The 144179-nt window shown below is 47.0% G+C and overlaps 1 protein-coding gene and 2 pseudogenes across 2 annotated transcripts; all 3 read left to right on the forward strand.

Moving 5' to 3' along the window:
• The first annotated feature begins 7050 nt into the window (after positions 1–7050).
• Positions 7051–53952, forward strand: LOC103634936 (aspartokinase 1, chloroplastic-like; annotated as a pseudogene).
• A 923-nt stretch (positions 53953–54875) lies between these two features.
• Positions 54876–55057, forward strand: LOC111590652 (uncharacterized; annotated as a pseudogene).
• A 2481-nt stretch (positions 55058–57538) lies between these two features.
• LOC103634945 (chromatin-remodeling ATPase INO80) lies at positions 57539–76594 on the forward strand. Of its 2 annotated transcripts, XM_020546378.2 has the most exons (22): positions 57539–58015; positions 59283–59367; positions 59514–60301; positions 60383–60583; positions 60676–60786; positions 61016–61401; positions 61491–61599; positions 61688–61768; positions 62137–62303; positions 62408–62533; positions 62679–62840; positions 62921–62978; positions 63085–63315; positions 63474–63620; positions 63742–64296; positions 65882–66139; positions 66551–66658; positions 67136–67230; positions 67320–67476; positions 68516–68716; positions 69515–69646; positions 75718–76594. In XM_020546378.2, the coding sequence occupies exons 1-22, from the start codon at positions 57947–57949 to the stop codon at positions 75988–75990; spliced, it is 4500 nt and encodes a 1499-aa protein (XP_020401967.1). In that variant the 5' UTR covers positions 57539–57946; the 3' UTR covers positions 75991–76594. The 2 variants fall into 2 exon arrangements, with proteins under 2 accessions (XP_020401967.1, XP_035819674.1); XM_035963781.1 differs by lacking the exon at positions 75718–76594 and having other exon boundaries at positions 69013–69646.
• The last annotated feature ends 67585 nt before the right edge of the window (positions 76595–144179 follow it).

Here is a 144179-nt window from a genome sequence, read left to right on the forward strand (position 1 = left end):
TCTTGAACTTCGTCCCATTATCGCTTCTTATCTTCTTGATTCTCAATCCGAACTCATTTTGAGCCCGTCTCAAGAATCCCTTTAAAGTCTCTTCGGTTTGAGATTTTTCCTGCAAAAAGAATACTCAAGTGAAGCGAGAATAATCATCCACAATTACAAGACAATACTTACTCCTGTCGATGCTTATGTAAGCGATCGGGCCGAATAAATCCATGTGGAGTAGCTCAAGTGACCTGTTGGTCGTCATGATGTTCTTGTGGGGATGGTGTGTACCAACTTGCTTCCCTGCTTGACATGCGCTACAAACCCTATCTTTCTCAAAATGAACATTGGTTAGTCCCAAAATGTGTTATCCCTTTAGAAGTTTGTGAAGATTCTTCATCCCAACATGGGCTAGTCGACGATGCCAGAGCCAACCCATATTGGTCTTAGCAATTAAGCAAGTATCGAGTTCGGCTCTATTAAAATCAACTAAGTATAGTTGACCCTCTAATACTCCCTTAAATGCTACTGAATCATCACTTCTTCTTAAGACAGTAACACCTATATCCGTAAAAAGACAGTTGTAACCCATTTTGCATAATTAAGAAACTGAAAGCAAGTTATAATCTAAAGAATCTACAAGAAAAACAAAGGAAATGGAATGGTTAGGTGATATAGCAATTTTACCAAGTCCTTTGACCAAACCTTGATTTCCATCCCCGAATGTGATAGCTCTTTGGGGATCATCATTTTTCTCATAGGAGGAGAACATCCTTTTCTCCCCTGTCATGTGGTTTGTGCATCCGCTATCAATGATCCAACTTGAGCCACCAGATGCATAAACCTACAAAACAAGTTTAGGCCTTGTTCTTAGGTACCCAAACGGTCTTGGGTCCCTTCACATTAGAAACAAGCACCTTGGGTACCCAAACACAAGTTTTAGAGCCCTTGTGTTTGCCCCAACATATTTGGCAACTACTTTGCTTGATTTGTTAGTAAGCACATAAGATGCATCAAAAGTTTTAAATGAAACATTAGAATCATTTGATGCAGTAGGAGTTTTCTTTTTAGGCATTTTAATATGAGTGGTATGCCTAGAGCTAGAAGCCTCATTCCTATACATAAAAGCATGATGAGAAACATAATGAGACTTCTTTGCATGAATTCTCCTAATCTTGTAATCAGGATAACCAGCAGGATATAAAATGTAACCCTCGTTATCCTGAGCCATGGGAGCTTTGCCCTTTACAAAGTTAGACAATCTTTTGGGGGCATTAAGCTTGACATTGCTTCCCTGTTGGAAACCAATGCCATCTTTAATGCCAGGGCGTCTCCCATTATAAAGCATGCTACGAGCAAATTTAAATTTTTCATTTTCTAGTTCATGCTCGACAATTTTATCATCTAGTTTAGCTATATGATCATTTTGTTGTTTAATCATAGCAATGTGATCATTAATAGCATCAATATTAATGTCTCTACATCTAGTACAAATAGTAACATGATCAACACTAGATGTAGAGGGTTTGCAAGCATTTAATTCATCAATCTTATCATGTAACATGGCATTCTCGTCTCTAAGATTGGAAATAGAAACATTGCAAACATTCAATTCCTTAGCCTTTGAAATGAAACTAGCATTTTCAATTTTAAGGCTAGAAATTGATTCATTCAATTTATCAATCTTAGCAATTAAACTAGCATTATCTTTTTTAAGATTGACAATTGAATCATGACAAACATTTGATTTTTCAATCTTAGCAAATAAATCACCGTTCTCATTCCTAAGGTTGGAAATGGTGTCATGGCAAATGCTAAGCTCCTTAGTCAAATTTTCATTCTTTTCTACTTCCTGAGCATAAGCATTCTTTACCTTAACATGCTTTTTATTTTCCTTAATAAGGAATTCCTCTTGGCTATCCAAGAGTTCATCCTTCTCATGAATAGCACCTATCAATTCATTTAGTTTTTCCTTTTGTTGCATGTTAAGGTTGGCAAAGAGACTAAGCAAATCACCCTCATCTTCACTAGAGCTATCATCATCACTAGATGTTGTATATTTAGTGGATTCTCTAGATTTTACCTTCTTTTTGCCATCCTTTGCCATGAGGCACTTGTGGCCGACGTTGGGGAAGAGAAGTCCCTTGTTGACGACGATGTTGGCGGCGTCCTCGTCGAAAGAGGAGTCGGTGGAGCTCTCATCGGAGTCCCATTCCCGACACACGTGGGCATCGCCGCCCTTCTTCTTATAGTACTTCTTCTTCCCTCCCTTGTCGTCGCCCCTATCACTGTCACTAGAAATAGGACATTTTGCAATAAAGTGACTGGGCTTACCACACTTGTAGCAAACCTTCTTGGAGCGGGATTTGTAATCCTTCCCCCTCCTTTGCTTGAGGATTTGGCGGAAGCTCTTGATGATGAGCGCCATTTCCTTGTTGTCGAGCTTGGAGGCATCGATGGGGAGCCTACTTGATGTAGACTCTTCTTTCTTCTCCTCTGTCGCTTTGAATGCGACAGGTTGCACCTCGAGTGTGGAGGAGCCACCTTGCTCGACGATTTGCTTAGAGCCTTTGATCATCAACTCAAAGCTCACAAATTTTCCTATCACTTCCTCGGGAGACATTAACTTATATCTAGGATCACCACGAATTAATTGAACGTAAGTGGGATTATGAAAAACAAGTGTTCTAAGAATAACCTTGACCATTTCATGGTCATCCCACTTGGTGCTCCCGAGGTTACACACTTGGTTGACCAAGGTCTTGAGCCAGTTGTACATGGCTTGTGGCTCCTCTCCTTGGTTGAGGATGAATCGACTGAGCTCCCCCTCGATCATCTCTTGTTTGGTGATCTTGGTCACCTCGTCCCCTTCGTGCGCCGTTTTGAGGACGTCCCAAATTTCTTTGGTCGTCTTCAACCCTTGCACCTTATTATACTCCGCTCGACACAAGGAGGCGAGGAGTATAGTTGTGGCTTGGGAGTTAAAGTGTCGAATTTGGTCGGCCTCGTCTGAATCGTAGTCCTTGTCCCCTACCTTCGGTACCCGTGCTCCATACTCAACAATATCCCATATGCTTTTGTGGAGTGAGGTTAGGTGATACCTCATTTTATCACTCCACATACAATAATCCTCACCATCAAAAAATGGTGGTTTGCCAAGGGGAACGAAAAGTAATGGAGTGCGTTTGGAAATGCGAGGATAGCGGAGGGGCATCTTACTATACTTCTTGCGCTCATGTCGCTTAGAAGTGACGAACGCCGATTCGGAGCTGAAGGTGGAGGGTGACGAAGAGTCGGTCTTGTAGTAGACCACTTTCTTCATCATCTTCTTCTTGTCACCTCTCTGTTGTGACTTGATGGAGGAAGAGGACTCCTCCTTGTGCTTGTGGCCGGACTCCCTCGAATGGGTTCTCCCCGAGCTTGCGGACTTGTCACCGCCGGTCACGATCTCCCTCTTGGCGTGATCTCCCGACATCACTTCGAGTGGTTAGACTCTAATGAAGCACCGGGCTCTGATACCAATTGAAAGTCGCCTAGAGGGAGGTGGATAGGCAAAAACTAAAATTTACAAACTTAAAGCACAACTACAAGCCGGAGTTAGCGTTAGAAATAATACCGAGTCCGAAAGAGAGGGTGAAAACAAATCAACCAAGAAATAAGCGAGTGACACGGTGATTTGTTTTACTGAGGTTCGGTTCTTGCAAACCTACTCCCCGTTGAGGTGGTCACAAAGACCGGGTCTCTTTCAACCCTTTCCCTCTCTCAAACGGTCACTTAGACCGAGTGAGATTTCTCCTTAATCAAACGGGTCACTTAGACCCCTCACAAGGACCACCACAACTTGGTGTCTCTTGCTTTGATTACAAGTGACTTGAGAACAAGAATAGAGGAAGAAGAAAGTGATCCAAGCAACAAGACCTCAAATGAACACGAAAATCTCTCTCTCACTAGTCACTAAGTGTTTGGAGTGGTTTTGGACTTTGGAGAAGATTTGATCTCTTGTTTGTGTCTTGGAGTGAAGTCTAGAGCTCTTGTATTGAATGCAATATGCTGAAAACTTGGATACCTTGAATGGTGGTGGTTGGGGGGTATTTATAGCCCCAACCACCAAAACAGCCGTTGGGGAGGGCTGCTGTCGATGGGCGCACCGGACAGCCCGGTGCGCCAGCCACGTCACCCAACCGTTAGGGTTCTGACGGTTCAACCGTTGGAGCTCTGACAGCGTGGGCCACTGGACAGTCCGATGTCGCACCGGACAGTCGCTATTCATTGTCCGGTGCGCCTTCTGGCGCTGCTCTGACTCTGCGCGAACTATCCGTGCACTGTTCACGTTGCAGGCGACCGTTGGAGTCGACCGTTGCGCTTGGGAGTCGTTGCTCCGCTGGCACACTAGACTGTCCGGTGACCCACCGGACATTACGGTGAATTATAGCGGAGCGCGTCCTCAGAAACCCAAAGGTGAAGAGTTTGAAGTCGATCCACCCTGGTGCACCGGACACTGTCAGGTGGCACACCAGACAGTCCGGTGCGCCAGACCAGGGTTCACTTCGGTTTCTTTTGCTCCTTTCTTTTGAACCCTAACTTTAATCTTTTTATTGGTTTGTGCTAAACCTTTGGTACCTGTAGAACATGTAATCTAGAGCAAACTAGTTAGTCCAATTATTTGTGTTGGACATTTCAACCACCAAAATTATCTAGGAAAAGGTTTGACCCTATTTCCCTTTCAATAATACCCAAACCCGTGAACTCGTGGGTTTTTTAAACCCGACCAAACCTAGTACATATTATCATTTTATTTTAGAAACGAACAACAAACTTGTTATCTCCCTATTTACTTCCTCATTTTTTATCAAACGGTGAATGTAAGCAGTCGATGAGAGTGTTGCTTGCTTGCTATTATAGTTTTTACTAGCATTATATATGTAGTGGATGGATAACTTAGTGCAAGCTCACTTGATTATACAACTTACTACTAATACTTTTTATAACAAACCATGAAGTCATTGTTTATCACATAAATTTTGGACCATGATCACATTAATCATTATGATACTTATTGATTATGAGAAGAACAAGCATATTGGAGATAAAACCCACGGGTAACCCGTGGGTACCCACTAACCCGATGGGTACGTGTTTGGGCAAAATTTCAAACCCATCATGTGTACGGTTTTTTAATGGGTACATATATTTTTCACGGGTATGGGTTTGGGATCCCAGCGGGTTTGTACTTGTTGCCATCTCTAGCTCGAAGCCTACAACGCACGAAGGCGAAGACAAATATAGACCGACCAAACATGAGGTTGTTGGGATGAAGATGTGTCGTAGGGCCCGGAGCGCACAAATTCCATGTTGACGAGCTCTAGGTCCATGAGCATAGCACGTGACACGAAGTGTCCACATGAGGCCTCGTTGTAGTAGACGTGGACGCGCTCGAGCTAGAGGTCGAAGTCGTCGTCGTAGCGGCTGCTAGCGTTGATGTTGTGCTCTGCGCACACCACCTCATAGAACTTGACCCCAGCTTGGTTGTCGTATGAGCCACCTTGGATTTGGAGGATATATACCTCATGGCGGCTGGTTGTCATCGCAAATCTAGAGATTTGAGGGCGGCAACGGCGAAAGAGGGAGGAGACAGATCTGAGGGTTAGTGGAGTGTTCATCCACCTCCTTGATGACGGCACCAGTCGAGATATGTGGCGCGGGTGAGGGAGCAGGAGGCGAGGGAGAGATGGGTTGGAAACGACGAGGTGAAAGAAACCCTAGATAAAAGTGAGTCGTGTCGGGAGAGAGCAGGAGAGGGGCAGAGGAACGGTGCGGTAGTGGCTTAGGAGTAGTGCTGGGAATATGGACCGGGCTTTTTGGACTAGCACGAGCACAGCACAAAAATAGGAGCCCAAAGCACGCCCGACACGAAATAATTTGGGCTGGGCTAGCATGGCCCGAAGGCAGGCCTAGGCCGGACCTCAAATTCCGGCCCGTCGGCCCCCGACATGGCCCGCACATATGGGCGGGGCTTGGGCCGGCACAGCCCAATGAAGTCCAAGATGTTTAATTACGTTAATTCTGTAAAGTACCGACTTTATATTGTTGTGATATTTGGAGTTTATTTGGTGAAATGACGCTAAGATTGTTAATATCTTTAATTTATTAAGCTATGAACTTTATGTGGTTGTAATATTTTGATTTTGAGTGGTCAAATATATGAGTCGGTCTTGGATCGACACGGCCCAACGAATGCACATCGTGGTTTAGGTCCGGACTAGACCATTATCTTTACACTTCAGATAGACACGACATAACTCAAGTTTTTTTAGGCTTAATTGGCCCGAACCCGTTTAGCACGAAATATAATGGACTTAGGCCGAACCGGCCCGAACCAATTTCCAGCACTACTCACGAAACGCATGCATGGCATTCAACTCCACGGCCACGCTTCAGCATGGGAGAGGCACCAGCATCGTAAAAGGCGGACAGGGGTTCAATTCCAAACGGGTTTTAATCCCTACTACTCTATAAGACTCTATTGTAGACGTCCACACGTGCACCACGGTTCTGCATGTCCCCGTGCACCCCCTCGCTTCCTTGCTCATACCGCCAAATCCGCCTCCGACATCCTCGCGCACGGTGTACCTTTCATCGGCACGGTGATCTCCTCCCGCAATCCTAGAAAATTCTCCGTCGACGCCCGCCATCATCGCCCCCGCGCCCGACATCCTACCCCTCGTGCACCTTCCTTCGACTCCACCCCCTGCCTCCGTGACCCCCGTGCCCCGCCCCACCAACCCCGGCAATCTCTCTCCGTGACCCTGGCCCCCCCGTTCCACCCCCAATCTCACGGAAGCAGTACTGATGGGGAAGGGCGAGGCGGAGAGGAAGAAGAGATCCGGAGACGAGCGAGCGTCGGGACCGTCGCCACCCGACCCATCTCGTCGATCCCCATCAGAACGACCTCCACGACCGCCTCGCGCACCTCTCCACCTTCTCCTCAAGGACCACCATCGTGGGTTGTTCAAGGCGTAGCTGGAGGCGTCCTGCACGGCGCGCTTCTAGGTCGGGCGATGGCGGGCCATGGCGGATCAGTTCGCGGATTCTGCGGTAAGCCTCGAATTCTTCCTTCCTTAATCCTATGGCATGGGAGACCAAAGCAAGTTCGAGTTTGAATGTATAGGGTCAGAAGCGGCACCGCCGCATCGTCTCTCTGGGCGACTCCGCCACCGCCGCCGAAAACCACCAATTGCCCCCTCTCCCGGCCGCCGCTTGTCGGCACCACCTTTTCTCCCTCCTCTATCCCTCTTCTCCATCTTGCAATTGAACCTCTAGCAGCGTCGTCGCCATCCGGTCGACGGCTGTGTGGATCTGGGGCCCCTAGGTGTGGATCCGCTCGTACCTTCCCCGGACCTGGTGTCCTATCGCCCGGGTGTGCTCCGATGCTCTGCCCGGCCCTCTGGCGTCGTGCACGGGCAGGTTCCACTTATTCTCGCGCGAGACACCTTGGTCTAAGCAGTCTGTGTGGACGGTGTTACTCATGAGGCGGTGACAGCTGTTTGTTCCGATGTTTTGGCTTGTAGAAGTAAGCGCTCCATGGCCGGAGCTGTAGTTGATTTTGGTGCATCTGATTTGAGTTTGATGTGTGGAGGACTGGATCTGTAGAATTTGGGCAAGACTTCTACGTGATCATTAGGCCATGTGATAAACTGATAATTGTGCTTGTTTGAAAAAAAAAGGCATGTTTCAATTGTGTCCTAGAAAAGAGATGGTGGACTGCTTTTATCTTGTACGTGAGCCCACAAAAGCATCTATAAAAAAATGATGTGAACTCAAGTTCATTATTAATATTATTTGAAAATTCTTGCAGTATGACACATTTGATATTGGTTTCATTACACCTGATGAATTTGGTAATGCGGATATCTTAGAAGCAACCTATCCTGCTGTTGCGAAGAGACTTCATGGGGACTGGATACAGGATCCAGCGATACATGTTGTTACTGGGTTCCTTGGGAAGGTATCTCATTGACAAACAATTTCTTCATCCATGAGGCAACTTGTTTACTGCAACCGCCATCACTTGCAGGGCTGGAAATCTGGTGCTGTAACTACTTTAGGCCGAGGTGGTAGCGACTTGACTGCTACAACCATTGGTAAAGCCTTGGGACTGAGAGAAATTCAGGTCTATGTTTAGTCTGAATAGTGTCGGCGTTTCGAGACCGGGGGGTCCCTAAGCCGACGAGTGAGTGTGCCGCGTGCCCCAGCCCAGATGGGTCGAGCACGTGGGCGAGCGCGAAGGGGGGAAAGGAGCGAGGAGGCCGGAGTCCGGCGAGAGAGAGGTGGGAATCCCGTGGCCTTCGTGTTCGTCCCGCGCCCAGGTCGGGTGCGCTTGCAGTAGAGGGTTACAAGCGTCCACGCGGGTGAGGGAAGCGAGCGGCCCCAAGAGAGCGCCTGTCCCTGTCCCCGTCCTCGTCCCCGCGCGGCCAACCTTCTCTAAGAAGGCCCTGGTCCTTCCTTTTATAGGCGTAAGGAGAGGATCCAGGTGTACAATGGGGGTGTAGCAGAGTGCTACGTGTCTAGCGGGGGGAGAGCTAGTGCCCTAAGTACATGCCAATGTGGCAGCCGGAGAGATCTTGGCACCCTGCTGGCGTGATGTCGTGGCTGTCGGAGGAGCAACGGAGCCTGGCGGAGGGACAGCTGTTGGAACGGTTGTGTCCTTGCTGACGTCGCCCTGCTTCCGTAAGAGAGCTGAGAGCCACCGTCGTCACGGGGCTAGCGGGGCGCCATCATTGCCTATCTGGCGGAGCTAGCCAGATGGGACACCGGTCTTGTTCTCTGCGGTCCGAGTCGACTCGGGGTAGGGTGATGATGGCGCTTCCTGTCGACGTGGCTGGCCTGTGCCCTAGGTTGGGCGACGTGGAGGCTCCTCCGAAGCCGGGGTCGAGTCTGTCTTCCATGGCCGAGGCCGAGTCCGAGCCCCTGGGTCGGGCGAGGCGGAAGTCGTCGGCAGAGGCCAGGGCGGTGTCCGAGCCCTGGGGTCGGATGAAGCGGAGTTCGTCGTCTTCTGGGGCTGAGCCCGAGTCCGAGCCCTGGGTCGGGCGAAGCGGAGTTCGTCGTCTTCCGGGGCCTTAGCCCGAGTCCGAGCCCTGGGTCGGGCGGAGCGGAGTTCGCCGTCTTCCGGGGCTTAGCCCAAGTCCGAGCCCTGGGTTGGGCGGAGCGGAGTTCGCCGTCTTCCGGGGCCTTAGCCCGAGTCCGAGCCCTGGGTCGGGCGGAGCGGAGTTCGCCGTCTTCCGGGGCTTAGCCCGAGTCCGAGCCCTGGGTCGGGCGGAGCGGAGTTCACCGTCTTCTGGGGCTTAGCCCGAGTCCGAGCCCTGGGTCGGGCGGAGCGGAGTTCGCCGTCTTCCGGGGCTTAGCCCGAGTTCGAGCCCTGGGTCGGGCGGAGCTTCTTATGGTGCCTTTGGCAGGGCCTGGCTTCCTTTGCGTTAAATGCTCCTTTTTTGGTGCGGTTGTTGCGGCGATTCAGTCAGGGTTGCTTCTTAGCGAAGGCAAGGCCTCGGGCAAGCCGGAGATGTGTCCGCCGTTGAAGGGGGGCCTCGGGCGAGACGGAAACCCCTTCGGGGTCGGCTGCCCTTGCCCGAGGCTAGGCTCGGGCGAGGCGTGATCGAGTCGCTCGTATGGACTGATCCCTGACTTAATCGCACCCATCAGGCCTCTGCAGCTTTATGCTGATGGGGGTTACCAGCTGAGAATTAGGCGTCTTGAGGGTACCCCTAATTATGGTCCCCGACAGTAGCCCCCGAGCCTCGAAGGGAGTGTTAGCACTCGCTTGGAGGCTTTCGTCGCACTTTTTTGCAAGGGGACCAGCCTTTCTCGGTTGCATTTGGTTCCGGTGGGTGCGCGCGAGCGCACCCGCTGGGTGTAGCCCCCGAGGCCTCGGAGGAGTGGTTTCACTCCTTCGAGGTCTTAATGCCTTGCGTAATGCTTCGGCTGGTCTGGTTGTTCCCTCATGCGAGCTGGCCGTAGCCCGGGTGTACGGTCGGGGCCCAAGTTCTCGGGCTGGTATGTTGACGATGTCAACGGTTCGGCCGGAGCCGGGTTTGCGAGAGCAGCCCCTGAGCCTCTGCACAGGGCGAGAGGGCGATCAGGGACAGACTCGACTTTTTTACATACGCCCCTACGTCGCCTTTCCGCAAGGAGGAGGGGGGAGAGTGCCATGTTACCCTCGATGGGCACCGAACATGGTGTCTCCGGTGAGCTGCAAGCGGGTAATCCGAGTGGACGTCCGTGCCCCGTTCGTTAGGGGTCGGCTAGGGGCCCAGAGGCACGCCCAAAAGTACCTGCGGGTGATCTGCCGGACCCGGTCCCCTGGCGACGGGGTCCGAGGGCTCGATGCCTCCCTCCGATGGGATTCTGTTACAAGATTGCTCCCGCTGGTCTCGGAAATGTCCTAGGGTACCTCGGGAGCGCAGCCCGAGCCTCGGTTATGTATCGAACGTACCCCTGGTCATCCCTCGCTCGGCGTCTGAGGCGACTGTGAACCCTTCGGGGGCCAGCCTTCGAACCCCTGATCAGTAATGGGCACGGAGCCCGAGTAGCCTGAGGCGGCCGTGGGACCCTTCGGGGGGCCGGCCTTCGAACCTCTGACCAGTAGTGGGTGTAGGGCCCACGCGATCTGAGGCGGCTGTTGAACCCTTCGGGGGGCCAGCCTTCGAACCCCTGATCAGTAAGGAGGCTCGGAGCCTGGTTCCTTCACGAGGAAGGATCCCTTTCGGGGTATCCCCCTTTCCTGGTCCCTGTTGCAAGAGATAGAGAAAGAGGAAAAAAGGGAAAAAGGATACGAAACCGAACGACGCGGCGTACCTTTTTTGGTGCGGTTGTTTCGGCGAAGGCGAAGCGTCGCCCGTTGCTCCTGCCAGGAGCGCCACATGTCCAGCCGCGGAGTTAATGCGACGGGGCGAGTAGTTGGTGGGGCAGCCGTTGGGCGTGCGCGAGCCGTTCGAGGAACGGATCACGGGCGCGTTGTCTTCACACCGTGAGAGGGGGCTCTCTCGCTGCCCCCGGATGGGACGTGAGCTTGGCTGTCGACGTGCCCGCTGCTCCCGCGCGTCTGCCACCGTCATTACTGCCGGCCCTCCTTTGGCCGCGTTGGCCGCCATGTTAGGCTGGCGCCGCTGGGTCGCGCGCTGGGTCGCCTCGAGTCGCGGTATTGGTTCCGCAATCGAGGAGGCACGGTGGTGGCGCAGGCGATGCAGTTGCTTGCATGCAGCATCCGGCGCGCCGGTTGCATGACGCGTGGGCCTGGGCTTCCATGTGGGCGTGTCGGGAGTCGGAGAAGTGCGTCCACTTGGCGCGGTTGCATGCCGCCTGCATGGCTGCCCGCCTCTCTCGCCCGCTGGTCTGGGCAAAGGTGGAGGATCACTTGTAACCGCTGGGCGGTTGCATGCACCACGCGCGGCGGTTTGGCTTCTTCTGCTCGGAGCCGGTCTGCATGACATGTGGGACCCAGCCCCCGCGCCGCAGGGGAGGGCTTTGAAGCGTGTTGGAGAAGACTCAGCCCGTGACGGTTGGGAGCGTAAGCAGGGAGAGTTGCCTTTAAAAGGAGGGCGACCCCTTTCGTAAGGCGACCATGTCTTCTTCCTCCCTCATGTGCCGCATCTTTCCACCTTCCAAGCCCCCGGATGGGGGATGCCCACCGTCTTTTCGCCTCATCGTTGGTGGAACGCAACTCCGTGGGAGTTGGTACCTTTCAGCCATCGTTCGGCTTCAAGGATTTTCATCAGCCAGCCCGGCTGCACCCCCCCCCCCCCCGTCGGCGGTCACCCGAGATGGTGACCACCAGTTCCTGGGTGGGGAGGAGCAAGCCGGGCTGCGATCTTGGTCCCACCCTCAGCTTCAAGGATGTTCATCATCCTCGCTGGGGTGGGGGCCGGGCTGAGCCGGCGCTCTGCCTCCCGCGCGGGTCCGTGGGCCATCCTCTCCCGCGGCATTCGAGGGAGAGGGCGCTCACTGGCCCTGCGGGCGGCCCGGACTCCGACAACGCGGGGCTGGTCGACGGCAGGCGTCGTCACCTCCAGCGTGTCGGGTTCGTTGGCTTGGCTCCCGGCGGTCCCTTCTGTCGGAGGGTGGCTGCCGCGCCGTGTACACGGGAGGACCACCCTAGATGTCGCGCGCTGCTAGAGCGTCGTTCGTGTTCTGGGGTGGTCCTGCCTTTGCACTGGGATGGCACCTTCACGTGGAGGCCGGTGCCCCACTCGCCCGGGAGGACTTGAGTGGGGATCTGCCGGAGGGCTGGTGGGCCCTGCCGTCGGCGCCGAGGCAGAGGCGGCTCGAGAAGTCCCCGTCGCCGATGGGATCACCGCCACCATCCGCGCTTCGGGCCTCCGGTTCTTTGTACTTGTCCTCGCCCCTCGAGCGTCGGCGTGGGTGAGGGCAAGATTGCAGCAGTGCCTACCCTGAGGCCTGCACTGCCGCAGTTCGGCCACCCGGAGTGGGGGCCGTTGTCGTCGTAGTCAGAGCGGGCGGCGACGAGCCGCTCGTCAGTCTTCTGTTGCTCCGCAGGCCTACCCCCATGGAGTGGGGTTGTTCGTACCTGCGGAGGAGGGAACCGGAGTTCCGTTTTGTAATGGCACTTCGAATGCCAGTATTTTCGTTCATTGTGGCTTTCAGGGCCTGAACATGTATGTAATTTCGGCACGGAGCCGTGTTTTTTCTTCATCTTTGAGCGCTAAGACTCGTCTGTTGATTATCTGAACCGCTTCACCAAGCATGAGTCGCCCCGTGTCAAGGTGACGAGTGAGGTATCCGTATCCCGGAGGCGTAGGAGTTCCTCGGCTCGGTCGGCCTTGCTGTCCGAGGCTCCTCTAGCTCAGTTAAAGGGACCCCTCGGCCGCTCTTCGATGAGCCGAGGCCAGGGGTAGCGATATCAGTATGAACAGAGGCGGAGTCGGCTCAAGAATGAAACCTGGTTGGCCGGAGCCTAGTCGGGTTGTCCGTTAGCGGGACTGATGTCGGAGTTGATCGGCCGAGGCCTCGGACCGGGCTGGCGCCCTTGGGAGATGGATTGGCCGAGGCCCCGGGGGTAACCGGCCGAGCCGCCTGCTCGAGTCGGATTCCCGGAGGAGTCCCTGGCAGCGATTGCCCGAGCGTGGTGATGACGGCGTCCTTCGGAGTGGAGAACCTCGGACCGCGTCGCCGTCCGAGGCTAAGTCGGGCCTCGCCGGAGGTGTCGTCGATGCCGAGGGTGTTGCTGCCTCCTTCCAGCGTCAAGACCCGAGCCTACAGGGTCAAAGTGTCTTGTAGCGTGTGCCTTGTGCGGCCGCCGAGGCCGGAACACACACCCTCGCTGCGTCGTAAAGCTGCGTCTCTTTTCCTCTTGTTTCAAGTATCTGGACTTTTTGTCGGTAACAGGGATGTTTGTGCGAGCGAAAGTTGCTTCTCGCGGAAGGTGATGAGTGAGGTATCCGTATCCCGGAGGCGTGGGAGTCCCTCGGCTCGGTCGGCCTTGCCGCTTACGCGTACTTTCACTCGTCCGCGAGGCCCTGTCACCGACTCGGTCGAGAAGGCTCGAAGGATCGCTTCGGCAGAAGGGCTTCCGAACGTAAAGACTTGTCCGATCCGCGGAGCCACTTTATCCGAACGCGAGTTACTTATCGCAGAAGGTGATGAGTGAGGTATCCGTATCCCGGAGGCGTAGGAGTCCCTCGGCTCGGTCAGCCTTGGCTGCTTACGTGTACTCCGTCGTTTCCAGGACCCACTTTTCGAAGTAGTCAAAAAGCATGGAAGATATTCTGGTGAAAGAGATCTTTTTTCGAGGAAAATTTCGACACAGAGGGGGTTTCCCCCCTTTTAGCCCCCGAGGGAGGGTCGGGCTTTGCCGAGGCGAGGCTGACCCTTCCTTGTTGACTAAACTTTGCATGGGTGCGAGGTATATGCACAACTTGAAAACATCTTAAGGGTAAAAGCGACGTAGCTGTTGGATGTTCCAAGCGTTGCCGTAGACCTCGCCTTGGCTGTTGGCCAGCTTGTACGTTCCGGGCTTCAGAACTTTGGCGATGACGAATGGCCCCTCCCAGGGGGGCGTGAGCTTGTGCCTCCCTCGGGCGTCTTGTCGCAGCCGAAGCACCAGGTCGCCCACCTGGAGGTCTCGGGGTCGGACCCCTCGGGCGTGGTATCGTCGCAGGGATTGCTGATACCGCGCCGAGTGTAGTAAGGCCCTGTCCCGAGCCTCTTCCAGCTGGTCCAGCGAGTCTTCTCGCCTAGCTTGGTTGTTCTGATCGTCGTAGGCCCTCGTCCTCGGGGAGCCGTATTCCAGGTCAGTGGGCAAGACGGCCTCGGCCCCGTAGACCAGGAAGAACGGCGTGAAACCCGTGGCCCGGCTCGGCGTTGTCCTTAGGCTCCAGACCACCGAGGGGAGTTCCTTCATCCATCGCTTGCCGAACTTGTTGAGGTCGTTGTAAATCCGAGGCTTGAGCCCCTGTAGAATCATGCTGTTGGCACGCTCTACTTGCCCATTCGACATGGGATGAGCTACGGCGGCCCAGTCCACCCGGATGTGGTGATCCTCGCAAAAATCCAAGAATTTTTTGCCAGTGAACTGGGTGCCGTTGTCGGTGATGATGGAGTTCGGGACCCCGAAGCGATGGATGATGTTGGTGAAGAACGCCACCGCCTGCTCGGACCTGATGCTGTTCAGGGGTCAGACCTCGATCCACTTGGAGAATTTGTCGACGGTGACCAGCAGGTGCGTGTAGCCCCCGGGCGCCTTCTGCAAGGGACCGACGAGGTCCAGACCCCATACAGCAAAGGGCTAGGTGATGGGTATTGTTTGCAGAGCCTGAGCGGGCAGGTGGGTCCGCTTCGCATAGAATTGACACCCTTCGCAGGTGCGGACAATTCTAGTGGCGTCGGCCACCGCCGTTGGCCAGTAGAAGCCTTGCCGGAAAGCATTCCCGACGAGGGCTCGAGGCGGTGCGTGATGGCCGCAAGCCCCCGAGTGTATCTCTTGCAGAAGTTCCTGACCTTCGGCGATGGAGATGCATCGCTGGAGGATGCCCGAGGGGCTGCGGTGGTAGAGCTCCTTCTCATCGCCCAGCAAGACGAACGACTTGGCGCGTCGCGCTACCCGCCGAGCCTCGGCTCGGTCGAGGGGTAGCTCTCCTTGGCGGAGATATTGCAGGTACGGGGTTTGCCAGCCTCGGTCAGGCGTGGCCCCGCTCCGCTCCTCCTCGATGCGCAGCGCCTCGCCCTCGGGGGCCGAGGGTACCTCGGGCTGAACCGAGGACGCCTCGGGCTGGGCCGAGGGTACCTCGGGCTGGACCGAGGTTACCTCGGGCTGGACCGAGGGTGCCTCGGGCTCGGGCGTGTCGTTGATCTTGACGGAGGGTTGGTGCAGATCCCGGGAGAAGACGTCCGGGGGAACCGTCGTTCGCCCCGAGGCTATTTTTGCCAGCTCGTCCGCAGTCTCGTTGTAGCGCCGAGCGATGTGGTTAAGTTCGAGCCCGTAGAACTTGTCTTCCAGGCGCCGAACCTCATCGCAGTAGGCCTCCATCTTCGGGTCGCGGCAGTGGGAGTTCTTCATGACTTGGTCGATGACGAGCTGCGAGTCACCGCGAGCGTCGAGGCGTCGGACCCCTAGCTCAATGGCGATTCGCAATCCGTTGATCAGAGCTTCGTACTCAGCCACATTGTTGGACGCTGGGAAATGGAGGCATAGCACATAGCGTAGGTGTTTCCCGAGGGTTGAGATGAAGAGCAGGCCCGCGCCGGCTCCCGTCTTCATCAGCGACCCGTCGAAAAACATGGTCCAGAGCTCCGGTTGGATCGGAGCCGTCGGTAGCTAGGTGTCGACCCATTCGGCTACGAAGTCCGCCAATACCTGGGACTTGATGGCCTTCCGAGGCGCGAACGAGATGGTCTCGCCCGTGATTTCCACCGCCCACTTCGCAATCCTGCCTGAGGCCTCTCGGCACTGGATGATCTCCCCCAGGGGGAAGGATGACACCACAGTTACCGGGTGAGACTCGAAGTAGTGTCGCAACTTCCGCCTCGTCAGGATCACTGCATACAGTAGCTTCTAAACTTGTGGGTAGCGGATCTTGGTTTCGGACAGTACCTCGCTGATGAAGTAAACTGGCCTCTGAACGGGCAATGCATGCCCCTCTTCTTGCCTCTCGACCACAATCGCGGCGCTAACCACCTGAGTGGTCGCGGCGACGTAGACCAAGAGGGCTTCTCCATCAGCTGGCGGTACCAAGATAGGCGCCTTTGTAAGAAGTGCCTTCAGGTTCCCGAGAGCTTCCTCGGCCTCGGGTGTCCAAGTGAAGCACTCGGCCTTCCTTAAGAGGCGGTACAGAGGCAGTCCTCTTTCGCCGAGGCGTGAGATGAACCGGCTCAGGGCCGCGAGACATCCCATGACCCTCTGTACGCCTTTTAAGTCCTTGATGGGCCCCATGTTAGTGATGGCTGTGATCTTCTCCGGGTTGGCTTCGATGCCCCGCTCGGAGACGATGAACCCCAAGAGCATGCCTCGGGGCACCCCGAAGACACACTTCTCGGGATTGAGCTTGACGCCTTTTGCCTTGAGACACCGGAATGTCACTTCAAGGTCGGAGAGGAGGTTGGAAGCCTTCCTCGTCTTGACTACGATGTCATCGACGTAGGCCTCGACTATGCGACCAATGTGTTCGCCGAACACATGGTTCATGCACCGCTGGTACGTCGCGCCCGCATTCCTCAAACCGAACGGCATGGTGACATAGCAGTACATGCCGAAGGGTGTGATGAAAGAAGTCGCGAGCTGGTCGGACTCTTTCATCCGGATTTGGTGATACCCTAAGTAGGCATCGAGGAACGACAGGGTTTCGCACCCAGCAGTGGAATCCACGATTTGATCGATGCGAGGCAGAGGGTAGGGAACCTTCGGACATGCTTTGTTGAGACCAGTGTAGTCTACACACATCCGCCATTTCCCCCCTTTCTTTCTCACAAGCACAAGGTTGGCAAGCCATTCAGGATGGAATACCTCTTTGATAAACCCTGCTGCCATTAGCTTGTGAATCTCCTCGCCTATCACTCTGCGCTTCTCCTCGTCGAATCGGCGCAGAGGCTGCCTGACGGGTCGAGCCCCGGCCCGAATATCCAGCGAGTGCTCGGCGACTTCCCTCGGTATGCCGGGCATGTCTGAGGGACTCCACGCAAAAACGTCGGCGTTTGCGCGGAGAAAGTCGATGAGCACTGCTTCCTATTTGGGGTCGAGCCCGGAACCGATCCGGGTCTGCTTGGAGGTGTCGCCACTGGGGTCGAGAGGGACGGCCTTAACCGTCTCCGCTGGCTCAAAGTTGCCAGCATGTCGCTTCACGTCTGGCACCTCTTTGGAGAGGTTCTCCATGTCGGCGATGAGGGCCTCGGACTCGGCGAGGGCCTCGGCGTACTCCACGCACTCCACGTCGCATTCGAACGCGTGTTTGTACGTGGGGCCGACGGTGATGACCCCGTTGGGGCCCGGCATCTTGAGCTTCAGATAGGTGTAGTTGGGGACGGCCATGAACTTCGCGTAGCATGGCCTCCCCAATATCGCGTGGTAGGTTCCTCGGAACCCGACCACCTCGAACGTCAGAGTCTCTCTTCGGAAATTGGAGGGCGTTCCGAAGCAGACGGGAAGGTCGAGCCGTCCGAGGGGCTGGACGCGCTTCCCAGGAATGATCCCGTGGAAAGGCGTAGCGCCTGCTCGGACGGAGGACAGATCGACGCGCAGGAGCCTGAGGGTCTCGGTGTAGATGATGTTGAGGCAGCTGCCCCCATCCATCTGGACCTTGGTGAGCCTGACGTCGCCGATGATGGGGTCGACGACGATCGGGTATTTCCCCGGGCTCGGCACGTGGTCGGGGTGGTCAGCTTGGTCGAAGGTGATGGGCTTGTCGGACCAGTCTAGGTAGACTGGCGCCGCCACCTTCACCGAGCAGACCTCCCGGCGCTCTTGCTTGCGATGCCGAGCCGAGGCATTCGCCGCATGCCCACCGTAGATCATGAAGCAGTCGCGGACCCCGGGGAACTCTCCTGCTTGGTGATCTTCCTTTTTGTCGTCGTCGCGGGCCCTGCCACCCTCTGCGGGTGGCCCGGCCTTGTGGAAGTGGCGCCGAAGCATGACGCACTCCTCGAGGGTGTGCTTGACGGGCCCCTGATGATAGGGGCACGGCTCCTTGAGCATCTTGTCGAAGAGGTTGGCACCTCCGGGGGGCTTTTGAGGGTTCTTGTACTCGGCGGCGGCGACAAGGTCCGCGTCGGCGGCGTCGCGTTTCGCTTGCGACTTCTTCTTGCCTTTCTTCTTGGCGCCGCGCGGAGTAGACGCCTCGGGAGCTTCTTCCGACGGGCGGCCCTGGGGCTGCTTGTCCTTTCGGAAGATGGCCTCGACCGCCTCCTGGCCAGAGGCGAACTTGGTGGTGATGTCCATCAGCTCGCTCGCCCTGGTGGGAGTCTTGCGACCCAACTTGCTCACCAGGTCACGGCAGGTGGTGCCGGCAAGGAACGCGCCGATGACATCTGAGTCGGTGATGTTGGGCAGCTCGGTGCGCTGCTTCGAGAATCGCCGGATGTAGTCGCGAAGAGACTCTCCCGGCTGTTGCCGGCAGCTTCGGAGGTCCCAGGAATTCCCGGGGCGCACGTACGTGCCTTGGAAATTGCCGGCGAAGGCTTGGACCAAATCATCCCAGTTGGAGATCTGCCCCGGAGGCAGGTGCTCCAACCAGGCACGAGCGGTGTCGGAGAGGAACAGAGGGAGGTTGCGGATGATGAGGTTGTCGTCGTCCGTTCCACCCAGTTGGCAGGCCAGGCAATAGTCCGCAAGCCATAGTTCCGGCCTCGTTTCCCCCGAGTACTTTGTGATAGTAGCCGGGGGTCGGAAACGGGTCGGAACGGTGCCCGCCGGATGGCCCGGCTGAAGGCCTGTGGACCGGGTGGTTCGGGCGAGGGACTCCGATCCTCCCCGCTGTCGTAGCGTCCCCCACGCCTGGGGTGGTAGCCTCGGCGCACCCTTTCGTCGAGGTGGGCTCGACGGTCGCGACGATGGTGCTCGTTGCCGAGGTGGCCCGGGGCCGCAGGCGCGGTGTTGCGCGTGCGCCCGGTGTAGACCGAGGCTTCCCGTACGAATCGGGAAGTCGCAGCATGAGGCTCCGAGGGGTATCCCTGCCTCCGGGAGGCAGAGCTCTCGGCCCGTCGGACCGCAGCGCCTTCCAGGAGATTTTTGAGCTCTCCCTAGATTCGCCGACCCTCGGTGGTTGATGGCTCCGGCATCGCGCGGATGAGCATCGCTGCGGCTGCCAGGTTCAGACCGACCCCGCTGGATGCGGGAGGCGGCCTGACCCTGACGTCGTTGGCGACGCGGTGCTGGAAACCCTGGGGCAGGTGACGTATTTCTCCAGCTGGGGGCTGGCCCGCCCATACCTGCCCGACGTCCCGGCGGATCGACTCAAGCGCTCCTGCTCCCTCGTCGAGCCTGGCCTGCGCCCCGCGGACTTGCTCGAGCTGTGGGTCGTGACCCCCCGCCAGAACGGGGACCACAGCTAGCTCCCGCGGGATGTCGGCGCGAGGCGCCGGCCTAGGGAGATCACCGTCCTCCGGCATGCCGAGGTGGTTGCCTTCGGAGGGATCCCCTAGCTCGACGTGGAAACATTCACGGCTTGGGCCGCAGTCCTTGTCGTCAAGGCTGCGGCTACCGTCGAAACAGTCGGAGAGGCAGTAGTCACATGCGGTCATAAAGTGTCACACCCGGTTTTAGAAGGCAAACCGAATGCGAACTATGTACGTGCCAGGATCAGAACTCACGTACACAGCGATTACATAAATGAACATCATCACACAATGCTCGAATAATAACATAAAAGAGTACTTATTACATCATCGAGTCATAGACATCCACATAGTCATTGTCTTAACAAGTAAATCAAAGTGCTAAACGAAACGCAGTAAAGACAAGGCCTTCACAGGCAGCTGACTGGGGGTTGCCGCCAACCCACACCTAGAATTCATCGTAGTCTTGGAACTCCTGGAAGTCTCCTTCCACGGCTTCGCCTTCTCCTGAGCAGTGATTACAATGCGGACAACCTGGTGTTTTGTGGTAAAGCAAGGATGAGTACACATCAACGTACTCAGCAAATGTCCCGTTTGGCTGGGGTGGACTAGCTTTATGTGGGGTTAGGCTCCAGTAGTTGCTTTTAGTTGGTCAAGTATTTATCATTAGTAGAAGCCAGATTTTAGCATTTAACGACCCGTAAACCATTTCCTCATCGAGGAACAACATCATCATAGTCGAACCAAAACCATAACATAATCCTTGTCTCTCGAACCATCTGTATCTCTAATCAAAGAGGATCCCAAGGCTGCTCTTAACCGTGAGCACGGCTGATATACCAGTTTCACTACCCTCTGCAGAGGTTGCACACTTTACCCATGAGTCATGATTCCCTTTCTACCCGGGGAGAGCTAATCCCCATTGACCACTACCTAGGTGGTCCGGCAGGGCATCACTACGTAGCTTTTACAAAGATTCCCTAGAGATCATAGCTGCCCGTTAGGTTTCTCCAGTTTGATAAACATAGTACCCCTCCCCGCAGGAGAGTGACTAACAAAGAGCAAAACGAAAGAACCTCGGCACTCAGCCTCGGCAGAGCAAGCACTGTGCCTGGACCCCATTGACGGCATGACGGCTAAGCAACTACACCTCTAGTTCATCTAATTAATCAGCTAAGGGCATCCCATTTCACCCTCATGGTTGCACTGTTATCCCGGGTGGTCTCTCAACGAACCAGTCCTTACGGAGAGGTACTCAGGAAAACAGCCTGAGCCCCCTAGAGTATCACAAGATCAACATCATCATCAGGATAACAGTATCATAAATAGTCACATCATGTTCATTGATTAAGTTAAAGCAATAGCAGAGTGCTAACCATAACAGCCCATAAGGTCATCAAGGATAAAGTAAAGTGTAAAACTAGTCAGTCCTTAGGTTTCAAGTAAGTAATGCGGGGTAGTAAGTTATAAATGAATAGGACATAATGGGACAGAGGACACTTGCCTTCACCAAACTGCTGATCAGGGACTTCCTCTGCAACCTCCTCGGGAAACACAGACTGCTCGTTGTCTACGTAAAGTAATCATTCACACTATGCACTTGGGAAAATAACAAACAAAAAGCAACATACCAAACATATGCAGCAGAGAGAGATCACAAGTTCATAGTAGAAAAGGGATGGGCACTCTAGTGTTCCCTAGGTCTGGGGTAGAGGACTATACAAAGTGATTCATTATCCACTAATCAGGTCTAAGTCAGTGGTGGGATTAAATTATTACCTGGTTTTAAGTTCCTAAACTTAGGTGTTTAAGTCCATAAACTTAAGTGCTCCAACTTTTATTAAAGTCTACTTTCTTTTATTTATCTCAAATAGGGTTCCCATAACATTAACTTTATCCTAATGATTAACCATTAATTGGGACATGGAGACAGCAGGGAAACATTGCATAAACAGATAGATAATAATATTATGAACATTTTGCAATTTGAAGCACCTAATTTGGAGTTCATATGACAAAGTTATGAATTTTACAAGTTTAGGGGTTAAAATTATACCCTAAGGACCTATTTTGAATTAAATAAAAGGTCCGAGGACCTAACTGCGAGAAACCAGGGACGGCGGGCGCAAATTCCAGAAAACAGGGGGGTTCTTTAAGAAAATGCGCGGGCGAAGGGGTATCGAGCGCCTACAGCCGTTGGATCTCAGATCGACGGCCAGGATTAGATCCCGCGGCGGGCGCGCGGGCGCGCGGCGGCGTGAGCGGCTGACAGGCGGGGCCGGGCGGGCAGCGCGGGCGCGAGGCTGACAGGCGGGACCGGGCGGGCAGCGCGGGCGCGGGCGACTGGCAGGCGGGGCCCAGTTGGCAGGGAGGCGGGGCGCGGGGGAAACGGCTCTGGGCCGTTGGATCTCAGGCGAACGGCTAAGGCTGGGTTCGGGCTATTTGAAACAGGGCCGTCCGATCTAAGATGGACGGCGGAGATGGGGCGGCTGGCTCCTGTCTCCTTCCCCAGCCAGCTGAGGCGGCAGCGCCCGTCCCCGCGGCGGAGGAGCTCGCCGGAGACGAGGGGCGCGGGGGCCCTGCGGGTCCTTGGGGCGATCCGAGTGGCCGGGGAGGTTAGGGAGGGCACGGGGAATCCATTGGTGGGGTCTGGGTCGGGGCAGAGGCACCGGAGGGGGGCGGTTCACGGCGGAGTGGCTCGGCGGCGGGGTTACTCTACTCCGGCGAGGAATTACACGCGGCAGGGAGCAAAACAAGGGGCGATAGGGGCGGGAGAGGTCCCTTACCTCAAGGCGGACTCCGGGGACTCCTCGGCGGCGACGGAGACGCGACGGTGGCCCGGGTCGACGGTGGCGGCTGCACGGCGGACGGCGGGTGAGCGCGGGCAGAGAGAAATAGGGAGGGAAAGGGGAAATTGATGCGCGTTCCGGGTTGCGGACGTCGGGGCGAAGCTCACCGTGGCAATGGACACGGCGGAGCTCCAACGGCGGCCGGGAACCGAGCTCGGAACGGCGGGGTTTACGGCGGCGGCGCTCTGGCGTGCGCACAGCGAGGGAGAGGTGGAAGAGGGGGCCGGTTGGTGCGCGAATGAGGGGGGGAGATGGCGAGCAAGGCTCGGGGCTCAAGTGGCCGAGGGCGAGGTGGGGCGAGCCCCACGCGCGACGTGGGTGCGGAGACCGCGGCACGCACGGCGGCGGTTACGCGAAGACGGAGAAGCTGACAAGCCGGGCCCGCGGCGCAGAGAGAGAGAAGAAAGCGGGTGCGGGCGCGAGGGAAGCGGGGCTGACAGGCCGGGCCCACGGGCAGAGGGAGAGGGAGGCGGGTGCGCGGGAGGCGGCCGCGCCGACAGGCCGGGCCCGCTGCGCAGAGAGAGGAGAGGGGGGGAGGCGCGCGCGCGAGGTGGGCCGACTGGGCCGAAAGGCCGAGGGGCGGGGAAAGCGGGCTGCTTTGCCTTTTTCTTTTATTCTGAATTGTTTTTCCCTTTTCTTTTTACTTTCCCTATTTGATTCAAATTCAAACAAGCCACAAATTCAAACCAAACCTTCCAAGAATTATGCACCAAGCAAAAGTGAAATCTAGGGTTCAACATGATGCAACAATTCATACTCCCTTAGGGTTTAACATAATAAACTATAATTACAAATAAAATAAGCACTTAGCTCCTATAGAAATGAGAAAGAAAAGAATGAGGAAGGATGAGAAAAGGGAAGTAACACCTGAATTTGTGAATATGAGCAAAGAAATTTTATACCCCCAAATTCAGGGTGTTACAAACCTATCCCCCTTAAAAGAATCTCGCCCCGAGATTCAAGGTTGGTCAGCAAAGAGTTCAGGGTATTTGGCCTTCAGGTCATCTTCTCGTTCCCAGGTTGCTTCTTCCTCCGAGTGGTGACCCCATCTGACTTTGCACATTCTGATGGTATTTCTCCGGGTGACTCTGTCTGCAAACTCCAAAATCTGCGTTGGCTTTTCTATGTAGGTCAGATCTTCCTGAACTTCCAAACCTTCCACTGGCAACTGCTCTTCTGGTACTCGCAGACATTTCTTCAATTGCGACACGTGGAACACGTTGTGCACTGCTGACAAGCTCTCTGGTAGGTTGAGCTGGTAGGCCACTTCTCCACGCTTTGCTTGAATCTGATATGGTCCGACGTACCGGGGTGCTAACTTGCCTTTAACTCCGAACCTTCTGACTCCCCTGATAGGTGACACCTTCAGATAGACGTAATCCCCCACTTCAAAACTTAGTTCTCTTCTCCTTCGGTCCGCATAGCTTCGCTGTCTTGACTGGGCTATCTTCAGGTTCTCCCGAACCATTTTGATATTCTCTTCGGCTTCAAGCAATATGTCGGGGCCAAACACCTGTCTCTCCCCAGGCTGGTCCCAATGCAGCGGGGTCCTACAACTCCGTCCATAGAGTGCCTGAAACGGTGACATCTTCAAGCTGGCCTGGTAACTATTGTTGTAGGAGAATTCTGCATAAGGTAATCTTTTGTCCCACCCTGACTTGTCTTGCAACGCACAGGCTCTCAACATATCTTCTAGGATCTGATTAGTTCTTTCAGTCTGACCGTCTGTCTGCGGGTGATAAGCTGAGCTGAAGTTCAAATGGGTGCCCAAAGCTTCTTGTAGCTGCTGCCAAAAATGAGATGTGAACTGCGTTCCTCGATCTGACACTATCTTCTTCGGCACACCATGAAGGCAGACTATCCGTGACATGTATAACTCAGCTAACGTTGCTCCGGTGTATGTTGTCTTCACAGGTATGAAATGGGCCACCTTTGTTAAGCGGTCCACAACCACCCAGATGGAATCATAACCGGCCCGGGTACGAGGTAGGCCAACTATAAAATCCATCCCGATCTCATCCCACTTCCACTGAGGAATCTGCAAAGGCTGCAACAATCCGGCAGGCCTCTGATGCTCTGCTTTGGTTCTCTGACAGCTATCATAGATGGCGACATATTCTGCGATCTCTCTTTTCATGCCATACCACCAAAACCTTCTTTTTAAATCCTGGTACATCTTCTCACTTCCAGGGTGTATCGAGTAAGCTGTCTCATGAGCTTCCTTGAGGATCAGTTCCCGAATAGGTTTGAGGTCGGGAACACACAATCGGTCCTTGAACCAGATTACCCCCTCTTCATCCTCTCGAAAGTCTTTGCCTCTTCCTTCTAGGATCAGCTGCCGAATCTTGTTGATGTTTTCATCATTCTTCTGCCCTTCTTTGATCTCCCGCTCTAGAGTGGGCTCTAATTCCACTGTCACTCCTTGCGTACTATTCAGGAAACCGAGGCTCAGTCTGTCAAATTCCTTGGCTAACTCATATGGCATCGGGTACGAGGCCAACATATTGACTTGACTCTTCCTGCTCAGAGCATCTGCAACGACATTGGCTTTGTCCGGATGGTAATGTATCTCCAACTCATAGTCTTTGATCAATTCCAACCATCTTCGCTGCCTCATGTTTAACTCTGACTGGGTGAATATGTACTTCAGACTTTTATGATCTGTGTAGATGTCGCACTTCTGCCCATACAGGTAATGTCTCCAGGTCTTTAAGGCATGAACCACTGCTGCCAACTCCAGGTCATGTGTGGGATAGTTTTTCTCATGGATCTTTAGCTGTCGAGACGAGTATGCTACAACTCTCCCTTCTTGCATTAGCACACATCCCAATCCGGTGTAAGAAGCGTCGCAATACACTGAGAATGACTTGTGGACATCAGGCAGAACTAACAAGGAGCTGTAGTCAATCTACTCTTCAGTTCTTCAAATGCTTCCTGACACTTTTGAGTCCACTTGAACTCAACTTTCTTCACTAACAACGCTGTCATTGGTCTAGCAATCTTTGAGAAGCCTTCAATGAAACGCCTATAGTATCCGGCCATTCCGATGAAGCTCTTGATCCCACGAACATCCTTCGGTGCTTTCCAGTTCAGGATATCTGCTACTTTCTTTGGATCCACTGCCAACCCATCTTGGTTTATGATGTGACCCAGAAATAAGACTTCATGAATCCAGAACTCGCATTTGCCCAGCTTGGCATACAACTGATGCTCTCGAAGTCTTTGCAATACCATCTTCAAATGCTCTACATGATCTTCCTCACTTTGAGAGTATATGAGAATGTCATCGATGAACACTACCACAAACTTGTCCAGATAATCCATGAACACACTGTTCATCAGATACATAAAGTAGGCTGGTGCATTTGTCAAACCAAAGGACATAACTGTGAACTCATATATCCCGTACTTGGTGATGAATGCTGTCTTCGGTATGTCCGAGGGTCGGATTCTGAGTTGATGGTAACCTGATCTCAGATCTATCTTCGAGAATACACTGGCACCTCTGAGCTGGTCGAACAAATCCTCTATCCTTGGCAGGGGGTACTTGTTCTTGACAGTGACTTCATTCAAGGCTCTGTAGTCTATGCACATCCTTTTGGTACCATCTTTCTTCTCTACAAACAACACTGGAGCGGCCCAAGGCGAGGTGCTTGGCCTGATGTAACCCTTCTCTAACATCTCATCTATCTGCTTCTTGAGTTCTACCAGTTCTGGTCCAGACACTCGATAGGCTCTTTTGGAAATGGGGGCAGTACCAGGGATAAGCTCTATGGCAAATTCAACCTTTCTCTCGGGTGACATGCCCGTTAGCTCCTCCAACAGCCGGGGCGTCCCGCGGTGGTGCAGGGGGCGCCTCCAGCTGGGCAACAGAGGAACGGGGTCTCACGGTCTCCACCTCTCGCTGGGGTGGGGAGGAAGAGCCCTGCTGCTCTCCGTGCTGGCGCCGGCGTTCCTGCTCCTCACGCAGGCGGTGGTGCAGCCTCTCCAGGTGACTCGACTGTCCGGACACGGTGCGGTGCAGAGGACGCTCCGCAAGTCGAGACGGCAGGAAAGGAATCACCGACTTACGTGCAGTGTGTCTAAGACGAGCCATCTACAAAAGACACCGTAAGCACAAGAGTAAGGGCAGAACTAATATGACAAGTGAATAAACCAAAGACAGAATAAGATAAAAATTTTAACAAGGTATAGTATAGATGGATAGTAAAACATAGGGTTGGTCGAGGTGACCGACTTTTGAAGTAACATCAGAGGTCAAGGTGAGAGGGAAGGTCAATAGTCCTTAGTACGACCAGTGCTACTCTAGGTCAGCGGTCCTACAGTCAGCACGGCTTTGATACCACTTATGTCACACCCGGTTTTAGAAGGCAAACCGAATGCGAACTATGTACGTGCCAGGATCAGAACTCACGTACACAGCGATTACATAAATGAACATCATCACACAATGCTCGAATAATAACATAAAAGAGTACTTATTACATCATCGAGTCATAGACATCCACATAGTCATTGTCTTAACAAGTAAATCAAAGTGCTAAACGAAACGCAGTAAAGACAAGGCCTTCACAGGCAGCTGACTGGGGGTTGCCGCCAACCCACACCTAGAATTCATCGTAGTCTTGGAACTCCTGGAAGTCTCCTTCCACGGCTTCGCCTTCTCCTGAGCAGTGATTACAATGCGGACAACCTGGTGTTTTGTGGTAAAGCAAGGATGAGTACACATCAACGTACTCAGCAAATGTCCCGTTTGGCTGGGGTGGACTAGCTTTATGTGGGGTTAGGCTCCAGCAGTTGCTTTTAGTTGGTCAAGTATTTATCATTAGTAGAAGCCAGATTTTAGCATTTAACAACCCGTAAACCATTTCCTCATCGAGGAACAACATCATCATAGTCGAACCAAAACCATAACATAATCCTTGTCTCTCGAACCATCTGTATCTCTAATCAAAGAGGATCCCAAGGCTGCTCTTAACCGTTAGCACGGCTGATATACCAGTTTCATTACCCTCTGCAGAGGTTGCACACTTTACCCATGAGTCATGATTCCCTTTCTACCCGGGGAGAGCTAATCCCCATTGACCACTACCTAGGTGGTCCGGCAGGGCATCACTACGTAGCTTTTACAAAGATTCCCTAGAGATCATAGCTGCCCGTTAGGTTTCTCCAGTTTGATAAACACAGTACCCCTCCCCGCAGGAGAGTGACTAACAAAGAGCAAAACGAAAGAACCTCGGCACTCAGCCTCGGCAGAGCAAGCACTGTGCCTGGACCCCATTGACGGCACGACGGCTAAGCAACTACACCTCTAGTTCATCTAATTAATCAGCTAAGGGCATCCCATTTCACCCTCATGGTTGCACTGTTATCCCGGGTGGTCTCTCAACGAACCAGTCCTTACGGAGAGGTACTCAGGAAAACAGCCTGAGCCCCCTAGAGTATCACAAGATCAACATCATCATCAGGATAACAGTATCATAAATAGTCACATCATGTTCATTGATTAAGTTAAAGCAATAGCAGAGTGCTAACCATAACAACCCATAAGGTCATCAAGGATAAAGTAAAGTGTAAAACTAGTCAGTCCTTAGGTTTCAAGTAAGTAATGCGGGGTAGTAAGTTATAAATGAATAGGACATAATGGGACAGAGGACACTTGCCTTCACCAAACTGCTGATCAGGGACTTCCTCTGCAACCTCCTCGGGAAACACAGACTGCTCGTTGTCTACGTAAAGTAATCATTCACACTATGCACTTGGGAAAATAACAAACAAAAAGCAACATACCAAACATATGCAGCAGAGAGAGATCACAAGTTCATAGTAGAAAAGGGATGGGCACTCTAGTGTTCCCTAGGTCTGGGGTAGAGGACTATACAAAGTGATTCATTATCCACTAATCAGGTCTAAGTCAGTGGTGGCATTAAATTATTACCTGGTTTTAAGTTCCTAAACTTAGGTGTTTAAGTCCATAAACTTAAGTGCTCCAACTTTTATTAAAGTCTACTTTCTTTTATTTATCTCAAATAGGGTTCCCATAACATTAACTTTATCCTAATGATTAACCATTAATTGGGACATGGAGACAGCAGGGAAACATTACATAAACAGATAGATAATAATATTATGAACATTTTGCAATTTGAAGCACCTAATTTGGAGTTCATATGACAAAGTTATGAATTTTACAAGTTTAGGGGTTAAAATTATACCCTAAGGACCTATTTTGAATTAAATAAAAGGTCCGAGGACCTAACTGCGAGAAACCAGGGACGGCGGGCGCAAATTCCAGAAAACAGGGGGGTTCTTTAAGAAAATGCGCGGGCGAAGGGGTATCGGGCGCCTACAGCCGTTGGATCTCAGATCGACGGCCAGGATTAGATCCCGCGGCGGGCGCGCGGGCGCGCGGCGGCGTGAGCGGCTGACAGGCGGGGCCGGGCGGGCAGCGCGGGCGCGAGGCTGACAGGCGGGACCGGGCGGGCAGCGCGGGCGCGGGCGACTGGCAGGCGGGGCCCAGTTGGCAGGGAGGCGGGGCGCGGGGGAAACGGCTCTGGGCCGTTGGATCTCAGGCGAACGGCTAAGGCTGGGTTCGGGCTATTTGAAACAGGGCCGTCCGATCTAAGATGGACGGCGGAGATGGGGCGGCTGGCTCCTGTCTCCTTCCCCAGCCAGCTGAGGCGGCGGCGCCCGTCCCCGCGGCGGAGGAGCTCGCCGGAGACGAGGGGCGCGGGGGCCCTGCGGGTCCTTGGGGCGATCCGAGTGGCCGGGGAGGTTAGGGAGGGCACGGGGAATCCATTGGTGGGGTCTGGGTCGGGGCAGAGGCACCGGAGGGGGCGGTTCACGGCGGAGTGGCTCGGCGGCGGGGTTACTCTACTCCGGCGAGGAATTACACGCGGCAGGGAGAAAAACAAGGGGCGATAGGGGCGGGAGAGGTCCCTTACCTCAAGGCAGACTCCGGGGACTCCTCGGCGGCGACGGAGACGCGACGGTGGCCCGGGTCGACGGTGGCGGCTGCACGGCGGACGGCGGGTGAGCGCGGGCAGAGAGAAATAGGGAGGGAAAGGGGAAATTGATGCGCGTTCCGGGTTGCGGACGTCGGGGCGAAGCTCACCGTGGCAATGGACACGGCGGAGCTCCAACGGCGGCCGGGAACCGAGCTCGGAACGGCGGGGTTTACGGCGGCGGCGCTCTGGCGTGCGCACAGCGAGGGAGAGGTGGAAGAGGGGGCCGGTTGGTGCGCGAATGAGGGAGGGGGAGATGGCGAGCAAGGCTCGGGGCTCAAGTGGCCGAGGGCGAGGTGGGGCGAGCCCCACGCGCGACGTGGGCGCGGAGACCGCGGCACGCACGGCGGCGGTTACGCGAAGACGGAGAAGCTGACAAGCCGGGCCCGCGGCGCAGAGAGAGAGAAGAAAGCGGGTGCGGGCACGAGGGAAGCGGGGCTGACAGGCCGGGCCCACGGGCAGAGGGAGAGGGAGGCGGGTGCGCGGGAGGCGGCCGCGCCGACAGGCCGGGCCCGCTGCGCAGAGAGAGGAGAGGGGGGGAGGCGCGCGCGCGAGGTGGGTCGACTGGGCCGAAAGGCCGAGGGGGCGGGGAAAGCGGGCTGCTTTGCCTTTTTCTTTTATTCTGAATTGTTTTTCCCTTTTCTTTTTACTTTCCCTATTTGATTCAAATTCAAACAAGCCACAAATTCAAACCAAACCTTCCAAGAATTATGCACCAAGCAAAAGTGAAATCTAGGGTTCAACATGATGCAACAATTCATACTCCCTTAGGGTTTAACATAATAAACTATAATTACAAATAAAATAAGCACTTAGCTCCTATAGAAATGAGAAAGAAAAGAATGAGGAAGGATGAGAAAAGGGAAGTAACACCTGAATTTGTGAATATGAGCAAAGAAATTTTATACCCCCAAATTCAGGGTGTTACAAACCTATCCCCCTTAAAAGAATCTCGCCCCGAGATTCAAGGTTGGTCAGCAAAGAGTTCAGGGTATTTGGCCTTCAGGTCATCTTCTCGTTCCCAGGTTGCTTCTTCCTCCGAGTGGTGACCCCATCTGACTTTGCACATTCTGATGGTATTTCTCCGGGTGACTCTGTCTGCAAACTCCAAAATCTGCATTGGCTTTTCTATGTAGGTCAGATCTTCCTGAACTTCCAAACCTTCCACTGGCAACTGCTCTTTTGGTACTCGCAGACATTTCTTCAATTGCGACACGTGGAACACGTTGTGCACTGCTGACAAGCTCTCTGGTAGGTTGAGCTGGTAGGCCACTTCTCCACGCTTTGCTTGAATCTGATATGGTCCGACGTACCGGGGTGCTAACTTGCCTTTAACTCCGAACCTTCTGACTCCCCTGATAGGTGACACCTTCAGATAGACGTAATCCCCCACTTCGAAACTTAGTTCTCTTCTCCTTCGGTCCGCATAGCTTCGCTGTCTTGACTGGGCTATCTTCAGGTTCTCCCGAACCATTTTGATATTCTCTTCGGCTTCAAGCAATATGTCGGGGCCAAACACCTATCTCTCCCCAGGCTGGTCCCAATGCAGCGGGGTCCTACAACTCCGTCCATAGAGTGCCTGAAACGGTGACATCTTCAAGCTGGCCTGGTAACTATTGTTGTAGGAGAATTCTGCATAAGGTAATCTTTTGTCCCACCCTGACTTGTCTTGCAACGCACAGGCTCTCAACATATCTTCTAGGATCTGATTAGTTCTTTCAGTCTGACCGTCTGTCTGCGGGTGATAAGCTGAGCTGAAGTTCAAATGGGTGCCCAAAGCTTCTTGTAGCTGCTGCCAAAAATGAGATGTGAACTGCGTTCCTCGATCTGACACTATCTTCTTCGGCACACCATGAAGGCAGACTATCCGTGACATGTATAACTCAGCTAACGTTGCTCCGGTGTATGTTGTCTTCACAGGTATGAAATGGGCCACCTTTGTTAAGCGGTCCACAACCACCCAGATGGAATCATAACCGGCCCGGGTACGAGGTAGGCCAACTATAAAATCCATCCCGATCTCATCCCACTTCCACTGAGGAATCCGCAAAGGCTGCAACAATCCGGCAGGCCTCTGATGCTCTGCTTTGGTTCTCTGACAGCTATTACATAATGTCCCGCATGGCACTGGGGTTGCCAAATCCAGAGAAATCCCAACAGATGCTGGGATCGTCATCTTCCTCGGACCCAGAGGGCCCGTAGGTCGAGACGTCCGTCAATCGGTCCCAAAGCGACCGCATACGAAACCCCAGAGGGGTTGCACTCGCCTCAACGAGAGCGCCCACCAAAGCGAGGTCGCTAGGCGGGTTGAGGCCGAGTCGAAATAATGTAGGATGGGAATCGGTCGGTACCTTTTGGTCGACGAGGAGCGACGTAGTCACGTCGGGGGCTGATCGCGCCGTCGTCCTAGGTACGAGGGCGACGTCCTGCAGGCCCTCCGCGAGCTCGCTGGCGTCGTCCACTTGCTCGGGATTGGCATGTCGCGGGGGGACGGCGCTCGCCTTCGTCTCGAACGCGAGGTCGACGCCCGACGCGCCCTCCGTCGGGGCGCTGGGGACGTCGATTCGCTCGATAGCCGACGAAGCGTGGCCTCCCGTTTGGCCTTGGTTGCCCCGCCTCCTCCTCCGTTGCCGGGGGAGAGGACGGGGCGAGCTCGAATGTCGTTCTTCCACCGCGCGGGGAAGATGTCGTCGATTCCGCCGCCGGAGGGCGGGTTGTCGGCCGCCATGGTTGTTGTCGCGCGGCGGTGGAAGGAGTATCATGTCGTAGCTGCCATCGAGGGACATGAACTCAAGACTCCCGAAACGGAGCACCGTCCCGGGTTGGAGAGGTTGTTGGAGACTGCCCATCTGGAGCTTGACGGGAAGCTGCTCGTCAACATGCAGCAGGCCCCTACCTGGCGCGCCAACTGTCGGCGTTTCGAGACCGGGGGGGTCCCTAAGCCGACGAGTGAGTGTGCCGCGTGCCCCAGCCCAGATGGGTCGAGCGCGTGGGCGAGCACGAAGGGGGGAAAGGAGCGAGGAGGCCGGAGTCCGGCGAGAGAGAGGTGGGAATCCCGTGGCCTTCGTGTTCGTCCCGCGCCCAGGTCGGGTGCGCTTGCAGTAGGGGGTTACAAGCGTCCACGCGGGTGAGGGAAGCAAGCGGCCCCAAGAGAGCGCCTGTCCCCGTCCTCGTCCCCGCGCGGCCAACCTTCTCTAAGAAGGCCCTGGTCCTTCCTTTTATAGGCGTAAGGAGAGGATCCAGGTGTACAATGGGGGTGTAGCAGAGTGCTACGTGTCTAGCGGGGGGAGAGCTAGTGCCCTAAGTACATGCCAATGTGGCAGCCGGAGAGATCTTGGCACCCTGCTGGCGTGATGTCGTGGCTGTCGGAGGAGCAACGGAGCCTGGCGGAGGGACAGCTATTGGAACGGTTGTGTCCTTGCTGACGTCGCCCTGCTTCCGTAAGAGAGCTGAGAGCCGCCGTCGTCACGGGGCTAGCGGGGTGCCATCATTGCCTATCTGGCGGAGCTAGCCAGATGGGACACCGGTCTTGTTCTCTGCGGCCCGAGTCGACTCGGGGTAGGGTGATGATGGTGCTTCCTGTCGACGTGGCTGGCCTGTGCCCTAGGTTGGGCGACGTGGAGGCTCCTCCGAAGCCGGGGTCGAGTCTGTCTTCCATGGCCGAGGCCGAGTCCGAGCCCCTGGGTCGGGCGAGGCGGAAGTCGTCGGCAGAGGCCAGGGCGGTGTCCGAGCCCTGGGGTCGGATGAAGCGGGGTTCGTCGTCTTCTGGGGCTGAGCTCGAGTCCGAGCCCTGGGTCGGGCGAAGCGGAGTTCGTCGTCTTCCGGGGCCTTAGCCCGAGTCCGAGCCCTGGGTCGGGCGGAGCGGAGTTCGCCGTCTTCCGGGGCTTAGCCCGAGTCCGAGCCCTGGGTCGGGCGGAGCAGAGTTCGCCGTCTTCCGGGGCCTTAGCCCGAGTCCAAGCCCTGGGTCGGGCAGAGCGGAGTTCGCCGTCTTCCGGGGCTTAGCCCGAGTCCGAGCCCTGGGTCGGGCGGAGCGGAGTTCACCGTCTTCCGAGGCTTAGCCCGAGTCCGAGCCCTGGGTCGGGCGGAGCGGAGTTCGCCGTCTTCCGGGGCTTAGCCCGAGTCCGAGCCCTGGATCGGGCGGAGCGGAGTTCGCCGTCTTTCGGGACTTAGCCCGAGTCCGAGCCCTGGGTCGGGCGGAGCTTCTTATGGTGCCTTTGGCAGGGCCTGGCTTCCTTTGCGTTAAATGCTCCTTTTTTGGTGCGGTTGTTGCGGCGATTCAGTCAGGGTTGCTTCTTAGCGAAGGCAAGGCCTCGGGCAAGCCGGAGATGTGTCCGCCGTTGAAGGGGGGCCTCGGGCGAGACGGAAACCCCTTCGGGGTTGGCTGCCCTTGCCCAAGGCTAGGCTCGGGCGAGGCGTGATCGAGTCGCTCGTATGGACTGATCCCTGACTTAATCGCACCCATCAGGCCTCTGCAGCTTTATGCTGATGGGGGTTACCAGCTGAGAATTAGGCGTCTTGAGGGTACCCCTAATTATGGTCCCCGACAAATAGATATTTAATAAACCATATTTTTCTTTCTGAGGAAAAAAGTTGAGATAACAGTTGATGCTAATCACTAAGCTAGCATGTGCATTTCATGAAAATCGTTGCTTATCCCCATACATTGCCTAATTGGTCTGAAAGCATACTGTGCTTGTGATAGGTATGGAAAGATGTTGATGGTGTACTTACTTGTGATCCAAATATCTACTCACATGCAAAGACTGTTCTATACTTAACATTTGAAGAGGCCACGGAACTTGCTTATTTTGGTGCTCAGGTACGCTTTCTTTTAAGTGAAGAATCAAAAGTAACATTTCCCCCATGAAAATTATCTGACTTGGACTGTTAAAGGGGCTATGATGGTTGACATGCGATGATTCATTTTTGTCACTAATGAATCTATGTACAAATTATATTTTGAATGCTCGAGAAAAGAGTTCTGGAACTAAACAACGGTACATGATATTCATCCTTATTGCACGTTTTCAGGACTTGAACCGTGTATAGTGTGAGCAGGCTGCTTCTCAGTGAATAAACGAATCTTTGAGTTGCATACTTCTCAAAAACGAAAGATCATGTTCAGTAGATAAATATATGTTCCCTTTTTACCTTTTAAAGCTATATTGATTGTTGCTTGGCATTTGCTTTACTAATCATCATGAATTGAACATATAGCTCATGATGTCAGTCTCCTGAACAGAAGCGAGAAATTTAGGATCGTTATTGTGGACTGTTCACTCCAATGCAGGTTTTGCATCCACAATCGATGAGACCTGCTAGAGAAGGTGATATTCCAGTTAGGGTTAAGAATTCATACAACCCTAAAGCTCCAGGAACCCTTATTAGTTATTACCAGACAAAGGGACATGGATAAGGTCTGTAGTAGGTAACTTCAAATATATCCTCACATCCGCTTGATGAGGCATTGATTTTTTCGCCCCTCTTTTTCACTACTAGGTTGTACTAACTAGCATAGTGCTCAAGTCAAATGTCACTATGTTGGACATTGTGAGCACTCGGATGCTTGGTCAGTATGGTTTTCTGGCAAGGGTATGTTGAACACTAAGCCATTTTTGTATTTATATTTCACTGTTCTAATCACTGCATGTGTGACCTTGAGCAGGTATTTGCTATATTTGAAGATCTATGTATATCTGTGGATTGTGTTGCTACCAGTGAAGTTAGTGTTTCTGTGTCACTTGATCCATCAAAGATCTGGAGTAGGGAACTGAAAGGGAAATGTGCCCTTGGGCCATTTCTAAGTATTTTGGTGATTTAGTGTCCAACACAAGTGCCTAAGTGTTAAAAGGTGGACAAAGTACAAATCAAGTATAAAGGTATGTTTCTAAGACTTAGTATATTGTTTTGGAGACTAATGTATTATGTCTAAGTGCTGGAAACAGGAAAAATCAAGATGGAATTAAAGATGGCTTTGTTCCGCCGAAGTCAGCTCAGTCTGGGTGCACCGGACTGTCCGGTGCGCCAGGCTGACTCAGGCAAACTTGCTGCTCTCGGGAAATCGTCGGCGACGTACGGCTATAATTCACTGGACTGTCCGGTGGCGCACCGGACTGTCTGGTGAGCCAACAGTCAGTCGGGCCAACGGTCGGCCGCGGAATCCGCGCGTGACGCGTGGCAAGTGTCAACGGTCGGAAGGGGCACCGGACTGTCCGGTGCGCCAACGGCTCCAAGACTGCAACGGTCGGCTTCACCAAATAAGGAAAGAGATCCGCACCGGATTGTCCGGTGCGCCAGGCGACAGAAGGCAAGAATTGCCTTCCTGGAATGCTCTCAACGGCTCCTAGCTGCCTTGGGGCTATAAAAGGGACCCCTAGGCGCATGGAGGAAAACACCAAGTATTCTCTAAGCATTCCTAAGCACCAAGACTTCGATTCCGCGCATTTGATTCTTTGTGATAGCAACTAGAGCTCCATTTGAGTTGTGAACTCGTCGGGTTGTGTTATGAGTTCTTGTTGTGACTTGTGTGCGTGTTGGTACTCTGATTTCGTGTCTTGTGTGCGTTGCTCATCCCTCTCTTACTCCGTGCTTCTTTGTGAACATCAAGTGTAAGGGCGAGAGGCTCCAAGTTGTGGAGATTCCTCGCAAACGGGATATAGTAAACAAAGCAAAACACCGTGGTATTCAAGTGGGTCTTTGGACCGCTTGGGAGGGGTTGATTGCAACCCTCGTCCGTTGGGACGCCACAACGTGGAGTAGGCAAGTGTTGGACTTGGCCGAACCACGGGATAAACCACTGTGCCATCTCTGTGTTGATCTCCTTGTGGTCATAGTGTTGTGCAAGTTCTCCTCTCTAGCCACTTGGCTTAATTGTGCTAACTCCTAATCAAGTTTTGTGGATTAAGTTTCAAGTGTTTTACAGGATCACCTATTCACCCCCCTCTAGGTGCTCTCAATTGGTATCAGAGCCGTTCTCTTCAATAAAGGGACTAATCGCCCGAAGAGATAGATCCTAAGGGCAAGGGGATTGTGATCAATGATAAGGAGAAGGAGTCCTTCGTCAACGAGCCTAAAGATGACAAGCCCACCGACTCGGGCTCGGGCCACAAACGAAAAGATGGGAAGAAGAAGAAGACGAGGCGCATCAAGGAGATCGTCTACTACGACGACAGCGACGAGTCCTCTTCTTCCCAAAAGGACGACGACTACAATGACTACGAGAAAAGAAAGACGGTTAATTCAAACTTCTCTTTTGATTATTCTCGTATTCTGCATAGTTCAAATGCACATTTGCTTTCCATTCCTCTTGGCAAACCTCCACACTTTTATGGGGAGGACTACGGTTTTTGGAGTCACAAAATGTGTAGTCACTTGTTCTCTCTCTATCCAAGCATATGGGAGATAGTAGAGAGTGGAATGAAATTTGATAGTACTGATAGTCCCATGTTCATTAATGAGCAAATTCACAAAAATGCACAAGCTACTACTGTTCTTCTAGCTTCATTGTGCAGGGACGAATACCATAAGGTGAGCGGCTTGGATAATGCCAAGCAAATTTGGGACACCCTCAAGATCTCACATGAGGGGAATGACGTCACCATGCTCACCAAAATGGAGTTGGTGGAGGGCGAACTTGGAAGATTCGCAATGATCAGGGGCGAGGAGCCAACCCAAACGTACAACCGGCTCAAGACCCTCATCAACAAAATAAGGAGCTACGGAAGCACGCGATGGACGGACCACGACGTCGTCCATCTAATGCTAAGGTCCTTTACCGTCCTTGATCCACATCTTGTGAACAATATTCGTGAGAATCCTAGGTACACCAAGATGACGCCCGAGGAGATACTTGGAAAGTTTGTAAGCGGGCGGATGATGATCAAGGAGGCGAGATACGTGGATGATGCATTGAATGACCCAATCCACGAGCCTCAAACCGTTGCTCTCAAAGCGACAAGGAGCAAGGAGGCACTACCTAGCAAGGTGGCGCAAGTTGAGGCGGCCGAGCTTAATGAGGAAGAAATGGCCCTTATCATCAAGCGGTTCAAGACGGCGCTAAAGGGTCGCAAGGAGCACCCCCAACAAGAACAAGACGAAGGGGAAGCGTTCCTGCTTCAAATGTGGTAAGATTGGTCATTTTATCGCTAATTGTCCCGATAATGATAGTGACCAGGAAAAGAAGAGTGGAAAGTGGGAAAAGAAGAAGAACTACAAGAAGGCGAAGGGCGAGGCACATCTTGGAAAGGAGTGGGATTCAGATTGCTCCTCGTCCGACTCCGACAACGAAGGACTCGCCGCCACCGCCTTCAACAAGTCATCCCTCTTTCCCAACGAGCATCACACATGCCTCATGGCAAAAGAGAAGAAGGTATGTACTCAAAACAATACTACTTATGCTTCTTCAAGCAAGGATGAGTCTAGCGATGATGATGAAATAGACTATTCATGCTTATTCAAGGGCTTAGATAGAACTAAGATTGATAAGATTAATGAATTGATTGATGCTTTGAATGATAAGAATAGATTACTAGAAAAACAAGAGGATCTTTTATATGAAGAGCATGATAAATCTGTTAGTGCACAAAATTCTCTTGCTCTAGAAGTTAAAAGGAATGAAATGCTTTCTTGTGAACTATCTACTTGTCATGAAACCATTTCTACTTTAAAAGGTGTTAATGATGATTTAAATGCTAAACTAGAAGTAGCAAATAAATCTAACTCGTGTAGAACATGTTATGATTTGCAATAGGTGCAAAGATCTTAATGTTGATGCTTGTAGTGAACACCTAGTTTGCATTTCTAAATTAAATGATGAAGTGGCTAGTCTTAATGCCCAACTTAAGACTAGCAAGAGTGAATTTGACAAGCTAAAATTTGCAAGGGATGCTACACGATTAGTAGACACCCCTCAATTAAGGATGGTCTTGGCTTCAAGAGGGAAGTCAAGAACTTAACAGGCCATAAGGCTTCCATCTCCGCCAAGGAGAAAGGGAAGGCCCCTATGGCTAGTAGTGCTCAAAAGAACCATGCCTTCATGTATCATGATAGGAGACATTCTAGAAATGTTTATAGAAGTTATGATGCTTTTTCTCATGCCATGGTTGCTTCTAGCTCTTCTATTATGCATGATAGAAATTTAGCTAGAAGAAATGGTGTTCATGTTTCTAGGAAAATAATAAATGAACCTTCTACAATTTATCATGCTTGCAATGCTTCATTTGCGATTTGTAGAAAGGATAGGAAAGTGTTTGCTAGGAAACTAGGGGCAAAATGCAAGGGAGATAAAACTTGCATTTGGATCCCTAAGGATATTGTCACTAACCTTGTAGGACCCAACAAGAGTTGGGTACCTAAGACCCAAGCCTAAATTTGCCTTGCAGGTTTATGCATCCGGGGGATCAAGCTGGATTATCGACAGCGGATGCACAAACCACATGACGGGGGAGAAGAAGATGTTCACCTCCTACGTCAAGAATAAAGATTCCCAAGATTCAATCATATTCGGTGACGGGAATCAAGGCAAGGTTAAAGGCTTAGGCAAGATTGCAATCTCAAATGAGCACTCTATTTCTAATGTATTCTTAGTTGAGTCGATTGGATATAATTTGTTATCCGTAAGTCAATTATGTAATATGGGATATAATTGTCTATTCACAAATGTAGATGTGTCTGTCTTTAGAAGAAGTGATGGTTCATTAGCTTTTAAGGGTGTATTGGACGACAAACTCTATTTAGTTGATTTTGCAAAAGAAGAGGCCGGTCTAGATGCATGCTTAATTGCTAAGACTAGCATGGGCTGGTTGTGGCATCGCCGCTTAGCACATGTGGGGATGAAGAACCTTCACAAGCTTCTAAAGGGAGAACATGTGATAGGTCTAACTAATGTTACTTTCGAAAAAGATAGACCTTGTGCAGCTTGTCAAGCAGGGAAACAGGTGGGAAGCTCTCATCATGCCAAAAATGTGATGACGACATCAAGACCCCTGGAGTTACTTCATATGGACCTCTTCGGACTCGTCGCCTATCTAAGCATAGGAGGAAGTAAGTATGGTCTTGTTATAGTTGATGACTTTTCCCGCTTCACTTAGGTATTCTTTTTGCAGGATAAATCTGAAACCCAAGGGACCCTCAAGCGCTTCCTAAGAAGAGCTCAAAACGAGTTTGAGCTCAAGGTGAAGAAGATAAGGAGCGACAATGGGTCCGAGTTCAAGAACCTTCAAGTGGAGGAGTATCTTGAGGAGGAAGGAATCAAGCACGAGTTCTCTGCTCCCTACACACCACAGCAAAATGGTGTGGTAGAGAGGAAGAACAGGACGCTTATAGACATGGCGAGGACGATGCTTGGAGAGATCAAGACTCCCGAGCGCTTTTGGTCGGAAGCCATGAACACGGCCTGCCACGCCATCAACCGGGTCTACCTTCATCGCCTCCTCAAGAAGACTTTGTATGAGCTACTAACCGGTAACAAACCCAATGTTTCGTATTTCTGAGTTTTTGGGAGTAAATGCTACATTCTAGTGAAGAAGGGTAGGAATTCCAAATTTGCTCCCAAAGCGGTATAAGGGTTTTTGTTAGGTTATGACTCAAATACAAAGGCGTATAGGGTCTTCAACAAATCATCGGGTTTGGTTGAAGTCTCTAGCGACGTTGTATTTGATGAGACCAATGGCTCTCCAAGAGAGCAAGTTGTTGATCTTGATGATGTAGATGAAGAAGACGTTCCAACGGCCGCAATACGCACCATGGCAATTGGAGATGTGCGGCCACAGGAGCAAAATGCACGAGATCAACCTTCTTCCTCAACAATGGTGCATCCCCCAACTCAAGACGATGAACAGGTTCATCAAGAGGAGACGTGTGATCAAGGGGGAGCACAAAATGATCATGTAATGGAGGAAGAAGCACAACAGGCACCTCCAACTCAAGTCCGAGCGATGATTCAAAGGGATCATCCCATCGACCAGATTTTGGGTGACATTAGCAAGGGAGTAACTACTCGGTCTCGATTAGTTAATTTTTGTGAGCATTACTCCTTTGTCTCTTCTATTGAGACTTTCAGGGTAGAGGAGGCCTTGCTAGATCCGGACTGGGTGTTGGCCATGCAAGAGGAGCTCAATAACTTCAAGAGAAATGAAGTTTGGACACTGGTGCCTCGTCCCAAGCAAAATGTTGTGGGAACAAAGTGGGTGTTCCGCAACAAACAAGACGAGCACGGGGTGGTGACAAGGAACAAGGCACGACTTGTGGCAAAAGGTTATGCCCAAGTCGCAGGTTTGGACTTTGAGGAGACTTTTGCTCCTGTGGCTAGGCTAGAGTCCATTCGTATATTGCTAGCATATGCCGCCCACCATTCTTTCAGGTTGTTCCAAATGGATGTGAAGAGCGCCTTCCTCAACGGGCCAATCAAGGAAGAGATGTACGTGGAGCAACCCCCTGGATTCGAGGATGAACGGTACCCCGACCACGTGTGTAAGCTCTCTAAGGCGCTCTATGGACTTAAGCAAGCCCCAAGAGCATGGTATGAATGCCTTAGAGACTTTTTAATTGCTAATGCTTTCAAAGTCGGGAAAGCCGATCCAACTCTTTTTACTAAGACATGTGATGGTGATCTTTTTGTGTGCCAAATTTATGTCGATGACATAATATTTGGTTCTACTAACCAAAAGTCTTGTGAAGAGTTTAGCAGGGTGATGACTCAAAAGTTTGAGATGTCGATGATGGGCGAGTTAAGCTATTTCCTTGGGTTCCAAGTGAGGCAACTCAAGGATGGTACCTTCATCTCCCAAATGAAGTACACGCAAGACTTGATCAAGCGGTTTGGGATGAAGGACGCCAAGCCCGCAAAGACTCCAATGGGAACCGACGGACACACCGACCTCAACAAAGGAGGTAAGTCCGTTGATCAAAAGACATACCGGTCTATGATAGGGTCTTTACTTTATTTATGTGCTAGTAGACCAGATATTATGCTTAGCGTATGCATGTGTGCTAGATTTCAATCCGATCCAAGGGAATGTCACTTAGTGGCGGCGAAGCGAATTCTTAGATATTTAGTCGCTATGCCTTGCTTCGGGATCTGGTATCCAAAGGGGTCTACCTTTGACTTAATTGGATATTCAGACTCCGATTATGCTGGATGTAAGGTCGATAGGAAGAGTACATCAGGGACGTGCCAATTCTTAGGAAGGTCCCTGGTGTCGTGGAGTTCTAAGAAACAAACCTTCGTTGCCCTATCCACCGCTGAGGCCGAGTATGTTGCCGCAGGACAGTGTTGCGCACAACTACTTTGGATGAGGCAAACCCTCAGGGACTTTGACTACAATCTGAGCAAAGTCCCACTCCTATGTGATAATGAGAGTGCTATCCGCATGGCGGATAATCCTGTTGAACACAGCCGCACAAAGCACATAGACATCCGGCATCACTTTTTGAGAGACCACCAGCAAAAGGGGGATATCGAAGTGTTTCATGTTAGCACCGAGAACCAGCTAGCAGATATCTTTACTAAGCCTTTAGATGAGCAGACCTTTTGCAAGTTGCGTAGTGAGCTAATGTCTTAGATTCGCGGAACTTGGATTGATTTATAGCATACATGTGTTTTATGCTTTGATCATGTTCCTTAATGCATTTTGTTGTTTATTTATGATGCTCAAGTTGTACAAGCACTCCCCGTACCTCACAAGTCCATTTGCGAGTGATGCACATATTTAGGGGGAGATGTGCTACAACTTGACCCTTTGAGACTAACTGTGTGCTTGAGTTTGCTTAACTTAGTCTCAAAGAAGGTTTGAAAGGGAAAAGGTGGACTTGGACCATGCAAGACTTCCACTGCACTCCGATGAAAGAGTAACTTATTCCAAGTTCATCTCTATACTCTTATTGCCTTTTTACTCTTAGTTGAAGATTTTGGTGAGGCAATGGGGTTAAAGGGCCAAGATTGATCCCGTTTTGGTGCTTGATGCCAAAGGGGGAGAAAATAAGGCCAAAGCAACAAATGGATCAGCTACCACTTGAGAATTTTGAAAACAGTAGAATAGAACTTTTGGTTTGTCAAAACTCTCTTGTTGTCCACTTGAGAATTTTGAAAACAGTAGAATAGAGCTTTTGGTTTGTCAAAACTCTCTTGTTGTCTCTATTGTCAAAAGTTGGCTTCTTGTAGGGAGAGTAATTGATTATGGGAAAAAGGGGTGCGAGTTTTTGAATCTTTGATCAATTTCTCTTGAAATATCTCTCTTTATGTCTCTACAAGTGAATTTGACTTAGAGATAGGAAATTGAGTTTGATTTGCAAAAACAAACCAAGTGGTGGCAAAGAATGATCCATATATGCCAATTATGAATCAAAACAAATTTGTGTTTTTATTTGAATTGATGTTGCACTTCTTTTAGTTGCTTTATGTTGTGTTGGCATAAATCACCAAAAAGGGGGAGATTGAAAGGGAAATGTGCCCTTGGGCCATTTCTAAGTATTTTGGTGATTTAGTGTCCAACACAAGTGCCTAAGTGTTAAAAGGTGGACAAAGTACAAATCAAGTATAAAGGTATGTTTCTAAGACTTAGTATATTGTTTTGGAGACTAATGTATTATGTCTAAGTGCTGGAAACAGGAAAAATCAAGATGGAATTAAAGATGGCTTTGTTCCGCCGAAGTCAGCTCAGTCTGGGTGCACCGGACTGTCCGGTGCGCCAGGCTGACTCAGGCAAACTTGCTGCTCTCGGGAAATCGTCGGCGACGTACGGCTATAATTCACCGGACTGTCCGGTGGCGCACTGGACTGTCCGGTGAGCCAACAGTCAGTCGGGCCAACGGCCGACCGCGGAATCCGCGCGTGACGCGTGGCAAGTGCCAACGGTCGGAAGGGGCACCGGACTGTCCGGTGTGCACCAGACAGTGTCCGGTGCGCCAACGGCTCCAAGACTGCAACGGTCGGCTTCGCCAAATAAGGAAAGAGATCCGCACCGGACTGTCCGGTGCGCCAGGCGACAGAAGGCAAGAATTGCCTTCCTGGAATGCTCTCAACGGCTCCTAGCTGCCTTGGGGCTATAAAAGGGACCCCTAGGCGCATGGAGGAAAACACCAAGTATTCTCTAAGCATTCCTAAGCACCAAGACTTCGATTCCGCGCATTTGATTCTTTGTGATAGCAACTAGAGCTCCATTTGAGTTGTGAACTCGCCGGGTTGTGTTGTGAGTTCTTGTTGTGACTTGTGTGCGTGTTGGTACTCTGATTTCGTGTCTTGTGTGTGTTGCTCATACCTCTCTTACTCTGTGCTTCTTTGTGAACATCAAGTGTAAGGGCGAGAGGCTCCAAGTTGTGGAGATTCCTCGCAAACGGGATATAGTAAACAAAGCAAAACACTGTGGTATTCAAGTGGGTCTTTGGACCGCTTGGGAGGGGTTGATTGCAACCCTCGTCCGTTGGGACGCCACAACGTGGAGTAGGCAAGTGTTGGACTTGGCCGAACCACGGGATAAACCACTGTGCCATCTCTGTGTTGATCTCCTTGTGGTCATAGTGTTGTGCAAGTTCTCCTCTCTAGCCACTTGGCTTAATTGTGCTAACTCCTAATCAAGTTTTGTGGATTAAGTTTCAAGTGTTTTACAGGATCACCTATTCACCCCCCTCTAGGTGCTCTCAGGAACTGATACAGCAGGCAAGTGTTTCCATTCCTTCATTGTATTAGCAAGTAGAAGCACATGACAAATTGTTTTTGGTGACTTGATAGTGCATTTCCAAGAGAAATATTTTTATTACAATTCTCTGCGCTTCCACATTGTTAACAAATTTTTAGGAACTTGACAATGTAGTTGAAGAGCTAGCAAGTAGAAACACGAGAGATTTTTTTTGCAAGTGACTTGATAGTCCATGCCTGAACATTTCACGAGAACTTTTTTATTTTAGTTATCTATGCTTCACAATTGTTAACAATCTTCCACGAACTTGACCATGTAGTTGAAGAGCTTGAGAAAATAGCAATCGTTCGTCTACTTCAGCAGAGGGCGATAATTTCACTTATCGGAAATGTGGAGCAATCGTCTCTCATACTAGAATAACGCTATCTTCATTCAATATTTCTTATTTGGGTTTTCCTCTCTAATGTTATTTTCATTGGACATCAGCATATATATTAACAATTTAATAAATCTTCAGGCGGGACATGTGCTGAGGAAAAGTGGGGTTAATGTTCAGATGATCTCTCAAGGAGCGTCAAAGGTACTCCCTCGCTTGTCGGAGTCACCATAGCACACCAAATGAGTACTACGTACTTGAGAGCACCTAGAGGGGGGGGTGAATAGGTGATCCTGTAAAACTTCAAAACTTAAGCCACAAAAACTTGTTAAGAGTTAGCACAAGTATGGCCAAGTGGTTAGAGAGGAGTCAAAACACAATAACCACAAGAAAGCAATCACAGAGTTGACACGGTGGTTATCCCGTGGTTCGGCCAAGTACAAAACTTGCCTACTCCACGTTGTGGCGTCCCAACGGACGAGAGTTGCACTCAACTCCTCTCAAGTGATCCAATGATCAACTTGAATACCACGGTGTTTTTTTTTCTTTCCTTTGATCTTTTCCCGTTTGCGAGGAATCTCCACAACTTGGAGTCTCTCGCCCTTACAATTGAGTTCACAAAGAAATACGGAGTAAGGTGGGAATGAGCAACACACACAAGACTCGAAAATCAGAGCAACAACACGCACACAAGTCGCAACAAGAGCTCGCAACGCAACACAAAGAGTTCACAACTCCACAAGAGCTCTATATGCTATCACAATGAAACGAATGCGTGAGATTGGTGTCTTGGTGCTTAGAAGAGTTGTAGGAATACTTGGTGTGCTCCTCCATGCGCCTAGGGGTCCCTTTTATAGCCCCAAGGCAGCTAGGAGCCGTTGAGAACACATCTGGAAGGCTATCCTTGCCTTCTGTCGTCGGGCGCACCGGACAGTCCGGTGCACACCGGACACTGTCCGGTGCCCGATTTGTTTCCTTAAACAGCGCATCCGACCGTTGCTGTCAGAGTCAGATCTGCGCACCGTTGGCGCACCGGACATGTCCGGTGCACACCGGACAGTCCGGTGCTTCCTTCCGACCGTTGGCTCGGCCACGTGTCGCGCGCCGATCGCGCGGCCGACCGTTGGCCCGGCCGACCGTTGGCTCACCGGACAGTCCGGTGCACACCGGACAGTCCGGTGAATTTTAGCCGAAGTCGCCGGAGAAAAAACCCGAGAGCGGCCTCTTCGGCCAAGGCATCCTGGTGCACCGGACACTGTCCGGTGCACCACCGGACACTGTCCGGTGCACCACCGGACAGTCCGGTGCCCCAGACCGAAACAGCCCCTTGGCTGCACACAGCCAAGTCTTCTCTTCTCTTCTTCTATCTGTTTCTAACACTTAGACAAATATATTAGTACACAAAACCAATGTACTAAGACTTAGAAACATACCTTTTCTCTAGATTTGCACTTTGTTCATCCAGGGGCGTTGATTCACATTTAAACACTTGTGTTGACACTCAATCACCAAAATACTTAGAAATGGCCCAAGGGCACATTTCCCTTTCAATCTCCCCCTTTTTGGTGATTTATGCCAACACAACATAAAGCAACTAGAACAAGTGCAAAATCACTTCAAATAAAAACTCAAATTGGTTTTGATTCAATTTTGGCATTTATGGATCATCCTTTGCCACCACTTGGTTTGTTTTTGCAAATCAAACTCAAATCTCTATTTCTATGTCAAACACACATGTTGAGGCATAAAGAGAGTCATTCCAAAAGAAATTGATCAAAGAGTTCAAAAACTCCCCCTATTTCCCATAATCAATACTTCTCCTCACAAGAAGCCAACTTTTGACAATAGAGACAATAAGAGACAATAAAAGCTTTTGACAAAACAAAAACTCTATTCTACTATTTTCAAAATCTCTCAAGTGGTAGCTGATCCATTTATCACTTTGGCCTTTATTTTCTCCCCCTTTGGCATCAAGCACCAAAACGGGATTAATCTTGGCCTACTAACCCCATTGCCTCACCAAAGTCTTCAATTAAGAGCAAATGGCAATAAGATTTCATGAGATGAACTTGGAATTAGTTACCCTCTCATCGGAGTACAGTGGAAGTCTTTCATGGTCCAAGTCCACCTTTTTCCTTTCAATCCTCCTTCGAGACTAAATCATTAAACTCAAGCACATGGTTAGTCTCAAAAGGGTCAAGTTGTAACACATCTCCCCCTAAACATGTGCATCACTTTGCAACGGACTTGTGAGGTCCAGGGAGTGTTTGTACAACTTGAGCACCATAATAAGCAACAAAATGCAAAGAGGAACATGATCAAAAGCATAAGTACATGTATGCTACAATTCAATCCAGGTTCCGCGAATCTATGACATTTAGCTCACTACGCAACCTGCAAAAGGTCTTCTCATCTAGAGGCTTAGTGAAGATATCGGCTAGCTGGTTCTCGGTGTTAACATGAAACACTTCGATATCTCCCTTTTGCTGGTGGTCTCTCAAAAAGTGATGCCGGATGTCTATGTGCTTTGTGCGGCTGTGCTCAACAGGATTCTCCGCCATGCGGATAGCACTCTCATTGTCACATAGGAGTGGGACTTTGCTCAGATTGTAGCCAAAGTCCCTGAGGGTTTGCCTCATCCAAAGTAGTTGCGCGCAACACTGTCCTGCGGCAACATACTCGGCCTCAGCGGTGGATAGGGCAACGGATGTTTGTTTCTTAGAGTTCCATGACACCAGGGACCTTCCTAAGAATTGGCACGTCCCCGATGTACTCTTCCTATCGACCTTACATCCAGCATAGTCGGAGTCTGAGTATCCAACTAAGTCAAAGGTAGACCCCTTTGGATACCAGAGCCCGAAGCAAGGCGTAGCAACCAAATATCTAAGAATTCGCTTCACCGCCACTAAGTGACACTCCTTGGGATCGGATTGAAATCTAGCACACATGCATACGCTAAGCATAATATCCGGTCTACTAGCACATAAGTAAAGCAAAGAACCTATCATTGACCGGTATGCTTTTTGATCAACGGACTTACCTCCTTTGTTGAGGTCGGTGTGTCCGTCGGTCCCCATCGGAGTCTTGGCGGGCTTGGCGTCCTTCATCCCAAACCGCTTTAGCAGATCTTGCGTGTACTTCGTTTGGGAGATGAAGGTGCCGTCCTTGAGTTGCTTCACTTGGAACCCAAGGAAGTAGTTCAACTCGCCCATCATCGACATCTCGAATTTCTGCGTCATCACCCTGCTAAACTCTTCACAAGACTTTTGGTTAGTAGAACCAAATATTATGTCATCGACATAAATTTGGCACACAAACAAATCACCATCACATGTCTTTGTAAAAAGAGTTGGATCGGCCTTCCCAACCTTGAAAGCATTAGCAAGTAAAAAGTCTCTAAGGCATTCATACCATGCTCTTGGGGCTTGCTTCAGTCCATAGAGCGCCTTAGAGAGCTTACACACATGGTCGGGATACCGTTCATCCTCGAAGCCAGGGGGTTGCTCCACGTACACCTCCTCCTTGATTGGCCCGTTGAGGAAAGCGCTCTTCACATCCATTTGGTACAACCTGAAAGAATGGTGAGCGGCATATGCTAGCAAGATTCGAATTGACTCTAGCCTAGCCACAGGAGCAAAGGTCTCCTCGAAATCCAAACCTGCGACTTGGGCATAACCTTTTGCCACAAGTCGAGCCTTGTTCCTCGTCACCACCCCGTGCTCGTCCTGTTTGTTGCGGAACACCCACTTGGTTCCCACAACATTTTGCTTCGGACGAGGCACCAGTGTCCAAACTTCATTGCGCTTGAAGTTGTTTAACTCCTCTTGCATGGCCAACACCCAGTCCGGATCTAGCAAGGCCTCTTCTACCCTGAAAGGCTCAATAGAAGAGACAAAGGAGTAATGTTCACAAAAATTAACTAATCGAGATCGAGTAGTTACTCCCTTGCTAATGTCACCCAGAATTTGATCGACGGGATGATCCCTTTGAATCATCGCTCGAACTTGGGTTGGAGGTGCCGGTAGCGCTTCTTCCTCCATCACTTGATCACCTTGTGCTCCCCCTTGATCACACGCCTCCTTTTGATGAACCTGTTCATCGTCTTGAGTCGGGGGATGCACCATAATTGAGGAAGAAGGTTGATCTTGCTCATCTTGTTCCTGTGGCCGCACTTCTCCAATCGCCATGGTTCGTATAGCGGCTGTCGGAACATCTTCTTCATCTACATCATCATAATCAACAACTTGCTCTCTTGGAGAGCCATTAGTCTCATCAAATACAACGTCGCTAGAGACTTCAACCAAACCCGATGATTTGTTGAAGACTCTATACGCCTTTGTATTTGAGTCATAACCTAACAAAAACCCTTCTACAGCTTTGGGAGCAAACTTAGAATTTCTACCCTTCTTTACTAGAATGTAGCATTTACTCCCAAATACACGAAAGTACGATACATTGGGTTTGTTACCGGTTAGTAGCTCATATGACGTCTTCTTGAGGAGGCGATGAAGGTAGACCCTGTTGATGGCGTGGCACGCCGTGTTCACGGCTTCCGTCCAAAAGCACTCGGGGGTCTTGAACTCTCCTAGCATCGTCCTCGCCATGTCGATGAGCGTCCTGTTCTTCCTCTCTACCACACCATTTTGCTGTGGTGTGTAGGGAGCGGAGAACTCGTGCTTGATCCCTTCCTCTTCAAGGAACTCCTCCACTTGAAGGTTCTTGAACTCGGACCCGTTGTCGCTTCTTATCTTTTTCACTTTGAGCTCAAACTCATTTTGAGCTCTCCTGAGGAAGCGTTTGAGAGTCCCTTGGGTTTCGGATTTTTCCTGCAAAAAGAACACCCAAGTGAAGCGGGAAAAGTCATCAACAATAACTAAACCATACTTACTTCCTCCTATGCTCAGATAGGCGACAGGTCCGAAGAGGTCCATATGCAGCAGCTCCAGGGGTCTTGAAGTGGTCATCACGTTCTTGCTGTGATGTGCTCCTCCCACTTGTTTACCTGCTTGACAAGCTGCACAAGGTCTATCTTTTTCGAAATGCACGTTAGTCAATCCTATCACGTGTTCTCCCTTTAGAAGCTTGTGAAGGTTCTTCATCCCCACATGTGCTAAGCGGCGATGCCACAGCCAGCCCATGCTGGTCTTAGCTATTAAGCATGCATCTAGACCGGCCTCTTCTTTTGCAAAATCAACTAAATAAAGTTTGCCGTCTAATACACCCTTAAAAGCTAGTGAACCATCACTTCTTCTAAAGACAGACACATCTACATTTGTAAATAGACAGTTATACCCCATATGACATAATTGACTAACAGATAGCAAATTATATCCAAGACTCTCTACTAAAAATACATTAGAGATAGAATGCTCATTAGAAATTGCAATTTTACCTAACCCTTTTACCTTGCCTTGATTCCCATCACCGAATATAATTGAATCCTGGGAATCCTTATTCTTGACGTAGGAAGTGAACATCTTCTTCTCCCCCGTCATATGGTTTGTGCATCCGCTGTCGATAATCCAGCTTGATCCCCCGGATGCATAAACCTGCAAGGCAAATTTAGGCTTGGGACTTAGGTACCCAACTCTTGTTGGGTCCTACAAGGTTAGTCACAATTTCCTTAGGGACCCAAATGCAAGTTTTATCACCTTTGCATTTTGCCCCTAACTTCCTAGCAATTACTTTTCTATCCTTTCTACAAATTGCAAATGAAGCATTCAAAGCACAATAAATTGTAGAGGGTTCATTCACTACTTTTCTATGAACATTTGCAACATTTCTTTTAGGAACAACATTTCTCCTAGTAACATTTCTATCATACACATAAGAAGAACTAGGAGCAAACATGGCATGAGAATCATAAACATATGAATCAAAAGCATCATAACTTCTATTTCTAGTTTGTCTTTTATCATGATACAAAAAGGCATGGTTCCTTTTAGCACTAGTAGCCATAGGGGCCTTCCCTTTCTCCTTGGCGGGAATGGGAGCCTTATGGCTTGTTAAGTTCTTGGCTTCCCTCTTGAAGCCAAGTCCATCCTTAATTGAGGGGTGTCTACCAACCGTGTAGGCATCCCTAGCAAATTTTAGTTTTTCAAAATCACTTTTGCTAGTCTTAAGTTGAGCATTAAGACTAGCCACTTCATCACTCAATTTTGAAATGGAAACTAAGTGTTCACTACAGGCATTAATATCAACATCCTTGCACCTAGTGCAAATTTCAACATGTTCAACACAAGAGTTGGATTTATTTGCTACTTCTAATTTAGCATTTAAATCATTGTTGACACCTTTCAAAGTAGAAATGGTTTCATGACAAGTAGATAGTTCAAAAGAAAGCATTTCATTTCTTTTAACTTCTAAAGCATAGGATTTTTGTGCCTCAACAAATTTATCATGCTCTTCATACAACAAATCCTCTTGCTTTTCTAAAAGTATATTCTTTTCATTCAAGGCATCAATTAATTCATTAATTTTGTCTATCTTAGATCTATCTAAGCCCTTGAACAAACATGAATAATCTACTTCATCCTCATCACTAGATTCGTCCTCACTTGAAGAAGCATAGGTAGAGTTGCGAGTACATACCTTCTTCTCCCTTGCCATAAGGCATGTGTGACGCTCGTTGGGGAAGAGGGTTGATTTGTTGAAGGCGGTGGCGACGAGTCCTTCATTGTCGGAGTCGGACGAGGAGCAATCCGAGTCCCACTCCTTGCCTAGATGCGCCTCGCCCTTTGCCTTCTTATAATGCTTCTTCTTTTCCCTCTTGTTTCCCTTTTCCTGGTCACTTTCATTATCAGGACAGTTAGCAATAAAATGACCAAGCTTACCGCATTTGAAGCATGATCGCTTCCCTTTGGTCTTAGTCTTGCTCGGCTGTCCATTGCGACCCTTTAGCACCGTCTTGAATCTCTTGATAATGAGGGCCATTTCTTCTTCATTAAGACCGGCCGCCTCAATTTGCGCCACCTTGCTAGGTAGCGACTCCTTGCTCCTTGTTGCCTTTAGAGCAATGGGTTGAGACTCGTGGAGTGGACCGTTCAACGCGTCGTCGACGTATCTTGCCTCCTTGATCATCATCCGCCCGCTCACGAATTTTCCAAGTACTTCTTCGGGCGTCATCATTGTGTACCTGGGATTCTCACGAATATTGTTCACGAGATGAGGATCAAGAACGGTAAATGACCTGAGCATTAGGCGGACGACGTCGTGATCCGTCCAACGCGTGCTTCCGTAGCTCCTTATCTTGTTGACAAGGGTCTTGAGCCGGTTGTATGTTTGAGTTGGCTCCTCGCCCCTTATCATCGCGAACCGTCCAAGCTCGCCCTCCACCAACTCCATTTTGGTGAGCAAGGTAGCGTCATTTCCCTCATGAGAGATCTTGAGGGTATCCCAGATTTGCTTGGCGTTATCCAAGCCACTCACTTTATTATATTCATCCCTGCACAATGAGGCTAGAAGAACAGTAGTAGCTTGTGCATTCTTATGGATTTGCTCATTAATGAATATAGGACTATCCGAACTATTAAAGTGCATTCCACTATCTACAATCTCCCATATGCTAGGATGGAGAGAGAATAGGTGACTACGCATTTTGTGGCTCCAAAATCCGTAGTCCTCCCCATCAAAGTGTGGGGGCTTGCCGAGTGGAATAGAAAGCAGATGTGAGTTTGAACTTTGCGGAATACGAGAGTAGTCAAAAGAAAAGTTAGAATTAACCGGTTTCCTTTGTTTGTCGTGGTCGTCGTCCTTTTGGGAAGAAGAGGACTCATCGCTGTCGTAGTAGACGATCTCCTTGATGTGTCTTGTCTTCTTCTTCTTCCCATCTCTTCGCTTGTGGCCCGAGCCCGAGTCATTTGACTTGTCATCCCTTGGCTCGTTGACGAAGGACTCCTTCTCCTTGTCGTTGATCACAATTCCCTTCCCCTTAGGATCCATCTCTTCGGGCGGTTAGTCCCTTTCTTGAAGAGAACGGCTCTGATACCAATTGAGAGCACCTAGAGGGGGGGGGGTGAATAGGTGATCCTGTAAAACTTCAAAACTTAAGCCACAAAAACTTGTTAAGAGTTAGCACAAGTATGGCCAAGTGGTTAGAGAGGAGTCAAAACACAATAACCACAAGAAAGCAATCACAGAGTTGACACGGTGGTTATCCCGTGGTTCGGCCAAGTACAAAACTTGCCTACTCCACGTTGTGGCGTCCCAACGGACGAGAGTTGCACTCAACTCCTCTCAAGTGATCCAATGATCAACTTGAATACCACGGTGTTTTTTTTCTTTCCTTTGATCTTTTCCCGTTTGCGAGGAATCTCCACAACTTGGAGTCTCTCGCCCTTACAATTGAGTTCACAAAGAAATACGGAGTAAGGTGGGAATGAGCAACGCACACAAGACTCGAAAATCAGAGCAACAACACGCACACAAGTCGCAACAAGAGCTCGCAACGCAACACAAAGAGTTCACAACTCCACAAGAGCTCTATATGCTATCACAATGAAACGAATGCGTGAGATTGGTGTCTTGGTGCTTAGAAGAGTTGTAGGAATACTTGGTGTGCTCCTCCATGCGCCTAGGGGTCCCTTTTATAGCCCCAAGGCAGCTAGGAGCCGTTGAGAACACATCTGGAAGGCTATCCTTGCCTTCTGTCGTCGGGCGCACCGGACAGTCCGGTGCACACCGGACACTGTCCGGTGCCCGATTTGTTTCCTTAAACAGCGCATCCGACCGTTGCTGTCAGAGTCAGATCTGCGCACCGTTGGCGCACCGGACATGTCCGGTGCACACCGGACAGTCCGGTGCTTCCTTCCGACCGTTGGCTCGGCCACGTGTCGCGCGCCGATCGCGCGGCCGACCGTTGGCCCGGCCGACCGTTGGCTCACCGGACAGTCCGGTGCACACCGGACAGTCCGGTGAATTTTAGCCGAAGTCGCCGGAGAAAAAACCCGAGAGCGGCCTCTTCGGCCAAGGCATCCTGGTGCACCGGACACTGTCCGGTGCACCACCGGACACTGTCCGGTGCACCACCGGACAGTCCGGTGCACCACCGGACAGTCCGGTGCCCCAGACCGAAACAGCCCCTTGGCTGCACACAGCCAAGTCTTCTCTTCTCTTCTTCTATCTGTTTCTAACACTTAGACAAATATATTAGTACACAAAACCAATGTACTAAGACTTAGAAACATACCTTTTCTCTAGATTTGCACTTTGTTCATCCAGGGGCGTTGATTCACATTTAAACACTTGTGTTGACACTCAATCACCAAAATACTTAGAAATGGCCCAAGGGCACATTTCCCTTTCAGTACTTGTTGGCTTGTTGCATCCATGGTTCTTAGTCACAACACCTATCATCAAAGGAAACCAAATTGAGCAAAATTTGTTTGTCATATGCATGTTTTCGGCACTGACATTCAACACGTCTTCATCCTGAGCAGGTTAACATGTCGCTGATAGTCCATGATAGCGATGCAAAGGCACTCGTAGAAGCCCTTCAGGCGTTCTTTGAAGACGATGTCCTGGCACAAGTCAAAGCGGAGAACCTACTCGTGGGTTGATCAACGTAGGCTTTGCTGGGTCCAGGCGGTGTTATCTGTTATAGGTTCCCACTCACCTCCATGAACGACATGAGCATTGGATCATTGATCATGTTTTGCTTGAAACAAGTATTTGTCTTCCAGGTTCTCAGCCAATGACTGCAAAATTGTGTTTCTGTTTCTAGAACTGTTTGCAGACACCAGCGAGCACCGATTGTCAACAAAATGGCAAGCCTGTGATATAATTCCAACTGTCTCTAATCAATATATATAATAAACATTATCAATATCTATTAATTATAAGCTATTTTAGTTTACTAGATAAATAGTTTTTCTTATGCATTTAGATATACAATATGGTGTCGTTTTCTTCACAAAATGTAACGTAAATAGTAATGATAATGATTCGCATGAATATAGGGCAGTAACAAATTTGAATAAGCCAACGTTTGTAGCCGATTAGTGAATTTTGAAAATGGTATTTACTAACCTAATCAACCATTACTCAAAATATAATGGTCTTTTATGTTTGCTTTTATACAGACTACTCAATTGGCACACTCTTTTCTTGTACTACTCTCCATATATCTTGTCCACTATTTGAGAGATGGCAAGCTATTTCAATGATTAGGACCATGGTAATTGAAAGATTATGACATTTCTAGATAAGTTTTGTTGTCTATCCAATTAGTTCAGATTATTGTATGTGTCACTTGTACTACATGTCTTGATAATCATTTATCTTTCTTAGATTATTGTTGATACCTTCCTCTGTACTGACTGCAAAAGAGCTTTTCAATATGTACGATCTCAGAGGCTATACAAGGAAATCTTTGAGCCAGCTATTCAGGCTACCCTATTTGCTACTGCCGAGCAATGTAGTGCTGCTGTAACACTGAGGATGTTGTACTAACACGGCATCATATTAAAAAGCTTTTGAGAGCAATATTTCTCGGCCTTTTAGCTAAGGTGTAATATTTGTGCTTATTAGTTTGATATATGATATGTGAACTATATGTTCACTTTGATTTTAAATTTATTTTTTTATTTTATGGATATTAAATATGTTTGTGTGCCCGTGCGTTGTACTATTCTATAACACTGAGGATGTTGTACTATTCTATAAGACACCATTGTAGGCGTCCACACTCCGTGCGCCGTGTTCTGCCGCGCTGCACTCCCACCGTGCGTCCGCGTCCGCAGAATCCACGTCCACCGGCTCCCATCGCACGCTCTCCCCACCGCACGTCTGCGTCTGCCGATGGAAGGTCGCGTAGCTTCACCTCGACGCCTCCCCCACCGCGCGGACGCCGATGGAAGGTCGTCCCAAACCAGAGATCGCGCGACCACCTCCGCGATCCGTAGAATCCGCGCGTCCACGTCTACCGATGGAAGGTCGCGCAGATTCAGCCTCGGCGCCTCCCCCACCGCGCGGACGCCGATGGAAGGTCGCCCCAAACCAGAGACCGCGCGACCGCCTCCGCAATCCGCGCACCCGCTCGCACAGCTTCACCTAGCCGCCTCCCCCACCGCGCGTCCGCCGATGGAAGGTCGCTCCCAAACCAGAGACCCGCTCCGCGCACCCGATGAAAGGTAATCGTCGTTGTGGCCGCACCCTCCATCATCGCCCCTGCAATCTCCTCCCATCATTGGGGGCGACCTTCCAACGACGCTGCACCACAACGACGAGTATTAAAGAAATCCGAAGGGAAGAGATAGTCGAGGCCGCCACCCCACCCCGTTCCTCCTCGCATCTTCCACTATTCTTCGATTCGCCCAGTTGAGTTCTCACAAAAGGTGTGTGAACTCTGTTCTTCATTTTGGTGGGGGCAATCCTGTTTTGAGACTACCACCAAATATTATTATTGATGTCTTTCTTGCTCACTGTGAAATGTTTACATAACTTTGGTGGATTGCGAGATAGCCAGATAGTGATCTTTGTAAGTATTCTTTACTACAACCTTCATATATACTTTGGTTCACAATTATCTATTGAGCATATTGTGGTTATAGTTACCTTTTAGGTTTCTTGTGTCCTTTGATTTGGTACTTTGCCCCCATATATACAAGGATCCGCGAGAACGCCCTTTTGTGAGAAAGAACTTGTTTAAAAAACTTGCATTTTTCTATCGTGGCTTCTACATGTGGACTGAAAGAACTTGTTTCAAAGTTCATTCCATAAACTTATCTAGAATATTTATAATTAGATGGTTGCATAATACTGATTGGTTGTAATGTAGTGGTGAAACAGAGGATTATGTATACCTAGAATCATAAATGAATTATGAAATCTTTTTCATAATAATATAACACACATTTGTACATAAGTTATTGTGGTATTATATGTTTCCGTTGCAACGCACGGGCACTCACCTAGTATATATAACAATAATAATAATAATAGTAATAATAATAATAATAATAATAATAATAATAATAATAATATAGTAATAATAATATTAAGGAGATTCTTAATAGTGGTTTGATCATAGCAATGCAGACGCAACTCTACTTTATGTGATAAAATTATATAATAACACTCGCATATATATATATATATTGCATCTAGAAAAAATGCCTCTAAATATGTTGTTCTACGAGCAGCGTTTCTTAGGTCCTAGATTTTCACGCCAAAGCATAAGTCTAAGGACCGGCCTTGGTTACAGATATTCTCACATGACTATAGTGTCGCTGTGTATATGTGGGGTAGGGGTTCAGAGAGTTTTATCGACATGAGAAGGTTTTTTTAATATATACCATAGGCGTCTTACCCTATAGGTGGAGGTTTAAGAGCATCCACAATAGTTAGGTAAGCAACTCTATAAATATGAATTAAAGAAATTTTCAAGAAAACTCTTCTCCAATAGTAGTGTAAAGCAAGTCCCTAAATTTACAAACTCTCTACAAAATTCAATTTCATTTCTACATTTAGCAACATTGTTGGGACTCCTGAAATCAACGTTTGCGCCAAATCCACTGTGAAAAGCCTACTCCCACCATTTGTTTTGTGCGTCCCATCATCTCGATGATCACAAATCCATCTCAGTGCTCCAAACACCTAGACGCCACCACCGTTAGAGAACCTCTTGTGTCGAGGCGCCACTATAGCGCCTCCTATGTCACCTTCATGCCGTCGCCGTGAGGACCTTTGTGGATGGTGTGTGCCTGTTGTTACGGCTGCCTGGTCTTTCATCGACAACTCCGACTTCACAAGACGTTGTTAGCATTTTTTTATGTAAGCCGATATGAAAGTTTACCTTATTAAGATCTGTAGCAGATCTTATACCGCTTGAAAAGTAAGTAAATGTTGTTGATAGGGATTTTCTGCACCAGTCCAATTAAAAGTAGAAAGTGGGTTCACTTATTTCTTGACGTGTGCAACTTTTAAAAAATTAGTAACCAATAAATAGAGATTGGCTGGATCACATATATTTTTTATTTCTTAAAATGTTTTAGCATATCTCTAAATCTATAATTTAACTCTCTAAATTTACAATTTAAGAAGTTTTGCATTCATTTTCTAATAACAAACTCCAAGAATTCTGTTTTGCCGCCAAAATTAACTCCGGATGGGATAAAAAAAAGAGAGAAGAAACAAAGGCCGTGTGGGCGCAGGCAGCCAGCACATACGTTGGCGCAGGCAGCAGCCGCAGCACATACGTTGGCGAGTGGAAAACCCAGGCCCAGACCCCTTCCGGTTTCGCTTTCCCTGCTCCCCTCTTCTCCTCTCTCCCCTCCGCGGCCAAGCCAGAGCCATGCCTCGTTCTACTACTTCCCCCACCACGTCACAACAGGGCATCCACACCACCCCCCACCGCCTCCCTCCACCTCCGCCTCCTTCCCCACCCCCCTTCCGCTTCCGCCCACAACCCTAACCTTAATCCCGTCGCCGCCGTAGCCGCGGACCGACTGGGCCGACTCCCGCACCGCGCCTTCGGCGTTATATTCGGTCCCTGCGTTCTCTCTCTCCGGTTCCCCACCTCCCGCGGCGAGCCGGGGCGCTAGGGTTTTCTACATGGATCCGCGCCGCGCACCCCCGCGGGGCGGCGGCGGGCTCTCTTACTCCACGCTGTTCAACCTCGAGGTAGCCGCTATTATTACTGTGTAGCTCTGCTCTGCTCTCTCTCTCTCTCTCTCTCTCTCTCTACCGTGAAGAGGGTTTCGCTGTGGATTGAACGCTGCGGGGTGGATGCAATTGTTGGGTTACCGAACTCGTTATTGCTCGGTTCTGGGTTAATTCTCTTCCCCGGGTTACTTATTTTGTACCATGTTTTTTTGGGTGCAATCTGGTGGTCATTTTGAGTTGGAGCCCCCTTTTCAGCCCGTCTGTTATGGCTGCCTAGTATCCGATTAATGTAGGTTGCGTAGTGGTGCTGCTCTATGTTGTATGGTAGCTGATACTCATTGCTCAACACTACTGTTTAATTGGTTTGGACTTTGGACTACCATTCAATTGCTGCATTGTGTTTTGCTAGGCCTAAGTCACTGGTTTCCCTTATTGGTTATTCTAGTCTAAGTACGGTTCTTAGTGTGTTGAAAATTCATGATCAACTGGTGTGCTTATTGTCTTGTTTAACTTATATCAGCTGCCTCCTGCTTAGTGTTTACTCATCATTTTTGTCAAAAAATATAGTATTTCATGCATGACTGAATATGTTTTGGTGCAGTTGCTTGCCTAAGTTGTTGTTCTTAATGTAGTCATACAATGTTATGAGTTACATACATCTCTTATTAGTTGCTGGGATCTATCTATGCTCTTTTGTCGTGCATTGTGTGTTGTGTGTTGTGCTCTACTGGTTTGCTTAGTTTGCAGTGTGTCAATTGTCACTATTGCTAATTTGCTATTCTTGCTTTCTCTAAACTGACACATACTAGTTTTGCTTGGTGTTTCATTCTTCGAAGCATGTGCACCCATAAACAATTTCCTTTGCCAAATGCATGTTCTCTGACAGTTCCTTGTCATGCTATTTTTATATAGTTTTCATCAGCAAAATACATAGTTGGGTTTTGGTTTTATGCAGTTTGCTAATCTTACGATTTGTGCCTGCTAAGGGAATTTTGGTAGACCATGCCAGTGTTGTTTATTTGTTTGCATCTTTGCTATTGAATCCATCATTTTATTACTCTTGTATTTTTATTTGCTGCTTATCTACCAAATTGGACTGTGTAGGATCTTTAAATCTTGTAGTCTCAGGTAGTGTAGAAATGGGTAGAGCAACACTGATGTTCTCTTGTTTTTTGAACTTTGTGAAGAAGAGAAGTTTATCTACTCTTGTTATGTTTTTATATGCCTTTTTATCCCTATTGGTATGCCATTCTGATGATGGGGGTTACTGGAAATGCTGTTGCAGCCTTTGCAGAACTTAAGGGTTCCTGTACCAGAAAATCTCGCCCGCTACGGGAACAGCAGCTCAAATGGGAGTCCAAGCAGTGAGGGTCAGCCACTTTTACCTATTTGACCTTTATTATGATGTTTTCTGTTTAAGAGTTATCTTTTGAATAGTAGCTTGTTTTTAAAATCCATCTTGCAGCTTGAGCAACTCTGTTACCATTTGTCATGTTATTCAGCTTCTCCTTTTTAGGTCAAGGATCCTTGTTGGATCAGTACAATGGTGTACATGATGCTTCCCATGGCTTGCATCGGAAGCGAAAAAAGCACCCTGATGGTGCCGGCGATGATGATCATGCAGATGCCTATAGTAACAAAATGATGGAGGATCACTACCGTGCGATGCTCAGTGAACATGTCCAGAAGTACCGAAGGTCAAAGTTTAAGGAGGGTGCTTTTATTTCCGATCCTTCTCAGGTGGCAATCCCCCAAATAAAACACAAAAACGGTGGTAAAAAAGTTATGAAGCACATTAGTAATTTCAGGGATATTGCGGCATTAAATGGGATAGAAGCTTCACATGAGTATAATTGGATAGAATGTATTGAAACTCATGGTGGTTTTAATAAGCTTGTAGCATCCGTTGATTCCACCTATTTAGATATGGGGGATAATATACACTACTTAGTTCCAGAGGGTTATGATAAGTTAGCATTATCCCTTAACCTCCCTATTTCTTCTGATATACGTGTTGAGGAGCACTTCTTGAAGGGCGCACTAGATTTGTGCACCCTATCAGCAATGCTTGGTACTGACCAAAGGTTTGAGGCTTCCAGCCATGGTGGATTATCTGAACCCCTGCCACAATTTGAATCTCTCAAGGAAAGGGTAAAGGTGCAGAAATTTTCTCTTCAAGTTACCGAGGACCCCTTTGCAATTCCGGAAGGAGCAGCTGGGAGGATACGAAGGTCTATTATATCAGAAACTGGCAATTTGCAGGTCCATTACGTCAAAGTCTTGGAAAAAGGAGATACATATGAGGTTGGTATTAGCTGATATAACTGTAGTTGCACTTTTATTTATTCATTTTTATTTAGCAACCATGTGATATTGTTAATGCAGATTATTGAGCGCAGCTTACCAAAGAAGCAAATAGTAAAGAAGGAACCTTTTGTAATCGTGAAAGAAGAGTCTGAAAAGACTTACAAACTCTGGCAGTATCTTGCTACTAAAAGCATTCCAAAGCATCACAGGAATTTTACTTCTTTGATGAAGAAACGACAAGTAGATGCGAAGCGCTTCTCTGATAGTTGTCAACGAGAGGTATTGTGCCCATTTATATTGTTGCCCTGTACTGTACCATTTTCATGCAATCTTGTTTACATTTTTATTGAATGTATGTCTGAAATATCCAGGTAAAATTCAAAGTAAGGAGGTCACTGAAACTGATGAGATGTGCTGCAATACGTACAAGGCAGTTGGCTAGGGATATGCTGATATTTTGGAAACGAGTAGACAAAGAGCAGGTTTTCTTTTTGCCCTTGCGGTCTGCTGAGGCTTATTTTGATTTTTCACATTCTGATTTCTCAGTCCTTTTCATTATCTGCATTGAGTTCAACATATACTCTCTCTTCATCTCCTCTTGCATATATCTTGTTTCTTTGGTTCAGTTTTGCACATGACTGCTTTCCTTTTAGTTGTCTTCAAAACATGTCACTTAAGATGATGACACTCAAATTCTTTTCCCGGTATCAGTATGAGTTGAGAAAAAAAGAGGAAAGAGAAGCTGCTGAAGCTTTAAAACGTGAGGAGGAGCTTCGTGAAGCCAAAAGACAACAACAGAGGCTAAACTTTCTGCTGTCACAAACGGAGCTTTATAGTCATTTCATGCAGAACAAGGCTGGTGGCTCAGCGCCACCTGATGAGGAAGATGTCCCTGATGAAGATGAGGAAGAAGATCCTGAAGAAGCTCAATTGAAAAGAGAGGCCTTGAGGGCAGCTCAGCATGCCGTTTCTCAACAAAAGATGAGGACTAATGCATTTGATAGTGAAACTGTGAGGCTTCGTCAAACTTCTGAGTCTGTTCTTCCAACTGATGATTCATCTAGCATGGATCCTAGTAAGATTGATCTATTACACCCGTAAGTTCTGCTTGAAAATTTCTTTATCATTTACAACATTATAAATGAGTTCTCTAGAACTGATTGATTTGGTACTATCTTATTTTTAGTTCAACAATGCCTGAGAAGTCATCTGTGCAAACACCAGAGTTGTTTAAGGGTGTATTAAAAGAATATCAGTTAAAAGGCTTACAATGGCTGGTTAATTGTTATGAACAGGTAAATTGTTAATGTTAAAGAAACATACATTTTGACCATTTAGTATGAGCACTACTCTTTGATTTACTTTAAATTTTTGGAATTGCAGGGGTTGAATGGCATTCTTGCTGATGAGATGGGTCTTGGCAAAACTGTTCAGGCTATGGCATTCCTGTCTCATTTGGCTGAGGTTGGTTAATTTATTTTTAACATAAAAAAATGTTTCCACTAGTCAATCCAGTGCTTGATTATTATTTTGTACCATGATGTGTTTGGGGTTTGTGATCGATCTCCTGTAATTTTAACTCATTTTTTATTCTTCCATCCAGTTAACATATCTATATCCTTTTTAGAATAAAGTACTCCCTCCGTTCCAAATTGTAAGTCATTTTGACTTTTCTAGATACATAATTCTTACTAAGTATCTAGGCATAGCGTATATCTAGGTGCATAGCAAAAGCCATGTACAGCCAAAATGACTTACAATTTGGAACAGGAGTGAGGAGTATAAATCTAACACTTAATGGTTGGATGCTAACCATTCGGTAAATCACACAGGACAAAAACATATGGGGCCCCTTTCTAGTGGTGGCTCCTGCATCTGTTGTGAATAACTGGGCTGAGGAGTTGATTAGATTCTGCCCTGACCTAAAGATACTTCCTTACTGGGGCCCAGAGAGGATGATTCTTCGAAAGAACATCAACCCCAAGCGTTTGTATCGCAGGTAAGTTGCTGGCTAGGGCAGAAACTTATGCGAGTGCCCCTTTTCTTGAAAAGGCTCATAACCTGATTGCCTAATCATCTAACCTTTCTCTCTTAACTCTGCAGAGATGCTAGCTTCCACATTCTTATTACAAACTATCAGATACTTGTGAATGAAGAGAAGCTTTTGAGACGTGTTAAGTGGCAATACATGGTACTGGATGAGGCCCAGGCTATCAAAAGTTCAAGCAGGTGACTTTACATGTTGAAATCTCTCTCTCTCTCTCTCTCTCTCTCTCTGTGTGTGTGTGTGTGTTCTCGTTGATTTATTAGGAACTATCCTATATCATATAGGCTATATGCCTCCCTTGCTTGACAAATTATTCCTCTGCTGCAGCCAGCGCTGGAAGACATTACTGAGCTTTAGCTGTAGAAATCGTCTACTTCTTACTGGGACACCAATACAGAACAATATGGCTGAGTTATGGGCACTTCTTCATTTCATCATGCCCACTCTATTTGACAGCCATGAACAGTTCAACGAGTGGTTCTCAAAGGGGTACTGATGTACTGTTCTCTTTGTTTCTAGTTGTACCTTCTTTTATCTTGTCCATCCTTAAGTTGCTAATGTTTTGGCAGTATTGAGGGTCATGCTGAGCATGGAGGAGCTTTGAATGAACATCAGCTTAGTAGATTGGTAAGACATGACCATACTGTTTATGTTATTGTTTATTGGATATTTTGAGTCCTGGTACAATTGCTATTCTCCTAAGATTATAATGGCACCTCTCCTTTTTTCACAGCATGCTATTTTGAAGCCCTTCATGCTCCGCCGGGTTAAGATTGATGTCATTGCTGAAATGACCAAAAAGAAAGAAGAAATTGTTCCCTGCAAATTGAGTTCTCGTCAACAAATTTTCTATCAAGCTATAAAAAATAAGATCTCGCTTAACGAGTTGCTTGATGGAAGTCGTGGCAATCTAAATGACAAGAAGTTACTTAGCCTGATGAATATTGTCATGCAGCTACGGAAGGTAGTATATCGTTATAGTACGTTTCTTGCTTTTGATCATATGTAGAATCATTTAGAAGAACCCAACTGTCCAGAAAATTTTCTTACCTATTGTATTTGCTAAAATTTGGCTCCTTTTCTGGTTGTAATTTGATGCTATTTCTCTACATTGCCTTTTAGGTCTGCAATCACCCGGAGCTGTTTGAGCGCAATGAGGGAAGCTCTTACTTTTACTTTGCTGATATCCCAAACTCACTTCTTTCTCCCCCGTTTGGGGCATTACAAGATGTACATTATGCAGGCAAGAGAAATCCTATAATCTTTGAGGTATATTTTTTCTGTTACCTTAGCCCTTGTCTTTTATTGGCCACGCTTGTACAGCCTCCTGCATATATTTCTTCCTGATCACGAACAATATATTAATATCTATCTTACTTAATCTCTTCAGATCCCAAAGTTAGTTTATGATGGAATCATCTGCAACACAGAAAATTCTGGAAGCATCTGTGGATTTCAGAATGGATATTTGAACAGGTTGTTTAATATATTTTTGCCAAGCAATATCCATCGCTCAGCCATTCCAGAAGTTAATTCATCAAATGAGTCTGTTTTATCATCTGGTGCATTTGGCTTTACACGTTTGTCAAACCTGTGCCCAGTTGAAGCTTTCTTCCTGGCCACTTCATCATTCTTTGAGGGACTAGCATTTTCAGTAATGCGATGGAATAGGAACTACACTGATGAAATTATGGATGCATTCCTTGATTCAGAAGATACTGACATCCAGTTCAGTCAGAATGATTCCACAAGAGTTCGTGCAGTTGCCCGGTTGTTGCTTTCTTCTACAAAGGCCAAGCCCAGCTTACTTAGGACAAAGATTGGAACTGGCCCAAGTGAAGGCCCATATGAAGCACTGGTGCTTTCTCATCATGACAGGCTTGCTTCGAACATAAGGGTTCTTCGTTCAGCATACACTTATATTCCGCCAGCTAGAGCACCACCTGTGAGTCCATTTCTCTTATCCATTTTGGTTTCTTTTGCATATTGCATTGCATGAGGTCATCAGTATGTATATAGTCATTTGAGTACATTTGCTGCTCTAAAGTTAAGAGTTCGGAACCTCCACATATATTAAGAAAACCTTGGTCGTTGGCAGTGGCGGAGCTCTATAAAACTATCGCCCCGGGCCACTCTATAAAACATGAAGGTAACCCCAATATATTGTGCGGCTAAATATACCGCTAAAACAAAATATACTATAAACAGACTAAGATATTATTTACCTCAATTCAATATCTAAAAATACAATAAACTTGAAAAAATATATAAAGGTACCTAATTAGAGGTGATTTGGTCCTTTCCCGACTCTAATAACTTCATCAACATTAGCACTTGAATTTGAACCTACACATTGCAAATTAATTATTTGTATAAAATGAGAGATACAACATGACAATATAACTAATAAATGCAAAATTGTATACCACTTGAACAATCTAGTATTTAGCTTGTTGTTCACTACAATCACTAGTAATAAAAAAGAAGTTGAGAAGAGCTTTACTGCTTAGTGCTTACAGTTAGTTGGAGCCTATCACCCTAGAGGCGTGTGGAGCAGTGGATGTGGATGGAAATTGGAATAGAGGCCGTCAGGCTGACTGTGCCTCACTGCAACACTGTCCGAGTGGGCACTGGTGGCTGGCTGAGCCGCCGAGGGGCGAGCCGGCGCCCGACGGCGGACGCTGGCCCTGGCTGGATGGCCAGACCCAGACGACGGAGCAGCGGAGGGCGGACCAACGGTTGAACTCTGGAGGGCGAACGGCGGACGGACGTCGTCGGTCGGTGGAGGGTGGACGGTGGACCGGCAGATGGGCGCCGGACGACCGACGACGCACGGGCGAACGGGCGCGCCGCACGCGAAGCCAAGCAGGTGGAGGCAGCCGGCGGGCGCCGTCATGCGTGGTCACGTGGATGCGCAAGCAGGCAGGCAGCGAAGCGGCTGGGAGCGTGGTATGGAAGGCAGCCAGGTAGAGAAGAGTAGCAGGCCTTTGAGGCCCGTTAGGGTTTCTTTTGGACCAAAATTCTCTCTCTCTATATTAAATGTTTTGGGCTACGTCCCGGGCCACGGCCCAGGTGGCCCGGGCCCAATATCCGCCCCTGGTCGTTGGGGGAAAGACCGCTCCCACGGTATTTCACTAAGAAGAGCTCGACTGGAGCTTGGCTGAGAAAAAGACACAAAAGCTGGCCCCTTCCATACACGGGGATGCTGCCCCTATGGTTTGGGTCTTGACCCGTGCTTTGAGGCCCAACTCACACAACCAGCCCTTTACACGAGGGCCCACCCACTATAGGTCGGTTCACCCATGCCGACCAAGTGAACCAGCGAGTGACTTTTTTAACCTTAGCTTGAAATTCGTTCCCACGAGGAGTCAAATCTAGGACATGAGGAGTGCTACTAGAGCCACCTAACCAACTTAGCTAGGGGGCCGTTCGCAGGAACCTCCACATATTGTAGGAGTTGTTCTTTTACATCTATATGTTTTAATCAAATATATTGTGGTGTTCATTAACAGCCTTTTGCCCTTTGCCAGATAAATGTTTCATGTGCTGATCGAAATTTTGCCTATAAGTTCACTGATGAGATGTATGATCCTTGGGTCATGAAACTGTTCCTGGGATTTGCTCGTACTTCCGAGTTCAATGGTCCTAGACAACCAGTTGCTCTTCATCCTTTGATACAAGAACTCAATACTGATTTGCCTATCCTTGAGCCGATGCTGCAGCTACCCTATAGGATATTTGGGTCTTCTCCACCGATGAGTAATTTTGATCCAGCTAAAATGCTCACTGTAAGTCTTCATCACTTCTGCTGTGTTATGTTGCACAATTGCACATTGTTGTTTATGCTTGTTCTTTCATCTGCTGGCCTGCATAATTTTATTCCCCTTTTAGTCCTGTTTGCACATTTGGCTCATTTCCTTAGATTAGATTAAATTTGAAACAAATGTTGAAAATTTCTTGAAGGAGTCCCTCATCCAAATAGAGGTCTCTAAGTTATTATTTATATCAATGTGGATCTGTGGTGTCTTTTGAACTCTTGGAGCTTATAAGCGCTCAAATATGTCTTTGGAAAGGATACAGCTTGATTATTAGAATGTTTGGAGTGAACTCCTTTACATAAAGGCCAAGCAATTTCTGTTTTTAATTGCACCTTTAGCTATTGTGGTACCGTGTTACTAATATGGAGTGCTTGATGGCAGGATTCTGGGAAGCTCCACACCTTGGATATGCTACTACGGCGCCTTCGAGCTGAAGGTCACCGTGTGCTTCTTTTTGCTCAGATGACTAAAATGCTGGACATTCTTGAGGTATTACTTTATGCTACATGTTTACTGTTTAATGTGTGCTATGCTACATGTTTGTACTTTCTATGCAGTATGCACACACATTTTGCAAAATCTACTACTAATGCTATAAGTGTACTAGTGTAGTTATATACTTTTGTAGCCATAGATACCAAATGATGCATATCAATTTCGGTTCCACTATTTGTAATGCTAACATTGTGGCTTCCGTGAAGGAACTGAAAACAGATTCCTAAATATTTCAGCAAAGTTTAAAACTTTTGTGTTGGGGTTGGGTTGTGTGAGTTGTGTTGAGTGTGTGGATGTTGTGTGTTTCTGTATTTTTTATCTTTTTTCCTTAATGCAATGATACATAGCTCTCCTCCATATTCAAGAAAAAAAGAGTTGTCTGTCCATTATTCCTGGAAAATGTACTGTTAGAGTCTGGCGCACTAAAATTATTATTCTTTCAATTTATGACTGAATATGCTATATTTACAGGATTACATGAATTTTAGAAAATTCAAGTATTTCAGACTTGATGGGTCTTCTGCAATCTCAGACCGCCGTGACATGGTCCGAGCTTTCCAGAACAGGTTTGCATATCAATGTATTGGTGGCAGGGTTAAATGCTGTAATACGATGACATGTTTAAACATGGCCTTAACCACTTTTCTCTCTGTAGGAATGATGTATTTGTTTTCTTGTTAAGCACAAGAGCTGGGGGGCTTGGTATTAATTTGACTGCTGCTGATACTGTTATTTTTTATGAAATTGACTGGAATCCAACACAAGACCAGCAGGCAATGGATAGAACACACAGACTTGGTCAAACAAAGGAGGTAACTGAAAACAGTTTATGCTGATTTTGTTTCTTCAGTTCACAGACCATCATTTATGATTTTTAAATGACATCTGAACATCATGACAAACTTACATCTAAAACACTGCGAAAGGGCCTCTAGCGTAATGGTTAAGGCTTCTGAGTAGCACCTCCAGGTCTCGGGTTCGATCCCCTCGGGGGTGAATTTCTGGCTTGGTTAAAAAAATCCCCTCACTGTGCTTTGCCCGCTCCCAGGTTACGTCATGTGCGCCACCCTCTGGTTGGGCCATTGCAGAGTGGGCGGCGACTGCCCGCTAGTGATGGGGACCAGGGTTCGGGGATTTTCTCGGCCGGGACCATGTTTCGGTCTCTTCTTAATATAATACCGGGAAGACAACATTTCCCTCCCCGGCTGATATTTTTTTTACTTCGAAAACATGGACACTTGAAGTTTGATTAACTTCTGTATGATAATCTTTATAGTTAACTTGTTTCACATTTCGAAAGTTAGATTGATTATTAATGAAAGCTAACGAGGTGTTTAATTTTCATATCCACTTTTAGTCATCATTTCTTTCATTCAGTTTATTTTGAAAGTGTCCACCACCCCTTTTCTTTCCTTTTTTTCTCCTTGTAGATTGTTGTTCTACAATAAAGTCAGACTTAATTGCCAACCCTGTTAACTCTTCTGACAGCATTCCTTGTTGCTACTAGTCACAAATTTTTTCTTGGATATCGACACAATCTCCGAACATATTTTTTAACTGCTAATTCCTGTTGTTGTATGTTTATAGAACCTAATAGTAAAGTAGTAAAGGTACTTTCTGAGACAAATCTAAACATTTTTTTGAGTTTTTAATGTATATCCTTAATGGAGCATTGATTAAATTTCTAAAGTTTGACTGCTTATGTCGAAAGCAAGTTGTATTTTTTACCATTGGTTGTGAATTGGCTTCTTGGCTGTTACTGGAATTAAATATCTTTGTTGTTTGATTATGTGTGAATAAGTTTTATAATAGGGCAGGTCCTTATATTTTCTTTGAAACCTGCTATTTTAGGTAACTGTGTACAGGCTTATATGCAAAGATACTATCGAGGAGAAAATATTGCAAAGAGCAAAGCAGAAAAATGCAGTGCAAGAGTTGGTTATGAAGGGGAAACATGTTCAGGACGATCATTTGTTGAGACAAGAGGATGTTGTTTCATTACTTATTGATGACACACAAATTGCACATAAGTTGAAAGAAATATCCATGCAGGTAAACATCACATTATAGTGTCATTTCCATCTTTTTGTCACTTATATGATTATCTGGTACTCATACAATCGGAACACATATCCAACAAAAATATATTTTGCAATGTCAGTATTAGCTTGTAGCAATTGCTATGATATGTCACATAGTTGTAAATGGAATGGAACTGCTGCATAGGTGATATATATTTGCAAGTATTTGAACGATTTTATTTTTTTGGAGACATCATCTCTGATATCACAATACTTACTGATACCTGCACGGTATACCAATACATTTCTCAAATTGCATATTTGCAGCCTTAGAGGATTGCCCATGCAGAGAGGATTGGACTTACAATGGCAACTGGGAGTCTCTGGATCCCTCTAAAATAGGGGAAGATGAACATGTGTTAAATTCGTAGGTGGAAGAGTCAAACATGAAGGGACAACATAGTTTAGCTTTTACTGGTGGTGGGGGAGAGGGACATATAATAATCGTATTTGGGTTCTTTGGTTTTGGGTTATTACGTCGTTATGATTGTACTTTATTGTGCTCTATATTGTTCTACTGTCCAGAAATTTACTGTTCTTGCTGGTAGGCTGGGCCACGGGTGTCTCTATATATGGTTAAATAAATTTACCTGTCTGTTAGACTAATTTAAGAAAATATTGGTCTACCCCTTTTAACAGTGGCCTGTAGTACCAATCTTGTATTAGTTTATAATATTTCCCCTTTGTTTCTGGAAACAATATTATATTTAAATCCAATGGGAAAAAGTCTTGCATGAACTTCATTTTTCATCTTCATTTGCCATTTTAGGCGAAGGATCGACAAAAGAAAAGACGAGCAAAGAGCATCAAGGTTGACAAAGAAGGAGATTTGACGCTTGAAGACTTGGATGATGCTACTGCTACTGCAGAAGCTGTAGATCAAGATAAAACAAGCAAAAAGGTACTTGTGTGAAATATATTTGAGCTTTTGATTTACCTGTTTAATTTATTTTTCCCACATCCTCCGAACGACCATTATTTGTTTTATATATATATACCTTTAGTTCCTTGAACTTTCTTTAATTGTTCATATGCACTTGGCAGCAAAGAATCTTAACAGAGTTCAATATGCAAGCTTGGAATTCAAATTTAGTGTAAAAGTAAACATACATTCAAATTTTTGTAGTTTTTTAATGCAATGGCAGGACCTATGCCTTTCAATTAAGAAGAAAGACTGGCCTAGTTTATAAGGGAAACAGGCCTAAAAACCTCACATCACACAATTTATTAAAGGAAAACCAACAAAAGACCTAAACACGACAACCTAGATAACTAACCCTAAGCAACCCACTTACACACAAAGATAACACAACTGATGGAGCCACCACATATCATTATTGCCAGGTTGTAGTGGTAAGCAACCCCAACTTCCTATAATGAACATCAACCGAAGCCCTAATTGTTAGCGTGTTGTGTATCACCTGTAATGGGCCCTGTCCAGCTCATGTACTTGGCTATATAAAGCCCCTACCAATTAGGGCTACGAGTTTATATTCTATCCAACATGGTATCAAGCCACTCTCTTCCTCCTTCCCTCCCCCTAGCCGTTGGCTTCTTTTCTCCTCGATGGCCTCCCTCCTAGGACAATGGCCTCTCAGACGCGTTCCTCCCTCGCGTTGGCATGCACGCCCTTCCCCAGCCGTCGGCATCCTTTGTGGTGGCGGTCGCCCGCCTCAGCCTCCACCCCGCCTCCCCCCAACCCGCGTCAGCGTCGGCCAACCGCCGGATCCCTAGCCTCGGCTTGCTGGCGCCGCCCGGCCTCGCGCTCTCCCTCTAGACCGGCCACGCGTGGCCCTCGCTCCACGAAGCCCAAACACGTCTCCCTTGACATTCTCCCTCCCTTTCTCGTGCCAGCCTGATGTTGTCCATCATCCTGCACACTGCACATCGCTGCACAGGGCGGCACCAAGGTATCGGTAGATGCCATGGTGCGCCAGCTCGGGGCGTAGCTCGGCAACGACCTCTCCCCAAGGCGCAGCTCATCCACAGTGTCCTTGTCGTGCTCCTGCGCAATAGATGCCCTTCGACTCCACCTCGTGCAACAACAATGTTAAGTTCGTGTAAGGACCCTTTTGACCCTGCAATCGCCACCGTCGGGGCCTTTGCCGAGGCTCCTGCATAGCAGTTGTTCTTCACCACCTCGCACACCTGGGCGGCTGGCCTCTCCATCCTCGGCTCCTCGCCACCCAGATCACACTCTTCTATATGCTGGACATGCCCACAACCCCTGCTGTGAGCCGACCATCGTCTCTGTCACCCTTGGAGGCAACATCCCCTGCCTCTGTTGTGTCGCCACCCACCTGCAACCTGTCCTCGCCCATCAGTTCACCTCCCCTCCTGTCCTCTCCCTTCTAGAAGCGACGCGGACGCCCTGTGTCTCCACACTGTCAACGCCTTGCTACATTGCTCCCTTCCTTTAGGACGACCCAAACGCGCCCCCAGACACACCCCTCACAGCGATAAGCTCCTCGCTGCACCCCGCGACAGTGCTCCTCGCTACGACGCCTCTTCCCACTGGCCCGTTCGCCGCTTCGACTCTTCTCTCTAAACGCTCTTGCCGTGGGCGCACCCTTCACCTCTACGACGCCTTCCATCGCTGTGACTACCGTCACACACTCTCCTTTGGGCTCCCCCTACTTCGCGGCCCAATACGCCGCTCCCGACCTTCTCTTCTCCATCCGCATGGGAGCATGGGTGGCCTGCAGGTGTCGACCTATCCCTTCCTGCACCTGCTCCCTTGATACCATCCTTCGCTCCGCGGTCCAGGTGCCTCCTTACCGTGTGCGCGTATCCCTTCACGACTAGGCCATGAACCCGGTTCTCCGTGACTGTGTCGAGCTCTGCAACCATTTGGTCTCCCCTCGGGAGCCATGTTCACTCGATGGTCACATGTCGTTCAGTCGGTGTTCTCTACCCAGTTGACCAGCTAGAGCTCACGACTGCCCCTGCTTTGGCTCCCTTGCCTGCCCCCTCCTCTGTCCGTACCACGCTTGCTGATCCTCACTGTCGTCGTGCTATGCGACTCTGCTGGCCAATCACATCTGGGACTTGGTGCCATGTCTCTCTAGATTGGTACAAGGCCCGTTGGGTTCTTCGAGGCTTCACTCAGCGCCTCAAAGTGGACTACGACAAGAGATTCAACCTCGTCGTCAAGCCCGCCACTGTTTGGACCACCCTCTTCCTCGCCCTCCCGGGATTGGGCGGTCCACCAACTAGACATCAAAAAGGCCTTCCTTCATGGCACTCTTAATGAGACGGTGTACTGCAGCTAGTCCGTCGTCTTTGTCGACCACTCGCTCGGGTATGGTGTGTAAGCTTAACCGCTCTTGTATGGCCTTAGGCAGGCGCCACAAGCTTGGTACAGTCACTTTGCCTCCTACTTGTTCTCCCTCGGCTTCGTCGAGGCCAAGTCGGACACGACCTTGTTCATCCTTTGGTGCGGCGATTACATCGTCTACCTCCTCTACGTCAACAACATAGTGCTCACAACATCCAGTGTCGCCCTCCTCCAGCGCACGATCGTCGTCCTGCAGCGCGAGTTCGTGATGAAGGACCTAGGCCTCTCCACCACTTCCTCGAGGTCATCGTGAAGCGTTGCCGCAGGGCCTCTTCACCAGCGTCAATACGCCATGAACATTCTAGAGCGAGCTGTCATGTTCGACTAAAAGTCCTGCTCCACGCATGTTGACACTCAGGCGAAGGTCTTCGACAATGACGCCTCCCCAGTCTGTGACATGACGATATACCGGAGCCTCGCCGAGGCTCTACAGTATCTCACCTTCACTCGACCCGACATCCCCTACACAGTCTAGCACGGGTGCCTTCACATGCACACCTCGCGGGAGCCCCACCTCACCGTTGCGAAGCGGATTCTTCGCTACCTCCACGGTATCCTCGATTATGGTCTTCTTATTCGGCCCTCTTCGACATCTGAGCCGATCGTCTACACAGACGTTGATTGAGTCGGTTGCCTGACACGCGTTGATCCACCTCTGGCTACGCCGTGTTTCTGGTCGCCAACCTTGTCTCCTGGTCCTTAAGCGACAACCCGTCGTCTCTGGCTCCAGCGTTGAGGCCGAGTATCGCGTTGTGGCCAACGGTGTGGCCGAGACGTCCTGGCTCTGTCAGCTGCTCTAGGAGCTCTACACCCCCTCGCTTGCGCCACACTGGTCTACTTCGACAACGTTAGCATGGGTCTACCTCTCTACCAATCCCGTGCAGCACCAGCACAAAGCACATGGAGATTGACCACTTTGTCAGCAAGCGTGTCACCGTTGGCGATGTCGGCGTCCTCCGTGTCTCGACCACTCGTAGTTCATCGACATCTTCACCAAAGGGTTCCTATCCACATGTAATGGGCTTTGCCCAGCTCATATACTTGGCTATATACTAATTCAGCCCCTACCCAATTAGGGTTAGGGTTTCTATGTATCCAACACTAACAAGCCTGTCCTCCAAAGAAATTGAACACAATGTATCATCGCTGCCAAGCTTTGCTGCACCCAACAACAGAAGCAACTTCGACAACGACGCCTCCCCAGTCGGTGACATGACGATATACCGGAGCCTCGCCGAGGCTCTACAGTATCTCACCTTCACTCGACCCGACATCCCCTACGCAGTCTAGCACGGGTGCCTTCACATGCACACCTCGCGGGAGCCCCACCTCACCGCTGCGAAGTGGATTCTTCGCTACCTCCACGGTATCCTCGATTATGGTCTTCTTATTCGGCCCTCTTCGACTTCTGAGCCGATCGTCTACACAGACGTTGATTGAGTCGGTTGCCTGACACGCGTTGATCCACCTCTGGCTACACCGTGTTTCTGGGCGCCAACCTTGTCTTCTGGTCCTTAAGCGACAACCCGTCATCTCTGGCTCCAGCGTTGAGGCCGAGTATCGCGTTGTGGCCAACGGTGTGGCCGAGACGTCCTGGCTCGGTCAGCTGCTCTAGGAGCTCTACACCCCCCTCGCTTGCGCCACACTGGTCTACTTCGACAACGTTAGCATGGTCTACCTCTCTACCAATCCCGTGCAGCACCAGCGCAAAGCACATGGAGATTGACCTCCACTTTGTCAGCAAGCGTGTCGCCGTTGGCGATGTCGGCGTCCTCCGTGTCTCGACCACTTCGTAGTTCATCGACATCTTCACCAAAGGGTTCCTATCCACATGTAATGGGCCTTGCCCAGCTCATATACTTGGCTATATACTAATTCAGCCCCTACCCAATTAGGGTTAGGGTTTCTATGTATCCAACACTAACAAGCCTGTCCTCCAAAGAAATTGAACACAATGTATCATCGCTGCCAAGCTTTGCTGCACCCAACAACAGAAGCAACTTCGACTTCGCCACTGATCTTTTTTTTAGAACTATGCAGGAGAACTGCGTGTCATTTCATTAAGGAAGAAAAAGATACAAATACAAGGAGGCGGTTACCCCCCCCCCCCCCCCACCACCACCAAGGAACACTTTACACAACAACTGAACACGACCTCTACGACCACACCTAGCCTAAGGAGCCTCCCTCAGGAGGAGCTTCTTAAGGTTAGAAGCCCCACATGTGGGATTCAACAGCCACCTGAGCAAAGATCACTTGTGGCTGAGGTTGAACTCCATCGAGCACGCACACATTTCTGTGCTTCCAAAGCTCCCATATGACCAAGGATAGCAGCGGTGGCTTTACACCACCAGGTCCAAACCCGGCTAGAGGAAATGGGGCGTGGGACCATATCAAGCTTAAGTTTCCTCAAAATCCCTTCCCATATTTATCTGGACAGCACACAGGAGACTAGGATGTGAAGTATGGTTTCATCCGCCTGATCACAAAATGGGCATGCTGCTTGATGTGGTAACCCTATTGTTGATGGCCAGCCAAGCAAATAATTTACAGTTTGCTGGAGCCCAACTCTTCCAGACTTATCTCCAGGGGGCAAACTGAATGGTCCCTATGAACATTGCTTGGTAGGCTGATTTGCAGGAATATGTTCCATTAGATGATAATTTCCAAATTTGTCGGTCAGGGACTCCTGGCTGCAACACCATACCATCAACGAGATATTCAGCAAGGACCTGAACTGTTTGTGCTCCTTCTATGTCCTCCACCCAAGATCTGTTCACAAGTGCCTGGCTCACTGTACGCCGCTGCACGGTTCTTTTATGTACTGAACTGAAAAGGTTAGGAGACAATTCCACAACAGTTTTCCCTTGCAGCCATCTGTCAGCCCAGAATTTTGTATTTTCCCCATTGCCAACCAAGGTGGTAACCACCGCATCGAAGAGAGCATGAGGCTTCTTTGGTACATGGATGGGCAGCCCGACCCAAGGTACCCAAGGTCGTGAGTTGTCTGTCTTTTGTAACCACAGCCATCTAATACGCAGTGCCCAGCCGAACCGTTCGCGGTCATGCACTTCCAGACCACCATACTTGAGAGGCCGCTGAACTCTAATGTAGGAGAGTCAAGGACGCGCGACAAGTAGCGAACCTGAAAGAGACCGGCCTCAATGGATTGAACTTAATTTAAGCACCTATTTAAACCTTATATGGGGTTTCGATTTGGGCTATATTGGTTGAACTTGACTTGCATTTTAGTCCATATATGATGACTAATACTATGACTGCTGTATTTGTGCAATATCAGTGCAAATTGAGAGCACCAAACAGAAATGATCGGGCTTGAGAATTCTCTGCTACTATGAATTTCTTGCATTTGCCTTCGTGAGCCACTATGCATTTTGACGTCATATTCGGGTGCCTCATCTTGCAATCAAAATTGCCGTTCTATTTGTTGCTCTTGAGAGTTGAGACCTTTTAATTTGATGCTCGAGAGTTGAGACCTTTTGTATTGGTTACTCGTAGGGTGCAAAACAGTTATGCTCAAAATTGTTTTTATATGTTCTCTTGCCACCTTGTCTATCCAACTTGATATTTTTTAAGAAGCCTTGCTAATTAATTTTCTTAAAAAATATTTCCAGAAAAAGAGCTCCCACAAGAAGCATACGAATACTCATGACAATGACAGTACGGACAAGAATGGAGAGCCCGATGTGGGAGGTGATCACCCGGGGAGTATTCACACAGAAAATGAACAGATCGGCGAACCAAGGCCTAAAAGATCAAAAAGGCTGATGAAGAGCATTACTGATAAGGAACTAGCGGCTGCTGCAGGTGATGAGGAACCGGCAGAAAATCACAGAGCCCATGATTATGATGGTACAGAAGAGGTTCAAGACGGCACTGCAGCCTGATCCACTTGACATATAAACGAGAACCGAGGATGATACATGGCAAGACGAGTAATTTACTATGCTGAGCTTGGGCATCAGAGGTGTGTAGATCAGGAGCCTTCTACATGGTACAGACATGGGAAGCACACAGATTATTTAACCACACACCTCCCATACTAAAATCAGCGAAATCAGGTGATTAGGCCGTCAGTGCGGTGGTCCGTAGCAATAAGCTGACAGAGGGAGAGGGTGTTGCCTTTTAGAGGCGAGGGCTATATCCTCCAGAGGTTAACATGCAGTCCACATCTGCAGTATTCGTTGTGCTGGCTGTGACCATAATGGAGGAGGTGGAGGGTCCATGACCAGCACACACAGAAATAGTTTCGCGTAAAGAGGGTAGCTATATCTGTATTGGCGATAGTTTTGGTGTTGATAATTAAAGCAATGGAACACGGCTGGAAAATAGCTGCCGTGATGTTGTAATGTATTTTAAGGGGGGCGTTTGGTATGGCTCAATCCTAACTTCAGAGTTGTAAAGTAGTTTTGGGAGCTGCAGTATAAATTTAATTTTCGACTTTTGGAACACAGCTGTCAAACACCCTCTAAATAGTTTGTTTTTGTCGAACGACAGATTTGTCATGCAAAAATTTCACGCCATCATTCAAACAAGCCCACGTCTATTAGCCCGTAGAAGCACCGCCCGAATAAAAGCACATCTCCAATAAACTCAATATATGGCTAATGCCCAATGGGACCTACTCGGTTTTAGTTTGTTCTAAAGATGGCAACGACTGAAGATTCGCCGGATTTTACTACTCCAGGACTGGCCTGTTAAACTAAAAACTTTCTACTCTAGCTAATACCCGTACCTATACATAGGTACAATTCCACACGTATATCGAGATCCGTCAGGTATTCTATACGTGACGGATACCCATATCCGTCTAGAGTGCTGGAGTTGCGTCTATCCGTTCAACTTAGTTTATGGCGAATGATGAGCGTTGAGTGACAACGTCCGGCCTTCCATCTTCCAGGTGCGAATATTGCCACATGCCTGCGTGCGGTTTGGTCGCTTGAATTGCACATTAACGAATAGTCGCATCGCAGAAGCTTGGAGTCTTGGACGTGCTTTACTGTTTTAGATGGTTGTCTATCTATTGATGTCATGTGTCTTAAGACCCATGTAGCGTGTAGTACTCAGGAGCCAGGAGCCCAAGATAAATCATTAAGTTAGAATAAAAATTTAGAGAATTGTTGGCTATATTCTGGGTATTTTATACCCATAGGTACACGTGTACGAGTTTAATGAGTACTTACTCGTACACGTTGCATTGGGTCTTTTTTTTCTCATTAACAAACTCGTAGATATAAAATTACGACTAAACCCGTTCCCTAATAGAGTAATTACCCACCAGGTAACGGGTAATTGGTCCACGTTGCCATCTTTAGTTTGTTCCAGTAAGAACATCTCCATTAGTTCTTAAAAATGGTCCTAAACTTAGATTTACCAAGTTGCTAAATATATATAGGGAGCAAAAAGAACTCTAGTCTCCAACCATTTCCAATTCTTAGGTTGTTAAATATTTTTTTGGCTTTTCTAATTATTACTTGCAGCTTAAAATTTGGTTCATTTGTATGACAAAGTTCAATAATCATTATTCTTCTCTTGATTACCATTTTTCGTTATTATGAGTCATGGTCGGTCGTTTTTATCTAATTTTTTGGATGGGTCAAATTTAGACTTGTCAAACAAGGAAAATGAAATCATTTTTTCGTAGCTTGAATTATTCAAAGTGCATCGATGGCAGACAATGGATTTTATACTGCGTTTAACACGCGAAATAGACCATTGAGAGTGTCAAACAACTCCCTAAGTCTAGGGAATAAATAGAGATATTTAGAAAGCTAATATATTTTGGGACCTTATTTAAAGAATTTAAAGAATTGTTGGAGCATTAATTTTGGTTAATAACATCCTAAATTAAATTTAGGAACTTTTAGGAACTACTTGAGATGCTCTAAACTCGCTATATGGCTAATGCATTGGGCTTCGTTACATTGTTCCAGCAATCTAGCTATATATGGCTAATTTCCCATGGGGTCTACTCTTGGCACTGTGACTTATAGGACATTTTTTGTTTGTCCTGTGAAAGGATCACAGTGCCTAAGAGGGGTGAATTAGACCTTTTCCAAAATTCTTGCAAAAGATTAAACCTTAATCTCAAACCAATCTTCACGCACTAAACCAGCTAGATTAAATAAAGCTAAGTACTCTAGAACAAACATAATCAATCATGCCATAGCTAGGAATGCATCTGCTTGAAAGTAAATAGCTCAAATAGAATGTGGGATGCAAAGCAAAGGGTTTAGATGACTCCTTCGATTTTCCCGAGGTATCAAAGAGTCGACACTCTCTATCTAGTACTCGTTGGAGCACCCGCGCAAGTGTATAGCTCCTCCTTAGTCCTCACAAGGACCAAGTGTTTGCTATGAGATGATTCTTTGCCTCTCCGGCGCGGTGAATCCCTCACAACCGCGTACAACATCGAGACGTGTCATCAACAAGTCCTTCGGGTGATCACTGAACTCCAATCGCCACCAAGCTATTTAAGTGATGTCGATCACCAAAAGTAACACGCCCTAGACTTTCACTTGACCATGACAATCCTAATGTGAGTGATGTGTGCTCCAGGTGGCTCTCCCTTACACTAATGAGGTCCTAACGACATGATTAAGATTTGCTAATCACCTCACTATGTAAAGGGGTCTTGTAAGCTCAATGCAATGAATACCAAGTGGTTGGGGCAGTAAGACAATAAATGAGGCTGATGGAGGGGGTATAAATATATAACTACCAAAATATAGTCGTTAATTTATAGAACAGTCACAGACGCACCAGACCATGGTCCGGTGACCACCGAACCGTTTTCTAACATCTCCCAACGGCTAGTTTGCCAGAACTATCCGTTACTGCAGACGAGTCCATGTGCACCGATCTCAGTCAATACCCAACGACTATATGGCGCATTCTAGAAGCTCTCTGGAAAAGGGTCTGTTGACCCGAACTTTTTGCAATTTAGTCATTTTTTGAAATAAATTCACATTTGGATCCCTAGACGACTTAATATCGTTTTTGAACCTTTTGTTCGGCGTCATAGGTCATAACGCTGAGGTAACACGTCTCGGCACCATGACTTATGGCACCGAGACACTGGATGCCCTAGACTCCTCATGCTTTGCTGGCGCCTACGTAGCCGAGCTCGGCGCCATAGATCATGACGTCGAGCTCCCTGCCGACGCTTCAAACACTTGACTCGTATGTGAAGGTCGACCACCAGTTCTCCGTGATGGAAGAACGTGCATGCATTATTGTACTACCGCAGCATAGTGCTAGTATACCCCTCTATACGTTGATGGCAGCAACTCTGAGCCTTACGGTTCTATTTTTAAGGCTGGGTTTTAAGATAAGATACTCCTCTAAAATTGATATCAAGAATGTCAATGTCCAAGATTAAAAAAGAACGATCGATTTGATAAAAGTTTATTAATAAATTAGATAGTTGTTTTGAAAGATAGATGATTGTGACAAAAGGTATCGTACTGGCAATGACGAGGTGCAAGCCCAGCGAGCAGCAATGGTTGTAGAGCACGTAGGAGTACACATGTGATGCGATGCGTATGCCATTGTGTGGTTGGATTGGATTGCTCTGCGGCTGCAGCGGAAAGTGGAACCAACCATCATTGCATGCATGCAGATGCTTGTGGTTCATGACTCGTGAGAGAGAATGGCTAGTGATGTGTGTATGGTTGTGCGCACGCAGACGCACTGACTATGCTGGATCGGTCGGCTACTCTCCGTGTGTGTGGCAGGGAGCTCGACGCCATGATCTACGGCGCCGAGTTCGGCCAAGTAAGCGCCAACGTAGCACGAGGAGTCTAGAGCATTTGGTACCTTGGCGTCATAACTTATGGCGCCGAGACGTGTTACTTCGGTGCCATGACCGGTGCCGCCGAGTTAAGAGTTCAAAAAAGATATTAAGTCATCTAGAGGTCTAAACGTAAATTTTTTTTCCGAAGAAATGACTAAATTGCAAAAAAAAATCGGTCTGTTAACCATCGAGTTATAGGCCCTGTTTGGCACAACTTATTTTCAGCTTCTTCACAAATTTAAGCAGAAGTTCTGCCAAACAGCTAGTTTCTGCAGCAGCTTATCAGTTCAGCTGCTTCTCAGAATACACTAAAAGCAGCCAACAAGCAGAAGCTGCTTTTCACCAGCTTATCAGATAAGCTGCTTTTTCAACCAGCAGCAGCTGTGCCAAACAGGGCCATAGTCACTGCTGAGCCAACAAACATGCTCGTCAGACCGGAGTCCGTTGCCCCTTTTGTAAACGGGCTACAACGCCCCTGCTTGGGCCTGATGCACACCAGACCATGGTCCTATGCACATAGAGACCAAATTTCTTGGCTTTTCTAGTTTGTTTTTTCTCTCCAATTTTTTTGGGCTATCAGGAGATACCTAGCACTAGTTTTGTGTATGAGTGAACTACTGCACTACTTAGACATGCCTAGGCCAAGTTACTTGTCCACAACTCCTCTTTAGAGTACGACTAACACAAAATAAGTCCTATTACTAAACTAAGTGTCCAACAACTATTTCGACACTTAGTACTAGTACACCATGATCTTTTTGTATACTTACTCAGCCATTTCATCAATGTTTATCGATTGGGGTGTTTTCTCCTGTTGAAGCCCAACTTATTGCATTTTGACCTAACTTACCATATGATCTGTAAAACATTTGTTAGTCGCAATAATCTTATGTTGGCATTAATCATCCTGAGTGTCTGTTTGTTTTAGATTATAGGTTATTATAATCTAGATAAAATAATATGATTATATAACCTAGAATTAAATAATTTGGTGTAGTTGTTTGGCAACCTAATTTATTGGAACTTTGATTATTGATTTTGAAAGGGAAATGTGCCCTTGGGCCATTTCTAAGTATTTTGGTGATTGAGTACCAACACAAGTGCTTTTGTGTTGATCTATGCAATGTAGTGGACAAAGTGCAAATCATGTCAAAAGGTATGTTTCTAGACTTAGTACATTGTTTTATGGACTAATGTATTGTGTCTAAGTGCTGGAAACAGGAGAAAACAAATTGGAGAGAGATAGCTTTGTTTCAGCCAAAGCCAGCTCTGTCTGGGTGCACCGGACTGTCCGGTGGTGCACCGGACAGTGTTCGGTGTGCCAGGCTGGCTCAGGCGAACTTGCCGCTCTCGGGAAGGAATTAATGGCGTACGACTATAATTCACCGGACTGTCTGGTGTGCACCGGACTGTCCGGTGAGCCAACGGTCAGCCGGGCCAACGGTCGGCTGCGCGATCCGCGCGGGACACGTGGCCGAGCCAACAGTCGGGAGGGGGCACCGGACTGTCCGGTGTGCATCGGACAGTGTCCGGTGCGCCAACGGCTCCAAGACTGCCAACGGTCGGCTTCGCCAAAGAAGGAAAGAAATCCGCACCGGACAGTGTCCGGTGGTGCACCGGACTGTCCGGTGCGCCAGACGACAGAAGGCAAGAATTGCCTTCCCAGATTGCTCTCAACGGCTCCTAGCTGCCTTGGGGCTATAAAAGGGGCCCCTAGGCGCATGGAGGAGTACACCAAGTATACTCAAAGCATTCCTAAGCACCAAGACTTCGATTCCACACATTTGTTTCTTCGTGATAGCATCTAGAGCTCTTGTTGAGTTGTGAACTCGTCGGGTTGTGTTGCGAGCTCTTGTTGCGACTTGTGTGCGTGTTGACATTCTGATTTTGTGTCTTGTGTGCGTTACTCATCCCTCCCTTACTCCGTGCTTCTTTGTGAACTTCAAGTGTAAGGGCGAGAGACTCCAAGTTGTGGAGATTCCTCGCGAACGGGATTAAGAAAAGCAAAGCAAAACACCGTGGTATTCAAGTGGGTCTTTGGACCGCTTGAGAGGGGTTGATTGCAACCCTCGTCCGTTGGGACGCCACAACGTGGAGTAGGCAAGCGTTGATCTTGGCCGAACCACGGGATAAACCACTGTGCCATCTCTGTGATTGATCTCTTGTGGTTATTGTGTTTTGGTGAGACTCCTCTCTAGCCACTTGGCGATTATTGTGCTAACACTTAATCAAGTTTGTGTGGCTTAAGTTTCAAGTTTTACAGGATCACCTATTCACCCCCCTCTAGGTGCTCTCAATTGGTATCAGAGCCGTTCTCTTCAAGAAAGGGACTAACCGCCCGAAGAGATGGATCCTAAGGGCAAGGGGATTGTGATCAATGACAAGGAGAAGGAGTCATTCGTCAACGAGCCCAAGGATGACAAGCCTACCGACTCGGGCTCGGGCCACAAACGCAAAGATGGGAAGAAGAAGAAGACAAGACGCATCAAGGAGATCGTCTACTACGATGACAGTGATGAGTCCACTTCTTCCCAAAAGGACAACGACGACAACGACTACGAGAGAAGGAAACCGGTTAATTCGAACTTTTCTTTTGACTACTCTCGTATTCCGCAAAGTACAAACACTCATTTGCTCTCCATTCCACTTGGCAAACCTCCTCACTTTGATGGAGAGGACTACGGATTTTGGAGCCACAAAATGCGTAGTCACCTGTTCTCTCTCCATCCAAGCATATGGGAGGTTGTGGAAAGTGGAATGAAATTTGATAGCTCGGATAGTCCTATGTTTATCAATGAACATATTCATAGAAATGCACAAGCTACTACTGTGTTGTTAGCCTCTTTGTGCAGGGACGAGTACCATAAGGTGAGCGGCTTGGACAATGCCAAGCAGATCTGGGACACCCTCAAGATCTCTCATGAGGGGAACGACGTCACCTTACTCACCAAAATGGAGTTGGTGGAGGGCGAGCTTGGAAGATTCGCAATGATAAGGGGCGAGGAGCCAACCCAAACTTACAACCGGCTCAAGACCCTTATCAACAAAATAAGGAGCTACGGAAGCACGCGATGGACGGATCATGACGTCGTCCGCCTAATGCTAAGGTCTTTTACTGTACTTGATCCACACTTGGTGAACAATATTCGTGAAAATCCTAGGTACACCAAGATGTCGCCCGAAGAAGTCCTTGGAAAGTTCGTAAGCGGGCGAATGATGATCAAGGAGGCAAGGTACGTGGACGACGCGTTGAACGGTCCAACCCATGAGCCTCAACCCATTGCTCTCAAGGCAACGAGGAGCAAGGAGGCGCTACCTAGCAAGGTGGCGCAAGTTGAGGCGGCCGGGCTCAATGATGAAGAGATGACCCTCATCATCAAGCGCTTCAAGACGGCGCTAAAGGGTCGCAAGGGACAACCAAGTGAGAGCACCTAGAGGGGGGGGGGGGGTGAATAAGTGATCCTGTAAAACTTAAGCTTATAGCCACAAAAACTTGTTAAGTGTTAGCACAATTAATGCCAAGTGGCTAGAAAGGAGTCTCAACAAAACACAATACCACAAGAGATCAATCACAGAGATGACACAGTGGTTTATCCCGTGGTTCGGCCAAGATCAACGCTTGCCTACTCCACGTTGTGGCGTCCCAACGGACGAGGGTTGCAATCAACCCCTCTCAAGCGGTCCAAAGACCCACTTGAATACCACGGTGTTTTGCTTGCTTTTTCTCAATCCCGTTTGCGAGGAATCTCCACAACTTGGAGCCTCTCGCCCTTACAATTGAAGTTCACAAAGAACACAGAGCAAAGGGGGAATGAGCAACACACACAAGACTTCAAAAGATCAGAGCAACAACACGCACACAAGTCGCAACAAGAGCTCGCAACACAACTCAAAGAGTTCGCAACTCAACAAGAGCTCTAGATGCTATCACAATGAAACGAATGCGTGAGATCAATGTCTTGGTGCTTAGGAATGTTGTAGGAATGCTTGGTGTACTCCTCCATGCGCCTAGGGGTCCCTTTTATAGCCCCAAGGCAGCTAGGAGCCGTTGAGAACAAATCTGGAAGGCCATCCTTGCCTTCTGTCATCGGGCGCACCGGACAGTCCGGTGCACACCAGACAGTGTCCGGTGCCCGATTCCTTTCCTTAAATGGCGAAGCCGACCGTTGCAGATCCGGGAGCCGTTGGCGCACCGGACAGTCCGGTGCCCCCTTCCGACCGTTGGCTTGGCCACGTGTCGCGCGCAGAATCCGCGGCCGACCGTTGGCCCGGCCGACCGTTGGCTCACCGGACAGTCCGGTGCACACCGGACAGTCCGGTGAATTTTAGCCATACGCCGTCAGCAAATTCCCGAGAGCGGCCTCTTTGGCCGAGGCAGCCTGGCGCACCGGACACTGTCCGGTGCACCACCGGACAGTCCGGTGCTCCAGACCGAAGCAGCGTTCTGGCTGTACACAGCCAACCCTTTTTTTTCTTTTCTTTTCTTTTTCTTCCTGTTTCCAATACTTAGACAAGTATATTAGTACACAAAACCAATGTACTAAGACTTAGAAACATACCTTTGCTCTTGATTTGCACTTTATTCATCCATGGCATAAATTCACATTTAAGCACTTGAGTTGGCACTCAATCACCAAAATACTTAGAAATGGCCCAAGGGCACATTTCCCTTTCAATCTCCCCCTTTTTGGTGATTTATGCCAACACAACATAAAGCAACTAGAACAAGTGCAAAATTACTTCAAATAAAACTCAAATTGATTTTGATTCAATTTTGGCATATATGGATCATCCTTTGCCACCACTTGGTTTGTTTTTGCAAATCAAACTCAAATCTCTATCTCTAAGTCAAACACACATGTTGAAGCATAAAGAGAGTCATTCCAAAAGAGATTGATCAAAGATTTCAAAAACTTCCCCTTTTTCCCATAATCAACATTTCCCCCCACAAGAGGCCAACTTTTGACAAAAGAGACAATACAAGAGTTTTGACAAACCAAAAGCTCTATTCTACTATTATCAAAGTTTCTCAAGTGGTAGCTAATCCATCTATTGCTTTGGCCTTTATTTTCTCCCCCTTTGGCATCAAGCACCAAAACGGGATCAATCTTGGCCTGTTAACCCCATTGCCTCACCAAAATCTTCAATTAAGAGTACAAAGGCAATAAGATCATAGAGATGAACTTGGAATAAGTTACCCTCTCATCGGAGTGCAGTGGAAGTCTTGCATGGTCCAAGTTCACTTTTCCCTTTCAATCCACCTTCGAGACTAAATCAAGCAAACTCAAGCAAATGGTTAGTCTCAAAGGGTCAAGTTGTAGCACATCTCCCCCTAAATGTGTGCACCACTTGCAAAAAGGACTTATGAGGTCCAGGGAGTGTTTGTACAACTTGAGCACCACAATTAGCAACAAAATGCAGAATGAACGTGATCAAAGGCATGAACACATGTATGCTACAATTCAATCCAAGTTCCGCGAATCTAAGACATTTAGCTCACTACGCAGCCTGCAAAAGGTCTTCTCATCTAGAGGCTTGGTAAAGATATCGGCTAGCTGGTTCTCGGTGCTAACATGAAACACTTCGATACCTCCCTTTTGCTGGTGGTCTCTCAAAAAGTGATGCCGGATGTCTATGTGCTTTGTGCGGCTGTGCTCAACTGGATTCTCCGCCATGCGGATAGCACTCTCATTATCACATAAGAGTGGGACTTTGCTCAGATTGTAGCCAAAGTCACTGAGGGTTTGCCTCATCCAAAGTAGTTGCGCGCAACACTGTCCTGCGGCAACGTACTCGGCCTCAGCGGTGGATAGGGCAACGGAGGTTTGTTTCTTAGAGTTCCACGACACCAGGGACCTTCCTAAGAATTGGCACGTCCCCGATGTACTCTTCCTATCGACCTTACATCCAGCATAGTCGGAATCTGAGTATCCAACCAAGTCAAAGGTAGACCCCTTTGGATACCAAAGCCCGAAGCAAGGCGTAGCAACCAAATATCTAAGAATTCGCTTCACCGCCACTAAGTGACATTCCTTAGGATCGGATTGAAATCTAGCACACATGCATACGCTAAGCATAATATCCGGTCTACTAGCACATAAATAAAGTAAAGACCCTATCATTGACCGGTATGCTTTTTGATCAACGGACTTACCTCTTTTGTTGAGGTCGGTGTGTCCGTCGGTCCCCATCGGAGTCTTTGCGGGCTTGGCGTCCTTCATCCCAAACCGCTTCAGCAAGTCTTGTGTGTACTTCGTTTGGGAGATGAAGGTGCCGTCCTTGAGTTGCTTCACTTGGAACCCAAGGAAGTAGTTCAACTCGCCCATCATCGACATCTCGAATTTCTGCGTCATCACCCTGCTAAACTCTTCACAAGACTTTTGGTTAGTAGAACCAAATATTATGTCATCGACATAAATTTGGCACACAAACAAATCACCATCGCATGTCTTAGTGAACAGAGTTGGATCGGCTTTCCCAACCTTGAAAGCATTAGCAAGTAAAAAGTCTCTAAGGCATTCATACCATGCTCTTGGGGCTTGCTTAAGTCCATAGAGCGCCTTAGAGAGCTTACACACGTGGTCGGGGTACCGTTCATCCTCGAAGCCAGGGGGTTGCTCCACGTACACCTCCTCCTTGATTGGCCCATTGAGGAAAGCGCTCTTCACATCCATTTGGTACAACCTGAAAGAGTGGTGAGCGGCATATGCTAGCAAGATACGAATAGACTCTAGCCTAGCCACAGGAGCAAATGTCTCCTCAAAGTCTAAACCTGCGACTTGGGCATAACCTTTTGCCACAAGTCGAGCCTTGTTCCTCGTCACCACCCCGTGCTCGTCCTGTTTGTTGCGGAACACCCACTTGGTTCCCACAACATTTTGCTTGGGACGAGGCACCAGTGTCCAAACTTCATTGCGCTTGAAGTTGTTGAGCTCCTCCTGCATGGCCAACACCCAGTCCGGATCTAGCAAGGCCTCCTCTACCCTGAAAGGCTCAATAGAAGAGACAAAGGAGTAATGCTCACAAAAATTAACTAATCGTGATCGAGTAGTTACTCCCTTGCTAATATCACCCAGAATTTGATCGACGAGATGATTCCTTTGAATCATCGCTCGAACTTGGGTTGGAGGTGCCGGTTGCGCTTCTTCCTCCATCACGTGATCATCTTGTGCTCCCCATTGATCGCACGTCTCCTTTTGATGAACCTGTTCATCGTCCTGAGTTGGGGGATGCACCGTTGTTGAGGAAGAAGGTTGATCTCGTTCATCTTGTTCCTGTGGCCTCACTTCTCCAATCGCCATGGTTCGTATAGCGGCCGTCGGAACATCTTCTTCATCTACATCATCACAATCAACAACTTGCTCTCTTGGAGAGCCATTAGTCTCATCAAATACAACGTCGCTAGAGACTTCAACCAAACCCGATGATTTGTTGAAGACTCTATACGCCTTTGTATTCGAGTCATAACCTAACAAAAACCCTTCTACAGCTTTGGGAGCAAACTTAGAATTTCTACCCTTCTTCACTAGAATGTAGCATTTGCTCCCAAATACACGAAAGTAAGATACATTGGGTTTGTTACCGGTTAGGAGCTCATACGAAGTCTTCTTGAGGAGGCGATGAAGGTAGACCCTGTTGATGGCGTGGCAAGCCGTGTTCACGGCTTCCGACCAAAAACGCTCGGGGGTCTTGAATTCTCCAAGCATAGTCCTCGCCATGTCGATTAGCGTCCTATTCTTCCTCTCTACCACACCATTTTGCTGTGGTGTGTAGGGAGCGGAGAACTCGTGCTTGATCCCTTCCTCCTCAAGGAACTCCTCCACTTGAAGGTTCTTGAACTCCGACCCGTTGTCGCTCCTTATCTTCTTCACCTTGAGCTCAAACTCATTTTGAGCTCTCCTGAGGAAGCGCTTGAGGGTCCCTTGGGTTTCAGACTTATCCTGCAAAAAGAACACCCAAGTGAAGCGGGAAAAGTCATCAACAATAACTAGACCATACTTACTTCCTCCTATGCTCAGATAGGCGACGGGTCCGAAGAGGTCCATGTGTAGCAGCTCCAGGGGTCTTGATGTGGTCATCACATTCTTGCTGTGATGTGCTCCTCCCACTTGTTTACCTGCTTGACAAGCTGCACAAGGTCTATCTTTTTCGAATTGTACGTTAGTCAAACCTATCACGTGTTCTCCCTTTAGAAGCTTGTGAAGGTTCTTCATCCCCACATGTGCTAAGCGGCGATGCCACAGCCAGCCCATGCTAGTCTTAGCTATTAAGCATGCATCTAGACCGGCCTCCTCTTTTGCAAAATCAACTAAATAAAGTTTGCCGTCTAATACACCCTTAAATGCTAGTGAACCATCACTTCTTCTAAAGACAGATACATCTACATTTGTAAATAGACAGTTATACCCCATGTTGCATAATTGACTAACAGATAGCAAATTATATCCAAGAGACTCTACTAAAAACACATTAGAGATAGAGTGCTCATTAGAAATTGCAATTTTACCTAACCCTTTTACCTTGCCTTGATTCCCATCACCGAATATAATTGAATCTTGGGAATCTTTATTCTTGACGTAGGAGGTGAACATCTTCTTCTCCCCCGTCATATGGTTTGTGCATCCGCTATCAATAATCCAGCTTGAACCCCCGGATGCATAAACCTGCAAGGCAAATTTAGGCTTGGGACTTAGGTACCCAACTCTTGTTGGGTCCTACAAGGTTAGTGCAAATATCCTTAGGGACCCAAATGCAAGTTTTGTCTCCCTTGCATTTTGCCCCTAACTTCCTAGCAATCACCTTTCTATCCTTTCTACAAATTGCAAAGGAAGCATTCAAAGCATGATATATTGTAGAAGGTTCATTAACTTTCCTAGGAATATTAACAACATCTCTTCTAGGCATATTATGAACAACATTCCTTCTACCAACATTTCTATCATGCACATATGAAGAACTAGAAGCAAACATAGCATGAGAAAAATCATTGTAAGCATTATAACTCCTAGTTTGTCTTCTATCATTATACAAAAAGGCATGGTTCTTTTTAGCACTAGTAGCCATAGGGGCCTTCCCTTTCTCCTTAGCGGGAATGGGAGCCTTATGGCTTGTCAAGTTCTTGGCTTCCCTTTTGTAGCCAAGTCCATCCTTAATTGAGGGGTGTCTACCGATCGTGTAGGCATCCCTTGCAAATTTTAGCTTGTCAAATTCATTCTTGCTAGTCTTAAGTTGAGCATTAAGACTAGCCAATTCATCATTAAGCTTGGAAATTGAAACTAGGTGTTCACTACAAGCATCAATGTCAATATCTTTACACCTAGTACAAATTACAACATGTTCTACACAAGAATTAGATTTATTTGCTACTTCTAATTTAGCATTTAAATCATTGTTGACACCTTCTAGAGTAGAAATGGTTTTATGACAAGTAGATAATTCACCAGAGAGTATTTCATTTCTTTTAATTTCTAGAGCAAGAGAATTTTGTGCCTCTACAAATTTGTCATGCTCTTCATACAAAAGATCTTCTTGTTTTTCTAGTAATCTATTCTTGTCATTCAAAGCATCAATCAACTCATTAATCTTATCTATTTTAGATCTATCTAAGCCCTTGAATAAGCATGAATAGTCTATGTCATCATCATCACTAGACTCATTATCACTAGAAGAAGCATAAGTGGAGTCTCGAGTACTCACCTTCTTCTCCCTTGCCATAAGGCATGTGTGACGCTCGTTGGGGAAGAGGGATGACTTGTTGAATGCAGTGGCGGCGAGTCCCTCATTGTCGGAGTCAGACGAGGAGCAGTCCGAATCCCACTCCTTGCCAAGATGAGCCTCGCCCTTTGCCTTCTTATAATTCTTCTTCTTCTCCCTCTTGTTCCCTTGGTCCTGATCACTATCATTGTCGGGACAGTTAGCAATAAAATGACCAAGCTTACCGCATTTGAAGCACGAACGCTTCCCCTTGGCTTTGGTCTTGCTTGGCTGTCCCTTGCGACCTTTAAGCGCCGTCTTGAATCTTTTGATGATGAGGGCCATCTCTTCATCATTAAGTCCGGCCGCCTCAATTTGTGCCACCCTGCTAGGTAGCGCCTCCTTGCTTCTTGTTGCCTTGAGAGCAAGGGGTTGAGGCTCGTTGATCGGTCCATTCAAGGCGTCGTCCACGTATCTTGCCTCCTTGATCATCATCCGCCCGCTTACGAATTTTCCGAGTACCTCCTCGGGCGTCATCTTCGTGTACCTGGGATTCTCACGAATATTGTTCACGAGATGAGGATCAAGAACGGTAAATGACCTTAGCATTAGGCGGACGACGTCGTGATCCGTCCATCGCGTGCTTCCGTAGCTCCTTATTTTGTTGATAAGGGTCTTCAGCCTGTTGTAAGTTTGGGTTGGCTCTTCTCCCCTTATCATTGCGAATCGTCCAAGCTCGCCCTCCACCAACTCCATTTTAGTGAGCATGGTGATGTCGTTCCCCTCGTGAGAGATTTTGAGGGTGTCCCATATCTGCTTGGCGTTGTCCAAGCCGCTCACCTTATTGTACTCTTCCCTGCACAAAGATGCTAATAGAACAGTAGTAGCTTGTGCATTTCTATGGATTTGTTCATTTATAAGCATAGGGCTATCCGAGCTATCAAATTTCATTCCATTCTCTACAATCTCCCATATGCTTGGATGGAGAGAGAATAAGTGACTACGCATTTTGTGACTCCAAAATCCGTAGTCTTCCCCATCGAAGTGTGGAGGTTTGCCAAGAGGAATGGAAAGCAAATGCGAATTCGAACTATGTGGAATACGAGAATAATCAAATGAAAAGTTTGAATTGACCGTCTTCCTGTAGTCGTTGTCGTCGTCCTTTTGGGAAGAAGTCGACTCATCGCTATCGTCGTAGTAGACGATCTCCTTGATGCGCCTTGTCTTCTTCTTCTTCCCATCTTTACGCTTGTGGCCCGAGCCCGAGTCAGTAGGCTTGTCATCCTTCGACTCGTTGACGAAGGACTCCTTTTCCTTGTCGTTGATCACGATTCCCTTCCCCTTAGGATCCATCTCTTCGGGTGATTAGTCCCTTCTTGAAGAGAACGACTCTGATACCAATTGAGAGCACCTAGAGGGGGGGGGGTGAATAGGTGATCCTGTAAAACTTAAGCTTATAGCCACAAAAACTTGTTAAGTGTTAGCACAATTAATGCCAAGTGGCTAGAAAGGAGTCTCAACAAAACACAATACCACAAGAGATCAATCACAGAGATGACACAGTGGTTTATCCCGTGGTTCGGCCAAGATCAACGCTTGCCTACTCCACGTTGTGGCGTCCCAACGGACGAGGGTTGCAATCAACCCCTCTCAAGCGGTCCAAAGACCCACTTGAATACCACGGTGTTTTGCTTGCTTTTTCTCAATCCCGTTTGCGAGGAATCTCCACAACTTGGAGCCTCTCGCCCTTACAATTGAAGTTCACAAAGAACACAGAGCAAAGGGGGAATGAGCAACACACACAAGACTTCAAAAGATCAGAGCAACAACACGCACACAAGTCGCAACAAGAGCTCGCAACACAACTCAAAGAGTTCGCAACTCAACAAGAGCTCTAGATGCTATCACAATGAAACAAATGCGTGAGATCAATGTCTTGGTGCTTAGGAATGTTGTAGGAATGCTTGGTGTACTCCTCCATGCGCCTAGGGGTCCCTTTTATAGCCCCAAGGCAGCTAGGAGCCGTTGAGAACAAATCTGGAAGGCCATCCTTGCCTTCTGTCATCGGGCGCACCGGACAGTGTCCGGTGCCCGATTCCTTTCCTTAAATGGCGAAGCCGACCGTTGCAGATCCGGGAGCCGTTGGCGCACCGGACATGTCCGGTGCACACCGGACAGTCCGGTGCCCCCTTCCGACCGTTGGCTTGGCCACGTGTCGCGCGCAGAATCCGCAGCCGACCGTTGGCCCGGCCAACCGTTGGCTCACCGGACAGTCCGGTGCACACCGGACAGTCCGGTGAATTTTAGCCGTACGCCGTCAGCAAATTCTCGAGAGCGGCCTCTTTGGCCGAGGCAGCCTGGCGCACCGGACACTGTCCGGTGCACCACCGGACAGTCCGGTGCTCCAGACCGAAGCAGCCTTCTGGCTGTACACAGCCAACCCTTTTTTTTCTTTTCTTTTCTTTTTCTTCCTGTTTCCAATACTTAGACAAGTATATTAGTACACAAAACCAATGTACTAAGACTTAGAAACATACCTTTGCTCTTGATTTGCACTTTATTCATCCATGGCATAAATTCACATTTAAGCACTTGAGTTGGCACTCAATCACCAAAATACTTAGAAATGGCCCAAGGGCACATTTCCCTTTCACCAAGCAAGACCAAGACAAAAGGGAAGCGTTCATGCTTCAAATGCGGTAAGATTGGTCATTTTATTGCTAACTGTCCCGATAATGAAAGTGACCAGGAACAAGGGAGCAAGAGGGAGAAGAAGAAGGCATACAAGAAAGCCAAGGGCGAGGCACACCTTGGAAAGGAGTGGGACTCGGATTGTTCGTCATCCGACTCCGAAAATGAAGGACTCGCCGCCACCGCCTTCAACAAGTCATCCCTCTTCCCCAACGAGCGTCACACATGCCTCATGGCAAAGGAGAAGAAGGTATGTAATCAAAATAATGCCACTTATGATTCCTCTAGTGATGATGAGTCTAGTGATGAAGAAATAGATTACTCTAGTTTGTTCAAGGGATTGGATAGAGCTAAAATAGATAAGATTAATGAATTGATTGATGCCTTGAATGAAAAGGATAGACTTTTAGAGAAACAAGAAGACCTTTTATATGAAGAGCATGATAAATTTGTTAGTGCACAAAATTCACTTGCTCTAGAAGTTAAAAGAAATGAAATTCTTTCTAGTGAAGTGTCTACATGTCATGATTCCATCTCTAGCTTAAAAAGAATTAACAATAATTTAAATGCTAAACTAGAAGTAGCAAATAAATCTAATTCTTGTGTGGAACATGTTATGATTTGCACTAGGTGTAAAGATTTTGACATTGATGCTTGTAGTGAACACCTAGTTTGCATTTCTAAATTAAATGATGAAGTGGCCAGTCTTAATGACCAACTTAAGACTAGCAAGAGTGAATTTGACAAGCTAAAATTTGCAAGGGATGCCTACACGATTGGTAGACACCCCTCAATTAAGGATGGTCTTGGCTTCAAGAGGGAAGTCAAGAACTTAACAAGCCATAAGGCTTCCATCTCCACCAAGGAGAAAGGGAAGGCCCCTATGGCTAGTAGTGTGCAAAAGAACCATGCTTTCATGTATCATGATAGGAGACATTCTAGGAATGCCTTTAGAAGTTATGATGCTTTTGATTCTAATGCTATGACTGCTTCTAGTTCCCATGTTGTGCATGATAGAAATGTTGCTAGGAGAAATGTTGTTCATCATATGCCTAGGAGAAATGTTGTTAATGTTCCTAGGAAAATTAATGAACCTTCTACAATATATCATGCTTGCAATGCTTCATTTGTCATTTGTAGAAAGAATAAGAAGGTGATTGCTAGAAAGTTAGGGGCAAGATGCAAGGGAGATAAAACTTGCATTTGGGTCCCTAAGACCATTGTGACTAACCTTGTAGGACCCAACAAGAGTTGGGTACCTAAGACCCAAGCCTAAATTTGCCTTGCAGGTTTATGCATCCGGGGGTACAAGCTGGATTATCGACAGCGGATGCACAAACCACATGACGGGGGAAAAAGGATGTTCTCTTCCTATGTCAAGAACAAGGATTCCCAGGATTTTTAATAATATTCGGTGATGGGAACCAAGGCAAGGTAAAAGGGTTAGGTAAAATTGCTATTTCATCCGAGCACACTATATCCAATGTGTTTTTAGTTGAGTCTCTCGGATATAATTTGTTATCTGTTAGTCAATTATGCAATATGGGATATAATTGTCTATTCACAAATGTAGATGTGTCTGTCTTTAGAAGAAGTGATGGTTCACTAGCTTTTAAGGGTGTATTAGACGACAAACTTTACTTAGTTGATTTTGCAAAAGAGGAGGCCCGTCTAGATGCATGCTTAATTGCTAAGACTAGCATGGGCTGGCTGTGGCATCGCCGCTTAGCGCATGTGGGGATGAAGAACCTTCACAAGCTTCTAAAGGGAGAACACGTGATAGGTTTAACTAATGTGCAATTCGAAAAAGATAGACCTTGTGCAGCTTGTCAAGCAGGTAAACAAGTGGGAGGAGCACATCACTCCAAAAATGTGATGACCACATCAAGACCCTTGGAGATGCTTCATATGGACCTCTTCGGACCCGTCGCCTATCTAAGTATAGGAGGAAGTAAGTATGGTCTTGTTATAGTTGATGATTTTTCCCGCTTCACTTGGGTATTCTTTTTGCAGGATAAATCTAAAACCCAGGGGACCCTCAAGCGCTTCCTCAGGAGAGCTCAAAATGAGTTTGAGCTCAAGGTGAAGAAGATAAGGAGCGACAATGGGTCCGAGTTCAAGAACCTTCAAGTGGAGGAGTTCCTTGAGGAGGAAGGGATCAAGCACGAGTTCTCCGCTCCCTACACATCACAACAAAATGGTGTAGTAGAGAGGAAGAACAGGACGCTCATCGATATGGCGAGGACTATGCTTGGAGAGTTCAAGACCCCCGAGCGTTTTTGGTCAGAAGCCGTGAACACGGCTTGCCACGCCATCAACCGGGTCTACCTCCACCGCCTCCTCAAGAAGACTTCGTATGAGCTGCTAACTGGTAACAAACCCAATGTGTCTTATTTTCGTGTATTTGGGAGCAAGTGTTATATTCTTGTGAAGAAAGGTAGAACTTCTAAATTTGCTCCCAAAGCTGTAGAAGGGTTTTTATTAGGTTATGACTCAAATACAAAGACGTATAGGGTCTTCAACAAATCATCAGGTTTGGTTGAAGTCTCTAGCGACGTTGTATTTGATGAGACTAATGGCTCTCCAAGAGAGCAAGTTGTTGATCTTGATGATGTAGATGAAGAAGACGTTCCAACGGCCGCTATGCGCACCATGGCGATTGGCGATGTGCGACCACAGGAACATTTGGAGCAAGATCAACCTTCTTCCTCAACAATGGTGCAACCCCCAACCCAAGATGATGAACAGGTACCTCAAGTGGAGGCGCATGATCAAGGGGGAGCACAGAATGTTCAAGTTGAAGAGGAAGAAGCACCTCAGGCACCTCCAACCCAAGTTCGAGCAACGATTCAAAGGAATCATCCTGTTGACCAAATTTTGGGTGATATTAGCAAGGGAGTAACTACTCGCTCTAGATTGGTGAATTTTTGTGAGCATTACTCTTTTGTCTCTTCTATTGAGCCTTTCAGGGTAGAAGAGGCCTTGCTAGATCCGGACTGGGTGTTGGCCATGCAGGAAGAGCTCAACAACTTCAAGCGCAATGAAGTTTGGACACTGGTGCCTCGTCCCAAGCAAAACATTGTGGGAACCAAGTGGGTGTTCCGCAACAAATAGGACAAGCACGGGGTGGTGACGAGGAACAAGGCTCGACTTGTGGCAAAAGGTTATGCCCAAGTCGCAGGTTTGGACTTTGAGGAGACTTTCGCTCCTGTGGCTAGGCTAGAATCAATTCGTATCTTGCTAGCATATGCCGCTCACCATTCTTTCAGGTTGTACCAAATGGATGTGAAGAGCGCTTTTCTCAACGGGCCAATCAAGGAGGAGGTGTACGTGGAGCAACCCCCTGGCTTCGAGGATGAACGGTACCCCGACCACGTGTGTAAGCTCTCTAAGGCGCTCTATGGACTTAAGCAAGCCCTAAGAGCATGGTATGAATGCCTTAGAGACTTTTTAATTGCTAATGCTTTCAAGGTTGGGAAAGCCGATCCAACTCTTTTCACTAAGACTTGCGATGGTGATCTTTTTGTGTGCCAAATTTATGTCGATGACATAATATTTGGTTCTACTAATCAAAAGTCTTGTGAAGAGTTTAGCAGGGTGATGACGCAGAAATTCGAGATGTCGATGATGGGTGAGTTGAACTACTTCCTTGGGTTCCAAGTGAAGCAACTCAAGGATGGCACCTTCATCTCCCAAACAAAGTACACGCAAGACTTGCTAAAGCGGTTTGGGATGAAGGACGCCAAGCCCGCAAAGACGCCGATGGGAACTGACGGACACACCGACCTCAACAAAGGAGGTAAGTCCGTTGATCAAAAAGAATATCGGTCAATGATAGGGTCTTTACTTTATTTATGTGCTAGTAGACCGGATATTATGCTTAGCGTATGCATGTGTGCTAGATTTCAATCCGATCCAAGGGAGTGTCACTTGGTGGCCGTGAAAAGGAAAGAAATCGAGCATTGTGCATGTCCGGTGGTGCACCGGACTGTCCGGTGCGCCAACCGGCAAAAGGCAAGAATTGCCTACCAAATGGAGTTCCAATAGCTCCTAGCTGCCTTGGGGCTATAAAAGGGACCCCTAGGCGCATGGAGCATAACACCAAGCCTCCATTGAACATCCTAAGACGCCTAGACTCCGCAAGCACGCATCCAGATCCTCGTGTTTGAGATTTGAGCACTTCTTGAGTTGTAAACTCCCTGCGCTGTGGTTGTGTGCTCTTTTCTTGACTTGTGTGCGTGTCATTGCTGCGACTCTAGTTCTTATGTGCGTTTCTTTCCCTCCCTTACTCTTGAAGTTTTCATTGAGATCAATCTTGTAAGGGTGAGAGGTTCCAACTTGTGGAGATTCCTCACAAATGGGAAACATCTACTAAGGAAGAAAACCATGGTACTCAAGTTTGATCATTGGATCACTTGAGAGGGATTGAGTGCAATCCTTGACCGAAGGAGGTCACCACAACGTGGAGTAGGCATTGGCCGAACCATGGGATAAAATCACTGTGTCTCTTGTGTCACTTTTTATTGTGATTGGTTTCTCTTCTTGAGTTATCGCTCAATCACTTGTGCTATTGTTCCTAAGTTCAATACTCATTCTAAAGGAACAATAAAGAGAAGAGTTCTCGCTATAACATCTTGGTTTAATATTACTAACATTTGAAAGGGAAATAGGCTTACACCTTTTCCTATATGAATTTTGGTGGTTGAATTGCCCAACACAAATAATTGGACTAACTAGTTTGCTCTAGATTATAAGTTTTACAGGTACCAAAGGTTCACAACAAACCAATAAAAAGACCAAGAAAGGGTTCAAACAAAGAGAGCAAAAGACAACCCAAAGACAGCCCTGGTCTGGCACACCGGACTGTCCGGTGTGCCACCGGACAGTGTTCGGTGCACCAGGGAACCCAACTCCAAACTTGCCACCTTCGAGAATTCTGGGAGCCACTCCGTTATAATTCACCGGACTGTCCGGTGCACCGAGCGGAGCAATGGCTCCAAGCGCCAACGGTCATCTGCAACGGTACAGGAACGGTGAACAGTGTTCACTGTGCGCGCAGAAGTCAGAGCAGGCGTCAGAAGGCGCACCGGACAGTGAACAGTGACTGTCCGGTGCACCACCAGACTATCCGGTGGCCCAGTTGTCAGAAGCTCCAACGGTCGAAACCCAACGGCCTGGTGACGTGGCTGGCGCACCGGATTGTCCGGTGCGCCATACGACAGCAGCCTCCACCAACGATTCTTTTGGTGGTTGGGGCTATAAATACCCCTCAACCACCACACTTCAATGCATCCAAGTTTTCAGCCTTCAAACCTCATACAAGAGCTCTAGACTCCATTCAAAGACACAAATAAAAGATCAAATCCTCTCCCAAGTCCAAAGATCATTCCAATCAAATAGTGACTAGTGAGAGAGACAATTGTGTTCATTTGAGTTCTTGCGCTTGGATTGCTTTTCTTCTTCCTTCTTTCTTGTTTCCAACTCAATTGTAATCAAGGCAAGATACACCAATTGTGTGGTGGTCCTTGTGGGGACTTAGTGTCCCGATTGATTGAGAAGAGAAGCTCACTCGGTCTAGGTGACCGTTTGAGAGAGGGAAAGGGTTGAAAGAGACCCGGTCTTTGTGACCACCTCAATGAGGAGTAGGTTTGCAAGAACCGAACCTCGGTAAAACAAATCACCGTGTCATTCGCCTTATTCGCTTGTGATTTGTTTTCGCCCTCTCTTTTGGACTCAACTTTATTTCTAACGCTAACCCCGACTTGTAGTTGTGCTTAATCTTTATAAATTTTAGATTTGCCTATTCACCCCCCTCTAGGCGACTTTCAATTGGTATCAGAGCCCGATACTTCATTAGAGCCTAACCGCTCGAAGTGATGTCGGGAGCATCCGCCATGAGGGAGATTGGGACCGGCAACAAGTCCGCAAGCTCGGGGAGAACACACTCACGAGAGTCCACCCACAAGCACAAGGAGGAATCGTCTTCCTCCATCAAGTCCCAACGGAAGGGTGACAAGAAGAAGAAGATGAAGACGGTGGTCTACTACGAGACCGACTCTTCGTCACCCTCCACCTCCGGCTCGGAATCGGCATCCGCCACTTCTAAGCGCCATGAGCGCAAAAAGTATAGTAAGATGCCCCTTCGCTATCCTCGTATTTCAAAACACACTCCATTACTATCCATCCCATTAGGCAAACCACCTATGTTTGATAGTGAAGATTATTCTATGTGGAGTGATAAAATGAGGCATCACCTAACCTCACTTCACAAAAGCATATGGGATATTGTTGAGTATGGAGCGCAGGTACCAAAGGAAGGGGACAAGGATTATGATTCGGAGGAGGTCGAACAAATCCAACACTTCAACTCCCAAGCCACTACTATACTCCTCGCCTCTCTAAGTCGAGAGGAGTATAATAAGGTGCAAGGGTTGAAGAGTGCAAAGGAGATTTGGGACGTGCTCAAGACCGCACACGAAGGAGACGAGGTGACCAAGATCACCAAGAGAGAGACGATCGAGGGGGAGCTCGGTCGATTCATGCTTCACCAAGGGGCGGAGCCACAAGCTACAACCGGCTCAAGACCTTGGTGAACCAAGTGCGCAACTGAAAGGGAAATGTGCCCTTGGGCCATTTCTATGTATTTTGGTGATTGAGTGCCAACACATGTGCTTAATTGGGAATTTATGTACATGGATGAACAAGGTGAAAATCATGAAGTAAAGGTATGTTTCTAAGCCTTAGTACATTGGTTTTAAGTACTAATATATTTGTCTAAGTGTTAGAAACAGAAAGAAGAAGAATAGAGAAAAGGAGAAGGGACTTGGTTGTGTGCTGCCAAGACCCAGCTCGGTCTGGAGCACTGGACTGTCCGGTGTGCACCGGACAGTGTCCGGTGCGCCAGGCTGGCGCGACTCGAACTGGCCGCTCTCGGGAAATTGGCCGGCGGCGTACGGCTAAAATTCACCGGACTGTCCGGTGTGCACCGGACTGTCCGGTGAGCCAACGGTCGGCCAGGGCCAACGGTCGGCCGCGCAATCCGCGCGGGACACGTGGCCGAGCCAACGGTCGGAAGACGGCACCGGACTGTCCGGTGTACACCGGACATGTCCGGTGCGCCAACAGCGCCAGATCTGCCAACGGTCTGCAACGGTCGTCTTCGCCGTTTAAGGAAACAAATCGGGCACCGGACAGTGTCCGGTGTGCACCGGACTGTCCGGTGCCCCCGACGACAGAAGGCAAAGATGGCCTTCCGGATTTGCTCTCAACGGCTCCTAGCTGCCTTGGGGCTATAAAAGGAGCCCCTAGGCGCATGGAGGAGATACACAAGCAACCTTTGAGCATTCTTGATCATCCACACTAAGTCTCTGCGCATTCGTTTGTGTTTCTAAGTGATTCGAGCTCTGTTCTAAGTGAGAACTCTGAGATAGTCTTGTGAGCTCGATTCTTGGCCGTGTGCGTGCGCTTTTGCTGTGGATTTGTGTGTGTTGCTTCCCTCCCTTACTATGTGTTTCATTTGTGATCATATACTTGTAAGGGCAAGAGACTCCAATTTGTGGAGATTCCTTGCAAACGGGATAGTGAAAGGAAAACAAAACACCATGGTATTCAAGTGGGTCTTTGGACCGCTTGAGAGGGGTTGATTGCAACCCTCGTCCGTTGGGACGCCACAACGTGGAGTAGGCAAGCGTTGGTCTTGGCCGAACCACGGGATAAAACCACTGTGTCACTCTGTGCTTGATTCTCTTGTGGTACTGTGTTTTGTTGAGATTGTTGAGACTTCACCTTAGCCACTTGGCAATAATCGTGCTAACACCTAATCAAGTTTTGTGGCTATAAGTTTGAAGTTTTTACAGGATCACCTATTCACCCCCCCCCCCTCTAGGTGCTCTCAATTGGTATCAGAGCCGTTCTCTTCACAAAGGGACTAACCGCCCGAAGAGATGGATCCTAAGGGGAAGGGTATAGTGATCAACGACAAAGAGAAGGAATCCTTCGTCAACGAGCCGAAGGACGATAAGCCTACCGACTCCGGCTCGGGCCAAAGACGGAAGGAAGGGAAGAAGAAGAAGACTAGGCGCATCAAGGAGATCGTCTACTACGACAGCGACGAGTCTACTTCTTCCCAAAAGGACGAGGACCACAACGACTACGAGAGAAGAAAACCGGTTAATTCGAACTTTTCTTTTGATTACTCTCGTATTCCGCAAAGTTCACATTCTCATTTGCTCTCCATTCCACTCGGCAAGCCCCCACACTTTGATGGAGAGGACTACGGATTTTGGAGCCACAAAATGCGTAGTCACCTATTCTCTCTCCATCCTAGTATATGGGAGATTGTAGAGAGTGGAATGCATTTTGATAGTTCGGATAGTCCCATGTTCATTAATGAACAAATTCATAAGAATGCACAAGCTACTACTGTTCTTCTAGCTTCCTTGTGCAGGAATGAATACCATAAGGTGAGCGGCTTGGATAACGCCAAGCAAATCTGGGACACCCTCAAGATTTCTCATGAGGGGAACGACGTCACCTTACTCACCAAGATGGAGTTGGTGGAGGGCGAGCTTGGACGGTTCGCAATGATAAGGGGCGAGGAGCCAACGCAAACATACAATCGGCTCAAGACCCTTATCAACAAGATAAGAAGCTACGGGAGCACGCGATGGACGGACCACGACGTCGTCCGTCTAATGCTAAGGTCATTTACCGTTCTTGATCCTCACTTGGTGAACAATATACGTGAAAATCCCAGGTACACCAAGATGTCGCCCGAAGAAGTTCTTGGGAAATTTGTTAGCGGGCGAATGATGATCAAGGAGGCGAGATATGTGGACGACGCCTTGAATGGTCCGATCAACGAGCCGCAACCTCTCGCTCTCAAGGCAACACGAAGCAAGGAGGCGCTACCTAGCAAGGTGGCACAAATTGAGGCGGCTGGACTCAACGATGAAGAAATGGCCCTCATTATCAAGAGATTCAAGACGGTGCTAAAGGGTCGCAATGGACAACCGAGCAAGACTAAGACCAAGGGGAAGCGATCATGCTTCAAATGTGGTAAGCTTGGTCATTTTATTGCTAACTGTCCTGATAATGATAGTGATCAGGAAAAGGGGAACAAGAGGGAAAAGAAGAAGCATTACAAGAAGGCAAAGGGCGAGGCACATCTAGGCAAGGAGTGGGACTCGGATTGCTCCTCGTCCGACTCCGACAATGAAGGACTCGCCGCCACCGCCTTCAACAAATCAACCCTCTTCCCCAACGAGCGTCACACATGCCTTATGGCAAGAGAGAAGAAGGTATGTACTCACAACTCTACCTATGCTTCTTCAAGTGAGGACGAATCTAGTGATGAGGATGAAGTAGATTATTCATGTTTGTTCAAGGGCTTAGATAGATCTAAGATAGACAAAATTAATGAATTAATTGATGCCTTGAATGAAAAGAATATACTTTTAGAAAAGCAAGAGGATTTGTTGTATGAAGAGCATGATAAATTTGTTGAGGCACAAAAATCCTATGCTTTAGAAGTTAAGAGAAATGAAATGCTCTCTTTTGAACTATCCACTTGTCATGAAACCATTTCTACTTTGAAAGGAGTCAACAATGATTTAAATGCTAAATTAGAAGTAGCAAATAAATCCAATTCTTGTGTAGATCATGTTGAAATTTGTACTAGGTGTAAAGATTTTGACATTAATGCTTGTAGTGAACACCTAGTTTCAATTTCCAAGCTTAATGATGAACTGGCTAGTCTTAATGCTCAACTTAAGACTAGCAAGAATGAAGTTGATAAAATAAAATTTGCAAGGGATGCCTATACGGTTGGTAGACACCCCTCAATTAAGGATGGTCTTGGCTTCAAGAGAGAGGCCAAGAACTTAACAAGCCATAAGGCTCCCATCTTCGTCAAGGAGAAAGGGAAGGCCCCTATGGCTAGTAATGCTAAAAAGAACCATGCTTTTATGTATTATGATAGGAGAAATGCTAGAAATGCTTATAATGATTTTGATTCACATGTTTATGATTCTCATGCCATGTTTGCCTCTAGTTCTTCTTATAAGCATGATAGGGATATGCCTAGGAGAAATATTGCTCATGTGCCTAGAAAGAATGTTATTCATGCTCCTAGGAAAGTAGTGAATGAACCTTCTATAATTTATTGTGCTTTAAACACTTCCTTTGCTATTTGTAGAAAGGATAGGAAAATAGTTGCTAGGAAGTTAGGGGCAAAATGCAAGGGAGACAGGACTTGCATTTGGGTCCCTAAGGACATTTGTGCTAACCTTGCAGGACCCAACATGAGTTGGGTACCTAAGACCCAAGCCTAAATTTGCCTTGCAGGTTTATGCATCCGGGGGTTCAAGCTGGATTATCGACAGCGGATGCACAAACCATATGACGGGGGAGAAGAAGATGTTCACCTCCTACGTCAAGAATAAAGATTCCCAAGATTCAATTGTATTCGGTGATGGGAATCAAGGCAAGGTAAAAGGGTTAGGTAAAATTGCGATTTCTAATGAGCATTCTATCTCTAATGTATTTTTAGTAGAGAGTCTTGGATATAATTTGCTATCTGTTAGTCAATTATGTCATATGGGGTATAACTGTCTATTTACAAACGTAGATGTGTCTGTCTTTAGAAGGAGTGATGGTTCACTAGCTTTTAAGGGTGTATTAGACGGCAAACTTTATCTAGTTGATTTTGCAAAAGAAGAGGCCGGTCTAGATGCATGCTTAATGGCTAAGACTAGCATGGGCTGGCTGTGGCATCGCCGCTTAGCACATGTGGGGATGAAGAACCTTCACAAGCTTCTAAAGGGAGAACACGTGATAGGTTTGACTAACGTTCAATTCGAAAAAGATAGACCTTGTGCAGCTTGTCAAGCAGGGAAACAGGTGGGAGGAGCACATCACAGCAAGAATGTGATGACCACTTCAAGACCCCTGGAGCTGCTGCATATGGACCTCTTCGGACCCGTCGCCTATCTAAGCATAGGAGGAAGTAAGTATGGTTTAGTTATTGTTGATGATTTTTCCCGCTTCACTTGGGTGTTCTTTTTGCAGGATAAGTCTGAAACCCAAGGGACCCTCAAGCGCTTCCTCAGGAGAGCTCAAAATGAGTTTGAGCTCAAAGTGAAAAAGATAAGGAGCGACAACGGGTCCGAGTTCAAGAACTCTCAAGTGGAGGAGTTCCTTGAAGAGGAAGGGATCAAGCACGAGTTCTCCGCTCCCTACACACCACAGCACAATGGTGTGGTAGAGAGGAAGAACAGGACGCTCATTGACATGGCGAGGACGATGCTAGGAGAGTTCAAGACCCCCGAGTGCTTTTGGACGGAAGCCGTGAACACTGCTTGCCACGCCATCAACAGGGTCTACCTTCATCGCCTCCTCAAGAAGACGTCGTATGAGCTTCTAACCGGTAACAAACCCAATGTATCTTACTTTCGTGTATTTGGGAGCAAGTGCTACATTCTAGTGAAGAAAGGTAGAAATTCTAAGTTTGCTCCCAAAGCTGTAGAAGGGTTTTTGTTAGGTTATGACTCAAATACAAAGGCGTATAGAGTCTTCAACAAATCATCGGGTTTGGTTGAAGTCTCTAGCGACGTTGTATTTGATGAGACTAATGGCTCTCCAAGAGAGCAAGTTGTTGATTGTGATGATGTAGATGAAGAAGATGTTCCGACGGCCGCTATACGGACCATGGCGATTGGAGAAGTACGGCCACAGGAACAAGATGAACGAGATCAACCTTCTTCCTCAACTATGGTGCAACCCCCAACCAAAGATGACGAACAGGTACCTCAAGTGGAGGCGCTTGATCAAGGGGGAGCACAAGATGATCAAGTGATAGAGGAAGAAGCGCAACCGGCACCTCCAACTCAAGTTCGAGCGATGATTCAAAGGGATCATCCCGTCGACCAAATTCTGGGTGACATTAGCAAGGGAGTAACTACTCGATCTCGATTAGTTAATTTTTGTGAGCATTACTCCTTTGTCTCTTCTATTGAGCCTTTCAGGGTAGAAGAGGCCTTGCTAGATCCGGACTGGGTGTTGGCCATGCAAGAGGAGTTAAACAATTTCAAGCGCAATGAAGTTTGGACACTGGTGCCTCGTCCGAAGCAAAATGTTGTGGGAACCAAGTGGGTGTTCCGCAACAAACAGGACGAGCACGGGGTGGTGACGAGAAACAAGGCTCGACTTGTGGCAAAAGGTTATGCCCAAGTCGCAGGTTTGGATTTTGAGGAGACTTTTGCTCCTGTGGCTAGGCTAGAATCAATTCGTATCTTGCTAGCATATGCCGCTCACCATTCTTTCAGGTTGTTTCAAATGGATGTGAAGAGCGCTTTTCTCAACGGGCCAATCAAGGAGGAGGTGTACGTGGAGCAACCCCCTGGCTTCGAGGATGAACGATACCCCGACCATGTGTGTAAGCTCTCTAAGGCGCTCTATGGACTTAAGCAAGCCCCAAGAGCATGGTATGAATGCCTTAGAGATTTCTTAATTGCTAATGCTTTCAAGGTTGGGAAAGCCGATCCAACTCTTTTTACTAAGACTTGTAATGGTGATTTGTTTGTGTGCCAAATTTATGTCAATGACATAATATTTGGTTCTACTAACCAAAAGTCTTGTGAAGAGTTTAGCAGGGTGATGACGCAGAAATTCGAGATGTCGATGATGGGCGAGTTGAACTACTTCCTTGGGTTCCAAGTGAAGCAACTCAAGGAAGGCACCTTCATCTCCCAAACGAAGTACACGCAAGATCTGCTAAAGCGGTTTGGGATGAAGGACGCCAAGCCCGCAAAGACGCCAATGGGGACCGACGGACACACCGACCTCAACAAAGGAGGTAAGTCCGTTGATCAAAAAGCATACCGGTCAATGATAGGTTCTTTGCTTTACTTATGTGCTAGTAGACCGGATATTATGCTTAGCGTGTGCATGTGTGCTAGATTTCAATCCGATCCTAAGGAGTGTCACTTAGTGGCGGTGAAGCGAATTCTTAGATATTTGGTTGCTACGCCTTGCTTCGGGCTCTGGTATCCAAAAGGGTCTACCTTTGACTTAGTTGGATACTCAGACTCCGACTATGCTGGATGTAAGGTCGATAGGAAGAGTACATCGGGGACGTGCCAATTCTTAGGAAGGTCCCTGGTGTCATGGAACTCTAAGAAACAAACCTCCGTTGCCCTATCCACCGCTGAGGCCGAGTATGTTGCCGCAGGACAGTGTTGCGCGCAACTACTTTGGATGAGGCAAACCCTCAGGGACTTTGGCTACAATCTGAGCAAAGTCCCACTCCTATGTGACAATGAGAGTGCTATCCGCATGGCGGAGAATCCTGTTGAGCACAGCCGCACAAAGCACATAGACATCCGGCATCACTTTTTGAGAGACCACCAGCAAAAGGGAGATATCGAAGTGTTTCATGTTAGCACCAAGAACCAGCTAGCCGATATCTTTACCAAGCCTCTAGATGAGAAGACCTTTTGCAGGCTGCGTAGTGAGCTAAATGTCTTAGATTCGCGGAACTTGGATTGAATTGTAGCATACATGTGTTTATGCATTTGATCAGGTTCATTCTGCATTTTGTTGCTTATTGTGGTGCTCAAGTTGTACAAACCCTCCCTGGACCTCACAAGTCCGTTGCAAAGTGATGCACATGTTTAGAGGGAGATGTGTTACAACTTGACCCTTTGAGACTAACCTTGTGCTTGAGTTTGATAATTTAGTCTCGAAGGAGGATTGAAAGGGAAAAGGTGGACTTGGACCATGAAAGACTTCCACTGCACTCCGATGAGAGGGTAACTAATTCCAAGTTCATCTCATGAAATCTTATTGCCATTTGCTCTTAATTGAAGACTTTGGTGAGGCAATGAGGTTAAAAGGCCAAGATTGATCCCGTTTTGGTGCTTGATGCCAAAGGGGGAGAAAATAAAGGCCAAAGCGATAAATGGATCAGCTACCACTTGAGAGATTTTGAAAATAGTCGAATAGAGTTTTTGTTGTGTCAAAAGCTTTTATTGTCTCTCTTATCAAAAGTTGGCTTCTTGTGGGGAGAAGTATTGATTATGGGAAATAGGGGGAGTTTTTGAAATCTTTGATCAATCTCTTTTGGAATGACTCTCTTTATACTTCAACATGTGTGTTTGACTTAGAGACAGAGATTTGAGTTTGATTTGCAAAAACAAACCAAGTGGTGGCAAAGGATGATCCATATATGCCAAAATTGAATAAAACCAATTTGAGTTTTTATTTAAAGTGATTTTGCACTTGTTCTAGTTGCTTTATGTTGTGTTGGCATAAATCACCAAAAAGGGGGAGATTGAAAGGGAAATGTGCCCTTGGGCCATTTCTATGTATTTTGGTGATTGAGTGCCAACACATGTGCTTAATTGGGAATTTATGTACATGGATGAACAAGGTGAAAATCATGAAGTAAAGGTATGTTTCTAAGCCTTAGTACATTGGTTTTAAGTACTAATATATTTGTCTAAGTGTTAGAAACAGAAAGAAGAAGAATAGAGAAAAGGAGAAGGGACTTGGCTGTGTGCTGCCAAGACCCAGCTCGGTCTGGAGCACCGGACTGTCCGGTGTGCACCGGACAGTGTCCGGTGCGCCAGGCTGGCGCGACTCGAACTGGCCGCTCTCGGGAAATTGGCCGGCGGCGTACGGCTAAAATTCACCGGACTGTCCGGTGTGCACCGGACTGTCCGGTGAGCCAACGGTCGGCCAGGGCCAACGGTCGGCCGCGCAATCCGCGCGGGACACGTGGCCGAGCCAACGGTCGGAAGACGGCACCGGACTGTCCGGTGTACACCGGACATGTCCGGTGCGCCAACAGCGCCAGATCTGCCAACGGTCTGCAACGGTCGTCTTCGCCGTTTAAGGAAACAAATCGGGCACCGGACAGTGTCCGGTGTGCACCGGACTGTCCGGTGCCCCCGACGACAGAAGGCAAAGATGGCCTTCCGGATTTGCTCTCAACGGCTCCTAGCTGCCTTGGGGCTATAAAAGGAGCCCCTAGGCGCATGGAGGAGATACACAAGCAACCTTTGAGCATTCTTGATCATCCACACTAAGTCTCTGCGCATTCGTTTGTGTTTCTAAGTGATTCGAGCTCTGTTCTAAGTGAGAACTCTGAGATAGTCTTGTGAGCTCGATTCTTGGCCGTGTGCGTGCGCTTTTGCTGTGGATTTGTGTGTGTTGCTTCCCTCCCTTACTCTGTGTTTCATTTGTGATCATATACTTGTAAGGGCAAGAGACTCCAATTTGTGGAGATTCCTTGCAAACGGGATAGTGAAAGGAAAACAAAACACCGTGGTATTCAAGTGGGTCTTTGGACCGCTTGAGAGGGGTTGATTGCAACCCTCGTCCGTTGGGACGCCACAACGTGGAGTAGGCAAGCGTTGGTCTTGGCCGAACCACGGGATAAAACCACTGTGTCACTCTGTGCTTGATTCTCTTGTGGTACTGTGTTTTGTTGAGATTGTTGAGACTTCACCTTAGCCACTTGGCAATAATCGTGCTAACACCTAATCAAGTTTTGTGGCTATAAGTTTGAAGTTTTTACAGGATCACCTATTCACCCCCCCCTCTAGGTGCTCTCAGCAACCTCGGGAGCACCAAATGGGATGACCATGAGATGGTCAAGGTTATTCTTAGATCACTAGTTTTTCTTAACCCTACACAAGTTCAATTAATTCGTGGTGATCCAAGGTATAAACTAATGTCTCCCGAGGAAGTGATAGGAAAATTTGTGAGCTTTGAATTAATGATCAAAGGCTCCAAGAAAATCATCGAGCAAGGCGCCACCTCAACACCCGAGGTGCAACCCATCGCATTCAAGGCGACAGTAGAAGAAAAGAAGGATTCTACACCAAGTAGGATTCCCATCGATGCCTCCAAGCTCGACAACGAGGAAATGACGCTCATCATCAAGAGCTTCCGCCAAATCCTCAAGCAAAGGAGGGGGAAGGATTACAAACCCCGCTCCAAGAAGGTTTGCTACAAATGTGGTAAGCCCGGTCATTTTATCGCTAAATGTCCTTTGTCTAGTGATAGTGACAGGGCGACGACAAGAAGGGAAAGAGAAGAGAAAAGAAGAGGTACTACAAGAAAAAGGGCGGCGATGCCCATGTTTGCCGAGAGTGGGACTCCAACGAGAGCTCCACCGACTCCTCCTCCGACGAGGACGCCACAAACATCGCCGTTACCAAAGGCCTTCTCTTCCCCAACGTCGGCCACAAGTGCCTCATGGCAAAGGACGGCAAGAAGAAGAAGGTAAAATCAAGATCCTCCACTAAGTATGCAACCTCTAGTGATGAGGATAATTCTAGTGATGATGAGGATAACTTGCTCACTCTTTTTGCCAATCTTAACATGCAACAAAAGGAGAAATTAAATGAATTGATTAGTGCTATTCATGAGAAGGATGAACTCTTGGATAGCCAAGAGGACTTCCTTATTAAGGAAAACAAAAAACATGTTAAGACTAAAAATGCTTATGCTCAGGAAGTAGAAAAATGTGAAAAATTGTCTAGTGAGCTAAGTACTTGCCATGATGTTATTTCCAACCTTAGAAATGAAAATGCCAAACTAATTGCTAAGGTTGAGAAGTTAGATATTTGTGATGATTCAATTGTTAGTCTTAGAAATAATAATGCTAGTTTGATTACTAAGATTGAAAATTTGAATGCATCGCTCTCTAGCATTAAAATTGAGAATGAAAAATTAATTGCTAAGGCTAAAGACTTAAATGTTTGCAATGTTTCCATTTCCAATCTTAGAGATGAGAATGCTATTTTACATGCTAAGATTGTTGAATTAAAAACTTGCAAACCCTCTACATCTACCGTTGAGCATGTCACCATTTGCACTAGATGTAGAGACATTAATATTGATGCTATTCATGATCACCTAGCTTTAATTAAGAAACAAAATAATCACATACCTCAACGTAGTGCCAAAATTAATGAGCATGACTTAGAAAATGAAAATTTTAAATTTGCTAGAAGCATGCTCTATAATGGGAGACGCCCTGGCATTAAGGATGACATTGGCTTCCAACAGGGAGACAATGTCAAGCTTAATGCCCCTCCTAAAAGATTGTTTAACTTTGTTAAGGGCAAAGCTCCCATGCCTCAGGATAACGAGGGTTACATTTTATACCCTGCCGGTTATCTCGAGCACAAAATTAGGAGAATTCACTCTAGGAAGTCTCACTCTGGCTCTCATCATGCTTTTATGTATGAGTGAGACATCTAGTTCTAGGCAAACCACTCATGCTAAATTGCCTAAGAAGAAAACTTCTATTTCATCAAATGAACCTAGTATTTCATTTAAGACTTTTGATGCATCTTATGTTTTAACTAACAAATCAGGCAAAGTAGTTGCCAAATATATTGGGGGCAAACACAAGGGGTCAAAGACTTGTGTTTGGGTACCCAAGGTGCTTGTCTCTAATGTGAAAGGACCCAAGACCGTTTGGGTTCCTAAGAACAAGGCCTAAATTTGTTTTGTAGGTTTATGCATCCCGGGGCTCAAGTTGGATCATCGATAGTGGGTGCACAAACCACATGACAGGGGAGAAAAGGATGTTCTCCTCCTATGAGAAAAACCAAGATCCCCAACGAGCTATCACATTCGGGGATGGAAATCAAGATTTGGTCAAAGGACTTGGTAAAATTGCTATATCACCTGACCATTCTATTTCCAATGTTTTTCTTGTAGATTCTTTAGATTACAATTTGCTTTCTGTTTCTCAATTATGTAAAATGGGCTACAACTGTCTTTTTACAAATTTAGGTGTTACTGTCTTTAGAAGAAGTGATGATTCAGTAGCATTTAAGGGAGTGTTAGAGGGTCAGCTATAGTTAGTTGATTTTAATAGAGCTGAACTCGACACTTGCTTAATTGCTAAGACTAACATGGGTTGGCTCTCGCATCGCCGACTAGCCCACGTTGGGATGAAGAATCTTCATAAGCTTCTAAAGGGAGATCACATTTTGGGACTAACCAATGTTCATTTTGAGAAAGACAGGTTTGTAGCGCATGTCAAGCAGGGAAGCAAGTTGGTGTTCATCATCCACACAAGAACATCATGACGACTAACAGGCCACTGGAGCTATTCCACATGGATTTATTCGGCCTGATAGCTTACATAAGCATCGGCGAGAGTAAGTACTGTCTAGTTATTGTGGATGATTATTCTCGCTTCACTTGGGTATTCTTTTTGCAGGAAAAATCTCAAACCCAAGAGACCTTAAAGGGATTCTTGAGACGGGCTCAAAATGAGTTCGACTTAAGGATCAAGAAAATTAGAAGCGACAATGGAACAGAGTTCAAGAACTCACAAATCGAAAGCTTTCTTGAGGATGAGGGCATCAAGCAAGAGTTCTCTTCTCCCTACACACCTCAACAAAATGGTGTAGTGGAGAGGAAGAATAGAACTCTATTGGACATGGCAAGGACCATATGCTTGATGAATACAAGACTTCGGATCGGTTTTGGGCCGAGGCGGTCAACACCGCTTGCTAAGCCATCAACCGGTTATATCTTCACCGAATCCTCAAGAAGACATCTTATGAACTCCTAACCGGTAAAAAGCCCAATGTTTCATATTTTAGAGTCTTTGGTAGCAAATGCTTTATTCTTGTTAAAAGAGGTAGAAAATCTAAATTTGCTCCTAAGGCTGTAGAAGGCTTTTTACTTGGTTATGATTCAAACACAAGGGTATATAGAGTCTTTAACAAGTCCTCTGGACTAGTTGAAGTTTCTTGTGACATTGTGTTTGATGAGACTAACGGCTCTCAAGTAGAGCAAGTTGATCTTGATGAGCTAGATGATGAAGAGGCTCCGTGCGTCGCGCTAAGGAACATGTCCATTGGGGATGTGTGTCCTAAGGAATCCGAAGAGCCTCTAAAAGCACAAGATCAACCATCTTCCTCCATGCAAGCATCTCCACCAACTCAAGATGAGGATCAAGCTCAAGAGGATGAAAATGATGATCAAGAAGATGAGCCACCTCAAGAGGAGAGCAATGATCAAGGGGGAGATGTCAATGATCAAGACAAGGAAGATGACGATGGTCCAAGGCCGCCACACCCAAGAGTCCACCAAGAAATCCAACGAGATCACCCCGTGAACACCATCCTCGGCGACATTCATAAGGGGGTAACTACTCGATCTCGTGTTGCTCATTTTTGTGAACATTACTCCTTTGTGACTTCTATTGAGCCATATAGGGTAGAAGATGCATTAAGGGATTCAGATCGGGTGTTGGCGATGCAAGAGGAGCTCAACAACTTCACGAGGAATGAGGTATGCCATTTAGTTCCACGTCCTAACCAAAATGTTGTAGGAACCAAGTGAGTCTTCCGCAACAAGCAAGATGAGCATGGTGTGGTGATAAAAAACAAAGCCTGACTTGTGGCCAAAGGTTATTCACAAGTCGAAGGTTTGGACTTTGATGAAACTTATGCACCTGTAGCTAGGCTTGAGTCATCGTATATTACTTGCCTATGCTACTTACAATGGCTTTAAGCTTTATCAAATGGACGTGAAAAGTGCCTTCCTCAATAGACCTATTAAGGAAGAGGTCTATGTTGAGCAACCTCCCAGCTTTGAAGATAGTGAGTATCCTAACCATGTTTACAAACTTTCAAAGGCGCTTTATGGGCTCAAGCAAGCCCCAAGAGCATGGTATGAAGACCTAAGAGATTTTCTTATCACTAATGGCTTCAAAGTCGGAAAAGTCGATCCTACACTCTTTACTAAAACTGTTGCAAAAGATTTGTTCGTATGCCAAATTTATGTTGACGATATTATATTTGGGTCTACTAACAAATCAACTTGTGAAGAGTTTAGTAGGATCATGATACAGAAATTCGAGATGTCTATGATGGGGGAGTTGAAGTATTTCCTAGGATTTCAAATCAAGCAACTCCAAGATGGCACCTTCATAAGCCAAACAAAGTACATTCAAGATATACTTAAGAAGTTTGGAATGAAGGATGGCAAACCCATCAAGACACCCATGGGAACCAATGGGCATCTCAACCTCGACACGGGAGGTAAATCCGTAGATCAAAAGGTATACCAGTCAATGATAGGATCTTTACTCTATTTATGTGTGTCTCGACCAGATATTATGCTTTCTATATGCATGTGTGCAAGGTTCCAAGTTGATCCTAAGGAAGTTCACCTCAGGGCCGTAAAGAGAATCATGAGATATTTAGTTTACACTCCTAAGTTTGGACTTTGGTACCCCAAGGGATCTACTTTTGATTTAATAGGATATTCCGATGCCGATTGGGCAGGTGTAAAGTTGATAGGAAGAGCACATCAGGGACTTGTCAGTTTTTGGGGAGATCCCTGGTGTCATGGGCTTCAAAGAAACAAAACTCAGTAGCTCTTTCCACCACCGAAGCCGAGTACATTGCCGCAGGTCATTATTGTGCGCAATTACTTTGGATGAGGCAAACCCTCAGGGACTATGACTACAAATTGAGCAAAGTCCCTCTCCTATGTGACAATGAGAGTGCAATCCGCATGGCGGATAATCCCGTTGAACACAGCCGCACTAAGCACATAAACATTCGGTATCACTTTCTGAGGGATCACCAACAAAGCGGGGATATCGAAATAGCTTATGTAAACACCAAGAATCAATTAGCCGATATCTTTACCAATCCATTAGATGAGAAAACCTTTAGAAAACTTAGGAATGAGCTAAATATTCTTGATTCTCGGAATTTTGATTGAAACGTTGCACACATAGCTCATTTATATACCTTTGATCATGTCTCTTTCATTTGGTACAAATGCATATTTCTTATTACTTATGTACCAAGGCTACGACTAATGTGTTTTCAAGTATATTTATATACTAAGTCGTAGATTGAAAGGGAAATGGAGTATGTGACAAAGACAAGGCTTCCACTCCACTCTAACGATATCATTTACTCTTCGTCGCTACTCCGCACACTCTCAATTGGTATAATCCTTCACTCTTATTTACTTGTACCAATGGGGAGAAAGTAAAAAGGGCTCTCAACGTCTTTGTTTTTTGGCGATTAATGCCAAAGGGGGAGAAAATATTAAGCCCAAAGCAAAAGGACCGCACTACCATGATTTTAAAATTTTCAAAATAAATCTTTAATTGATATTTGGCAATTTCTCAATTGGTATCCATGCTTCACTTGTCTTGAGAAAGCAAAATTTCAATTGGTATAAAGTTTTAAATTGATATTTTTCACATTGGTATGTATGATGAAAACCCCTTCAATTGGTATCTTTATAAGTTCATCTTTAAATTGGTATCTATTTTAAACCCTTTTGAAAGCTAAGAGGAGAATTTCATTCAGGGGGAGTTTTGTTTAGTCAAAGGAAAAGCATTTGAAACAGGGGGAGAAATTTCAAATCTTGAAAATGCTTCTTGCAATCTTATTCATATACCTTTGACTATTTGCAAAAAGACTTTGAAAAGATTTTCCAAAAGAATTTGAAAAAACAAAACAAGTGGTGCAAATGTGGTCGAAAATGTTAAAGAAAAGAAATCCATTCGTATCCAGTAAGATTATCAATTGGTTTAATTCCAAGTAACCTATGCACTTACCTTATGCAAACTAGTTCATTCCTGCACTTTCTATATTTGCTTTGGTTTGTGTTGGCATCAATCACCAAAAAGGGGGAGATTGAAAGGGAAATAGGGTTAACCTTTTCCCACAATTAATTTTGATGGTTGAATGACCAACACAAACACATGGACTAACTAGTTTGCCAATTATTCATGTATTACAGGTGTATAAAGGTTCAACACAAACCAATAAATATTCAAGTTAGGGATCCAATTCAAAGGAGCAAAAGGAATCAAGTGTGCTGTGGTCTGGCGCACCAGACTGTCCGGTGTGCCACCGGACAATGTCCGGTGCACCAGGACCGTACAGGGTCCAAGCAGCCACTCTCGGGTTTTCGCAGGCGCGCTCCACTATAATTAACCGGACTGTCCGGTGTGCCACCGGACTGTCCGGTGTGCCAGCGTGCAACGGCTATCTGCGCGCAACAGTCGACTGCAAAAGTACTGACGAAGTGAACAGTGCAGCGGCAGAAGTCAGAGCCGCGAAGTCAGAGGGCACCGGACTGTCCGGTGCCGCAAGGAGACAAAGCTCCAACGGCCGACTTCGCTCTGAACCCTAATGGTTGGGTGATGTGGCGGCGCACCGGAAGCCTACAGTGCCTGTCTGGTGGCGCACCGGACTGTCTGGTGCGCCCATCGACAGCAGCCTCTCCAACGGCTACTTTGGTGGTTGAGGGCTATAAATACCCCCAACCACCACAACTCCAAGAATCCAAGATTTCTGAACATCATATTCAATACAAGAGCTCTAGCATTCACTGCTAGACACAATTCAAAAGATCAAAGCCTCTCCAAGTCCCAAATTCACCTCAAATACTTAGTGGCTTGTGAGAGAGTGATTTCGTGTTCTTTTGAGCTCTTTCCTCTTGGATTGCCTTTCTTCTTTCTCATTCTTGTTCTCAAGTGACTTGTAATCAAATCAAGAGACACCTAAGAGTGTGGTGGTCCTTGTGGGGTCTTAGTGACCCGATTGATTAAGGGAAAGGCTCACTCGTTCTAAGTGACCGTTTGAGAGAGGGAAAGGGTTGAAATAGACCCGGTCTTTGTGACCTCCTCAACGAGGACTATGTTCTTTGGAACCGAACCTCGGTAAAACAAATCACCGTGTTCATTCGCTTGATTTCCATTTGATTTGTTTTCCCCTCTTTCCCAGACTTGATTTTAGTTCTAACGCTAACCCCGGCTTGTAGTGTGTGTTTAAAGTTGTAAATTTCAGATTACGCTTATTCACCCCCCTATAGGCAACTTTTAGGTACCCAACGTCGGTATTGGTCTCCGACTTGCCAAAAGCACGGTCGAGAAATTTGTCGGTCTTGGCAACCCACTCACTAGATAGAGCTCCTCTCTTCTTTCGACCTTCATACATCCATTGACGGACCTCAACCATACTTGATGTAAAACAATAACTTAGATGAGTTATGCACGAATCGCCTATTATTATTATGAAGAAATCATGCTCCTACATCTATAGAAAAGTATAGGTGCTAAACCCACCAAAGAGTGACCAACAAATGACGTATTTATGACAAGTCATGGCCCAAAACAAATTTCGGCAGCATAACCCTACCATTCTCCATTTGCATGCGTGAAAATGGAGCAATGGAGAATAGCGGGGATATGCTGCCGCGATTTCATTCGAGCTCATGGCTTATCATAAATACGTGCTCTGTCGAGCACTCCGAGGCTATCCAATAAAAATGACAATTTTAGACCAACACACCTCACATACATCGCATGTGAGGTTACATGTTTGAAACATGTGGCACATATGTTCTCTTTCGTGGTAAATTATTAAACTAATAAATAACTAATACGATATTTTATACTAAACAACATTACTATCTTTACAAATAATATTAAATCAACTCATTTTCGATGGTTTAATAATTACCTTTGAAAATTAGAACTTTAAATAATCGAAACACCCGTCACTAGATTAAAATAAGATAATTAAATTCTATAATTACATTCTGAACGGAAATAACTAACACTATATCACATATAATATATAAATCATTTTTTGCATAAATCGAACTTAATCAATGAACATATGCCTAAAATTTTTAGCCATAATTTTAAGCTAAATAAACCTATTTAAACGGTCGAGGTGGATGAGCGGGTCTGCAGAGGCGGCGGTGGCGTGCTGCAGCGAGCAATGCAGGCGGCAGCGCATGGAGCATGGCGCAGGCGCAGACGGCGACCCGCGGCGGTGGTGCATGGCGTGAGTTGGACACGGGCGTGGGGGCCACATGGAGTGAAGCGGACGCGGGGGCCACATAGCGTGAAGCGGGCGCGTGTGAAATGAGATGCCGATGTCCGTGAGGTAATTTTCTCTTATACCCGTTGATTTATTTGATAACCGTCCCACATAAACTTATTTTCGAAGATTTACCTGACATTCAAAGTTAGTGTTATGAATGATAACTGTCAGATAAACTATTGGACATTAATTTAATTTTCGATAGCTACAATGCATCGCTGGAGGTTACATGGCGTCCAGGTCAGGGTGAAAACGTGTTGGGTATACCCGTCGGGTATCGGATACGGATAGTGCAAATACGTGTTTTTTGATACGGATTCAGATATTTTTATATTTTGGACGGATACGGGTAATGCTCGGATACTGAAGTTTCGGATTCGGGTCAGATACAGAGCGAGGACTACCCGGTAAATACCTATATATTAGGGTCGGATACGGGTACCCGAAATTCGGGTACCCATTTTTTCATTTCCTGCATAATAATATGATTATAAAATCATAATTTTTACATATGAAATCGAATGAATATAAAGTTTATATGAAAATTGTAGAGCTTGAAGAGATCTATAACTTTGTAGTACACCAATTTTTTTGTTTAAACATATTTTAGGCCAAAATTATTGAAATAATGTCTAAATTTATATCAAATTAATAGACTTTATCATTTTTATATGGGGGCATAATGTTATCTCCATGTGAGAACTTAAGGTTATCTTTGTATAGACTATTTATTAGTATTAGTAACTTATTTGCAATTTTCGATCGATGCTACATTATTTTATGGATTTAATTGTATTTTGATGATTTTCTATGACAAGAAATTAATATATGTATAAATAGCCTCAAAAAATCATGAAATTTTACGAAGGCACATCATATGTTCATATATAACCATAAAAATGTTTGGATCATAAGATCTATAAGATGTCCGCGTTTCTTCCATTTTAGTTTCACTTATTTGTATGAGTTACATGTGAAATCACCGTAAGTATCCAAGTTTCAACATAATCAATACTTTACTTTATCATTTTTATATGAGGACTTGAGTTATCTTCGCATAAAATGTTTATTAGTTTTTGTAACTTATTTGCAATTTTTGAGTGAAATTAGAATATTTTATGAATTTTTAATATTGTGGTGTTGGTTCTACAATGTCCTCGTGATTAGTAACTTTGAACTGCACGATGTCAATTTTATCGGTTTCCTTTTCTACATTTGATCTTATATACATGATTATGTATTGCTTAATTTATGTATTTGTTGGATGGTTGGACAATTAATATTATCGGGACGAACTACCCGACAATTATCCGGTACCTATCCGAATAGTATTGTTATCCGTTTCTTACCCACCTGGATTATTACTCGGTCCCGTCGTGTATCCGTCCCGAATCTTAACTACCCGTATCTAGTCCCGCATCAGAGAAAAATACATTAGAATAAGATACGAGATGACCCTGTATCTGGCTGTATCTGTCCTATTTTCATCCCTTCTGATCGTTTCAGTTATGGTCTGACCTTTCATATTTAACGCAGCTATAGCTCATACAACTGTTCGAAATGTTGCAGCTGTAATTCATAAAGCCGTAGAAGTCGTAACCGTATCGGAAAGCCACAGCAACCCACAACCAACTAGTTTAGAAATCTGACATAAGCCGTGCCGTCAACATTTCACGTTGCAGCATTGCAGTCACAGCACATAGAGAAAACATCAATCGTTTGACTCAACCGCATACTTATCTTTAGAATGGATTGGATGAATGAAGCCACACATGGCGCCTAATCAAATTGGCCTACGGTAGCGCTACCTATAATGGTATGCACAACTCTATTTAGGTTCTATTTGTTTACCTTCTAAATTATATAAGCTAGATTATGGTGAAAGAATAGAAAGGTAAAATATTACTTTTATATCACAAATAAACCAAAATAAGCTACCAAATACTAGCTTATTTTAGTTTATTTGTGGTCATAAAGTGATACTTTATCATTTACACTTTTATCATAATCCAATTTATATAATTTATAAGGACTAATTTGGGAACTCCAATTTTTTAAGGGATTTCTATTTTCCTAAGGTCCCGTTTGTTTCCTTTCATTTTGAGGAATTAAAATCTTACTAATGAAATATACTATTTTTTAGAATGTGACATTCCACCACTTTCCAAAGTTAACATATAAGCCTATCTCAAATTCATGGGGCGAGAGATGAAAATTGATTCTATAGATTTACATGCTATTTTTCCGATGTACAACTTATAACACACTCTTCTACTTTCTTCGCTATAACATAAATGTAGTATATAACTATCTCTCTCATATGATTTAAGATAATATACAAATATATTACATATATAAATATATGAACTTAATTAGTTTTGTCTAAATTATAATTATTAAAATGGAATTCAATTCCAACGAAACAAACAGGGCCTAAGGGAAATTAGTTCATTTTTCCATGAGAAAATAGAAAACTCTTGAGAAATTGAGGTCCCAAACTAGCCCTAAGGGAAACAAATATACCCTTAATATGAGGTCTCTTGAGAAGTCTATAGAAGTTAATTGAAAAAATACAAGAGCCATTCTCTTCATGAAAAACCCATCTATACACAATTCTCCTTGTATATTATTTTTTAACTATATTTATGATCTAGGAGACTAGAGTTGTACCATACCGTTTCTTAGTTATCTGTTATGTCTTCCCCTTAAAAAACTGATACATGGTTTCATACATACGTATGACAAACAGGATCGGAGAAGGTCCTAGCGAATTGGCATGGTACCGTTGTGATATGCTTGTCGGTCTTTTTTTTCTTTGTCAAGTGCACAGTTTTAGAGATATTAAATATAATTTAATTATAAAACTAATTATATATGTGGACTAAATGATAAGACAAACTTATTAAGTTTAATTAGTTTATGTTTCGTCAATATGATGCTAAACATTTATTAATCATGAATTAATTAGGCTAAAAAGCTGTCTCGTTGTTTATTCTTTAATTATGTAATTAATTTATAACTATACTATATTTAGGGTGTGTTTGGTTTGGCTTTGACTTTTGCCACATAAAAGCTAAAAGCTAAATCAAAAGGCTAGATCCAGGAAGCAGCTTTTTCTAAAAGTTGACTTTCTCGCAGTGTAAAACTGAAAGCACCATGAACCTGTTTTTAGTGACTTTCGGATGGAACTGTGAAAACATATACCGAAGAATTTTTAACGGCTTTTAGTGATTTCTACTAAACGGGTTTTAGTTTTTTAACAGCTCACAAACCACAACAGCTTTTCCACATCTCACAGCCCACAACAAATTTTTTCACAGCCACAACCCAACCAAACATACCTTTATACTTGTAATAGACAATTAAAATGAATACAGACTTAAATTTTAGTCTGTACTAGTCATATGCCCGTGCGTTGCTACAATTTTTATATATAACATATGATAAATTTTGTTTTAATAAAAAACAAAATATATGTTTTCTATTTATTAGGTGGGTGTAAATGTGAAGAGAACAACCAAGATTCAAACACTTATTTATACCTAATTTCACCTTATTTTTACATAAACTATTATAGTAATAGAGAAGAAATTATAGGAGGTCAGGTTGATTCTAAGAAAATGTAGGTTTTTTTGAAAAATATTAACGTGGAACGACCGTTTAAACTCGTGCTTTAATATAACAGAGATATTGTAGTCTCTATAACCAAAACTCCACTGTGGAAGAGCCTGCAGCAGCTGAATGACCCACGTTCTGAATGACCCACGTAGGACCATTGGCCAATTAGGCTTATCTGAATGACCCACGTTCTGAATGACCCACGTAGGACCATTGGCCAATTAGGCTTATCATCTTATCTCAGAACCATGTGACGCAACGTGGAAAAAATGTCTCTATACACTATCACTCATGTATGCCCATGGGACCCAAAGACCAATAAATGATTCCAATGGCCTGCATCCGTGGTCATTGGTATCCATTAATCCATATTTAGAATCCATTTTATTTCCGAGGCCTGTACGAATAAATGATTCCAATGGCCCTCGTCCATCCACCAACTAATCAATTACCTATCTGTCCATCCGATCCTAACCCTGATCAGGTTGGTTACCAGGCTAATTTAAGCCACGGTACTGTTGTCTGATGCGACGTGTGTTCTTGTTGCCTCTGCGTGTATAATGTGGGTGTATCCTGGTGTTCCACTTGAGGTTTGTCACGTGTTTGATTTTTGGACCATAGAAAATTGGATGATCACGACCCCGACATATGGAAGGGGATAACGTGTGACGATAGTGGGACAACAGAAGAGTCAAAACTAGCAAGCTAATCACTCATAATATTCCACCAAATATCTTATGTGCATACAACAAAACAGTCTTATAATATCAATTCTTTAAACACGATGCTCTCTGTTGGGGTTATGTTTCGTCGCCGAAGGTCCTGCAGGAAGAAACACTTTCGGCAAATCCATTTAAACGTAGTGCCGAAGCTACCACTCATGAAGCTTCGGTACTATAACGTATCTGAAGACGAAGATTCAAATCGACTTAAACATGAAATGATTTCTTAGTCCATAAGGGTCTGAATCATAATTGTAATCTTTTGTAAGGGACATGATTGTAATTTCTCACAGGCTGCGTCCTGTGCCTATAAATAGATGAACAATACTCCTTTACTGTTCACGCAATCCTGTAACCATCAACGCATCACACTGGAATTATTGTTCTTTGCCAAGGCAAAGGTATAAATGTGTTTAAATATTATGTTTTAATACTTACGTTTGTATAATAAAATATATGTATACTAATATTTATTTTTGGTATAAATTTATTTAATGTTTCATGTTCTAGCATTATCTACATTGTTTTATAGAACTGATCACGAAGGTCTGATATTTTGCTTATGGTCTTCGTCCGAAGTTCATTATATCCTAAGGGTGATAATGCTTCAGCGGACGAAGGGCATTAACATTTAACATTTTATGTTGCCTTGTTCTTAAGGCAAAGCATTTGAGAACAAGTCCCCAACATTGGCGCCCACCTCCGGTGAACTCACTTTCACTTTTTGAGCTGATGGTTTCGTTCAACAACAAAGCTAGCGCTGCTTCGGCTACGAAGCTGGTGCTCCCAATAACAGGCGGATCGTGCTCAGAACCGGCCAATAAAAAGCAGAAGAAGGAGGCACAAAGAAGGGTACATCATGTCGGGGTACAGGGACCCTTCATCAAGTCAAGATGGTCTCATATCCCAATTACCTTCTCCCAAGAGGACCTTCAGCTCAAGGATTACCCTCACAATGATGCTATGGTCATATCTTATGTCATCAAAGGATTTCTAGTCCACAATGTTTTGGTTGATACAGGCAGTGCAGCCGACATTATATTTGCTAAAGCCTTCAGACAGATGCAAGAGCCAGATGACAAGATTCATGATGCTACGCACCCTCTTTGTGGCTTCGGAGGAAGACAAATTGTAGCGCTTGGCAAGATTACCATGCCAGTGACCTTCGGATTTGTCAACAATACAAGGACTGAACAAGTTGTGTTTGACATTGTCGACATGGAGTACCCTTACAATGCAATCATTGGTCGCGGAACACTCAATGCTTTCGAAGCAATTCTTCATCCAGCATATCTTTGCATGAAGATACCTTCGGATCAAGGACCTATTGCTATTTATGGGAGTCAGGAAGCTGCCAGAAAAGCTGAGGGGAACTGAACAGATTCAAAGGCGATCCATAATATAGATGAAGCCGAAGCTTGTGAGCAGTACAAGTACAAAAGGGAGAAGGCTGCTTCGGCCGATCAGCCGAAACCCATGCTTTTATGCGAAGATATCGCAGAGCAGAAGGTGCTGCTGGGATCTCAATTATCTGAGGAACAGGAGAAAACCTTGATAAGGTTTCTGTTCAACAACAAAGATGTCTTTGCATGGTCAGCTAATGATCTCTGTGGTGTTAACAGGGATGTCATTGAACACTCGCTCAATGTTGATCCATCCTTCAGACCTAGAAAGCAGAGGCTTCAGAAAATGTCTGACGACAAAGCTGAAGGTGCTCGGAATGAAGTAAAAAGACTTCTTAGCGCTGGGGTTATCAGAGAAGTGAAATACCCAGAGTGGCTAGCCAACACTGTTATGGTGAAGAAAGCCAATGGTAAATGGAGAATGTGTATTGATTTTACTGATCTCAATAAGGCTTGTCCAAAGGATGAATTTCCATTGCCAAGGATAGATTCTCTAGTAGACGCAACAGCTTCGTCAGAGCTTATGAGTCTGCTAGACTGTTACTCAGGCTATCATCAAATTTGGATGAAGAAGGAGGATGAGCCAAAAACCAGCTTCATAACCCCTAGTGGAACATATTGTTATCTTCGGATGCCTGAGGGGCTTAAGAATGCTGGAGGAAGCTTCAACAGAATGACAGCGAATGTTCTCCATTCTCAGATAGGCAGAAATGTGCTAACCTATGTTGATGATATTATAGTAAAAAGCACCAAGCAAGAAAATCACATTACTGATCTGCAGGAGACATTCGCTAATTTCAGACAAGCTGGTCTGAAGCTGAATCCAGAGAAGTGTGTCTTCGGAGTAAATAAGGGGAAATTCCTTGGTTGTCTGGTCTCAACAAAAGGAATCGAAGCTAATCCAAATAAGATCGAAGCTATTCTTTGGATGGAGCCGCCAAGCACAAAGAAGGGGGCTCAACGACTGACAGGAAGACTGGCATCTCTCAATCGATTCATATCTAGATCAGCAGAGAGAAATTTACCATTCTTCGAAGTGCTGAAGTCAGCCGAAGTCTTCCAATGGGGATCAGCTCAGGAGAGAGCCTTCGAAGAGCTGAAGCAGTATTTGATAGACCTAACGACGTTAACTCCACCAGCGCCAGGGGCTCTTCTGTTGTTGTACGTGGCAGCTTCGCACTCAGCAGTGAGTGCGGCACTTGTTCAAGAAAAACTTGAGGGACAAACCAAAAAGCAAGCCCCAATATACTTCGTCTCCTAAGTTCTTAGTCTATCAAAGAAGAATTATATAGAATTGGAGAAGGTCTTATATGCCGTCTTAATGGCATCCAGGAAGCTTCGACATTATTTTCAAGCATATCATACAATTGTCCCTTCGTCACAACCTTTGAAGGATGTCATGAGGAACAGAGAAGCTACTGGAAGAATTGGAAAGTGGGCTGCGGAGCTCAATGAGTTCAGTATTGATTATGTGCACAGATCCTCAATACAATCCCAGGCGTTAGCAGACTTCATTGCCGATTGGACGCCAGGGGCTCAAGGAGAAGAAACAACTAAAGATACCGAAATATGGACGGTATTTTGTGATGGTTCTTGGGGAACCTTCGGGGCAGGAGCAGCTGCTGTGTTAGTTGCACCCTCCAAAGTTAGAACTTGCTACACAGCAAGACTTGATTTTAGCTGCACAAATAATATTGCTGAGTACAAAGCTTTGCTTTTGGGCCTTTGGAAGTTAAAGGCAATGGGGATTAGAAGGGCGGTTCTTAAAACCGATTCCCAGGTTATTTCTGGCCATATTGACAAGAGTTGTAAAGCAAGAGACCCGAAGCTTGAGAAATATTTAGACATGGTCCCAAGGATTGAAGCTTCCTTTGAAGGGTTTTCTGTCAAAAACATTCCTCGAGGAGAAAATGAACATGCTGATTTGCTAGCCAAGTCAGCAGCACAGGGGCTGCCCTTACCTTCGGAAGTATTTTTTGAAACAATAAAAGCACCTTCGGTTGAACTTCTTGAAAGAGCAGTCCTCAATATATCTCCCATTCATAGTGAAGATTGGAGAACTGAGATCATTTCTTTCCTTTAGGGTAATTTCCTTTCAGACGACGAAGCTTATAACAAGAGAATAGAGGCAAGAGCTCGACCATATGTGAAGGGGAGCTGTACAAGCATGGAGTCTGTTCTCCACTACTCAAATGTTTATCTAGAGCCGAAGGTATAGAATTGATGAAGGAAATACACGCAGGACTCTGTGGATCTCATATTGGATCTAGGCCTTTGCTAGGAAAAGTTTTTCGTCAAGGATTTTATTGGCCAAAGGCAGCTTCGGATGCAGTCGAATTAGTCCAAAAGTGCGAAGGCTGTCAGAAATGCGCAAGAGATCAAAAACAGCCTTCGTCTTTGACTCAGTTAATACAACCCACTTGGCCATTGCAAAGGTGGGGCCTTGATTTGTTAGGCCCGCTACCACCAGCACAAGAAAATTTAAAATATGTTGTGGTAACAGTAGAATATTTTTCCAAGTGGATTGAGGCGAAGCCTTTAGCCACAATAACTTCGGTTACCATTCAGAAATTTTTCTGGCAGAATATCGTTTGTCGCTTCGGAGTGCCGAAGGCCATTACTGTGGATAACGGAACACAGTTTGATGCCGAAGCTTTTAAAGAGTTCTATGGACAAATTGGCACGAAGATCCATTTTGCATCGGTTAGGCATCCAGAGTCAAATGGACTTGTCGAAAGAGCTAACAGCATCATAATGATAGGAATAATGAAATTAATCTTCAATCAGCCCAGAGGAAAATGGCCAGATGAATTAATTAAAGTGGTGTGGAGTCACAATACAACGACATCAAGGTGAACAGGCTTTACACCATTCAAGTTATTATTTGGTGACGAAGCAATAACTCCGGAAGAAGCAAAAGCAGGATCAATAAGAACAGTGGCTTCGGCAGAAGACGAAGCTGATTATTCTGTGGACAAAGATGCTATAGAAGGGATCAGGCTTCAGGCTGTGGAAAACATCAATAAATACCAAGCCAAAACAATAAAATGGCGTGATAGAAAGGTTCGGCTAAAGAATATTAAGCCAGGACATTTGGTGCTTCGGAGAGTGGCCAACCCAGACACAGTAGGCAAGCTACAGCTGAAATGGGAAGGACCTTTTCTGGTAGTATCTTTGTCAAGACCCGGTTCCTACAGATTGAAGGATATGGACGACAACGACATTCCTAGATCATGGAATGCGGATGAGCTTCGGCGATATTATGTCTAGCTTGATGTAATTTTTTCTATTCTTTCTTATGGCACCCTTTTCCTTTTCCAAAGGGGGAGAAAAGTTTTTAATGGGGCCACAACATGTAATTTCTCTTTTTCTTATTTCAACTCTATAAGAGCAATATCCGCCAAAGATGTAAATGTAAAAGCTGAGAACGCACCATCGAGTGCAAAGAAAAAAGAAAAGAAAACAAGGAGAAGCTCAAAAGTCGTTCCTAAGGGAATGCAGAGCTTACAGCGAAAAATAAACGCTGATTCCGCCGAAGTAGAAGGCGAAGAAGCTCCTAAGGGAGGCTTACAGCGAAAAATAAACGCTGATTCCACCGAAGTAGAAGGCGAAGAAGCTCCTAAGGGAGGCTTACAGCGAAAAGTCAGCGCTGGTACACCGAAAAATAAACGGTGAAGCCGAAAAATAAGCGGCAAAGAGATTTGAGTCATTCCTAAGGGAATGAAGGCTATGATTATGGTTTCGAATATGTATTTGGACATTCATTTGCACGATACATTACATCATGACATTTGCATTCATAAACATTCATTTAGACATACATAGGATCATTATCATCATATCATACAGAGAAGACAAATGCTTCAGCTATGAGGATAAAGCTTCGGGGAAAAACAGAAAGAAGAAATTTTCATGCTTCGTTGTGTACGAAAAGAAGGGAAGGTGTTTTTCGCCTTCGGCTCAAAAAGAAAATTTCGTCCACAGCAAAGCAGATCGTACACGTACAAAGGGGTAAAGATATATTACGAGGTACGCACAAATTTACATAAATTTCTTTACAATCATATTACAAAAGTTTCTCTAGAATCTTCTGCAGCAAAGTCTTTCGGAACAGCTATTAAGGCTTCATCTCATCATTCTTTAGCTTCATCATCCTGTACATATTAAAACGGAATGAGAAAAGCGCAGAGTTCAAGGAGAAGGTAAAAGTAACAAGTATAAGTTTCTCACTGGCTTAAGGTGGCTTCGAGCTTCGTCACCAGCCATTTTTCGCCCGCCGTTTATCCAAATTTGAGTCATAAACCTGTTTCCTATACTTCGAGCTAGGCTGGGGATGTCAATCAAATCTGCTGGTGACAAACTGAAGTTTGGCCTATTAACAATTTTTCTGTGCGTGCAACCAGTCTTCAGGAAAGCAGTAGCTGTGCCTCGAGAAGCTAACAGGGCGCAGAAATCGGCATGCCCAGCGATAACTTCGTCAAGCGCATCAACTTCGCCCTCAATATATTCAAAGGTGCTTGGCAGGTCTTCAACTGAAGGTGTAAACTTTTCAGAGCTGGCTCCAATTGAGTAAAAGACACCTTTCAGCCGCTGCACGCATCGGTTGCCGAAGTCTAAACATTTATCCTGAAGCTCTTTCAATGATTTCTGCAAATTTGAACTCTTCTCAATTTCGGTTTTGAGATTTGTCTCAAGATTCTTCTTTTCTTGCTCAGATTTTTCTGATTTTATGAGTAATTCGCTATTTAATCTGTCAATCTCAGCTTGAGCTTCTGCCAGTGAACCCTCCATGGAGTGGATGATGAAGTCCTTTTTCTCCAAAGCAGCTTCGTGATCTTTGATTTTATTTTCTAGATCTTTAATTGCAGCTTCATTTTTCTCGTCTTCGAGATCTTGTTGCATCCTCAGCACTTTACTTAGTAATGTACTCTGGCAAAACAACCTTCGTCAGAAAACATCTTAATTCAAAAAATAATAACAAGTTAAGAGTTTTACCTTAAAATTAGCATAGAATAGGCTACCGGCGACATGCTGTCGCCGGTACCTGCAGAGGTCCGCCTCAATCTTCGGCAGGCCAACACTCTTCGAGAAAGTCCTAACGACCTTTGCCTTGGTTCGATTTGGAAGGCATCCCAATTTCCCTTCATTGACTCCGCCAAACAGCAAAGCCCCTGGTTTGTACCCACATGATACAACATATTTCTTCAGTTCTTCTTTTTCAGTTTCTGATAACTCTTGCCCTAGTATATCTTGAAAATTGAAGTTTTCCTCTTCCAAAGTATCTTCAATTGGCTCTTTTCCTTTCTCAATTGTTGTGTCCACCGCGGCCGCAGCAACTTCTTCCTCAGCCATTTTTAGAAGCATGTTATCAATATCACCAAGTGTGGTTTCTAGATCAGAATCTTCGGCGGTTTCGGCTTTGGCACCTTAGGCTTCGGTGGCTTCAGCTTCGGCAGCGCCAGCGTCTTCAGTAATTGGTATTTTTGACGCCGATGCCGGCGGCGGTGTCTGATGAATAACATCGGCCACTTGGATAATTCTCCGTTTTTTCAGCTTAGCAGGACTTTCCGTTGCCGAAGGCTCCTTTTCCTTCTGAAAAAGCTTCATCAGTTGTGGCGCCAGCGGACTTAGCTTGATAGGCAAGGTTCAGTCATTACCTTTAGAATTTCTTCCACATCGGCAACAGAAGGCGTTGCAGGAGCTTCTTCTTCTGGGCCCGACGTTTTTGGTTTCGGGGCTGTAGCTTTCCTTTTCTTTGAAGTAGCTATCTTCGGCTCAGGACTCAGCTTTCTTTTCTCAAAAATTTCTTTGTCCTTTTTAGCCAATTTAGTAGCTTTTTTGTCAAGGACGCTGGCAACTCTTTTTCTCTTCTGGCCTTCGGCACCTCTGCCCAATTGCTCATAGTCAGGATAATCAAAATTCAAGGCATCCATCACCCGATTCATTCTTCGCTTCGGATGAGTACCGAAAGCCGCAGTCATTAACTAATCTTCTTTCTTAGAATAGTTGCCAAGGATCTCGTTGCACATAACCTCAATTGTGTCCAACCACTCTTGGCAAGGTGCTTTAAAATGTTTTTTAAACTTGTAATAATGAAAGGGAAATGTGCCCTTGGGCCATTTCTAAGTATTTTGGTGATTGAGTGCCAACACAAGTGCTTAAATGTGAATCTATGCCCATGGATGAACAAAGTGCAAATCAAGAGCAAAGGTATGTTTCTAAGTCTTAGTACATTGGTTTTGTGTACTAATATACTTGTCTAAGTATCAGAAACAGAAAGAAGAAGAAAAGAGAAGAGTTGGTTGTGTACAGCCAAGAGGCTGTTTCGGTCTGGGGCACCGGACTGTCCGGTGGTGCACCAGACAGTGTCCGGTGCGCCAGGCTGGCTCGAGCGAAGTGGCCGCTCTCGGGAATTCGCCGACGACGTACGGCTAAAATTCACCGGACTGTCCGGTGTGCACCGGACTGTCCGGTGAGCCAACGGTCGGCCGGGCCAACGGTCGGCCGCGGAATCTGCGCGCGACACGTGGCCAAGCTAACGGCCAGAAGGGGGCACCGGACTGTCCGGTGCGCCAGGCTGGCTCGAGCGAAGTGGCCGCTCTCGGGAATTCGCCGACGACGTACGGCTAAAATTCACCGGACTGTCCGGTGTGCACCGGACTGTCCGGTGAGCCAACGGTCGGCCGGGCCAACGGTCGGCCGCGGAATCTGCGCGCGACACGTGGCCAAGCTAACGGCCAGAAGGGGGCACCGGACTGTCCGGTGTGCACCGGACATGTCCGGTGCGCCAACGGCTCCCAGATCTGCAACGGTCGGCTGTGCCATTTTAGGAAGGAGATCGGGCACCGGACAGTGTCCGGTGTGCACCGGACTGTCCGGTGCGCCCGATGACAGAAGGCAAGATCAGCCTTCCAGAATTGCTCTCAACGGCTCCTAGCTGCCTTGGGGCTATAAAAGGGACCCCTAGGCGCATGGAGGAGCATACCAAGCAACCTTAGAGCATTCTTGATCATCCACACTCAGTCTTTGCGCATTCGTTTGTCATTCTCAGTGATTCGAGCTCCGTTCTAGTGAGAACTTCGAGATAGTCTTTTGAGCTCGATTCTTGGCCGTGTGTGTGCGCATTTTGCTGTGGATTTGTGTGTGTTGCTTCCCTTCCTTACTCCGTGATTCTTTGTGAACATCAAAAGTGTAAGGGCGAGAGGCTCCAAGTTGTGGAGATTCCTCGCGAACGGGATAAGAAAAGAAAAGCATAGCACTGTGGTATTCAAGTTGATCATTGGATCACTTGAGAGGAGTTGAGTGCAACTCTCGTCCGTTGGGACGCCACAACGTGGAGTAGGCAAGTTTTGTACTTGGCCGAACCACGGGATAAATCACTGTGTCTTCTCTGTGTTGAATTCTTTGTGATTATCGTATTGTGCAAGACCTTCTCTCTAGCCACTTGGCGATTATTGCGCTAACACTTAACAAGTTTTTGTGGCTATAAGTTTAAGTTTCACAGGATCACCTATTCACCCCCCCTCTAGGTGCTCTCAATTGGTATCGGAGCCGTTCTCTTCACAAAGGGACTAACCGCCCAAAGAGATGGATCCTAAAGGGAAGGGAATCGTGATCAACGACAAGGAGAAGGAGTCCTTCGTCAACGAGCCAAGGGATGACAAGTCCAACGACTCGGGCTCGGGCCACAGACGCAAAGATGGGAAGAAGAAGAAGACAAGACGCATCAAGGAGATCGTCTACTACGACAGCGATGAGTCTACTTCCTCCCAAAAGGACGACGACCACAACGAATACGAGAGAAAGAAACCGGTCAATTCGAACTTTTCTTTTGATTACTCTCGTATTCCTCAAAGTACTAATGCTCATTTATTATCTATTCCACTTGGTAAACCTCCTCATTTTGATGGAGAGGACTACGGATTTTGGAGTCACAAAATGCGTAGTCACTTGTTCTCTCTCCATCCTAGCATATGGGAGATTGTAGAAAGTGGAATGCACTTTGATAGTACGGATAGTCCCATGTTTATTAATGAACAGATTCATAAAAATGCACAAGCTACTACTGTGTTGCTAGCCTCTTTGTGCAGGGACGAGTACCATAATGTGAGCGGCTTGGACAATGCCAAGCAGATCTGGGACACCCTCAAGATCTCTCATGAGGGGAACGATGTCACCTTACTCACCAAGATGGAGTTGGTGGAGGGCGAGCTTGGACGGTTCGCAATGATAAGGGGCGAGGAGCCAACTCAAACATACAACCGGCTCAAGACCCTTATCAACAAAATAAGGAGCTACGGAAGCACGTGATGGACGGATCACGACGTCGTCCGCCTAATGCTAAGGTCCTTTACCGTTCTTGATCCTCATTTGGTGAACAATATTCGTGAAATTCCTAGGTACACCAAGATGTCGCCCGAAGAAGTACTTGGGAAATTCGTTAGCGGGCGAATGATGATCAAGGAGGCAAGATACGTGGACGACGCCTTGAATGGTCCGATCAACGAGCTGCAACCCCTTGCTCTCAAGGCAACGAGGAGCAAGGAGGCGCTACCGAGCAAGGTGGCGCAAGTTGAGGCGGCCGGGCTAAATAATGAGGAGATGGCCCTCATCATTAAGCGCTTCAAGACGGCGCTTAAAGGTCGCAAGGGACAGCCAAGCAAGACCAAAGCCAAGGGGAAGCGCTCGTGCTTCAAATGCGGTAAGATTGGTCATTTTATTGCTAACTGTCCCGACAATGATAGTGACCAGGAACACGGGAGCAAGAGGGAAAGGAAGAAGCATTACAAGAAGGCCAAGGGCGAGGCACATATCGGAAAGGAGTGGGATTTGGATTGCTCCTCCTCCGACTCCGACAATGAAGGACTCGCCGCCACTGCCTTCAACAAGTCATCCCTCTTCCCCAACGAGCGTCACACATGCCTTATGGCAAGGGAGAAGAAGGTAAGTAATCAAAACAATGTCACTTATGATTCTTCTAGTGATGATGAGTCTAGTGATGAAGAAATAGATTACTCTAGTTTGTTCAAGGGATTGGATAGAACTAAAGTAGATAAGATTAATGAATTGATTGATGCCTTGAATGAAAAGGATAGACTCTTAGAAAAACAAGAGGATCTTTTATATGAAGAACATGACAAATTTGTAGAGGCACAAAAATCTTATGCTTTAGAAGTTAAAAGAAATGAAGTGCTTTCTAGTGAATTATCTTCTTGTCATGAAACCATTGCTACTTTAAAAGGTGTTAATAATGATTTAAATGCTAAACTAGAAGTGGCTAGTAAATCTAACTCTTGTGTATAACATGTTTGCACTAGGTGTAAAGATTTTAATTTTGATACTTGTAGTGAACACCTAGTTTCAATTTCTAAATTGAATGATGAAGTGGCTAGTCTTAATGCCCAACTTAAGACTAGCAAAAGCGAATTTGATAAATTAAAATTTGCAAGGGATGCCTATACGATTGGTAGACATCCCTCAATTAAGGATGGACTTGGCTTCAAGAGGGAAGCCAAGAACTTAACAAGCCATAAGGCTCCCATTCCCGCCAAGGAGAAAGGGAAGGCCCCTATGGCTGGTAGTGCTAAAAAGAACCATGCTTTTATGTATCATGATAGGAGACATACTAGAAATGCAAATAGAAGTTATAATGTTTTTGATTCATATGTTTTTGATTCTCATGACATGTTTGCTTCTAGTTCCTTCTATGTGCATGATAGAAATGTTGGTAGGAGAAATGTTGTTAATGTTCCTAGGAAAGTTAATGAACCTTCTACAATATATCATGCTTTGAATGCTTCCTTTGCAATTTGTAGAAAGGATAGAAAGGTGATTGCTAGGAAGTTAGGGGCAAAATGCAAGGGTGATAAAACTTGCATTTGGATCCCTAAGGAAATTGTGACTAACCTTGTAGGACCCAACAAGAGTTGGGTACCTAAGTCCCAAGCCTAAATTTGCGTTGCAGGTTTATGCATCCGGGGGTTCAAGCTGGATTATCGACAGCGGATGCACAAACCATATGACGGGGAAAAGAAGATGTTCACCTCCTACGTCAAGAATAAGGATTCCCAAGATTCAATAATATTCGGTGATGGGAATCAAGGCAAAGTAAAAGGGTTAGGTAAAATTGCAATCTCAAATGAGCACTCTATCTCTAATGTGTTTTTAGTAGAGTCTCTTGGATATAATTTGCTATCTGTTAGTCAATTATGCAATATGGGATATAACTGTTTGTTTACAAATATAGATGTGTCTGTCTTTAGAAGATGTGATGGTTCACTTGCTTTTAAGGGTATTCTAGACGGCAAGCTTTACTTAGTTGATTTTGCAAAAGAAGAGGCCGGTCTAGATGCATGCTTAATGGCTAAGACTTGCATAGGCTGGCTGTGGCATCGCCGCTTAGCAAATGTGGGGATGAAGAACCTCCACAAGCTTCTAAAGGGAGAACACGTGATAGGTCTAACCAATGTTCATTTCGAAAAAGATAGACCTTGTGCAGCTTGTCAAGCAGGGAAACAGGTGGGAGGCTCTCATCACAGCAAGAATGTGATGACCACATCAAGACCCCTGGAGCTGCTACATATGGACCTCTTCGGACCCGTCGCCTATCTGAGCATAGGAGGAAGTAAGTATGGTCTAGTTATCGTTGATGACTTTTCCCGCTTCACTTGGGTGTTCTTTTTGCAAGATAAGTCTGAAACCCAAGGGACCCTCAAGCGCTTCCTCAGGAGAGCTCAAAATGAGTTTGAGCTCAAGGTGAAGAAGATAAGGAGCGACAACGGGTCCGAGTTCAAGAACCTTCAAGTGGAGGAGTTCCTTGAGGAGGAAGGGATCAAGCACGAGTTCTCCGCTCCCTACACACCACAGCAAAATGGTGTGGTAGAAAGGAAGAACAGGACGCTAATCGATATGGCGAGGACGATGCTTGGAGAATTCAAGACCCCCGAGCGTTTTTGGTCGGAAGCCGTGAACACGGCTTGCCACGCCATCAACAGGGTCTACCTTCATCGCCTCCTCAAAAAGACTTCGTATGAGCTACTAACCGGTAACAAACCCAATGTATCTTACTTTCGTGTATTTGGGAGCAGGTGCTACATTCTAGTGAAGAAGGGTAGAAATTCTAAATTTGCTCCCAAAGCTGTAGAAGGGTTTTTGTTAGGTTATGACTCAAATACAAAGGCGTATAGAGTCTTCAACAAATCATCGGGTTTGGTTGAAGTCTCTAGCGACGTTGTATTTGATGAGACTAATGGCTCTCCAAGAGAGCAAGTTGTTGATTATGATGATGTAGATGAAGAAGATGTTCCGACGGCCGCTATACGAACCATGGCGATTGGAGAAGTGCGGCCACAGGAACAAGATAAACGAGATCATCCTTCTTCCTCAACAACGGTGCGTCCCCCAACTCAAGACGATGAACAGGTTCATCAAAAGGAGGCGAGTGATCAAGGGGGAGCACAAGATGATCACGTGATGGAGGAAGAAGCGCAACCTGCACCTCCAACCCAAGTTCGAGCAGTGATTCAAAGGGATCATCCCATCGACCAAATTTTGGGTGACATTAGCAAGGGAGTAACTACTCGATCTCGATTAGTTAATTTTTGTGAGCATTACTCCTTTGTCTCTTCTATTGAGCCTTTCAGGGTAGAGGAGGCCTTGCTAGATCCGGATTGGGTATTGGCCATGCAGGAGGAACTCAACAACTTCAAGCGCAATGAAGTTTGGACACTGGTGCCTCGTCCCAAGCAAAACGTTGTGGGAACCAAGTGGGTATTCCGCAACAAACAGGACGAGCACGGGGTGGTGACGAGGAACAAGGCTCGACTTGTGGCAAAAGGTTATGCCCAAGTTGCAGGTTTGGACTTTGAGGAGACATTTGCTCCTGTGGCTAGGCTAGAATCAATTCGTATCTTGCTAGCATATGCCGCTCACCATTCTTTCAGGTTGTTCCAAATGGATGTGAAGAGCGCTTTCCTCAACGGGCCAATCAAGGAGGAGGTGTACGTGGAGCAACCCCCTGGCTTCGAGGATGAACGGTACCCCGACCACGTGTGTAAGCTCTCTAAGGCGCTCTATGGACTTAAGCAAGCCCCAAGAGCATGGTATGAATGCCTTAGAGACTTTCTAATTGTTAATGCTTTCAAGGTTGGGAAAGCCGATCCAACTCTTTTTACTAAGACATGTGATGGTGATTTGTTTGTGTGCCAAATTTATGTCGATGACATAATATTTGGTTCTACTAACCAAAAGTCTTGTGAAGAGTTTAGCAGGGTGATGACGCAGAAATTCGAGATGTCGATGATGGGCGAGTTGAACTACTTCCTTGGGTTCCAAGTGAAGCAACTCAAAGATGGCACCTTCATCTCCCAAACGAAGTACACGCAAGATCTGCTAAAGCGGTTTGGGATGAAGGACGCCAAGCCCGCAAAGACTCCGATGGGGACCGACGGACACACCAACCTCAACAAAGGAGGTAAGTCCATTGATCAAAAAGCATACCGGTCAATGATAGGGTCTTTACTTTATTTATGTGCTAGTAGACCGGATATTATGCTTAGCGTATGCATGTGTGCTAGATTTCAATCCGATCCTAAGGAGTGTCACTTAGTGGCGGTGAAGCGAATTCTTAGATATTTGGTTGCTACGCCTTGCTTCGGGCTCTGGTATCCAAAGGGGTCTACCTTTGACTTGGTTGGATACTCAGATTTCGACTATGCTGGATGTAAGGTCGATAGGAAGAGTACATCAGGGACGTGCCAATTCTTAGGAAGGTCCCTGGTGTCGTGGAACTCTAAGAAACAAACCTCCGTTGCCCTATCCACCGCTGAGGCCGAGTACGTTGCCGCAGGACAGTGTTGCGTGCAACTACTTTGGATGAGGCAAACCCTCAGGGACTTTGGCTACAATCTGAGCAAAGTCCCACTCCTATGTGACAATGAGAGTGCTATCCGCATGGCGGAAAATCCTGTTGAACACAGCCGCACAAAGCACATTGACATCCGACATCACTTTCTGAGAGACCACCAGCAAAAGGGAGATATCGAGGTGTTTCATGTTAGCACCGAGAACCAGCTAGCCGATATCTTCACTAAGCCTCTAGATGAGAAGACCTTTTGCAGGCTGCGTAGTGAGCTCAATATCTTAGATTCGCGGAACTTGGATTGAAATGTAGCATACATGTGTTTATGCTTTTGATCATGTTCATTCTGCATTTTGTTGCTTATTGTGGTGCTCAAGTTGTACAAACACTCCCTGGACCTCACAAGTCCTGTTTGCAAGTGATGCACATATTTAGGGGGAGCTGTGCTACAACTTGACCCTTTGAGACTAACCATGTACTTGAGTTTGGTTGTTTTAGTCTCCAAGGAGAATTGAAAGGAAAAAAGGGGGACTTGGACCATGAAAGACTTCCACTGCACTCCGATGAGAGGGTAACTTATTCCAAGTTCATCTTTAAACTCTTATTGCCTATTTGCTCTTAATTGAAGATTTTGGTGAGGCAATGGGGTTAGAGGGCCAAGATTGATCCCGTTTTGGTGCTTGATGCCAAAGGGGGAGAAAATAAAGGCCAAAGCAATAAATGGATCAGCTACCACTTGAGAAACTTTGAAAATAGTAGGATAGAGCTTTTGGTTTGTCAAAACTCTTGCATTGTCTCTTTTGTCAAAAGTTGGCCTCTTGTGGGGAGAAGTGTTGATTATGGGAAAAAGGGGGAGTTTTTGGAATCTTGAATCAATTTTCTTTGGAAAACCTCTCTTTATGTCTCTACAAGTGGATTTGACTTAGAGATAGGATTTTGTGTTTGATTTGCAAAAACAAACCAAGTGGTGGCAAAGTATGATCCATATATGCCAAATTGAATCAAAATAAACTTGAGTTTTTATTTGAAGTGATATTGCACTTGTTCTAGTTGCCTTATGTTGTGTTGGCATAAATCACCAAAAAGGGGGAGATTGAAAGGGAAATGTGCCCTTGGGCCATTTCTAAGTATTTTGGTGATTGAGTGCCAACACAAGTGCTTAAATGTGAATCTATGCCCATGGATGAACAAAGTGCAAATCAAGAGCAAAGGTATGTTTCTAAGTCTTAGTACATTGGTTTTGTGTACTAATATACTTGTCTAAGTATCAGAAACAGAAAGAAGAAGAAAAGAGAAGAGTTGGTTGTGTACAGCCAAGAGGCTGTTTCGGTCTGGGGCACCGGACTGTCCGGTGGTGCACCGGCCAGTGTCCGGTGCGCCACGCTGGCTCGAGCGAAGTGGCCGCTCTCGGGAATTCGCCGACGACGTACGGCTAAAATTCACCGGACTGTCCGGTGTGCACCGGACTGTCCGGTGAGCCAACGGTCGGCCGGGCCAACGGTCGGCCGCGGAATCTGCGCGCGACACGTGGCCAAGCTAACGGCCAGAAGGGGGCACCGGACATGTCCGGTGCGCCAACGGCTCCCAGATCTGCAACGGTCGGCTGTGCCATTTTAGGAAGGAGATCGGGCACCAGACAGTGTCCGGTGTGCACTGGACTGTCCGGTGCGCCCGATGACAGAAGGCAAGATCAGCCTTCCAGAATTGCTCTCAACGGCTCCTAGCTGCCTTGGGGCTATAAAAGGGACCCCTAGGCGCATGGAGGAGCATACCAAGCAACCTTAGAGCATTCTTGATCATCCACACTCAGTCTTTGCGCATTCGTTTGTCATTCTCAGTGATTCGAGCTCCGTTCTAGTGAGAACTTCGAGATAGTCTTTTGAGCTCGATTCTTGGCCGTGTGTGTGCGCATTTTGCTGTGGATTTGTGTGTGTTGCTTCCCTTCCTTACTCCGTGATTCTTTGTGAACATCAAAAGTGTAAGGGCGAGAGGCTCCAAGTTGTGGAGATTCCTCGCGAACGGGATAAGAAAAGAAAAGCATAACACTGTGGTATTCAAGTTGATCATTGGATCACTTGAGAGGAGTTGAGTGCAACTCTCGTCCGTTGGGACGCCACAACGTGGAGTAGGCAAGTTTTGTACTTGGCCGAACCACGGGATAAATCACTGTGTCTTCTCTGTGTTGAATTCTTTGTGATTATCGTATTGTGCAAGACCTTCTCTCTAGCCACTTGGCGATTATTGCGCTAACACTTAACAAGTTTTTGTGGCTATAAGTTTAAGTTTCACAGGATCACCTATTCACCCCCCCTCTAGGTGATCTCAAATAATAAGGTAGCCGAACAAGCTCTTTCTTCTTCTTCTCCCCTTTCAGCTTCGGCATGTCCCATTCCTTCAAAGTTGGGAATACTCTGAAGGCTAAGAATTCTTGGACCAGATCCCTAGTGCCAATGTGCTCTGCAACAACCCGAAATTCGCCCAATGCAATCTGGCATGGACTATCTGGATACATGACGCATTGGGGCCTAGTTCCTCCGAAGGTTAAACTCAAAGGGCTCTGAACTAGCTTCTCCTTCTTCTCATCCACTTTGACATAAAACCATTCACTCTTCCAGCCAGCTGGCCATTTTGTACGATAGCTGATAACTGGATACTTGGCATCTTTCCGATATGCAAAATTGTAGCAGCCGAAGTTATCATGTAGCCCATCTTCTCTAGCTTTTGTCTGGTAATGAAGCTCGTGTGCCCGGCAAAAACCTTCGGCAAGTGGCTCTGCCTCCTGGCTTCGGAGTGCCTAGATGTAAACACTAAGCCTAACAATGGTGTTAGGAGTTAACTGATGAAGGTGAATCCCAAATCTCTCTAAAACATCTGCAATCATCCCATGCAGGGGAAATCTTAACCCTGCTTTGAAGAAGCTCTTAAAAACCACCACCTCATCTTTTTCTGGCTTCAGGGTAACTTCCTCTCCCCCAAAGCGGATCAGCCCCCTTTTGTCTTCACTAAAATAGCCTAGCTTCAGTAGCTTAGCCATATCACCTTCGGTAATAGTAGACTTCCCAAACTCTAAGTGGTTGGGTTTAGATGGCGTTGCACCATACTCATCTTCAAATTCATCTTCTTCAACATCAGCTTGTTTTGCTTCGGCGACAGATGTATCCTCTGATGTTGCCAGCCCAGACCGCCTCATTGCTTCGGAAATTGAGACAATTTCAGTGGCTTCGGTCTCATCTCCCTCACGATCAACCCTGGCAGTGGAGCGCACTCTAGCCATTTGATTATGAATTTCTAGAAGTTTTTTGAAATTAATGACCTTTTTTCCGAAGCTCTTTTTGCGACGAAGCAGAATCCGAGGTGATGCTTCGTTTGAGTGCAAGGGTCAAGCTTCGGCTATGGTTAAATTCCTGGCAGCAAAACAGTGCAATAGCAACGAAATGCTGTGGTAACTTCACACCTACTCGTCTGTTTATATAGTGCTGCAGGTAAGAAGGTGAATTGTCAAGTCTCCTACACTGGACGAACAGCCGCTCGCACCCACTGAACGGTGGGCCACAAAACCCGAGAAGGTGAATCCGCATGGTGGGACCACTCCACGCTCGGAAATTTTATCGTTTCCCGGCAACGAGCTCAGGGAAGGTGTTTTTCGGACCTTCGGCTTCCCGAAGCCTAAGAGACTTTTTCACGGATCAAGCTCGCCACGAAAAACGATCTAGCACCACGAAGGGGCTACTGTTGGGGTCATACTTCGTCGTCGAAGGTCCTGCAGGAAGAAACACTTTCGGCAAATCCGTTTAAACGTAGTGCCGAAGCTACCACTCATGAAGCTTCGGTACTATAACGTATCTGAAGACGAAGGTTCGAACCGACTTAAAGATGAAATGACTTCTTAGTCCATAAGGGTCTGAGTCATAATTGTAATATTTTGTAAGGGGCATGATTGTAATTTCTCACAGGCTGTGTCCTGTGCCTATAAATAGATGAACAGTACTCCTTTACTATTCACGCAATCCTGTAACCATCAACGCATCACACTGGAATTATTATTCTTTGCCAAGGCAAAGGTATAAATGTGTTTAAATATTATGTTTTAATACTTAAGTTTGTATAATAAAATATATGTATAATAATATTTGTTTTTGGTATAGATTTCTTTAATGTTTCATGTTCTAGCATTATCTACATTGTTTTATAGAACTGATATTTTGCTTATGGTCTTCGTCCGAAGTTCATTATATCCTAAGGGTGATAATGCTTCAGCGGATGAAGGGCATTAACATTTAACATTTTATGTTGCCTTGTTCTTAAGGCAAAGCATTTGAGAACAAGTCCCCAACACTCTCCAAACTATATAATAAGAAATATATTTATGTTGGCACCTTTCCAGGCCAAATACTAACTGACCCTAGGGCTACACGCGACGTGCAGGACCTTGGCACCTCTCTGCTGGTTTGCGACTGTCCGGCCCTGATGTTCGGACCGTCCGGTCGCACAGAGCGTCTGCGTGGAGGCTACGAAATGTCTATGACTATGTAGAGAGCTCTAGGAAAAACCTAGATCCTGCCTCCCAGGAGGAACCCATGTCACACCAAGTTTCAGAAGACAAACCGAATGCGAACCATGCATGTTCTAGGATCTAAATCACGTACATAACGATTACATAAGTATTACGTCATTTCTCAGTGTTTGTCAAAGACATCCACATATTCAAAGTGCACATGTAGAAATGCAGCCAACAAAATTAAACCTTCCACATGCAACTCACTAGAAGATCACTAGCCTATTGTAATACCGAATTTGTAAAAATACAAGAAAGGAGATGATTTCACTTATATGTATTGCCCTCTATTCATTATAACATGTGAACACCCACATTTAAAGTGATTAATTAGCTAGTGACATCCAAAACAATTTGTGCATCATGCTGGAGTTTATGTGTTTGTGCATCTAATAATAGTAATAATAAAAAAATGAATTAGTGCTTAAATCTAGCAATTTGAAATAAAGAAAACATGAAAGGAAAGAAAGTACTATATAAAGAAAATAATTATATAAATAAATATATCCTTATTATACCGGGATTTGAATTTGTGCATTTAGCCCAAATGTGAAACTCACAACCAAATTCGAATTCAAATTTGAAATCTAAAAATAAAAAGGAAAAGAAATCAGAAAAACAAAAATAAAATAAAAAGAGAAGGAATGAGCTGCGCATGGGCCGAATTCTCTGGAAGCGGCCCATTCTTCCCCCCTTTGCCCACGCCGTCCAACCGGAAGTGCGCGCTGACGCATGGGCCCTGCCCATCAGTCGTCTACCGTCCGCACGACCTTTTTTGTTGAGCCGCGGTGTCTCGCCATTTGGTGGGCCTGGGTTGTTAGTTTCCCTGCCCCAACCATCTCGCCGGCAATGGTGGAACTGCGTCGTGATCTCGGGAGTCTGTTGCTCATCCCCGAACCACCCTACCTGGGCTATAAGGGCGCGCAGAGTGCTTTCAGCCACCCTCCTTTCCACCCGTGACCTGCTATTACCGCGCCACCGTGTGAGGCAGCGATTTGGGGCGGGTGCGCCATTGCCGTCGACCCCGCGTTTCTGCAATACCTCGCGACCGCCGTCATTGAGCCGCCCATTTAGTCCGGGGCGCTTTGGTTCAGCTCGCTGTTGGTGTTCCCAGACTCGCCGGGCGAGATTGACGACCGGTGGCGTGTAGATTTGTCGTCGGAGTCAGATCTCCGCCGTGGCCGCGCTCACTGCCGAGGCCCGGAATATTCGTGCTACTAACCCCGGTAAAAAGTTTCCCCGTGCTATTCGCCTTGTTCTCCTTATCGGGTTACACTAGTCGCCCACGGGATTTGGTGCCTCGACCGCCGAATGACCGTCGCCAGTGTGGAACAGGGCGGCGGCGGTGAGGTTCGCCGCCGTGCAGTCCCTACGGGATTGGGGAGGAATGGGCGTGTCACACCCGGTTTTTAGAAGGCAAACCGAATGCGAACCATGTACGTGCCAGGATCAGTTATTCACGTACACAACAATTACATAACATGGACATCATCACACAGTGCTCAAAATAGTATTAAAAGGGAAATAATAGTCGATTACATCATACGTCTGAGACATCCACATAGTCCTTACAATAAAAATCAAAGTGCGGAAAAGAAACGTAGATAAACGCGGCCTTCACAGGCAGCCGACTGGGGGTTGCCGCTAACCCACGCCTAGAACTCGTCGTAGTCTTGGAACTCCTGGAAGTCTCCTTCCACGGCTTCATCTTCTCCTGAGCAGTGGTTGCAATGCTGACAACCTGGGGATGGGGGGGGGGTTAGGTGTGTAGAGCAAGGGTGAGTACACATCAACATACTCAGCAAGTATCCTGTTTGGCTGTAGTGGACTAGCTTTATGTGGAGGTAAGTCAAGCAGTTGCTTTTAGTTGGTCAGATTATTATTTACTAATAGAAAGCCAGGTGTTAGCATTAACCCAAGTTATTAGCCCGATGTACCCTTTCCAAACGGAAAGAATACCACTTACCAGTACCATAGTCATAACCAGAACCATCGATCTCATAGCCACCTGTACCATAATGTCTCTGATCAAGTACCACTAATCACCGGAGCTCCCTTGGACGCTCATAACCGCGAGCACGGCTGATATATCAGTTTTCAAACACTCTGCAGAGGTTGTGCACTTTACCCACAAGCCGTGATTCCCATTCTGCCCGGAGATCATGACTCTCCATTGATCACTACCAAGGTGACCCAGCAGGGCATCACTACGTAGCCTTTACAAAGATTCCCCGGGGTTGTAGCCACCCATTAGGTTTCCTAAATGCACCGCACTCCTCCCCAAGGGGCGAACCCAAACTTGGCAGAGCGAGCCGCATACATCGAGCCCCATTGACGGCACGCCGGCTAAGTGATCTACACCCCGGATCCTCTAATTATTCAGCTAAGGGCATCCCATTCCACCCTCATGGTTGCACTGTTTTCCCGGGCGGTCATCCATAGAATAGGTCCTTACGGATAGGCACTCGAGAAACCGCTCGAGCCCCCTTAAAGGCCACAAGTAACATCATAATAAGAGAAGGGAAAACAGCATATCATAGATAATCTCATCATGTTCATTGATTAGATTTTGAACAATAGCAATAAGCTAAACAATAATAATCCAACCCGAATAGGTAAACAAGAACATGGATAACAAAGCTAGTACATCCTTAGGCATAAATGTGTAATGCGGGAGGTGAATTAAAGAATGAATAGGACAGAGATAGGTCAAGGGACACTTGCCTCCACCAACCGACTGCTGCTCAGGGGCTTCTCCTGCGAGTTCCTCGGGCTCTTCAACCGGATCGTTCTCTATGCGATTGCAAGCATACATACATTCATCCATTCAAATTAGGAAACAAACAGTACACCATACAAGGGAACAAATAAAGTAAATATGCATAGAATATCACATACGATAACAAATTTACCTTGGCTAGAAAGAAATGAGGAAAGGTCTCGCGAGAGTTAAAGCTTATGCCCGAGACGCACTATGGGTTGATGAATAACTAGACGTCACGTGCTCTAATTCCAATTGGTTCTAACAAAAGAATTAGCTACATGCACTAATGTAAACGTGACCACTTTTAGTAGATTAACATTGAATGAGTTAGACAATTAGCTATACAAATTAACTAACGTAACCAATTTCCAAACTGAGACTCCTATCTTATTAATATAAACACGTGATTAGCGCGCATAGGACACGGGAGGGGGTAGACGGGGCGTCTGGGGGTAGACGGGGACACGACGGGTCGTGCCAAGGCACTGCGCACTACGCGAGCACGCGCGCGAGGCCGCACGCACATGCCACGAACTAGCCGTGCCCACGTCGGGGCCGAGCGCTAGCCGAGCTCAAGGCCGCGCGCCATAGACACGCTGGGCCGAGCTCGAGGCCATGCCGGGGCCATCACGACGCGGCCGACCACCACGCCGGGGCGGGGACGGCGCGGCCGGCCGAGCCGGAACCGGGCGTGGCGGGGGCGACGAGCAGGGGGCGGGCTTGCCGGGCGCAGCCGGGGCGACCGCGACGGGGCTGGGCGCGGCCGGCGCGACCGCGGCGGGGCCGAGCGCGGCCGGGCAAGGCAGGGCCGAGGCGGGGCGCAGCCGGGGCGGCGAGCTCGAGGCGAGGGCGGGGCGGGCTCGCCGAAGCGAGGCCGGGCGAGGGCGGGGCCGAGCTCGCCAGGGACGGGCGCGGCGAGGCGGGGCGGCCGGGGCGCGGGCGGGCTCGCCGGAGGGCGGCGCGGGGAGGGCGGACGCCATGGGCGGGCGAGCTCGAGGCGGCGAGGCCGGGGCGCGACCGGGCGCGGGACGGGGGCAGGGGCTCGCCGGAGCGGCCGAGGCGGGGCCGGCGCGGGGAGGGGCGAGGCGGGCGCGGCCGGGCTCGGCCGGGCACGTCGGAGCGCGGGCGACCGAGGCGCGAGCGGCCGAAGGGTGGCGCGCCGAGGCCGGGCGGGGAACGCCGCGCCGGGGAGCGGCGCCGGCGGGCGGGGGAGGGGGGAAGGGAGGAGAGGAGGGGGGGGGGCTCACCGGAGGGGGCGGCGCGGCGGCGGCGCCGCCGGGGGAAGGGGCGGCGACGGCTAGGGTTAGGGGAGAGAGAGAGTTGGGAGAGGGGGAGGGGATGACGAGCGGGGCCCGCGGGGAGGGAATTTTGGAAAAAGAAAAAAAAGGGGGAAGGGGCGGTTGGGCCGACTGGGCCCAAAGGGGGGGGGGAAGGGGGTGGGCGCGGGGTGGGCCGGCCGGAACGGCCCACGGCGGGGGGGAGGGGGCGGCTGGGCCGCCGCGGGGCCCACGCGGGAAGGGGGAAGGGGGGGGCTGGGCCGCCAACTGGGCCGGCGCGAAGGGGAAGGGGGCGGCTGGGCCAAAAGAGAGAAAAAGGGGGGAGAGAAAAAGAAAAGGCTTTTCTTTTTCTAATTTCCCTAATTCCTTATATGCCTAACTCTTCAATTCACTCAACCACAAACAAAAGAGTGCATAATCCGGCATGATGCAACAACCAAAAATAGTTCTAGGTTTTGGTTACACAAGACGTCGAGCTAATTCTTGCTATAACTTTTAGAAAAGATCAAGGCTTAGCGAGAAGAAAAGGGAAAAAGGAAAGAGTAACGCCTGAATTTGGTGAGAGAAAAGAAGAAAAAAAATTCTACCCCCAAATTTAGGGCGTTACAAACCTATCCCCCTTAAAAGAATCTCGCCCTCGAGATTCAGGGTTGGCTAGCAAAGAGCTCAGGGTATTTAGCCAACAGATCATCTTCATGCTCCCAGGTTGCTTCTTCCTCTGAATGGTGATTCCATCTAACTTTGCACATTCGGATGGTCTTCCTTCGGGTGACTCTGTCTGCAACCTCAAGGATCT

The sequence above is a fragment of the Zea mays genome, chromosome 1 (genome assembly GCF_902167145.1).
Source record: "Zea mays cultivar B73 chromosome 1, Zm-B73-REFERENCE-NAM-5.0, whole genome shotgun sequence".
Taxonomy (NCBI): Eukaryota; Viridiplantae; Streptophyta; class Magnoliopsida; order Poales; family Poaceae; genus Zea; species Zea mays.

Coding starts and splice junctions, on each gene's coding strand:
- LOC103634945 (XM_020546378.2), top strand. CDS start 57,947: ATGGATCCGCGCCGCGCACCCCCGCGGGGCGGCGGCGGGCTCTCTTAC. Junction 61,402..61,490: donor AAGATTGATCTATTACACCC/GTAAGTTCTGCT, acceptor TCTTATTTTTAG/TTCAACAATGCCTGAGAAGT. Junction 63,316..63,473: donor TTGTCATGCAGCTACGGAAG/GTAGTATATCGT, acceptor ATTGCCTTTTAG/GTCTGCAATCACCCGGAGCT.